At 44.2% G+C, this 143801-nt stretch overlaps 3 protein-coding genes across 3 annotated transcripts; 2 read left to right on the top strand and 1 right to left on the bottom strand.

Annotated features, from left to right (window-relative positions):
- The first annotated feature begins 23431 nt into the window (after positions 1 to 23431).
- On the top strand, positions 23432 to 32519 carry Kcnk18 (potassium two pore domain channel subfamily K member 18). Its single transcript, XM_090346877.1, has 3 exons — positions 23432 to 23654; positions 25999 to 26127; positions 31693 to 32519. The coding sequence occupies exons 1-3, from the start codon at positions 23432 to 23434 to the stop codon at positions 32517 to 32519; spliced, it is 1179 nt and encodes a 392-aa protein (XP_090203003.1).
- A 15938-nt stretch (positions 32520 to 48457) lies between these two features.
- Positions 48458 to 82266, top strand: Slc18a2 (solute carrier family 18 member A2). The gene is made up of 15 exons (XM_090345510.1): positions 48458 to 48578; positions 49867 to 50221; positions 57323 to 57381; positions 57552 to 57635; positions 57902 to 57994; positions 58715 to 58804; positions 58903 to 58946; positions 59015 to 59075; positions 60799 to 60894; positions 68466 to 68544; positions 68731 to 68782; positions 70198 to 70261; positions 71107 to 71226; positions 71364 to 71497; positions 80077 to 82266. The coding sequence occupies exons 1-15, from the start codon at positions 48458 to 48460 to the stop codon at positions 80179 to 80181; spliced, it is 1557 nt and encodes a 518-aa protein (XP_090201636.1). The 3' UTR covers positions 80182 to 82266.
- Positions 82267 to 85231: 2965 nt separating this feature from the next.
- Pdzd8 (PDZ domain containing 8) lies at positions 85232 to 141084 on the bottom strand. The gene is made up of 5 exons (XM_090345779.1): positions 140071 to 141084; positions 117050 to 117172; positions 109135 to 109237; positions 89326 to 89488; positions 85232 to 88049 (listed from the first exon to the last, which is right to left on the bottom strand). Exons 1-5 carry the CDS (start codon positions 140937 to 140939, stop codon positions 85849 to 85851), a joined length of 3459 nt encoding a protein of 1152 aa, XP_090201905.1. The 5' UTR covers positions 140940 to 141084; the 3' UTR covers positions 85232 to 85848.
- Positions 141085 to 143801: the final 2717 nt, after the last annotated feature.

The following is a 143801-nucleotide window of genomic DNA, read 5'->3' as shown; positions in this document are numbered from 1 at the left end:
CAGCCCAAGCAGGAAAAGTCCATGATACTTGTACCTCCAATTTACCACCAGAAAACTGGAAGTGGAGCTATGGCTCAAGTGGTAGAGCCTTCCTTATTCCTGAGTAAAAAGAGCTCAGGGACAGCTCTTGAACTGCTAAAACTGAGTAGACTGATTGTAAAAAAGGGGGAAATGATTTCCCATAGCAAATGCCCTAGAGGGCACCAGACTCAAGCAAACGGACACAAATGAGTAGGTAACTATTTGTATCTTCCTTCTCTTCCAGAAGTCCTGCTATCTTCCTTGAGTCTTGAACTTCCAAGGCCTTGTGATTGCTGGACCAGTACTCTGCCTTTTGAGCTGTACCCTCAGTTCTCCTCTCCCTTCCTCCCCGCCCCCCCAGAGACCCTTGCACTTTTGCCTAGGCCAGCCTTGGCCTTGGATCTTGATCTTTCTGTCTTTACCTCCTGAGGAGCCGGTCCCATTCTGCCCAGGCTTCTTCCATCTTTTGTGTGTGTGGCTGGTTTATCGTTGACAAAAACATCTCTACCTTGTCTTGTCCAATTATCTTCTTGAGTGCTATGCGGTGGGGTGGATGAGGTCAGAGTAGTCTGTGGGACCAGACCTACCATCTTTTTTTTTTTTTTGGTCAGTTGTGGGACTTGATCTCAAGGGCTAGGCACTGTCCCTGGGCTCTTTTGCTCAAGGCTAGCACTCTACTATTTTAAGCTATTCCAGTTTTCCAGTGGTTCATAGGAGATAAAAGGAGATAAGAGTCGTACAGACTTTTCTCCCCAGGCCGACTTTGGACTATGATCCTCAGTCTCAATCCTGAGGAGCTAGGATTACAGGAGTGAGCCACCAGTGTTGGGCATACCTCTCTCATCTTGATTCTACTGCCTCCATTACATTCATCACACCTTGCTTTCTATCACTATTTGCCCTCTCAGGCATATTTACCCCCGTGCTGGACCAGAAATTCTGAGGCAGGGATCATACCCTTGTTGGTAGAGCCAGGGGGTTGAGGCTCATAGACTAGGGCATTGTCCAAAAAAACCATGATGAAGTAAACACAGCCCACGTGCTAGGGAACAGCCAAGTGGAGAGTATGGAGAGTATGGGTCTCTACTGAATACAAGAGTAGCCATGAAAGAGAGTTACATGACTGAGTACAAAGTTGCTTTTACAAGGCAAACTCCTGATACCAAGAACATTTTCAAAGCCAGGTGCAGTGGCTCACGCCTGTAATCCTAGCTACTCAGGAGGCTGAGATCTGAGGAAAATGGTTCAGAGCCAGGCTGGGCTTTAAAGCCAGGGCGGGCTTTGAGACTCTTTTCTCCAATTAACCACTAGAAAATGGGAAGTGGGGCTGTGCCTTAGGGGTAGGGCCCTGAAAAGCTCAGGGACAGTGCCCAGGCAGAAGTTATCAACTTCACTTGTCAGCATCATGTTAGACTTATCTTCAGATAAGTCTGATGTCAGATGGGATCATGTCACAATTCAACCAATGTAATGGGTATAGGTCCCTGTAATAATTTAGCACTAGGAAATTTATGACTAGGGAAATTTCAGGAGAGGGGGTTAAAGACAGCTCAGTTGATTCCCACTCCCAACAATAGACTTAAGCCAGTATCCCAAATCATTATGTCTGGAAGGTCTCTGTGATTTGCAGAACATATCCACCCATGTGTAATCCAGACAGACTGGCTAAGTGAAGATGAGTTTCCTGAGATTTCAGAGTAGCATGGGTGGATGTCATCCACAGAGAGCATCTTCCACTGAGGACAGGAAGGGAAGATCTTCCATCGGGAGCTGTGTCCGTGGTACACAGAACTCATTGGTGGATCCCTAATAATGAATACTGAAAAAAGTCTTTACTTATCTCTGGATATTTAAGCAATAATATGTTGGTAATACTTTTACGCCTGCTATTCTTAAGAGTGCTTAATCACTTGCTTGGAGTCCCTGAGCACTAACCATGGTTGGGTCTCCAACCTATCCTGAGCTCTGAACTATTTCTCTGTTAGTCAAATAAGGATACATTTGACTCATAGCCCCCCCCCCTCAGCCCCTCCCATTTCTTACCTTCTCAGAGCTAAACCACTCTGCCTAAGACCTTGGTCTCCCAGCATGAGGCTCTATCCTCATGTACCTCTCAGGTAGCCAGTCTTGGACAATGACACTCTTATCCTATGCAGCTGTTACACGGGACCTCTCACGTTACTCATAGAGAAGCAAGACTAATAAAGTGATGACAACAACTGGAGCGAGGCTGACAATTAGGTGGCCTCAAGTTCAATGACTAAATTTCAGTGTCCTACTGACTCCTTAAGCTCTAAGACAAACAAGGCATCCAGTCCTTAGTATTGTGTTCAATTAGGGAACATTTTCCAGGACAAGTACTCAGGGCTGGTGCCCAGAGGAGCAGGAGATGATGATGAGAATATTCTAGTCTTGTGGAAGATCTCAAATTCAATATAATGGCTCTGAAGAGTAGCTGTTCATCAGTGTTTGCCATGAATGTCATAAAAAATTTTAACACGCCATAGCCTGTCATCTGTCTGTCTGTCTATCATCTATTTATTCTATCATCTATCTTGTCAATCTGTCTATCTCCCTCCCTCCCTCCCTCCCTCCCTCTCTTCCTCCTTCCCTAATTATCTTATAGGTCTAGAAAGAAACAGAAGGGAATCACCGTAGTCTAATATGAGACCCTGTGGTTTCCAGCCTTCTGGACTCTGAAACTCAAGCAGCATAATATTACAAACTCTTTTGGGGTTTGTTAACAGGAGCAAACACACCCCAATAAGACAATCATGAATAAATCTTAGCTGGCTTAAATTATAGAGCTCGTGCAGCTTGAGTAGATCCTCCTCTTCCCTTAGCTTCGGTGTGATTCTTCTTGATTGAGAATCAAGTTTCTGAGCTATTTCTCAGAGAAATGAAATTACAAAACACATGATAACAGATTTTTTAAAAAATGTTGTCGCTAGTATCCCTGCTGGAAATCAAGTGACTGGGTCAGAGACTCAGTCGGAAACTCTGCTTAAGCAGGAGCCAAACAAATCTCCCCTCGGCTGGGAGGCCAAACAGAGCATTGTTTTAGTTCGTGGGAGATAACGATGGCGGAATAGAACATTGTAGTAGGTAATGGTCTCCCGCTGGTAGGGAAAATCTGAGGGAAAAACAAACAAGGGGTTGAACTACTACTTCCTTTTTAAAGCAAAAACTGTTGATCCTGGAACCCAGGCCCTCCCTGCAGCTTCCATTCTGCTATAAAAGTTTCTGCTAGGGAGCTGCCTCACCGCAGGTGATCCTTAGCTGGGAGTGGGTACCGGGTGGGATTAAGTGAGCTACTAGCTCTACAGTTCCCTGCTTCCAAGTTTGTCTGGGGGAACCGTGTTCAACGTCCAGCCCCTAAACAAATGGAAACTCACAAACGCCCCTCACAGCACCCGGCTGCCTCATTCCTGGCTCGTCCCCAGCTCCTCCCCACCCAGTGCTTAGCCTCTGCCGTACCACCAACGTATTCAATGTATTTTCTATCCGTAAAGCTCTGCACTTATTTGAAGAACCAATTAAGGATGCCTGAAGCAGGAAACCAATAACCTATTTGAGTCAGAAAGTCATTCTTAACATAATCGAAAATGTACACACTACCTGATGTATGTCTCAGAATTTAAATCAGATCAAAAGGGAGAATTGATTTAGCATTTGAAATCCCAGAGAAACAACACATATCCTTTCATTTTTTAATATCAAAACTAAGTTTACAAAAAATTCAGCCAACAGAAGCTTTGTGGAACAACCCGTGTAAATGCCACACCATGGTCGGGAAATAGTCTGAACACAAGTATTCTTTCATCCCACCAACTTCCACTGTCTCTGGTAAGGACACAAACCATCCAGAAAGTTGAGGTTCAGTCTTTCCCATCAATGAAGCATTTTACAAGTTACTCATCTGTTGGGAAAAAATTGAATTTGGCTAAAACAAATGGGAACTGCCTTTCCTACCACAGCTCCACATTCTAAATATTCTATCTTTGGGGCTGACATGGGACTGGAAGTACTTATTTGTGCTTCTAGGGTTGCCTTCAAGTATTCTAACAAGAGATTTTAACATCAGCACTCTAAGTATTCTTCCAACTTTCCCATTTCCCCTCCTAAGATCAGGTTTCCTGAAAAAGCACATGAGGAAAGACAGCCATAGAACTAAGCATGTGATGTTAGGCACACAACTTTGGGATGATTTGTACATGTTTGACAGAATCTCCGGTAGAAAAGGACCCTGGCTTGAGTACTGGTTGGCGTTCACAGCACATTTTTTTATTTTAAGAATCTGGTACTTCTTTCTTTGAAAACAAACTGGGCAATAACAATATTTTTGCTTTTAACTACCTGTATATGATCCTCCCCCCAACATGCGTACACATCAATCTTTTTCTACTGATTAGGGAAATCCTGGTTTATTATGGCAGTTTGGGATCTGTGGTAGTCACAGATATAAATCCAGAAAATAAAGGGAGAGAATAATGGACAAAGAGATTCAGTAATACAGGGATCAAGTGAGAGCAAACAACAACATTTACTCAGGGACAGGGGGAAAAAATCTCTTTCATTTGAAAATCGAATGATAAAGAACATCAAGAATAAGAAGGTGGATTAAGAAACACTCTTTCAAGTTGTTGCTAAAATTAGAATTGTTGGGTAAACCCTCAGACTCAGAGAGCCAACCGTGGAAAGCAAGGACTGGCTGTGAGTAGCAAATGTGCACTTACACACACACACACACACACACACACACACACACACACACACACTTTGCACAATTCTGATTGCCCTGCATCCTCTTTCTCAGAACTAGGGTTTCCTGTAAAACCCAAGGTTATGGTTTTCAATTTTGTTTCAGCCTGCACGACTCTGGTCAGAAGATATTGCCTCTCTCTCACTGTCCCCATGTTTGCAGGGATCCCACTGCCCCAAATCCTGGCCAACTAGATAAGCACGGGGTGCCTGAAACTCTTCTCAACCCAGGGACGCTCAAAAAGCAGTGTTTCAGAAATGCAGAGTTTCTCTCCTGAAATGGTCTAAATTTACAAAGCAAATCTTGAATACCCATTTGGGAGAATCTGGCAGGAAAAATGGATGTTGGTGAAGGGTTAGATTCCAACATCACCTCCTCCTCTTTTTTACTCTATTTACTTTATTAAAAACTCATAGGTCTCTGAAGCATTATGTTTCATGTAAAATTTTCTCCAGGTAAAAAAGTTGTTGGCGGTCACTTTCAAGTTTGCAGAAAGTCTATCTGTTAAGGTTAGAAAGTGTACAACAGCAGAGGAAATAAAAAAGAAACAAAAAGAAAAGAAAGACATTGCAATCACTTGAATATACACTTTAAAGGCAATTTGTGATCACTGTCGTTATCCTCTGATGACTAAGGTTATAGCAAAACTTTCCAAGCTGAAACCCACAGTCTTGTGTTCAGGAAAAGTCCTTTCGACAATTTTGGAAAAGAAAATGACATGGAAGCAATTGTCAAGCCCCTTTCACCTGTGCAGTATTCTTTTTCTATGACTGCGTCCAATTACATAGCTAGGGTTACAGATTTTCACAAATAGTTTCATTTTTTGCTCGTGGCAGCGGCTGTAATTCCAGGCTGCTAGTTCACGCCGCTGAAAGCATGGGGGGGGGGGGTTACCTCTGCCCTCTCCTCATCCCAGAAAACATGGAGAAACTAGGTAAAGGGGGTGGGGGAGAAAAAAGAAAATAAAAAAAACTGGCCATTGTATTCAAAACACTGAAATTCAGCGGCGAGAACTGAGGTCGGTAATGGCTGGAGTGAGTCCGGGTGACTCCTCTTCCCTGGGGAGGGGGTCCCCCAGCCTCGCCTAGGTTCTGAGCGCCGGCTGTCTCCTGACTTAAAATTGGAGCGCTCCTTTTGGGGCGGTGGGCGACTCTGGGGTGGCCGATCCGCGCGCCGTGCGCCCGGGGAGTCCATGTGCCTTTTCTAGAAGCGGCGGGACGCGCACGGGGGCTTGAGTCGTGCTGACATCTGGGGGGTTGGGGGGGGCTGTCTTGGCGATGGACGTGGAGGGGGGCAGGTGACAGGGTCAGGAGGAAGGAGTTGTGGATGGAGGAGAAGGCTGGGGGAAGCCGAGGGTGGATGCGGGCTTGGGGAAGAACTGAGCCCGCAGGGAGAAGGGGAAAGGTAGGAGAGACCTGGCCGCGGGGCAGCTGGGGCCGCAGCCTGGGTGGGTTCCCCGGTGGGAAAATTAGGCCCGAGCCGCCTTTTCAGTGCCTCCCGTCCCGGGGCGCGGGGAGTGCGGGGTGGGTGCGGTTCCCTTCCTCTGCCCGCGGGCCCCGTGGCTGGGCGGGCGGCGCAGGCGGCGCGGGCGGCGCTGGCCCGGGCGGGCCCGGCGGGCGGGGACGCGGGTGCAGGGCAGGTTTGGCCTAGGGTGGGAGGTGGCGGAGCGAGTGACCTGCCTGTCCCCGTCCTTCCTCGGCGGGTCCCCCAAGTGTCCTGGGGGTCCAGGGCGCGGAGCTGCTGGCCTGCGCATCTCGATTCCTGCGCGCCTTCGGCGTCCCTTTGGCAACTGGGGTTCGGCCTATCCCGCCGCCCGGGCGTCTGGCTCAGCCTCCAACCTCCACAGAAGGGGCTGCATTTGAACCCATAGCGGCCGAGCCGGCATGGAGAAGTCCAGAAGCCGCCACCCACTCGGGGGACAGCCATCAAGTGACCGCTGTCCCCAGGGACATCTCAGGCCCCCCCCCCCAGTCCCTGTGCGCACGGCCTCCCCAGCACGGGAGGGGGGTGGGGACAGGCTGGGCGGTTAACTTCGCTCCTGGTAAAGTCCTCGCCGTCCCTTCCTTGGGGAGAAAGCGGCCACGCCCGCACCCACACACCACCGGTGGCGGGGAGTTCTTCCCGGGTGAGTTTCTGCTGCGTCCAAGAAACAGCGCAGCCCCAAAGGGAGCTCGCCCGGTGGTCGAGGCCTACACCCGGTGAGAACAGTAAGAAGCCCAGAGGGTCTACTTTGACCTGTGGCTTCTATTTTAAAGGATGAACAATTTTTTTCAGTGGCACGGAGCCGGGCGATGAGTGGTGGGTTTTCCCACCTCGGCCTCTACTTTGCCTCCATTCTCCTGGTTTCTTGAGCCACCGTTTCCCTAAGGTCCACACAACATATTTCCTTCTGTGAAACTCTCGCCTTCAAAGGGATGTTTTTATTCGGTTCTGTGGGCAAAACGGGCAGAGGCATCAGGCGGTGCCAGGGCCTTCCTGGGGGCGACATTTCCAACAAAAAGGCCGTCGATGCCGTGCCCACAAGCACATTGATTTTCATGTGTGCCTTCTCTCCGTGTTCACCTTCTCCTGAGATTTTGACAGTAATACTCGTAATGGTAACAACCCGGACTTCACACAGCTCTTGCAAAGTCATTTGTAAATCTTTCTGGAGGTGAGAAACACACGCGCGCGCGCACACACACACACACAAACACACACACACGCACACACACGGGAACTGTTTTATTTTTGTCAGCTTAGAAATGCCCAAGAATTTTTTTTTCTTTCTTTAAAACATGATCTATTTCCAGACCTGCTAATGTCTCCGCAGAAATCCTGTTTTATCAACCCACTAGTTGTGACAGGGTTCGGAAACCAGTTTAAACTGTTAATCGGCCACAGAAAGGGCCCCAGATTGACGCCTTTCACTTGCCAGTTGAAAAGCTATAAAAGCTGTACATTTGGGATGAAATTAAACAGCGACAAAATCATTACCTTGACTTCCACAATAAAGACAACCTTCCAGAGAGACTATTGATGGTTTCAAATTACAAAAAGGTGGTTTATAAGTTCTTCCTCTGGGCTCACAGAAGGCAATTTTAAAGTGTGAATTCTTCAGAGAACAAACAGCCACTAGCATTCACACGCGCTGCCCGGACAGGCAGCTGTCTACTGTATTTTATTTTATTATTTATTGCAAGGAGGAGGGAAAAAAAGAAATGCAAAATCCCAGCAAAAGGAATCTGAGTCCCAAGAGAATCAAATGTGGTTTCTCTGCTTCTTAAATTCCCTGGGCTCACCCCTGGCCCCTGAGACATGAGGGCTTGGTTTCTCCCCCAGGTCAGGACAGAGAGTAGAGGCCATAGCTCTTGGAGTGGGGAAGCCTAGAGACTGGGATAGAGTCCTGAGTGGAAGGTCACTCCCTCCCTGTCCAGCAGTTCTGGATGACCCCTGGTGATGAAGGGCATGTCTGTGCCTTCAATCTGGTCTTTCCCTAGAAAGAAACCCACCAGCCCTCAGTACATCCAGAAAGAGATGGAATGGAGGCAGCCCACTTCACGCACTTTTCTTCTGCTCTCCAAGGCTGTGTCTGCATTTTGCCCAACCCAGGTTGAAAACAGCCTTCAAATGCCATCCTTTATGTCACCCTACCCTTGTACCCACCGCCTGCAAATCCCAAGCAGGGGCACTCCTGCAGCCCCATGAACGCTTCTCTAGGGCCCAGTGAATGCTTGAAATCAAGCCAGTGGCAGCTGCCTTTTCTGAGCAAAACCAGCCAAGGACACTCACAGTGAGCACCACACTGGAGGGAGGGGCCGTGGCCGCTGGAGCACACGTGGTGGGTAGGAAGCTGTTGGGGTGGGTAGCCCCACTGGGAGCAACTCAGCTATGTCCTTGAGAGATGGAGAGGATCTGGTGACCCAGCTGCCCTGGGTGGCCTGCCCGAGCCTGGCCACATTCCCTGCGCAGCACTGCCCCCTGGTATCCAGTGCAGAAACTGCCCCCCGGTGGAGGCTGGTCTCCTTCCTGGGTGAAATGAAAACACCACCACCACCTCTGCTATTTCCTGGCCACACCAAGGCCTCCAGATGATGTTGGTGCCTGTACAAAATCTCCTTTCCTGATCTTCAAGCCTTCTCCTAAAAGAGAACTTGGGTTTTACTTCTGCCTGAGGTAGACTCTGCTGGTCTTGGCTGATGAGAGCAGCCTGGGGGGGGTGTGAGGGCTGCAGGCAGATCACAATCAGGGGGTGGGGGTGAGGGGGCTATGGTGGATGCTTGCACATAGGACTCATAGACATTGGCATGAGCGTTCTTTCATGAACAACAATTCTGAAGACCTCCTTCCTTGGCACTAGGGCTTTGCAAAGAAAGGAAATGAGCAGTTTCTCCTGCACCCTGGGTGGAAAAAGGAGGACGAGGACCCCTGATAACCCAGGACTGGCTTGGAGTCTGAGCCTCAGGGTCGGAGGGTAGATTCTGGAGTTCCTGTCCTAGCCATTCTAGCCACTGCCGCAGCCGCCTCCTCCTCCTCCTCCTCCTCCTCCTCCTCCTCCTCCTCCTCCTCCTCCTCCTCCTCCTCCTCCTCCTTCTCCTCCTCCTTCTCCTCCAGCCTCACGCTGGGTTCCTCGAGGTAGAGGCAGGAAGAGTTGCTTTATTATTCTTTTTAAAAATTGTCTTTAAACAAAAAGGTTTCAACCCAGTGAGTACGTTTATAATACATTTTGATCAATGCTCTCCATCTCCCCTAACCCCATTTAGCCTCTTAAGTTACTTGGTTCCATTGAATATAATAATGCCTGCATTTGCCCTCTCTTCCTCTCCATTTGTCTGTCTCTCCTCCACCTTGACCTCCCTTTACTCCTGACAACACAAGTCCTAGCTTCTTAGGATTCCTTACGTATACCGGAGGTTAGGGAATATGCTTATGTGGATATAGGCATATGACCTCTGTGTGTGAAAAAAATATCTGCTTCCTTTGTCGCTCTGAGCAGTCCTGGGGCAATGATGTCTGGACCTTAGGAGAGGCCTAGCCTTTCCCAACCCTGCTAGATGGATGGTCAGTTCCAGGATTAGGGGCTGGGTTGGGCTGAAGTACTCCAGAGGGGAGGGCTTCTGAGCCAGACTGGGTTCCAGCCAAGCATCTACCTGGTGAGCAATCCAGCTTGGATTATTTTTCCTCCACAGGTCTTGTCAGGATTCGTTGAGATCAAGTCCTGAGGGTCACCCTTCCTGGCTGCAGAAGGGTGGGAGGGAGCCGGAGCCACTGCACGGGAATTTCAGCCTGTGGGTGTCCCGTGAAGGGTGTTCAGTCTGAAGGTTGACTGCTGGTGGCCCACTGGCTCCTGGCTCCTGTCCTCAAGGGATCAGACTAACAGTGCCAGTGTGGATAGTGGCTTTGGACACTCACTGTGCCTGAGAAATGACTTGTGCTTGGGCTAGCACCTGGGCAGGACAGCCAGGAGAATGCCAGCAACCGCTGTGAGGGGTCTAACCTGCCTGTAGCTGGGGGAGCGGGGAGACCAGACTAGGGGATGATGTACTCAAAATCCCATTTCATGTCACAATGCCCAGGCAGAAGTAATGGTGGAAGGTTTTAACACGCATGTTTACCGTATATACGCAAGAAGTGGAGTGACTTACATCCCCAGATGGTACAGTCCACGCAGGAGCCGGGACGAGTACACGAGCGGGAAGCGCATGCTTTGCCCTGGGGTTTCCACGCTCTCTAAACGGGTTTGCTCTCCCCAGAGCAGGCGCCCGGGAGCCAGGTGCTCGCTTATTTCCACACCCTCTTGCTGACCCCCTGCAAGCATTTGGATCAGGGCGCCGTGGGAGCACACAGGGAGGGGCCCGCTCCTCTAAAGCCAGCGTTGGTTGCTCTCCACCCCCCCCCCCCACCCGAGTCTGGATTGGCAGCGAATTTAGTGGCCACCCACTGGGTGCCAGACCCGGCACCTAGCCTCTTCCCACTCATTAGTGCACAGTGCACTTAGTGCTAACCTGGATTCTCCCTTCTCCCACGGCCCAGCTAAGGGTCCGCCATTGCTGATCCGAGAAGCGATTGGCGGAGACCCCTCCAGGTCCAGCCCGCCACTTCCCGCACCCTGCACCCCTCGGTTTCCCCTGGCCAGCCGGGTCCGGCGCGGCGTGGGCTCGGCGCCCCCTGGCGACAGGACGCGGAAGCGCACGCCTCGCCTCTGCTCCGGGGTCCACCTGCAGCCCCCTCCCCCCCCCCCCCCCCCCCCCGCCTTGCCCAGCAGCAGCACCCTCAGCTCTCGCCCCAGGGACCAGCCTGGTCTCTAGAGGTCATCCGAAGGTGGCTCAGGGTTTTCCACGACCGGCCCAGCAGTCCTGACCGCCCAGATGGTCCCTGATAGCCATCCTCCAGTGAGCCCCCTCTCTGTTCTGTTAAGGGGTGCAACCCCACACCTGGCCGCTCAGAAACGAAGAAAAGGAAAACTGTCCCTTTCCCACTAATGCCCACCAAGTTAGAGGTGATGAGAGTCGAATGCATGTGGGTTTTTACAAAGAGAATGCCCTCAGCCCACACCACAACACACACCGCTGTGCCTCTATGCCCTTTATGCCTGTGTTTGATGAATTGGAACAATGCAGCTATTCTCCCACCATTTGTCGTCACACGTGTCCCCAGATGCCACCTGCCCAGTCTGGGTGAGAAGCAGCTCCCCCCAAAAACCTGTCTGGCAGTGGAGGTGGACAAGACATCAGAATCCAGGAAAAAGCCTCCCTGAAAACAAACCCACTCTGGAGCCAGAATACCAGCACTGCCCCAGCTGTGGGTCCTGAGTTCCAGCCACATGCACAGAGTGGGGCAGCTGTGGCCAGAGACCCTCCACCTCATTTCTTCTCCTCCACCCTCCTCCTCCTCCTCCTCCTCCTCCTCCTCTTCTTCCTCCTCCTCTCCTCTTCCTCCTCCTCCTCCTCCTCCTCCTCCTCCTCCTCCTCCTCCTCCTCTTCCTCCTCCTCCTCCAACTTCATCCACTTCTGCCTCCTTCCTTTTCCTCTTACTTTCTTTATTGTCTGTCATAGGCTCGAACTCATGACCTGGGTGCTGTCCTTGAGCTTTTTCTGCTCCAGGCTAGTGCTCTACCGCTTTGAGCCACAGCTCTAATTCTAATTTTCTAATGCTAGTGCAAATAGAGCAAATATAGTAAGAAATAATCTGTATGGAGTTTAGAAGAGACCAGACAACAGTTATTTCTCCTAAACCTGAAATTCAATAAGATCCTAACAAAAGTTGAACACTGAGTTTGAGTATAAAGTTTTATAAGTAGCTCAAGGAGACTGGTGCCTGGAAGATTATTACAAAGTCAGCTCTTCTCTCTTCCTTACATTGCCTTCCCTTCTCCTCTCCCGTCCTCTCTCTTTCCTTCCCCTCCTCCTCTCTTTCCTGGATCCTCCTTCTCTCTTTTCTCCTCCCTTCCTCTCTTTCCTTTTTCTTGCTTTTTCTTTCTTCTCTCTCTTCTTCCTCCCTTCCCTTTCTCCTTCCTTCCTTCCCTCCCTCCCTTCCTTCTTTCTTTCTTGTTGGGATCAAACCCTGGGCCTGCATGCTAAGCAGGTACTGTAGCACTGGGCTACAGGCCCAGTTCCCAGAAGGCTAGGATGCAAGGGATCCTTTCAAAGTGCAAGGGATGAGTTTTCAAATGAACTTTCAGGTGAGGGCGGAAGCTGCACACCAGCAGGCTGGATGCAGAAGAGGCTCTTAGTTAGGGCTCAGCTCTCTCCAAGGAGTCCCTCTCTCTCTCCATCCCTCCCTCCCTCTGAGATCTCATAGTCTTCCTGGCTTATCTCCACTCAGGACCAGCCTTTCTCACTTGTACACTGTACTCTGTGTGGGATGAGGCACAGGCCAGAGCTGCCTGCTGAATGAAAGCCTCCCATAGCCTTTGGCCCAGGCACTGCCCTTCGCATGGAGCACTTAGGCCCTTTCCCTAGCTTAACAAACTCCTTATACTCTTTCTGAGTGGGAAAGAGTTCTCTATTTTTAGGGGACCATGCATCTTCTCTTCACAGGACTTCCACTGTTACACCTGGGCGATACTCCACTTGTCTTTCTGCTGCTGTCAGCTGTTCTGGGGCAGAGATCACGGCTGTTTTCATAGCATTGCATCCTCAGCACTGACACAATGGATAATTGTTGAATTACTTTTTTTGGTAGGGGAAGGGGGAGATAGATTCAGTAACTAGCATAAACCTAACCCTAACCCTAATCGGGAGTCATAGTAGATAATCCACAAAGCATTATTTTTGGACTTTTTTTTGTCAGTCCTGGGGCTTAACTCAGGGCCTAAGCACTCTCCTTGGGCTTTCTCAAGGCTAGAACTCTACCACGTCAGGCACAGAACCACTGCTGGCTTTTTCTATGTATGTGGTACCAAGGAATTAAACATAGGCCTTTATGCATGCCTAGGCAAGCACTCTACCACTAGGCCAAACTCCTGGTCCTCTATTTTTTAAAAAAATGTTTATTGTATTGTAAAGGTGATGTACAGAGGAGTTACCGTTATAGAAATTAGGTAATGAGTCCATTTCCTGTCCAACATTGTACTACCTCTCTTGCTTTCCTCCCACTTTCCCTCTCTAAAGCATTGTTTTAATTTGTTGTATAGATTCACCTCCCAGTGTACTATCTGGCATGCTATTATAGAAGAGACAGAATAGAAAGGCTCAGAGATCAAGTTTGGATGCTTGAATCACACCATTTACAGAATAAAGTAAAAACCCAGGGAGAGCAAAGAGGAAAAGGAGAGTCCTTGAGATTGGCATGTTGCCATATAAATCTCTCCTTTCTACATGTTACCCTTCAGTTTTAATGACATGGTGACCAGGACCATAGCCAAGGACCAGCAAGGGGACCCATAGGCTGACAGTCTATTTTACTATTAGAAAGCCCTAGGGACACTCTCTCAGCAGCCCCAGGGGCTCATTCACTGAGGACTGGACAGCACAAGGCTCATCTATGCTTCTTGGGCTGGGGACCTTCAGGCCAACGTGGGCTTCCCCAAAGAGCAGTTGATGGAGGACTAACGGGGCTGCCCCTTGAGGTAGCCTGATTGGTCTTTTCTCTCTACTTGGGCATCACCCTCTGGCGTCTCCTATTGCATTTCTTCTTGCCTTCTTTTGCAGGCCACACAGGTGTCGGGGCTTCCTCCTTATCCCCAGGAGTTCTGCTTGTGTCTCACAAGCTACTTGTCTCTCACCCTCGCGTCTTGCCTTTCGTAATGTGACTGATGATTTCCAGAGTAGACATCACATACGTATTACACAACCTGCTTGCTAAATACCAGTGCTAGATGCAACATACTATCCCAGTGTAATTCTTCTACAGCTTACCATTTTGACAGACAAAGTCAAACAATCCCTCCTGTCCCACAAAATGACCCACTGGGATAGGAGCTGAGGAACCCAGGGGTACTTCTGTCCCCAGGCCTCTAAGCTGCAGTCAGGGGACCGTGCCCCAAGGGAGAAGGTGGACTTTGAGATGCCACCTGAAAGGAGCTGCTGAGTATTAGAGTTTCAGATATGCCTCACAAATAAACCCCAAGGTGCAAGTGGATTTTTTTTGCTCTATCTTGAGTTTTTTAGTCATATTTAGCCTATTTTCTATCTAACAGGTTAGTACTCTCCTCCTCCAAATGCACAAATGTTATGTTTTACACAACAATAGCAACGAAACACACCTATTGGCAAAAGACAGCCTCGGAACAGCATTTAGAAATGGTTCTAACAGGGACCAACAGCCTATAATTAGAATTTAACAATCCAAGAGAGGAGTAATATGCACCCCGCAGGACGGATTGGAGTCTTTTTCTTTAGTTTCCGCAGGTTTGGTGGGTAGATTGTGCCTCCCACAATAACCAACCCACCGAGGTAAACATGTCACAAACAAGAACAATGAGATCACCAATAATATAACACTAATACCATAAACAAAAGAAATGCCACCTCGGGCTCTGGTGGAATGAAAAACACAATGTGGACCAACTAACAGAGCTATTTAAAAAACAAATTACTCATGGCCAATCTTCACAGAGCTCCAAATGCAATTTTCTGGGAATCTTGGTACAAGCAGAAGTTTTCCGTGAAACATTCTTGTTTTTCTTCTTTTTTTTCTTTCTTTTTTTTTTTTTTTTGCTGGTTTGGAGGAGGCATGTGTGAAGCTTGGGGCAAAGAGGAAAAGGCAGACCACAGCTCCTCGGACCATCACAACTACCAAGACACGTATTTGCACCAGCTGCTCCTTATTTTCTCCCAGAAGGAAGCATTTCTCAGGTTATTCGAGATGGGGTGTCCACACACAGGCCCCACCAATAATATGGTCCTCAATGTCAGGCTCTTCCCCAATGCTTCTGGTACTGGATTTGGAGAGATGGTTTGGTCTACTCATCTTATTTTGTACCCGAAGAATGGCTCCAGACTATAAGACGCAAAGCCATCGATCAATGCCAGGTAAGCATGGCTTATCTTATCCAAACACACAATGAGACAGACTTGAGAAGGAGGCAAAGTGCTGGATACCTCCTGCAGGGCCTTGCATCATGCCCCACATCACAAATCAGCCTAGGTTCCCAAAGGATGAGTGCCCAGCAGCTACTCAGCTTCCCTTCTGTTCTTGACCAGAGATGGGGGCAAAAACAAGCCAGCCCTCTGGGAAAATGCCTTGGTAGCAGAAGGATTGGTATTTGTGGAGGCAAACACTTGACATGGGATCATATCTCTGAGGCAGCTCCAACTGGCTCAAGAGATTAATAAAAAATGGCTTCTGTGGGACTATAGAATGTTTTTAAGCATCATGCCAAGGTCAGAATCAAGATCTCTTTTTCTCTCAGGCTCCTCATGGTGACAAAATTGCTGCTACTCTTGGCTTACATCATCCTACTTTAAGTACTGAGAGTGACTGTCTCTAGAGAATTCCAGTAGGATTCTCAGTGTTTCTAACTGGACTATGTGCCTTTGCCCCAATCAACCATTGCGACTAAGGGAAAGTAACTGTCTGAATGGTCGCCCCTGTGCCAGCAGGGGTAAAATGTGGGTACCACTCGAGGAAGAGGATCCTTGCAGGAAAGACAGAGGTATCAGGACAAAGCAGACTGGATGCTGAGTGGCAAACACAAGGCTCTCTACCCACCCCAAGTGACCCAGGAAATCCCTGGGCACACCAGCCAGTGGCAGTGCCTTGTGACACAATCCTGGAATCCTGGAGGCATCTCTGAGATCCCCCAGGGTCCGGATGCTTGGTCAATGGCAGTGCCTCAGTGTTGCATGATCTCCATGGCTTTGGCTCATAAAGCTACTACTTTTGTCTTGGGACTATCATCCCTGTAGATTGCCACTACTTTGGTCTGGGGACTAGGAACTCTGTAGACTGACGCCACCCTCACCCCTCCAGCAGACTCTGGGAGACTGACAGGCCTCCACTTCCTCACTTGAGTGTTGGGGAATGACACAAGGGAAGTAAACTCCTCCTCCTCTTCTTCCTCCTCCTCTTCCTCCTCCTTCTCCACTTCCTTCTCTTCCTCCTCCTTCTCCACTTCCTCCTCTTCCTCCTTCTGCTCTTCCTCCTTCTCTTCCTCCTCCTCTTCCTCCTCTTCCTTCTTCTAAAACCAAAATACCTCAGAAGGACTAAGATGCTGGCCAGAGAAGCTGGAGACCATGGCCACAGGCCTTCCCATGACATCCTTGCTGGTGTGTGTGTGTGTGTGTGTGTGTGTGTGTGTGTGTGTGTGTGTGTGTTAGGGTGAACCACAGCGGAAGGGCTAAACAGAGCCTAGCAAGGTGCTATTTCAGGCTATTTCAGACAAGCAGGCCCAGTCTTCTATTCTGCCTACAAAGAACAAGACACACTTACTTATTGGCGCCATGAACCCAACATCCCACAGCGTATTGTCTAACCCCACCTGTCAGGAGCCATGCATGCAGCCAGCATGCAACAAGTCCCCCTGGGGCTTGTTGTCTGTCTGCAGTGCTCACCTGAAGGCCCCCGCCCCGGGACACCTGGCATGTGGGCTGGGATGACTGGAGTGTGACCTAGGGTGGTCCCTTCTACACCCCAGGGACATCTGTCCCCGGAAGCCTTTCTAGATGTCACTAGGAAAATCTGACATTACTGAGGTCCCTCTGACACACTCATTGTTTTGCAGTGCAGGGAGCCAGGGACCCTCACATCGGAGACAAGTAATCTCCCATGGAGCAAAGGCCCTGCATTGCTTTTCGCATGCTGGTCCCTAACTGGTTCATATGCATGAACATTATTCCTTACAGCATCTTGCCATGTGGATGAGTCTATCCCCGCTTAGAGCCAAGTGAACTCTTCAAGTTTGGAGTAGACAATAGCAATCTGTGCTGAACTCCCCAACCTGAAAGTTAGAGCCAATTCTAGTGGGTCAGGCCTTGAGTTCTGCATGAAAATCAAAGGCCAAAATGTTCAAGAAAGCACACACACACACACACACACACACACACACACACACACACACACACTCACAGCTGTTTCTAATAACATAAGAAAGACAATTCAGCTGGGTGCAGTGGCTCATGCCTGTAATCCTAGCTACGCAGGAGGCTGAGATCTAAGGATTGCAGTTCAAAGTCAGCTGAAGCACTAAAGTCCCTGAGACTCTTCAATTAACCTCCAGAAAACCAGAAGTGGCTCTGTGGCTCCAGGGGTAGGGCCATAGCCTTGAGCTGAACAGCTCAGGGACAGCACCCAGGCCCAGAGTACAAGCCCTATGACTGACAAAAAAGAAAAGGAAAGGAAAGAAAGACAACAACTCTTGCAGGGGAGAAATACTCCTGGCAATGGAGAAAATTACTGAGACAGCATTATATGACAGTATTCACGAAAACCTGGTGAAGTAAGTTATCCATGGCTCATGCCTATAGTGCAGCTACTCAGGAGGTGAGATTTGAGGATCATAGTTTAAAACCAGCCCAGGTGAGAAAGATTAAGACTCTTATCTTCAGTGAGCTACCCAGAAGCCTGGAAGTAGAGGTGTGACTCAAGTGGTAGAGTGCTAGCCTTGAGCAAAAATTAAAAGGCTCAGCGACATCATCTAGGCCCTGAGTTTAGGCCCCAGAATGAGCACAAACAAACAAACAAAAAGAAAACCTGGTGAAGTTCAGCTATCCTAACACAAGCATCAAAGACAGGGTATATGGCACAGCCTGTCTCCTCCCATGAGCCTCTCATGGCTTCCCTGGGCATAGATCTCCCCAGAGCAGTATCTCAGCACCAAACCTAGAGAGGGTCTGCAGTGAGCATGGGTACACAGAATCCAGCAGCTGGATGTAACTTTGCTCTGACTTCAAAGCCTGGACACCACAGCTTGTCCCACATCTTCATACAGCTTAGGGTAGAGGGAAGTAAGGATTGGGCTGGACTGTCCTTGATGTTGATAGCTGGGATGAACTTTGATTGGAAAGAGCAATTCCCAGGTCCCAGGACTATTTGTGTTGGAATCACTTGAGTCAGAAACTTCAAGTCTGATATGGGGGAAATTGAATGGGAAGAACAGCTGTTCTGCAATTCTGCTTATATGGCATCAAGCCACCCAATAATCTTCACAACGTTGGCATGATTTTAAACCACAGGACAGTTGAAACTCCTTGTCTGCTGGAGGCAGGGAGCGGCATCCTGTCTTCATCCCCACCATGAGGTCAGGAAAACAACCACAAGCTCTGTGTTTGGCGCGCCCTCTGGTGGCAGCCACAGAAATGATCCAGCGGTGGTTTTGTGAAGGCTTGCTTTCCCTGAGGCCTGTGGGAGAATCAGTAAGAGGGAAGAGAAGCACAGCTCTCCACTTTGCAAGGTGGCCTTCTGCTAAAACCGCAAAGACTTGTAATTCCCCTGGAATTAATGCATCATAGGGAGTGACTAGTTTGTGTGGATGAATCTGCTGTGCCTCTGGGGAACATCTGGTTTACCTTCCTAAAGTGGGCCCCAGTCTTAGATAATCCTTTTGCCATTTTCAGGATGCTCCTCCCTCCCTCCCTCCCTCCCTTCTTTCCTTTCTTCCTTCTAGCATGTGTCTGGAGCTCACTGAGCCCAGGGCTCATGAGGGCAATGCTCTGGGCTTCTCCAAGGCTGGTGCTGGGTGCTAGGCTGCATTAGTTGCTTTCCCTGCCCAGCATCACGACAGGTCCTGACATGCAGTGCCCTTGGGTCCCTGTCATAGCTCTGGTTGCCAGCTCTGATCTGGAGCTCCAGGATTAGAAAAGCTAATGCATTTGGTTTGAGAGTCAAGGGAGCCGGGGTGGGGGTTGAAGCAAGGGTGAGGCCAGGCAGGAAGGAGAGTCATAAGAATAATAGCCAGATGGGACACATGTCTGTTGAAGACAAGCTCAAGAGAGCAGGAGGCTGTCACACCAAGAACACCAGCTGTGCAAAAACTAGACCTTGGTTCCAGGCCCCACCCCCCTCATCTCGGGGTTCTGGCCTAGTCAACACACACACACACACACACACACACACACACACACACACACACACACACACACACAAATGATCTGGGGATATTTGCTACCACATTCAATCGTAGAGATCCAGGGTTTGCAATGCAAGGATTGCCTTACTAATTTACTCAAACAGGAGACATTGCCTGGACACTACTGCCCTCTTGTGGCAAGCAAGGGACTTGGGAATTCCCAGCTTGAGAGTTCCAGCTTCATAAACTGGATTTATCAAGGGATTTTGGATAATGTCATCTATGCCTATCTTGGAAGGCACACATGTTAATAACTAGATCAAATGACTGATCTGGTTGCCTCCTTCAACTCTGTAATAGAACCATCTCTAGAGAAGAAAGCATGGTCCATGATCTCACAATTCCGATCACCTCATTTATTCCTTAGATGTACCCTAAGTTTGGGGGCTTGCTACTTGTCTTTGCTTTACGAAGAGGAGTTCCAGTGGGCTCCGTGTGTGTGGGACCACCAGCTGTTTGAGAGGCTGTTTGCATGGGTGCATAGCACCATTGCATCTCATGGGCTAAGGCAGGTCACATGACCAAGCCCAGTTCTAAGGGAAGGGATAGTAGTACCCACAAAGTCACGTGGCAGAGGGTAACAAGGAGTATGGAACTGGGAACACCTGTCTTTCCCACCATCCCTACTCAGATTTAAGAGCTGCTCCTGTAAATGCTTAACTTACCCCCCCCTCACATTTACATTCAAAGACACTGGGGAACTTGCTGTACAAGTCTTTACATTGCATTTTCAGTTAGAGAACCCCCTGCCATGGTGCTGGCAGCCAGGCTTCTGGCTGGCAGGAAGTGCCAAAGGAAAAACCAGGTTTCCACGCAGTGGAAAACTCCAGGCTCCTTTAACCTGAGCCACAAGGACAGGGGAGCTGCACGTGGCATCAAGTATTCATTGCCAGGAACAGGGGCAGACATGGTCAGCACTGGGTAAATCCCTTGGCATGTGTGTCCCTCTGCTCACCTTGTGGCTGCTGCCCCTTCCTAATATGAAAGCATTACATAATCAGCTCACAGAGGAAGAAACGGAAGGTGTGCAGAGACTTCACGTGAGTCCATGGTTAATCTAAGTATACAGGTGTAATTAACTGGTATCCCAGCCTTTGGTGGGGGTTGGAGGGCGGGGCCTGTTTCAGGAGGTGACCTCTCTGGCATGATGATCTGGGAAGATAGTCCTTACTGACACTGGAGATATGGGAAAGTTATTTTACTCTAAAAAACATCCTGAACACTTTGAAAGCTTTCTTTTCTTTTTTTTTTCCAGAAGGCAAACATATTATTAAGGGAAACTAATATTTATAATCTACTTTTATTCCTGCATCCTCACTCATCTACTTTTTTCTTTGTTTTGCCAGTCCTGGGCCTGAGCACTTTCCTTGGGCTTTCTCAAGGCTAGAACTCTACCACTTGAGCCACAGCATCATTTCTGGCTTTTTCTATGTATATGCATGTGGTACTGAGGAATTGAACCTGGGTCTTCGTACATGCTAGGCAAGCACCCTACCACTGGGCCAAACTCCTGGCCCCCTCATTCACCTACTTTATAAATCTATCTGGTGCTCTCTGGCCTGGTCATTCTTGCTGTTTTGATCTCTACAGACTTTACACTCCCTCTCAGAAGAAGATCAAAGTGTGGCACAAGTGGTAGAGTGCTAGCCTTGATTAAAAAAAAAAACAAGCTCAGGAACAGTGTCTAGGCCTTGCATTCAAGCCGCAGGACTGAGAGAGAGAGGAGAGAGAGGAGAGACAGAGGAGAGAGAGGAGAGAGAGAGAGAGAGAGAGAGAGAGAGAGAGAGAGAGAGAGAGAGAGAGAGAGAGAGAGAGAGAGAGAGAGAGAGAGAGAAAGTTGGCCATCGAACTTGACTGCAACACAGCTTGACTTCAGGAATGATGCCATGTTAAATATAGGTGTATATTCCACTCCTTGTTATTTGTAAAAGAATGATTTGTGATTGAGTGGGGTAAGAGGCTGGTGGTGAGAGGGGAAGTGAACATGACGTGGGTGGCTCCCAGGTGACCCACTGGACAATTCCTGGTACTTCTTACCCTATGGTTACACCTTCATTGTGAGAGACAATTGAACAGGCCCATCTTTTGAGAGCTCTAAGTCCATGTTGAGTCATCTGCATTGCTTTGGGTCTGAGTTGAGGCTATGGCAGTGTTGGTCTTACAGCATGGCATGATTTACAGCATGGAAATGGGGGACAAGAGGGAGGGGGTAAGAGAGAAAGGAAGGAGGAGATAAAAGGATGGGAAGGAGAGGGAAGCAAGGGGGAAAGACAAAAAGAGAGTGAGAGAAGGAAGGGAGGAGTGAGGAAAGGAGAGAGAAAGTGAGGAAAAGTGGTGAAGGACAAGACCTTCAAAGGCATACAATCTGTGAACTTCTGTCTTCAATAGGCTCCACCTTCCACCTTCTCCCATCATGCTAGCAAGTGACAAATCTACTGAAGGATTCACGGATGAAGTTGGAGCTTCCTGATCCAATTACCTCAATAACTGGGTCTACCAGTTGGGGATCCAGCCTCTGGGGAGATTTTGTCCAAACCAGTTCTGAAAGGACACGGCCATCCAGGTCCAGATCCCAGGATGTGGATCCTCCATCAGGCAATCCAGAGGCAGATGGAGGCCAAAGGAGGGTTGGTCTCGGTTGTAGTCCTGAGACCAATGGCAGCGATGGAGTTGTGTTAGTTCTGCTGATCAGGGGTCAATGTAACTTTGGAATGACCATCTAGTGTGATTATTCTGAAATTTATTATTCCTCTGATGTGTTCCAAATGGCTGAATCATAGTACTAGTCAATGTGCAATGATTGTCCCAAGCTCACCCCTGGCGACACGTTGAACAACTAGACCGCCATCTTGCACCAAATGCTGTACACCATCTCCTTCCATTAGTTACTGAGCAATCCAGTCTCAGAGGCCAGTCTCAGTGTTTTCTCAGACAACTCGTGGTATCAGCCATGGCAGATTGGGAAGCATGTTGTGAGGGGGAATCAGGGCAAAAGCTATACTGGGGAGTAGAGTGTTACTCCAGAGAAAGGAAGCTGCAGGAAGCCATCTGAGAAAGAGAACCCAACTGCAGGGCAACCTCACAGGGTCCCTGCTGGCCCATCAGGGACTGTAGGCAAGACTGCAGCTTGGGAGCCATCCTGCATTGGGAGAAACAGGCAGACTTGTTCAGTTCACCAAGGACTGTCCTATTTAATTGCTGACTGAGAAAGGCTGGGAAGCTGAAATAGTGAAACAACAAGCCAGAGATGGTCGTAAGCTATGCTCTGCAAAGTCACTTCATCATTCATTCTTTCTCTTGTTCCTTTTCTTTTGTGATATTGGGGATCAACTCCATGACCTTGGTCAACACTAAGCGAGTTCTCTTCCATTTCCAGTCCCCAGAAAGCCTTTCTTGAAGAAGGATCCAAATGCAAGTACACCAGCCACTGGGGCACATTTTCCCCATGGCAGAGCAGAGCACATCTGGTCACATGCCCAGGTTTCAGGGCCCTCATTTGCATATAGTGAACTAACATCCAATGGGCTGGAGCAAGTCTGATGACCTGCCCAACACTAAAGGCCCAGGAAGGATGCTTTGGCCACCAGGAGGCCACAGCAGGGGCCGGTGTGCTATATGCTAATACAGAATGAGATCCATGCAGGACAAAGGCCCTTTGGGAGCCAGAGCTGTGACTGCACTGATTATTATGTGTGCCAGGAGACCAGGTATGTCGGAGCAAGGGGTCTAGCTAGAACAAAGGTGGGGGTGGGTCACAGAATGTCCTCAGGAAGATGGATAACCACTTGGCTAAATAAAAACAAAAATCAGACCTGGTACCCAGAAATCCAACACTGTACTTTTACAGATGGGAAATGCCAAACAATGCACAAAACGATAATCGTGTTTCCTTCCCAAAGCCCCTGCTGGCAGCTCCAAGGCTGGTCAGTGGAATCAATAGCAATTTGGGGCGCTAGTGGGGGCGCCGTCTGAGCAATTCCGATGAGTTGAACATGATGGGTTCCGGCTGCTTCCTAAGTCCTGGGGGAAGCTCATCCACCATCCACTTAGTGCTGGAGCCTGGCCATGCTCTGGCCACTCCCACCTTCGTTCTCAGGCTGGGCCTGCATGCTCCAGCCCCCTCCACAGCTCTTCCATCCAGCCCTAGACTCTCCAAGAGGATGGAGGCTGAGGGGCCGCCACAGGCCCAGAGGTGCTACCCCGAGGCCCTGGGGAAGCTCTTGCCTGGCCTCTGCTTTCTCTGTTGCCTGGTGACCTACACATTGGTGGGTGCTGCACTCTTCTCTGCCATCGAGGGCCGCCCGGTCTCAGCAGAGAAAGAGGACCCGAACTTGAAGAATTATCTGAGTGAGTTGTGCCGTCTTCTGCAGTGCAACCAGACAGGTAGGTGTCTCACCGGAGTGGAGGTGGGAGGCTGGCTCTTCCCATTCTTGGGAGACCTTAGGCAAGTGACTTCTCTCAGTTTTGTCCCCTGAGAAGTGGGGAGATTAGTGGCTGTTCAGAGGCAGCATGTCCCCAAGCAGGTGCTCTTAAAGAGCAGCTTCCTCTCCCGAGCCTCAAAGGCCCAGGCTGTCTAATCTGGAACGCTCTAGGGAGAGGGATTGCTAGATTTGAGGGGCTGGGTAAAGATGGGCGGCAGAGCTGCTCTTCAGAATGAAGCCAGCCTAACTGTAGATTTGTTTAGCAGGGATTCAAATTTGAGAAGCCACACTGAGTGGACTTGGCTCCTACCATGAGCTGGCAGCTTGGCCCCTCCTCTCCTGCATTCTCTTCTTGCTGTGAGGGGCTCTGGAGAGGGCTGGGAGGTGGACTGGCAATCGCACCAGTTGATCAGCCAGCTTGATGTGTGGTCCAGGGCAGCAGAGTTCTCACCAGGCATGCCCAGGGGAGGGGAGGGACATGCAAGCTCCTGACCAGCAAAAGCAGATAAGGGACCTGAGGCTTCTGGAAGGCAGAGGGTACTTTACTAAAATCCTGGGTGCTTCTCACTTGTTATCTAGTTGTTTGTTTCTTTGCTGTGTTCCCTGAAGGAAATTTGCAAAGATGGATTCAATAGATCAAGAGAAACCAAGAAAGAAGGGAGAAATAAAAGACAAAGGAAAATGAAGGCTTTAAATGGTGAAGAAGAGAGTGAGAGGAAGCATGGCCAGGCCTCAGACCCCAGCAAGACTGGGCCTTGCTGGCCAGGGGCTGTCTGGAGGCTGGTCCTAGGAGTAGAGACCCCTCTGCAGAGGGACCCATCTCTGTCATCTGACAGACACAGGCCTCCTCTGTGGGCCTTGGAGATGTCATGGCTGCTGCTCTAAGTCCCCAGAAATGCTAAGGTTTTCCAAACCAACTGTCAGGTTGCGCACAGATAGGTTCTTCTCCAGATCCCTCATGCAAGATCTCCAAGTCAAAGGTTTCCTGAATGTAGAGAGCAGGAGAAGCCAGAGATGATCCAACTCTCTTCATGGGGGCGCAGATTGGGGTTCCTGAAATAGGGGGCAAGGACTAGGAAAAAATAGAAGAGAGACAGACATACCGGGTCCGGGATGTCTGCAGCCCAAGTAAAGACTGCCTCGTTTTTTTCAACTCCAGCTCCTCCCTTCTTGAAACCAGGGAACTTCCAACTGTTACATTCATATGGTAAATCTCAGGTAATTTAAACAGAATAAGGCCATAAAACAATAGGACAATAAAGCCATGGTCTGATGCAAATCAAGGTACAATTTGATTCTACTCTAGCTTCCAACACATTCCCATTTTACGGATTAGGAAATTGAGGCAAGCTGGGTGCCAGTGGCTCACGCCTGTCATCCTAGCTACTCAGGAGGCTGAGATCTGAGGATCGCAGTTTGAAGCCAACTTGGACAGAAAAGTCCCCATGATTCTCCAATAAACTACTCAAAAAAAAAAAATCCAGAAGTGGTACTGTGGCTCAAGTGGTAGATCCGTAGCCTTGAGCACAAAGAAGCTCAGGAATGGTGCCCAGGACCAGAGTTCAAGTGTCAGGACTGGCAAAGAAAGAAAGAAAGAAAGAAAGAAAGAAAGAAAGAAAGAAAGAAAGAAAGAAAGAAAAGGAAATAAAAAAGAAAAGGAAAGAGAAGGGTAGTTGAGCCATGTGCCCACATTCACATACTAGAAAAATGGAATCAGTGATCCTAACCCAGGCATTTGACCCCAAAACCTCTTACTGCCACATTATACTGCCTTGCAAAGGGGGAAATTGAGGCACAGAAAGCAATCTCTTAGCCATGGCTCCAGGAAGTAGTCAGGGTCTGAGCTGAGCCTCGCCTGGGAGGTGGTGACTTCCCTGTGTGCCAGGTCTGGCTCTATCCTTCAACATACCAGTGTCTGGTGGGCAGAGTCCCAGATTCCACTGACTGCCCAGGCCAACAGAACCATCTGAGAACGTTTCTACAATCCTCTTGGCCTTGGAGCCCACAGCACAGTTTGCATTTCCTAAAAGCTTGTTTGTTTTCAGTTGTCCAGAATTCCAGGAAATGGAATGGAATATTTTAGTCCTCTTTGAAATGGGGAGATTTGGAAAGTTCTAGCAATCCCAGAGCTGAGCATAGGCGATCTGTTAAGTACAGAATTTGAGCCACAGAAGCATTTTAAAGGCCGGGCTGTGATGTGGATGGGGACCTTGGACCTTCCATGGCTGTTACCCCGGGGGTGACCTGTCCTCTTCACCTGCATGGCACTATGCCCTTGCCCCACTCTGGTCTCCCTCTCTCTCTAGTTGTGGAAGGCAAAACAAAGGAGCTGCAGGAATATCTTGGGAAAGTAAAACCAGAATGGCTGAGAGTCCCTCGTGACTGGTCCTTCCTGAGCGCGCTGTTTTTCTGCTGCACGGTGGTCAGTACTGTGGGTGAGTAGAAGGGTAGGGCGGGCCTGCCCGGTGGCATCCTCCAGCCGTGGGATCTCTCTGAAGGGCGGGGAATGCTGGGTGCTGTTGCCAGACCTCCAGGGTGCAGGTGGGCTCTATGCCAGCTTGGGATCTGGCACTGAGGAGGACTAGTCCTGAAACTGGGCAGAGGTCCCAGTCCCTTAGGGTGTGGACCAGACCTCAACCTTTCTTGTCCCCGCAGACTGAATGCTTGTGTGCAAAGCGTCCTGCCAGCAGTGCATGCCTGACCTGGCGCCCAGTAGGGTCCCTAACCACAGGCTTTCATGGCTGACCACAGGTGTGACCAGGACGTGATCGGGGGTTCCAAGAGCAGAGACAGGGACAATGACAGCCACCCCACAAAGGGACAGCCAAGCACTGAGATCATTTTTGGTTTTCTTTTTGGACTACACACGTGTCCTCTATGCATGGACCACGAGCTCTTGTGGCCAGGGCTAAGACAGGGGATAGGGAAAGGCCAGGAGTCCTATGAAGAAAAGCTCCGTCGCTGTGCCAACGTGCTTTCTATCTCTCATCTAATCTCCTCCGCACAATAGCCCCCTGAGTGGGGTGCTGTGACTGTCCCTTCCACAGGCAAGGGGTGCAGGCTTTGCCAGCAGGGTAGTCCAGGCTGGCATCAGCTGTAGACAACAGAGAAGCTGAAGACAGGGTTTCGTTTGCCACCCTCCCACCCCCTTTCAGGAAACGTAGGCCAAGCTAATGAAAGTTCTCCCCTTGGCCCTATGGCCCCTTGGGCTGGGTGCTCCACTCGATCTGAGCACTGCAGCCACTGAAGCTGTAGCCACAGAACAGCATCAGCACCATACATCTATTGCATCCTTGTCAGGCAGTGGGTAAGAATCGGTAGCCTCTAAATCACTGGGTAGGACATGAGGAATGCAGATTATTCTCAGGCCCCATCAGCCCTGGGGCCCAGGATTCAGATCTGTATGATTAGAATACCTGCTCATGCTGGAGGGGCATGCGCTCTGTCCACGAATCAGAATCACCTCCATATCTTTTTCAAGCCCTCTCCCCCTGCACCATGGCTTGATCCTGCCTCACACCAATCACATTGAAGTCTCTAGGGACCAAATCCAGGCGTCAGAATTTTTCAGGGCCCTCCAGGTGGTTTTAATGGGAGCTCAGGCTGCAAATCACCCGTCTAATGGAAATGCATTAGCTCCGTTTAAATCTTAAGCACGCAAAGCCACTACCCATTGCACAAGTCAATTAGGACAGTGTGTGCCCCAGTAATTACTGCCCTGTAATCAATTCAGCTTCCTCTGGAATGACTACAACTTCCTGTTCTGCTTCTCTGGGTCACCTGGTATGTACCTGGCTTTTATGCTAGTGAAGGGACACCTCACACCTAGTGTGAGGCTGGCCTGTGCTCAGCCTGTGCTCTGGCCAGATGTCCTGGTAGGGAGCAGAAAAGCAAGAATTTGGGCTCTTATCCATTCTGGGGCTGAGGGCATGAACTGATTGTATCAGAATACAGCAATGCATTAGAGGAAACCATATACTTTTCCATTCTGCATTTCAGCATTCAGTAATTGGGGTAGTTAAGATCTTCCCTTTGCAAGGGCTCTATGTTCCCTGAGACTTGCTTCCTCGCTTCCTGGGGATGCTTTCTGGAAGGTAGCATCTCTGCTCGGTTGTAAACACAGCTCATTCACAGGGAGTTACCAAATGGCTTTGTCTAGAACATTCCCAACTCATGTTTGCTAAAGAGAAGCTTGGGTCAGACATGCACGCTGCCAAAGCTGAGTGACTCTGGACAGCTTACTCAGCTTCTCTGTTCTTGTCCATCACATGCAGATAATAAGGTCAGAACTTGAGAGTTTTGACCCTAAAAGGCACTTTATGATTCTTACATTCTCTCTTCCACCGCCCCCCCCGAATCAAAATAAATCTAACCACAGGGGTGGGGTGAGGGAAACGAGGACCAAGACATAAGAAAGGGTATCAATGTTTGTGAAGTAATGCACCTTTTATCTGGTGAATATAATGTAACTGTTCTATTAATTACAATAAAAATATATGAAAAAATAAATCTAACCAGGTGGGGTATTGGTGGCTACTCAGGAGGCTGAGATTTGAGAATCTTTGTTCAAAGCCAAGCTTGGCAGGAAAGTCTGTGAGACTTATGTCCAATTACCCACCAAAAACATGGAAGTGGAGCTGTGGCTCAACTGGTAGAGTGCTAGCCTTGAACAGGGTTCAGGGACAGTGCACACGTCCTGAGTTCAAGCCCCAGGACTGGCAAAAAACAAAAACAAAAAAAACCTAAGTCTAACCAGAAGACTCAACCCTGAGACCAGAGTTACTGGTTATTCTTGGGGAGCCCCTCTTCCTAGGGATGTGTGAGAACTGGGGGACCACTGTCTGGAAATAAAGTGGCTCCCTCTTTATGGCTCATCTTGGTTGCTGACATCCATAAGGATGAGGGCCCTGGAGACCCATGCCTTACTCAGGCCTGGGCATCGTTGCTGACACCTGGGCTCTGAGATCCTCTCAGATCCCATACAGGTTTGAAGAGGACCTGGATCCAGGATCATCTTATCTCAGAGTCCCTCATAACACATGCAAAGACCCCTTCCCAAACCAGGTAGAAGCCATGGGTTCCTAAAATGAAGACTTGGGTGTAGCCCCTAGACTGGTCAAGGCCCTTCCTCCTTAGGGTCCTGCCCACCTGTTCCTCAGTGCACCTGCACATCAGCCATCTCTTGGTTCCTTCCACAGGAAAGCTGCATCACGCTCATAGCTCAGGCAGGCCAGGCCAGGGTGGATTTCTGCTCCCTTTACTGGCTGACATATGTACAGCTCATGCACTGCTCAGCATACAGACAGCGCTTTTTCAGGGTGTCCCCAGAGCCTTTGCACCTGCTGCTGCACCTGCCTAATTCTTGATTCCCCTCTCCATCTGTGTTTGAGCTACAAGGACATGTTTCTGAGCCTATATCCAGGATGGGCTGTCCTTTGTTCTAATGACACAGAGAACAGTCTGCTCCTAACCTTCCCACAAGGAATCTCCATTTGGGATGTCAAACCCACACATGTGGTTCTTCCATTCATATCTGTCCCTCACGGCACAACAGATTCTCAGTGAGGTTGGATCTCATATCTACCTGTCTCTCATGCGTGCAGTACCCACTCAATAAATGCTAACTAGCTAACCCTGTCACCAGGGAGTTGCCCCAGACAAAGCAGTGTGGGTGCTCTGACGTGGGGGCTTGGTGAGAGCATCTGAGGGCCACAGCTCCTCCCCCAGCTGACAAGAGTGACAAGCCCTTGCACACTCCTGCCAGGCGGAGTCTACAAGAGCATCAAGTCTGGAGGAGACCAGCACTCAGCCTGCTTGGGAATTGCCTTCAAATTAATTTACATAATTGGGATGATTTTTTATAGGAATCATTTTTTATGACATCAGCAATTAAACAGAGGCATTAAAACGCTGAGTCTTTTCCCTCTGTTGGTTGAAGCTCTGGGTGCCCGTGCTGGGTCACTCTCTTTCTGTACCTACCCTCTGCATCTGGGGCATGCAGAGGGCAGCGGCAGGAAGGGGCAGCCCCCAAGGAGTGCAGCCTCCAGGCAGTGCAGGGAGACCCTGGCATGCTCCTCCCTTTACTGGACAGTCCAGTTCTCACTCCCGGCAAGGCCCAGTCCTGATAAGAGGAGTTCACTGCAGTGGAACCATTGGCCTGAGCCTGGAGAGCGTGGGCGTGTCCTGGACCGAGCCATTTTATTATCTCGTGCCTCTGCTTCTCCCTCTGTACTCAGCCATGCTCAGGGACAAGGACAGAGCATCCATCCTTCACCACCTGCCTGTAGTCATGACGTAGGTATGTGAAAGCCCGGGAGTCAAGTAACAGACTACTAAATGGCACCACTGGGTCTTGAAGCAAGGCCGTCAGCTGGCTTTGTTGCCATTTATGGCCTAGCTGTCTGACCTGCCACAGTGGCTTTGAAGACAATTGTATACACACTGCTGCAATGGGACATGAATTCCTGGGCATGCCATTGGCATCTAATAACTGCCCATTGTTAACACAAACCAGCTGAGAGGGTCAACCATTTCAGCAAAGACAATTCCTTGGAAGTGGAGCTGTGGTTCAAGTGGTAGAGCACAAGCTTTGAGTGAATAAGCTACAGGAGAGCTCCCAGGTCCTGAGCTCAAGCCCCTGACACATGTGTGTACACACACACACCCCCCAGCACCTCTGAGAGGAAAGAGACGATGGTGAGTGGGTTCTTGCAAGGGAGTGGAGCCCTCCCTCACAGCAGGGTAAAAGGCAGTGACTTCACCCCCAGTTTGTACCCTGCTAAGGACGTTTCAAGTTAAATGTCTGGACGGGCATAGCTTCTGATCCTCTCTGCTCCTCTAGAAAGCCAGGCAAGTGGCAAGAGGCTTGAGATGAATATTTTTTTCATATATTTTTATTGTAATTAATAGAAGGGTTACATTATATTCACCAGATAGAAGGTGCATTACTTCTCATACATTGATACCCTTTCTCATGTCTTGGTCCCCATTTCCCTCACCCCCGACCCCGCCCCTCATCCTGTTTTCCCCCCTTCCCTATCCAATTTCAAATAACCAAATACAAATATATCCAATATATCAGATAACAAAGTGAGATACTGTAACAATATGAGATAACCAAGGGATGGCAAAAGAGATGAGAGATAACATAGTACATTAAGGACAACAATCACTCGTTATATGGCTTTTGTTTCTATATCCTAGAGGTCCTTTCATTTAGCGTCATACTATATGGCCTTATGTTTCTAGGTTTTGCTCTATTGCAAATCTCTTCTAGGAGAGCCCAAGGTTTCTACTGATTATGACAAATGAAGGAAACCATTGAGCCTATGTTCCTTTGAGTCTGGCTTACTGCATTTAGTATGATTTTTTTTCTAAGTCTTTCCATTTCCTTACAAATGGGTCGATGTCATTCTTTCTGACAGCAGCATAGAATTCCATTGAATATTTTTATTTTTTCATTCATTTATTCTTTGGCTGCACTATCCCTTAGCTTTATTTTTTTCCAGTTATGGGGCTTGAACTCAGGGTCAGGCACTGCCTTTAGGCTTTCTCAAGGGTAGAGCTCTACCACTTGAGCCACAACACCACTACTGGCTATTTCTGTGTATATGGCACTGAGGAATCAAACCCAGAGCTTCATGCATGCTAGGCAAGCACTCTGCCACTAGGCCATGCCCCCAGCCCCATCCCTTAGCTTTTTTTTTTTTTTTGCTATAGGCTGGCACTCTACCACTTGAGCCAGAGCTCCACTTCAGCCTCTTGCTGGTTAATTGGAGATAAGCATCTCATGGGACTTGGCTGCCCCACAGGCTTGGCTGCCCCACAGGCTTCTCAAATCTCAGCCTCCTGAGTAGCTTAGAACTACAGGTATAAGCCACTAACTAGTGCCTGGTAAGATTCACCTTTTAAGCTCAACTTGTGAAATGTCCTGTGAGGGACAGGCAGATCTCCTAGGGGATGGAGTGGGGGACAGACCACAAATCTTGGCTCTTTTTCAGGTTATGGCCAGATGTATCCCGTCACCAGGCTCGGCAGGCTCCTGTGCATTCTCTACGCGCTCTTTGGCATCCCTTTGATGTTTCTGGTCCTCGCAGACATAGGTGACATCCTGGCAACCGTCTTATCCAGGTCTTACAATCGATTCCGAGCGCTCCCTTTTTTGCCCTGGTCATCATCCTCTTCTTCCTCTGGGTGCTGCTCCTGGCTTCTCTGCAGGAAGAAGCCCGAGGCCAAGCCTGAGGATCCGGCTGGGCCTTCCATCCTGGTCATCCCTGACATCAGGGTAGAAGCCGAGGCGCTCCAGAGCCCCAAGCCTGGCAGATATCCTTTAGCTCCGAGCTGCAACCTGGAGCTGTTCGAGAGACTCGTTGCAGGAGAGCAATCAGACAAGTTGCAAGCACCCCTGCGGACGGTGGAGAGAAGCAGCTCGTGTCCGGAGCTGATGCTGGGGAAGCTGTCATGCTCCATCATCAGTAACCTGGACGAGGTGGGCCGGCAGGTGGAGAGGCTGGACATTCCCCTTCCTGTCATCACCCTCGTGGTCTTCGCCTACATTTCCTGTGCAGCTCTCATCATGCCCTTCTGGGAGACTGAGATGGGCTTCGAGGATGCCTTCTACTTCTGCTTTGTCACACTGACCACCATCGGCTTCGGTGACATCGTGGTCCACCCTCATCTCTTCCTCTTCCTCTCCATTTATATCATTATCGGGATGGAGATTCTGTTCATTGCTTTCAAGCTGATGCAGAACAGGCTCATTCACATCTACAAGACCCTCATGCTGTTCTGTGCACAAGGGAAGTTTTACCAGCTTATAAGAAAGTAAGGCTCCCTCATCGACTTAAGGCCAGCCTTGGAGAGTGTGGCTGCAGCCTATGGCACCGAAGCCGGTTGTCTGGCCTGGGAGACAAACCCTGCATGAAGATCAAGTTCAATCTCTAGGGCCTGCAGCCCTCTAATGAAGGCCCTTTTCCTAAGGGCAGAAGGAAAACCCATCACCTGGCTCTAAGTCCTCTTTATTTCCCTGTCTGCAGTTTGGGCTATTTTCTTGTGTTCCTGGGGCATTGAATCCAGGATTTGTGAATGCTAGGCAGACTACCACTGAGCTACTTTCTCTAGGCCCATTGACTGCAGTTTTTTTTTTTAAAGCACCACTTTAAACAGATGAATCCAAGAACGTTTTGATGTCACTGGTTACTTGTGACAAGAATTACCTTGTTTTGGGAGAACTGGCCTGAGCAACCTCTTTCTTTTTGAATGATTGTATGAATGCATGCAAGACTAGCTCTAGTCCAGCCATTAAGACCACTCAATGAATTGCCTCCCATGTTCCCAAGGGCCTAATAGGCCATAGTTCTTCCTGACGCTTTGATGGCACCGCTTGAGTGAGCTGGCTGGTGTCATCCATGGAAGGGTTGGCACTCACTGGGTGGCTACCCTGTTGAGCTGCTCCTGAGTGGGTTGCCATGTGTGGAAGGAATTGGTCACTACCCATAGGTCCTGGCATTTCAGCTGAGGGCTGCCTTTGGGCCCGTGTTAGGCCAGTCAGAAGTGTGAAGAAGCTACTTCTCTTTGGAACAACTTTCAATCAACCACTAATGGGGCTAATGGGGTCATCATTCAATCTACAGGCATGCTACTGGAAGGCATGCCTCTTTCATTATTTGGTTATCAGAAATTGTTCTTGTTCTTGGTTTTTGGACTACATCTGGTTTCTTTGACAGCATCGTACAAAGATCAACTAACTCCTACAATTAATAAACATTTGTCTCTGGATAAATGGTGGACATGCCATGGGGGACAGCAAGGTAGATTGGCAGGAGGTTTGAAAAGAAAGTATCTTATCTCTCAAGGCTTCGCTCTTTTATCTTAGGTCTCCTTCTCTTCCTCACCATGATGGATTCACCATCCCTTCAGCCCTTGAAGACCTACCTCAGGGGATGGAGTTCACACAGTATGAACAGCAACCTAGAACTGGCATGACGCATAGTGATGGGATTTAAGACAGTAGTCCCAGGTGCAGCGAGTTGTGTGGAATCACATTCTTCAAACCACAAAAGCCCTGAGCAGATGTGTAGCAAAGATCTTTCAACCCCCACACAGGAAGGGATGAGTTTGCTCAAGATGCATTGTACTCATAAACTGACCTGTTGAATTGAAACCCCTTTGTACAACTATCTAGTAATAATAAATAACAACAAGCACAAATCCAAATGCATTCAAGATGCCATGCAAGCAGGAGCACGAGATCTGGTCTCAAATCCCCAGACATGCATTGGTGCTGTTTCCCAGACTCAGAGCATCCAAAGATAAGTCAGGTGTATCCTCAGATATCTACAGTGACCTCATCACAGCAGGCATTGAGCTCTCAGCCACTCCACACTTCTCTTTGCTTATTTCATTTGCTGCTTCTACAGGTCTACAGAGCTCTCCAAGGATAATTTCCGGCTCAACCCCTATCTCGTGTCCCATATTGCTGTCATCTTAGACCAGCTATTTCTGGGTCCCTATGTAGGGATGTGAATTTGCTGTTCTCAGTTTTGGGGAGTACACTGGCACCTGGGAGCTTCAACACAAATCCCCCTACCCTCCCTCTTCATCTCTGAGCTGTGTGGCCATCCGTTTTTCATCTCTGTGATAAAAGGCCTAGGAAAAACAACTTCAGGGAGGAGAGTTTTATTGGCTCCTGGTTTCAGTCCATGGCCATTTGTTTTTGTGTTTCTAGTCTGGGAGGTGGTGGAACGTCATGGTGTGGTAGAACAGAGCTGCTCACTACACCCACCCACTCAGGGAGCTCAGAGACACACCCACTCAGGGAGTCTCCAATCTAGTTCTGCCTCTAAGAGCCCATTCATTCAGGACCAACTCATCAGCAAATCCACTCATTGATGAAAATAATGCCCTCACAATCGTCTTGCTTCTCAAGCATGTCTCCAGTTAGAACCTAGGTCACCAACAGTAGAGTGTTTGGAGAGGATGCTTCCTATCCAAAGCATTATAACACTTCATAGACTGGAGGGCTGACTCATCACCTATTGATTTCTCATAGTTGCAAAGGCAGGAAGAACAGAGAGACAGATGATGAGGATCAAGATGAGGCCTTCTTTGTGGTTGAGCACAAAGACTGTATTCTATTCCTCTTTTCATAGGGCAATCATTCCACCCTGAGTGCCCCGCCCCTGGAACCTCATCTAAAAAGGAATCAGTCCATAGAAGTCCCACCTCTCTTGGGTGGGGATGAACACAAATGAGCATACTATAGAATTCCACCCTTTCCCCCCTAAATTCAGACATCATTGGCCTGGGATGTTGCTTCGACATTGGTTCCAATGTGCAGCCAGAGTTGGGAGCTCTCGGTGGCACATTTGACTTCCTTTAAGAGTGTCCCCAGACTCCTGGACCTGGTGGCTCTTTTCTTCTCTATACTTCTACTGTTTCCTCTAAGACTATCATGACTCCCCTCTCTTGTCATGATGCAATTCTGAGCTGTCCAAATAAAACAATCATGTCTTTCTCCCTTTTAATCTTCCCACCTTCACCATGCAGAGTCTGTTACAAAGAGGAGCATTGAGGGCAAAGCATTTGGACAGAGAAGGGGAAACTGGAGGGGCCTGTTATCAGGAATTCCAGCAGATTTCCAGTTGGAGCCATCTCTGACCTTTTACAAACACAGCTCCTCCTGGTGATGGAAAGAAGCTCCCTGCCTGGTCTGGAATCCTTTCTCTCTTTTTGGTGGTAGTGGTGGTGGTGTGTGTGTGTGGATTTCCAGCAGCTAGTGGCTCTATGGGTGTGGCTAATGAGTCTCAAGCTTGACCACAGTCTACCTCTCAGATTTGGGAGCCTGAAAGTTTCTCCAGAAATTCCTGGAACTGGTTTGGAAGGGAAATTGTGGGTGTCATTTGCTGTGTCTCCCACCCATAAGTACGGAAAAATGTCCTGTCCCATCTAATTGCTCATCTGTGACCTTCCTGTACCTGCATCAGAATCTTGGGGCTCTGCATGCACTTCCCTCAGTGACCAACAGATGGCGTAGCCAGACCGCGTGGTCCCTGTGCTCAGGGACCAGCAGGTGGCATCAGTCTGGTATAGGACCAGCAGGTGACAGCTCAGCCACTGTCCTGCTCTGCTGAGATAAGGGCCTAAGAGGTCCCTAAGGGTTGTGGGGGACAGAGGGACATAAATGGGCATTCCATAGCATTCCCCACTAAATTCAGATATCAGTGGTCCCCCAAGCAAGCCTCAGTCTGAGGACAATTGCCCTCAGTCTCTTGTCCTTACCTCTGTTCCTGCCTGGGAAGAGGCATTTTCCATCACTGTCCTCTGCTCCTCCACCCATAAATCCTAACAGCTCATCTCTGGGTGTGACATGTCATCCATTTTGTCACCACAGCTTGTCAGAGGGTCCTGAAACTCCCTTCACGATTGGCTTCCTTTCCTCTGGCACTTTCACGGGGATGGGGGGCAGCTCACAGGAGATGCTCTGGAGCTGCAGGTTATGACCAGATCCTGGCCAGCTGGAAACTTTCAGCAGTTGAAGCCTTCAGTAGTGAGGTCTGCCAGGTCTGGGCTGTGGTTTTGCTTTTTGCTTCTCACACTGTTGAGTGGTTCTAGCCAGTGAGCTTTAGTATCACTGTGCTAGGGCAGATGCAGGACAGTCCTGGCTGTACTGGTAATGTGGCGCCAGCAGTGCCAACACACAGTAAGTCCTCAGCAAACATCTGTTGCTGGCACAAATTCCCACCACCCGTCTACCCTGATGGTCAGTGCTGGTTGGTGTTTATGTCAAAGACTGCCCCTAACAGCTTGTGCCAGACTCCTGGGATGGGCTTGCCAGTAGTGCTGGAGTCTTCCCTGCCTTCCCCAATTTTGGGAAGCCTGGCCAGCCTCTGGCAGGCAGAACCTGGGAGAAAGATTACGTTTCTCTTAGCTGTCACTTCCAGGGAAGCTCAGGATCTCTCACTTACTTGGGAATTCTGGGAGTTCCATTAGGCCACGGGAGCTCTACTGATGTGTTGGCATGCTGGCCTGGTTTTGTACTTATCAGCGTGGTGAAGTTTATACTTTGTAAAAATCATTCATTCTAAATAAATATTCATGCTCATAATTGTGAGTGGCTTGTCTTTTTTTTTAAAGAGACCTTCTCAAAGGCATATTTGTGAAAATGTCCTTTTCTCACTTTGGCCAAGACGCATTCACAGCGATGGGGAGGTTGGATATGCTGTCCCCAGGGACAGTCTCTTTCTCCAGATCCTGCTGGCTTTTCTGACGATGATCCAGACACCTGTCAGTCAGCTCTGGGCCCCTTCCTGCCTTAGCTACACACCTACTCTCAGAAAGATAACCGTGCAGGGGAGTTTCCAACTAGCAAGAACCAGACAGCAGGCTTGACAGGAACACCTCAAAGCCCAAACTACAAACTACATGCCATTTCCCAGAGATGTTCAGAGAGAAAGTGACAGCCCAGAACATTCCTCAGAGAAAAACTCGACACCGTGCTGACCAGGCAGTGAGGTGAGTCCTGGAGATTAAGGTCTTTCTAAGTAAAGACAAGCTCTCCCTCAGGTGCAAGTCTCAGTGATGTTTGTTTTTCTTCTTTTGTTTTTTTGATTTTTTGGTCTGAGACTGGGAACTTGAACTTAGAACCCGAACCTTTCCCTCGCTGACTGATGCTCTACTAACAGAGTCATGTCCCCGACACTCAGCAAGTTTCTTGACTTGTCAAATAGGCAGAGAAAGGGTGCTTACCTTGGTGCGGGTATGGTGGTGAACATCATTATCCCGGCTGCTCAGGAGGCAGAAGTAGGAAGGTCATGGTCTGAGATGAACCCAGGTAAAAGCCTGAGCGAGTAGCTAAAAAACAAACTCCAAAGCAAGTGACTGAGAGCCTGGCTCAAGTAGCAAAACACATGCCCCTGAATTCAACCCTCACCCCTCAATCCCCCCTCCATTCCCCCAGCCTGCCTTGAAGGATTGTTGTGAGGCTCAAAAGACAATGTCCAGAGAGCGCCGTGGCATTTTAATCAAATATGCAAAGGAAAAAACTCCATCTAGCTGTCCCTCTTGCTGCGTTTAGGAGGCCAGAGCTCAGCTCTCCCTGGCCCTGCCCCTCCACCATGTGGCTGGGGATAAAGGTAAAATGCAATCCTGGTGGATTTAGCAATGGTTTGCACCACACTCACAATGTGAGCCCACTGAGGCACGGGGTCTCCAGGCCCAGGTGGAAAGGGCAGCCCCTCCCCCGGTGGGTACTTTAGGATCAGCACACCTAGTGGAGGCCACCTTCCACAGCGTCCACTTGGTGTCCAAGGGGTCTGTGGGCACCACTGTCCTCCCAGCCTGTTCGTGTCATTTCTTTCTAAAATCTTTGGTGCAGGTTGGTACTGGGGCTTGAACTCGGGTCTTGGCTCTCCTGCTTGGCTTTTTCCTCTCAAGGCTGGTGTTCTATTCGTTGAACCACACCTCGGCTTCCAGCTGAGCCTCCTGAGTAGCTAGGATTACAGGTGTGAGCCACCGGCGCCTAGCTTCTTGTCACTTTCTTGTAGCCCTGAACCACCGAGGTGCTGGCACTCTTTTGTCTGTTTTGCTGGTCCCCCTCATGGTCCCAGGTACTCTGGGATTCATGCCCTTTGCTTCTTGTCTGTCGTTACTCTCTCCTCACCCTGCACCTAGCATGCTAGTGGATATAGATGGCATCTTCAGCCCTGACTTCCTCCCGCTCAGGGCTGCCCACCCACCTTGCTGCTCCCAGCCCAGTGCTCCTCTCACCTCTCCATCTTGATGAGGCAGCTCCAGCTTTCCAGGGGTTGATGCGGCCATCTGGAGGGGAACCTCCACTCTGCTCTTCTCTCTCCACTATCCGAGAGGCGCCTGCCTGCAAGCCTGGCAAGGAAGTGACCTGCCAGAAATCGCCAGCAGCTGCTTCCACGTGGAGCTGGGAAATTGCTAATTTCTGAAGCGTCCAGGTGACTCTGGTTACCTTTACTCACACAGGAGCCTGCGGTCAATACCAGGCCCTGGGTTAAGCTTTAGAGGAGGACCTGGCAGTGTGGCACACAGGGGCTGCTCATGCGTGTTTGTCAGACTTCTTGTCCCCTGGATTGAGGCTCTAGGACATGCGATGTGGGGGGACCCTGACTCCCTACCCAGTGCTCTTGAAGCCAGGTAGATGTTGTGGCTGGCTGCAAGGCTAGGTGGGGGAGTCAGGCGGGGTTGTTTCCATAGCAACAGATGTGCATCACCGTTGAGCAGAGAGCTTTGAAGTTGACTTGGATGCTGACAACAAAGAGTATCTCTGGCTTGGGTACAAATTGTGGCCCCTTTCATCCTCCTCAGACTCTTGGGACCCTGCTTTTATTCTTGCAATTTACATCAGAGAATGAACCTGTTTCAAGTGCTGTAAATTCAAACACAGGCCATTAAGGATCCTTCATGAGGTCCAAGCCCTCTCTAGTCTCTTTAAAAAGTAGCTGTGTTTGTAGAAAGCAGAGATAACAGTGTCTAGGCCAGAGCACGACCTACCTGTCTCTTGCCACATCAGCATTTATTGAACATCTATGCTCAATCACATTATGTCAGAACCAAACCAGGATTCAGTGTAGGATCAGACTGACCAGTCAGAAGTAGAGCCGTGGCTCAAGTGGTAGAACACCATCCTTAAGTGGGGGAAAAGACTCACCCTTCCTCTCATCTCACAGGGATTATAGTCAGAATCGACTCCGTGCCTCAGTTTCCCCAGTCTATACTGTTAAAATGGTCTAGGAGTTTCATTATGGGTTTTTTTTTTTTCCTGTAACCCAAATGAAGATCCTACTTTCCTATGCCTGTTTGGCCTGAGTAATTTTTGTTTACTGTGAGTTTTTGTTGTTTTGTCATTTGTTTTTGTTGATACTAGCTAATGCTGTCCACATGCTCTGGCTGTGGCTTCTCACCTCACACGGAGCTTCGGATGAGGCAGTGAGCTCTGTACACACCCAGAGCCGGGCGCCTCCCCTCCTAGCACCACCTTTTCCTTCCCAGCTGTGACTGATGATGCCTTGATGACAATGGCAGCCCCAAACCACAGACTGATTGCAGGGCTGGGAACTGACTTGGGTTGAGGCAGGGGTGGGGACTTGCCCCAAGGAGCTGCAAGAAACAGTACAATGGCAGTCAACCCCACATCTGGTCTATGCTGCCCAATCTGCCATGTTTGTCCCTTGTCTGGGTCTCCTATTTATTTCTTTGGGATTCATTTTCTGTCTCTTCCAGAGGCTCAAGGAATGCAAGGGGCAGAGATTCCAGTTTCAACTTGCATCCAACAATCCTGAACTTGGTGGTGTCACCCAAAGGTGAGCCTCATGACCAGGCCTGTCTGCAAGGCAGTTGGCACCCAGTCTTCTAGGCTGGTGGATGTGAGGGCCCCAGGTTACTCTGTCGGAGGACACCAGCTCCATTTCGCTTAGGGCCTCATCCCTTTCTATCTCTTGGCTCCATCTCACTCCTTTTTAAGCCTGAACCTTCATTCCCACATTCCCAAGTCCTTTAGGTCCTGGGAGACAAATGGACCCTTAGTTAGGCAGGTGCTCTAACACTTGAGTCCTACTCCTAGCTTTTTTGTTGTTTTCTGCTTTTGTTATTTTCCATGCTTTTGCCACAGTAGGCCTCAGATCGCGATCCTCCTATCTCTACTTCTGCAAGGATCGCAAGGATGCGCCACAGGGCCTACTTACTGCTTGAGAAGGGGCCTCGTGAACCCTTCACTCAGGCTGGCTTTGAAATCCCATCCTCTCATTGCCAGCCTCCCAAGTAGCTGGCATTAGAAGCCTGAGTCCCTGTGCCTTGCCTTTTTTTTTTTTGCAAGTGACAAATTAACTTTTATACCAAAGCAAAAGCACAAACAACTTTAAAAAAGAACAACAAAACAAAAACAAGTACTCATGTGGTTTGCCACAAAATGATGTTTACTAAAATCCATTTCCAAAGGCATTGACTGCCCAGTGTAGGATGGGCATTGTGCTTGGAAGGAGAGACTGGGGGCTTCTCATGTCTATTTTTCTTCCTTCCAGTTTTATACTGACCTGGGGTTTACTGAACAATTATTCTTAAATTATTTTGCATCCTTGTTGGTCTGTACAATCCACCTTCCAGAGAAAGTATGAGAAAAGTACAGCAGAAGCTTTAGGTAGAAAAAAATCTTAAACAAACAAACAAACAAAAAACATGGAAGGGCAGAAAATCTCCAGGGAGAAGTGATACCTTTACATACCCCCACTTGTACTCCCTAGAACAATCTGCCATCTGCACTGTGAGTAGGAAGGTGAGCGGGCACGGTGGGTAGGCGGGGTGTGGTGAGTGGGCACGGGGGACTACCCACCCAGGACTGGCTCCTCCTCTTCTGTGTGCTCTACCTTTGACTACTTTCCTCCAGCGGGCTGTTCCAGCTGTCTGGTGAGCTTGGGTTGCAGGGAGGAAGAATGTCTTCAATATGTTTCCACAATAAACCCTGCGCTACCTCACTGTCTTCAGCAGGCCCTGGCATCAACTGTGCAGGTGGCTGTCACTTAGTCACAAGGCTCCCAAGGGACTCCTGAAACAACTCTAGGGCCACAGTGATGACTTCACTTGAAACTTTCTGACAAACTTCCAGGGTTTTTCTCATCCGAAGGCAGAGGGATTGTAGGAGCCTTTGAGGGATCTCTCCTGCTCTGCTATCCTAACTGGGGTTAGAGTTGTGACATCCAAAACGTGGGCCACCTGTGTGTTTAGGAGAGCCAGAATGTTTCCCCAAAGTCTCCCAACAAGGAGAAAGGGGTGTGTGTGTGTATGTGTGTGTGTATGTGTGTACACATACATATCCCTGCAACACACAAACACTAGGGTGAAGGAGACCATATCTTCCACAGGACAACAGTCAATAGAAATGCAATTGGGCATAATGACTGGCTTTCTCTCCCCATCAGAGATGGTGACAGTGATTTCTCAGAGGCCTTTTAGTTACAGCAAGTTTCTAAACAACATAATTGGGTTTGGGTCTTTGCAGCCTGTCCTATTGGACCATCGATTATCCACTAATGTCTCCTGCCCGGCGGGTGTCTGGATGTGCAGTCAGCATAGCAAATGGGAGAAGACAGCTTGGAGAGGGGTACAGAGGCCTGCGTAGACCTGCGTCTCAAAGTCTAGAGTTGCTTTGAGTCCTCTGCTTGGTCCCCAGTCATCAGCGTTCCAAGTGCCAGACCTCAGCAGCTTCTAAGCCCCAAAGATCCAGGAAGCAGCTCCGGTTCTAGCTGCCCTGGCCTCACAACTGAGTGCCATGGGCAGAGGCCTGACCCTTTCTGAGCCACCAGTTTGTGTGTGTATCAACAATGCCAGCAGACTTCACAGCCCTGGAGGTCCCTGTTGGCATTGCTGTCCCATTCCAAGGTTGTCTAATGAACTGCATAGGTAATCTAGAAGTTTCTGGAGACTAGTGCAGGGCTGGTGGAGCTTGAGAGGTGACCAGACGACTGGGCTGGAGAAGAAAAAGGAAGCTGTTCAATGGAGTACTGGTTGAGATCTATGTGTGGGTCTGGCCAGGCTTCATCTGTGATAGTCAAATGGGGACTGGGGGACAACTTTGAGCATTTTGCCTCTGGCTGGGCTCCACTAGGTAGGCACAGGAGAATGTTCCAGAAAGATGACCAGTCAGGGCACAGACAAGGATCAGGAGGGACAGGAGAGCACATAGATGTGGGGACACTACAGGGAATGGATGGGAGACAGGAGTCCAGACCAGTCTACTGTGAGGGCTTTAGAAGCCGGAGACAGCATCCCTGTCTCATGCCAAATTGGGTGGGCTTTGGGGGATGGTAGAGGGATAGGATGTGAAAAAGTGTGGTCCAAGACAAACCAGGAGGGCTCAGGCAGGCAAGAGAAAGGAGGTGGAGCGAGTCCCTGGTGTATGGAGTGGGAGCTGGGCATGACATGGCACACTGGGTTTTAGAGGGCATAGTCAGTGAGGCCGGAGGACCTACAGCGGTGAGTGCCTGCCAATGGACCCCATGAGTCACCCTCAGATGGCAAGTTCCCTGCCTAACATGACTGGGAGCCTGAGTCAGTGGTGGCATTTAGAATTCTCACTTGATACACTAGCTTGGGGGCAGCCTGAGGCTCTGGGTCACAGCTGTGATCAGGACTCTGAGCAGATATTAATCCAACGGTCACATAAGGAGAAGTTCAATTGTAATGTGCAGTGGCAGGACTGAAGCGCTTGGGGACCTGCCCATATAGGGCAGCTGACCCTCAAGAGGTCAGGGAAGGCTTCCTTCCCCCAGGAGACATACTTTCCCATCCATTTCTTTTTCATCTACCTGTGTCTTGATCTAAGACTGAAAGGACACAGGAAATTAACTTAGGAAAGAGGAAGAGAGAAGGACACTGTGGACTGCAGGCAAGGCCAGAGCAAAGACTTGGAGTAGTAAGGAGAGCAGGGTGTATGAACAGTGAGACACAAATCGGGGGTGCAGTAAGCCCATGAAAGGAGAACCTCTTACCAGGCTGAGGGCAGCTGAGTCATAGGTAAGTCTGGAGATACTCAAAGCCAATGAAAGAACGGAGACAATCATAAGGAAATTTGATCACAAACCAGAGGACCACAGTGGCTGTGGCAAGGTAAGCTGGAGAGAGTGGTCATGGCTGGATGAGACATGTCCCGTTGGGCCCCACTGCTGACCTTTCAGGGGAGGTGGCTGGTGTGGTGTTGGGAGATCTGGTGGCCAGTGAGAAAGGTACATTGTGGGAAAGCTGGGTGGCTGTTAGGGCGGACACTCGAGCAGCTGAAGAGTCACATGAGAGTGGAGGATGAAGACCTAAGTAAATGGAGCCCTGCCAATCTCTCCGCACTTAGAACAAATGTCCTCAGACAGGACAGAGATGCTCTTAAGGTAGCCAACCCGGAGGGCTACATTTACAGATAATGCTGCATGAAGCTGGTTAATTCCATGATTGGATTATTAAGTCAGCACATCTACACTCTAATTTCATTGGCTGACAGCAAGGCATCTTCCAAGTAAGTTGACATTTGCTTTGCCATTCCCTCTGAATGGCAGTACAATTGATTGGGTTAATTTTTATACAGAAACCTTTGTTTTGCGGTGCACTTCCAAACAGACCTCAGAAAAGCAGGGAGATGAAAATCATTTTTTTAATGCCAGTTTCTTTATACGTATGTTAAACAATTATTAGATTTGGTGTCAAGGGAGGGGGGAAAATGTCCTCTAATGAAATGAGACAGATCCTAGTAGAGATCTTGGGGGTTTATGGGAAAGTATGTGAAGTCTGTTGTTGTTCAGGATGAATACACTTCCTCCAAGCCGAGATGGCCAGTGCCCAGTGTTTCCCTCTCCTCAGTGGTTGTTTGTTCTGGTGTTCTGCCAATTGCTGGGAAAGAACATGTAAGTCCCCCACTTTGTGAAACTTGTCCATTCTTCCCTCTACTTTTGTATCCTCTTTTTTCTTTTTCTTTTCTTTTTTTTTCTCCTAGTGCCAATACTAGATCTTGAACTCAGGGCCTGGGTGCTATCCCTGAGCTCTTTCTCTGAAGGCTGACATTACTACTTGAGCTACATTGTATTTCACTTCCAACTTTCAGCTGGTTAACTGGAGATGAGACTTTCATGGACTTTCCTGCCCAGGTTAACTTCAAACCTCAATCCTCATATCTCAGCTCCCTAAGTAACTAGGGTTACAAACATGAGCTACCTGCTAATCCTGCCTATTTTGTTTTTGCCAGTCCTGGGCTTTTAGCTCAGGGCCTCAGCACTGTCCTTGGGCTTTCTCAAGGCTAGAGCTCTACCACTTGAGCCACAGCATCACTTCTGGCTTTTCTATGTATGTAGTACCAAGGAATCAAACTCAGGTCTTCGTGTATGCTAGGCAAGCACTGTACCACTAGGCCAATCCTGCCCATTTTTGAGCACAATGATTGATTGGTACCTACACATCATGACTCTCTTGTCCCATCCAGAAACCTTTATACTAATTATGAAAACTCATTCTTTGTACCCCTGTTTAAAGTTCTGCTTTAAATTCTATCTTATATGAAATTAGTATAGCACTTTGGCCTTATTTTTTTTTTTTTACAGACCCTCTTTATATGATGATCTGACATAAGCAGCACTTAACAGTCTCTCGGACATATCTGGACTGCTGGCGTCACTGCCTTGTGCCTGGGGCTGTTATTAAGTAAAAATAAGGGTCACCTGGACACAAGCACTGTGCCACTGCCTCAGTCCTATGATGGCAAAGATGGCCATTAAGTGACTCACAGGCGGGGAAGAGGGGGAGGAGATGGGTTGGGGGAATTGTGGGGTTGAGGGTGGTGGTTCAGGTCCTAGGCTGGATGGAAGAATAGACCAACATTTCAGCAAGTTATGCAGAATACTGTGCCATTCTAGAATTTCCATTTAATGTTTTTGGACAGTAGCTGATTGCTGGTAACTGCAACCTGACAAAGAAAAATAAGAAAGGGGCAGGGAGCTACTGTACTTAACGCAGTGATGGACACAGAAACTGCCTAAGTGCCCCCTCTTCTCCCAAATAGAGTTGTATTAACCCCTTCTCCTCCTCTGAGGACCCAGGCAGGCCTGGTTTGGGACCCAGGTGGGAGAGAGCCAGTTTTGTTCTTGCTCTAGGTGCTTAGATCAGCCCTGCCCAAGCCTGAGAAGCCACTTAGCATGGAGCACCCACTGATGCCATCATTCATCTCTCATCTTCATACACCAGGAGGGTATGAGCAGACCCCTCAGCGGTCTTGGTTGAGGGACTCGTAGTCACTTATGATATCTGATATCTGTCAATCTAGAAGGCAACCTGGCTTTTCTCTCAGAATGTTTAGCCGTGGCAGACAGCCCTAGAGGACATTAGGACTCGAGGGCCAGGGAGCCATTCACAGATAGGAAAGGTCTCTCCGAGCAAGATGTACTCAGACCTGGGGGCGGGTGTAGTCCCCTCTGGTGGGTCCTGTGTTTATTCTGGGCTCTCCAGGAACTTCTGGGAGTGTGCAGCCCAGATCCTTGTCTTCAGGAGACCTCTGGGGACTCCTTCTTCCTCTTCTTCCTCCCAGGGTCTCACATAGCATAAGGTTCTACCACTGGGTGACACCCCAAGCCCCTGGGAACTATTTGAAGTAGCCTCCCAGGGTAAATAAAGACTCAGATAGATGAGCAAGTTGACTCCATGCAACCCTACTGATGGCTCTTCAGAAAGGCCACACCAGCCCGACTCCACTTGAGGAAAGTCTCCCCATCTCCTCACCCCTGGCCACCGAATGGCGTGAGCCTGCTTCCTGTTCCTGTCTGGCTAGGGGTGGGCCTTGGGTCTCTATTGCTTTTGCTGGCATTTCTGTGCATTTCCGTGTGTCTGAGCATCACTGAGCAAGCTGGGGAGTCCTGGGGCTCTGTTCCTGCTTCTGCCTTTTCTACCCTGGCCCCACTCCCTGCCATAGCCAGCCTGGGTACCACAGAAACACTCCACCTGCCTTTCCACATTTCTGTTCTCACCTTTTGTTTGATCTGGGGGAAGAGTTCATTTTCCGTGTTACCACGGTCTTTGGTGAGGGGAGACCTCGGTAGTACCAGCCCTTACTTTGCCAAAGACAGTAATGGAACCCCCCCCTCCCCCATCTTCCTGGTGTTCAATCCCTTCCAATCTTACAGTAGCAGAGAAAGGACAGAGTGGGAGCCGGGCCTGTGAGTCAGCCATTGTGTAAGGCTCATCTGATTGGTCTCCATAACACTCTGAGGGAGGGACTGTTATTTGGTTCAAGGAACAGAGGAAAACGTGAGCATGGAAAGGGAGCATCATGAAGTGGCAAGCCTATTGCTGGTAAAACTGACCCAGCATGGATGTTTAACTCAGACTACCGGATCTCTAATAATGTCTATTTCAAACAACTGCCCTATCCCAAGACTATCTACAATACTCAAATGTAAAGGGAAAAGCTAATCCTGATGCTAATGCTGTGCCCTCTCCACCCTGGATGTCTGGCAAAAGACAACATGCTGCAGGCTGGGAACAGGGTGGCTCAACTCTGGGTTCCCATCGAGAAGCAATGCATGTCAGCTGCCGAACCAGCTGTTCCAGGGGACAGGACCATGACCTTCTCCTTCCAGTAATGGGGGGCTCTCCCTGGTCCCCAGAGCTCAGCAGGAGCCCCTAACTGTCATGGCACATCCGTAGGGTAGAATGTTCCTGTCCAGAGCACACACTCTGGTGCCCTGTACAAATGCAGCCCCCTCTGCAGCAGCATTGTCTTCTGCTTCTTCTTCCTAAGTGGGTCTCCATTTTCCTCTCCTTCAATATTTAAGTTGCACACACCCTGGGACTTCTAAAGCCGCCTGTCACTGACCTACTTACCTCTCCAACCAGCTTTTCTCGCTGTGAAGGAAGGCAGCAGTGGGGAGCAAAAAGGGGGTCTCTGGAAGGAAGGAGAGGAGGGGCCAGTGGAGACTGTCACGCATCACACATCTGCTTCAAGTGGATACCTGCTGATCGCAGACCCGTGATTCTAAAGCAAGGTCAGAGTCTTCTGCCAGAAACAAGGACAGGACCACACAGATTTTAAGCGTATTTCCAAGAAAAGAGTCTTTTGGCCCCAGGGAAGGGCATGGAGAGCTCTGGTTGTAGTGTGTGTGTGCGCGCGCGTGCCTAGGTGTGCAAATGTGTGCCTACTTCTCCTATCTTTATAAAAGGACGTGGGAAGCATGGGCGACTAAGCCCTGGGGTGGTGAGGTACCGGTAGGGGCGAAGCCTTTTACCAAAACGCCAGTCACTCCACCACATAAACAGCCTGGTGGTCTGTCTGTCTGTCTGTCTGTCTGTCGTGTCCACCAGGGCTCCAAGCCCCTGGCTTCCACATTCCCAGACTCAAAGGCTCGGGTGCTGGCCTCCTCCACTGGCACTGGTTCCCCCTTTCCTGCGATCCCGTGTCACCACCCTGAGGGCATTCAGAACCCAGGACTCTGGCCCTGCAGCCCGCCTGGGTCTGAGGGACGGCGGGATGCGTGGATGCCCCGCGCCCAGGCTTCCAGCACTTTCTGCCTTCATGCCGTCCTTTGGGGTTATTCCAGGGACACTGGGGCTCACGCCCTGTCCAGCGCAGCTCAGGCCACTCCCGGGGGACCCCGGCCTCCTCACCTGTGGCCTTGACTCTTCCCCGGGACCTTGGACCTCTCACCCCGGGCTTCTGACTCCCTCCTCCGCACCCCGGCCGCTGCGCCGGCGATTGCGCGGGGTGGGCGGAGGTGGACGCCCCCCGCCCCCGCTCGGTGCGGGCCGTGACGTCAGAGGCGGACCCGGTAAACCCGGCAGCTGGCAGCGCCGGGGCGGAGACCGTGAGCCGGAGCAGCTGGGATCCAGGGACCGAGCCCACCGTGGCTCGGCGGAGAGGCGGACGCAAGGACTCGGGGAAGCAGCTGCGGGGAGCCCAGGTACGTCCAGCAGTCGCCGAGGGGAGGAAGAGCGGGGCGGGAGGGCGACAGGGGAGATCCCACACCCCAAGAGCCGTTTCCAGAGAAGCTGGGCGCGCTGCGGGGATCGGGACAGTGCCCCGGATCCCGGCCGGCGAGCACCGTCGGGGGCGCCGTTCCCGGGGCGCAGAGGCTCTGGTGGGGGTCCGCTCTCGGGGCGCGCGGCTTGGCTACCCACAGATGCGCCTGGCGCCGGCTGGGTGAAGCCTGCGCTCCGGGACGGGGCGCGTCCCTGGCGGGCGCAGCCCTAACCGCACGCTGCGCCCGCAGCCGAACCCCCGCCATGGCCCTGAGCGAGCTGGCGCTGCTCCGCTGGCTGCAGGAGAGCCGCCACTCGAGGAAGCTCATCCTGTTCATCGTGTTCCTCGCGCTGCTGCTGGACAACATGCTGCTCACCGTCGTGGGTACGTCCGGCCCGGCCCCCTCCCTGCCGTCCCCTCCCCGCGCCCCCCGCGCCCTGGCGGGGGGGAAAAGTTGGAGAACCCACACGCTTGGCAGAAGCACCCAGCCCTGCTAGACGGCCTGGGCTCCAGGGAAGCTGCCCTGTGGCTTCGCTTTCCTGGTGGCCAGGTCAAAAACTGACATGCGATAAGACCCACAACTTATGTTTCCTCCTGATAATGTCTGCTTCTCTTTGCCCACTTCTTACTGCAGTGAAAAAAAGATTTCTATGAAAGAGGAGCACTTCTCGAAGTTTAGAATAATGTCTGAAGGAAAACTAAAGGCAGGCGTCGCTATCCCTCCCTTAGAAAAGAAGGAGATGGCATTTAAATGCAGTCCATAGGTGGTAGACGTCCATGGCAACACATGAGGACCCAGGGCGCAAGTGATAGGAACCGGTGCAGGTTAGACTTTGCCCTCAAATGGAGTTTTGAAAGAAAAGAAATAATTGAAAACCAGCCCCGTTAACGAAATACATGTCACAAGCCCTTTCTTTAAAAAGGTACGATTTTCTAATGCATAGCACAAAATCATTTTTCTGTCAGTGTGAGCAGAGGCAGGTTGTGTCACAGCAGGCTCAGGAGTGGCTGGGCCGTCCAGACACCGACCAGCTCAGACACAAGGACCTGGGCTCCGCTTGGCCTTGAATTCACTCTCGCTTCTCATGTGCCTAAGCTTCTCTTCTAGTAAACAGTTTTCCTTTTCCTTTCATGGAAGCTTAAGGCATTCTTACATCTTACAAGTTGCATGGAACAGTGCAAATTCTCTTGTACATAATAGAGAGCTGAAAGTTAACTGGCTGCAGAACTTCCAGTCTATTACTGTCCTACACATGTCTTTTTTCCTCCCTCCTGAGGTGTGTATTAAAACCTAGCTTTCTGTTTCCTTCATCGAGAAGGCGCCAAGCCTTCCTAGGAAGCACTGATTGACTTCACATCTATTTTTGCACTTCTAATATGTTCCTAAGGACAAATGACCCAGTTCCCTGGGACCAATCACTGGAGTACAACAGCTTCTCTTTAAAATAGCGGAGACTCACAGAGGCCTTGCTGTTTCCCTTGGTTTACTAAGTGATGTGAAATCAGCCAATGTGCATGGTTGCTTCAGTGCAGGCGCCTGCCAGCTTCTGGGGGCACGCATGCCAGCTTTCTGAATCGCATTTGGCTTTTGATGCAGCCATAGTTTGGCTGGCTTTTGCTCTGAGCAAGGGTGGAGTGTGATTGTCAGTGTCTTGCTCTGCCCTTGTCCCAGTCCCCATCATTCCCAGTTACCTGTACAGCATTGAACATGAGCAAAATACCACCGAAATGCAGACTTCCAGGCCAGCGCTCCTTTCCTCCACCTCGGGAAGCTTCCAGAGTATCTTTTCCTACTATGACAACTCCACCATGGTTACTGGGAACAGTACTGGAGACCGGCATGGAGGGCAGCCACATAAAGCTGCCACCACCCAACACATGGTGACCAATGTGTCCACCACCCCTTCCGACTGTCCCAGTCAAGACAAAGACCTTCTGAATGAAAACGTGCAAGTTGGCCTGCTGTTCGCCTCCAAAGCCACCGTCCAGCTCCTCACCAACCCTTTCATAGGGCTGCTCACCAACAGGTAGGTCCAGTGACGAGAGCTGGGACAAATCTTGCTTTACCTATGATCCTTGTTATCTGCTTCTTCAGTGGAGAATCCAGGAAAATCCCCATCTCCCGACCCTTAGGTCTATGTCCATAGTAGCCAGGATTTAAATTTGTTCTGTCTTTCCAGCTTCCTCTCTCCTCTCCCTTGCTTGGGAAGTACTAAAATAGCAAAGAGGACTGAATCAACAGAACAAGGCTTCGATTCTGCCCAAATGCCACATTTAGCAAGCACGCTAATCACAGTGGCCCGTGAGTGGCCGGATCTGTGCGGCCATCGGGGCTGTCATCTGGTGTCTGTGTGCCACATGACTATGAACCTGGTGTCAAAAGCCAGGGTGGTTTCTTTTAGAGCCTGGCTGTGGTGACTGCCCACATGGGGGGCATGGGAAGGGATTGGTCATATTAGGGTATCGATGAAGCTCTTCACCATTCCAAGGTTCTGAGCCCTGTTCTCCTTTTTGTCCTCTACTGCCCTGTGTCCTTGTGAACAAAGGGAAGAGCAGTGGAGGTCACTGTGTGGGGACTCCACACTGCCCAACATAGCTTTGTAACCTGGGGGTTCTGCCTAGTTTTTGACCTGCAAGAGCCCTGTGGTTGGTGACCATCCAGCAAGGCTGTGTTGTGTTGTCCCTTCGCTTGTTCACACAAGGCTGGAATTCTACCACTTTATGCTGGTTAATTGGACATAAAAGTCTCATGGGCTTTTCTCCCCATGGTCCTTAGATTACAGCCTCCCGAGAAGCTAGGAATTCAGGCATGAGCCACCAATGCTTGGCCAAGTATGGGTTCTTCTACAGCTGAGATGATCCAGTTCTACCATGATTATAGAACTCAAAGCATAGGACCCTGTGCTGTGATCCATACCCTACACTGTCAGCAGTTAGGAGTGGGAACTGGTAGTAGGGGATGAACCAGGTCACTCCAGAGACAGAAAGGTAAAAATGGTAAAGAGAAGTGTGTAGGACCCTGCCGTCAAGAAGGCCCAGAGCTGCAGAGACCAAGACCAGAGAGATGGGTGAACGAACATGGCAGGGCAGGGTGAATTTAGGAAAAGCAGGGCTGAGAGGGCTTCTGTGGAGCAAGACTAGAAGGCTCCTAGCGTTCCTAGCGCTTAGCATCTAGGAATAAGATTTGAGGATCTGCGGGTTAAGGCTCAAAGCCATCCCAGGCATATCAATTAGAGACACTCTTCAATTAACAACAAAAGAAGGCCACAAGTGGGGGTCTGGCTCGGGTGGTAGGTAGAGCGTCAGCCTTGAGTGAAAAAGTCAAGCAAAAGCTTGAGGCCCTGAATTCAAGTCCAAGTACTGGCACAGAAAAACAAAAAGCAAACAGCAACAACAAACAAACAAACAAAAAAACATGGCCCCATATTCAGCTGTTATATCCAGCATTGATCAAGCACTGAGCCAGGCAGGAAAGGGCTGCTGTGAGAGTGGAGTCCTGTGCTTCAGTGAAGTTGGAGCTCTGTGAGTACTGACCAGCTTTCAGAGAGAGGGTGTGGCAGATCTCAACTTCCCTGATTTCTGGCCTTTTTTGACCAAATAGGGTTGCTGTAGATGTGCTGAGAGGTCAGGGCACATATTGCAGCTGTCGTTAGATGCTCTGGAAGGACTCCCACCATTGTATTAGTCATTGTAGACTGCAGCCAGCCCTCCTATCCTAGGTAGGGCTGTCTGCCGTATCAAACATACTAAGCAAATTAACCCAGAGACAGCTGATTGTGCACCCACAGAGAAGCATCATTACGGAGACGACATTCTGTGGCTTCTCTGTTCTCCAAGTCAAAATTAAACAAGATCTTGGGAGTTGCACGGTTGTTTTTCTTTTTCTTTCTTTCTCCCCAAACTAAGAGCACTTCTTAAAATGCATCTAGTATAATTACAGAACAACTGCTCAGGGTTTTGTACTCTGACAGAGCCAACAAGCTCGAATACTACATGGGAAAATTGAAGACATTATCGTAATAATGCCTTGCCAGTCACTGGTGTGGTACTGTGAAATACTTAGAAATTCCCTGAAATGATGTAACTGTTCCAGTCTTCCAAATGCAAATAGCAAAAGAACAGCTTGCTTAAACACCGCCATTCTTGGTTTGAATGCTTTTGTTACACTATGGGGAAGAACCAGCAAGGCCTTTCCCTTAGTAAATACCCCAATTCTTTGAAATTCCAACCACCCAAGGCTGATGTCTGGGCTTGCAAAAGATTATCTCCTGAGAGAATTTCCATTTTGCTTTGCGGCTTGTGATATGTAGTCTAATCTTTTAGTGGGTGATCCACTTTGGAAATTATCTAGGGTCAAATTTGAACATCTATCTGGTTTTCCTAGCTACTCAGCACATTCGAAGAAAAATAGAGCTGGAGTAGCCAACACTGTCGGGTAATAGGGAAATGCAAATCTTTTTTTCGGGTTGACAATAGGTGGTGACATTAATGGTGGTTTATAATTTTTCCTAATGTTTTCCGAGGCTAGTCCATAAGAATTTGGAGGCACCTAAAGATTGCTTTCCTTCTAGATTCAGAGGGAAATTAGCAGAGAAGGAGGATTTACCTTTCTACCATGTTTTTCTACAATGCTTTTGTCTTTTCTGTGAGCCATTGTAAATACCAAGGAGAGCTATGACTCACATACTCAGGGTTGGTCAACAATGATGTTTAATAAAAACAGGAGAGTTAAAACATCACCTATAAGTTGCATTTCTAGTGCTGTAAATAAGTGTGGGGAATAACATTTGGAAGTTGGCTCCCCTATTTCTGGTTAGAGAGCCTGGGAGCCTGTGTACACCTTACCAGATGCTTCTGGAATGATCCTAGAATTTTAGGGATGAAGGAGGAAAAGCATTTGTTTCTTGCTACAACTCAGGTCCAGGCTCTGCCCAAGGCTCTCTTCTTCCCCACCTGCTTATTGTTGCTGAGTTTTTTGCTTTTGGCTATTTACAATAAAAAATGAAGGTCAAGAATATTCTTGGATCTTTTTATCTCCTGCTTCATGCAAGCCAAACGGGTAAAAGCACAAACAAAATTTTAGCTAACAGAATCTGGAACTTTAGGGGAGGGCAAAATCAGGTTTCTTTCCATGTGGCCCTGACCCCAGGAGTACACAGTCTTTTCCCTGCTCTGATGAGAGTGAGTCTGGCCTGTCCATTCCCAGGAACACAAGGAGAAGCTTCTACAGTCAAGCCAGTTAGAGTTAATCCCCTGGAGACCTTCTGTGTGTGTGAGATGAGATACCCCACAGCACACAAGTATTTACCCTGTCTCCTGTATTCATGGTCTAGATAGTGACAGCTGAGTGGCTTCTGTCAGATGATTCAGGAAGGTAGGCCTCCTGTCTGTACACTGTTTTTTAAGTATTGAGATAAGATCATAAACCAAACCCAAGACACAAAATAACACCTTCAGGCTCCATGGGAGTGCTTGTTTAGCTAGGAAGCTGACATAAGTTATTCTTGTTTTATTTACTTTCCAGGTTCTGTATATTCACTGCAATTATGTTACCAGACAGGGAACAAAGGACCTTTGATTTTGAAATATGGAGTTGGCATAGATCCAATAAACCTCTAAGGGTGGCTTGGCCGATTCAATTTCCGTCTTTGGGGCTGGTATGACTTATTTTATAATTGTAGTTGAACCGTTCAACTAAGAACTATTTGATCTATTCAAAAGGAGCTAGTAGGTATGTCATCATGGTGGGCCAGTAGGTAAATTTTAGAAATATATGCACACAAAATGGTTATTTCAGACAGATAAACAATGTGAGAACATTACCTTTCTCTTTTCAGTCAGATAAAGAAGTAGCCCTCTTTTTCCTTCCCACCCTCCTACCCTTCCTCCCTCCCTCCCTCTGTTTTTTATTTCTTCCTTCTCCCCCTTTCTTCCCTCCCTCCTTCCCATTACCAACTTTCCCCCCTCCTTCTCTTCTACCTTCTTCCGTTCCTCCATTCCTCCTCTCCTCCTTCTCCCCCTTCCTCCTATACTAATGGTCGAACCCATTGCCACTCACATGTCAAGCAGCCCTCTACCTTTGAGCCACACTGGCTCAGCACTTAGCATCCTTGTCTTCATTTACTTAGAGTGAAGTTTAAACAGTAGTTCCAGCTCTAGAACCAAGAGATCCCTGGAGTCAGTCAGTCACAGCCATTGCCAAGGGCCTTCTCTCTTGGCTTCCTCCTTAGCTTGTCACTGTCTAGAGGGTCTGCTTTTTATCAAGCTAGCAGCAGCCATTGGCTTAATTTATTTCCATAGTTACCTCCCGCATTTGAAAGCAGTTGTTTCTTCACAAATCTTTGCTAACATCTGAATGACAAGGAGGAAGCCACAGGGCATGAGATCTCTATGAAATTTACTGGGGTTATTTATTTATTTCTTTCTCTAGCACCAGCTGGTTGGTCTGCAGTAGGCTTTGTAAGAATAAGCAGTGACCTTTTCAGCCTCTCTGTGGACAGGGAAACCAGCTGTTTGGGAAAGGGGTCTTCCATTCTGGACAATGACAGTGTCTTCACTTTGAAATCAGGAGAAACCAGCCATGGAATCAGAGTGACTCTCCTGGAATCCAAAGCTCTCTGGAGCTGTGCGTCCAGGACTAAGGCCAGTTCACACACAAATTCGGGGCCCATTTGGTTTCATTTACCAAATAGGCTGCCTGTTACTGTATTTCTGAATGAATTAAAAATATCCTTCATTTCCTGCTTTAGCTTTTAGGAAATAAGGGAAAGGAGACCATGACTCTTTCTAATCAAGGAATGGTTTGCATCTTGTAGGTTCCTTACTTTTGTCCTTTACTGAAATAAAGGAAAACTAAGGCAAGCCAAGATTTCAGTCTGTCAACCTCCTTGTTAGCTTTAGAGAAAAACACTGTTGCTTGCCAGAGGTCATGTAGGGACCTAAGGGCTTTCACCACCAATTAGGCACCTGCAATTAGCATAGTTTTTATTGTTTCTCATGTTTTTTATGTGTGATTTTTATTCTTAGTCAGATTGGATTAATTGCTCTCTGAGGCTTTATGGGAGGTGACCTTAGGCTGGGATGACTCAGTAGAGGACAGCGTGGGACATTTGGTTAAAGGTTTGCTGAATCAGTGCCTCCTCTGCTCGTAGTCCTTTAATTGAGATGGCATTGAATTGAGAGAAGGCCAATTCAGACATGTATGACTGATGTCTTTTGTCCCAACCATGGGGCAGACCTTGTGAAGAAAGAGAAAGACCTGTGGTGATGTGTGATCAATTACTCAGTGACCAAGGGGTCACTTGCCAGCCTTCCTGAAACAGGTGTACAGGGCTGCCTGGTTGACCTGTGGGTAGCCTAGCTATGGTTTCATCAGAGTTGGAGATGCCTGCCTGTGTATCTAGCAATGGGAGGGCAGCGACGAGAATCCAGGTGTACATGCAGCTGTGGTGAGATGCTTTATCTCACGGGGAGAGTATGGACTGGCACCAGAACATGCCTCTCCTTATACCTTTGCCATTCAGTCATTCCACACCTGCTTGGCTAAAATCCCAAAAGAATTCCCTTGTGTAGGCATACAGCCCCGTGGTTTCTAGTGGGACCCTGTGTCTTCCATTCCAGGCACCTTTGGGATCCTTCACATACATTTCAGATCCCTATCGTCATGTATGTCGGCACACATGGCCTGGCACACAGTAGGCACCCATGGTAAGGTTACCACATGACAGGGACAAATGCCCTCCCTGGTGCCCCTTGGGAGTGTGGAGAGGATCCCGAGCTGCCTGCAGACTAGTTTCAGGGCAGCTAGCCTGGTTTAGCAGAGCCCATCCAGCTCCACATGCTTGGCTTTCTATCTTCTTGAGTGCAGTTTGGTTGGTTGCTTCTTTCTTTCTTTCTTTCTTTTTTTCTTTCTTTCTTTCTTTCTTTCTGCCAGTCCTGGGCTTGAGCTCAGGGTCTGAGCACTGTCCTTGGGTTTTCTCCAGGCTAGAGCTCTACCACTTGAGCTACAGCACCATTTCTGGTTTTTTGCTATGTATGTGGTACTGAGGAATCGAACCCAGATCTTCATGCATGCTAGGCAAGCACTCTACCACTCAGCCAAACTCCTGGCCCCCTTTCTGGGTTCTTGGCATTTTGGGAGAGACGAAGCTGCCTGAGAAGCTCCAGGCTGTTCTGGGTTTGAGGAAACCTATCATAGGTCATAGCTCAGCCAGTGTGGGCCCCTCCTCCTCTCACAGAGTGCCCAGGGGTGCTGTCTGTTTCATGCAGGCAAATGCAGGGAAAAGAGGGAGGCTGAGGGGAATTTCCATAGTACTTTTGGACTCTGGGCTCCTCAAAGGCTCAGGGTTCCTTACCACTGGCCTGGTACCAGATCTCTGCTGGTTCCTGGGCTTGAACTCAGGATCTGGGCACTGTCCCTGAGCTTTTTCAGCTTGACGCTAGCACTTTACCATTTGAGCCATAGCTCGAGTTTCCATGTTGTGTGTGTCTGTGTGTGATTAATTGGAAATAAGAATTCCATAGACTTCTCTGCCTGGGCTTCCCCTCCCTAGCTTTGAACCATGACCTTCAGATCTCAGACTCCTGAGGAGCTAGGGCTGCAGGTGTGAGTCACTGGCACCCCGCAGATTTTTAACTTTTGCATGGAACACAAGGGCTTCTCTTTCTGGTCTGGCCTTCCTGGGGTCTTGAATCCTAAGAGCTCTTCCACATAGTGCTGTCATTTTTGCTGCCAGGTGAATTACTTTAATAGCCTTTTACCAGTCATTTGATTGCAGTGGCCCTTCGGGGAGATTCTAGCTAAGACTGTAATTAAAGGAATAATAACAAAAAATGGGCAGAAATCAGGGCTGTGTGGTTTGGATGTGCTCTGTGTTAACATTTATTCTAGAGAAATGTCTGCTCAGAGTGGCAGTTCATAAATGTATTCACGTTCCAAGACAGTCAAACACTAAAAGGTCACATAGGAAACACCAAGTATATGAATTTTTAGAAAAGTCGACCAAAAACTTATCCACCTGATCCCTGAGGGTAAATGGGGGGATGGGGGTGGGAATCAGTCCAAAGCCTTAAACAAAGCAAACCACAACCCTGGCAGTCACCAGATTTTCCTCATTTGTGTTTTACAGAATCGGCTATCCAATTCCCATGTTTGCGGGATTTTGCATCATGTTTGTCTCAACCATTAGTAAGTGCCTCCTGTTTATCTTGGATGGAGATGTGCCTCCTACCAGCTGGGAATCGGGCTACATTTGTGGGGTGGCTGTGGGGGTGGGGTGAGAAGAAGCAGCCAGGGCTTTGAGGATGTGGACTGCAGATCCACTTACCGGAGGATTTTGTTCTGGTCTGTTTTTGCAGTGTTTGCCTTCTCTAGCAGCTATGCCTTCCTGCTGATTGCCAGGGCACTGCAGGGCATTGGATCCTCCTGCTCCTCTGTGGCTGGTAGATGTGAAAACCCCCGTTTTCATGCAGGCTGTCCAGCACCAAAAGAAAGGCGGGCCCCTCAAACAGTTAGCTGGGCGAAAGCGGGCACTCAGGGTACTGGAGGGGAGGATTTTAGAAGGTGCTCCTCTTCCTTAGGGATTCAGCTGGCCCCACAAGTTCAGGGAGCTGCTGGTCTGGCCGGATGGTGGGGGCGGGGAACGTGATGAGGATGGAGTTGTTGGAGTTCCACAGAGCGTGGGTACTGACGTGCTTTTCCTATTCAGGGATGGGTATGCTTGCCAGTGTGTACACAGATGACGAAGAGAGGGGCAATGCGATGGGCATCGCCTTGGGAGGTCTGGCCATGGGCGTCTTAGGTAGGTACAGGCCACCATGCATGCAGGGACCTGTCTGGCAGTGAGTAGTGAGGGACCTGTTTACAGGGCCCTGGCTACTGTAGCGCTGTGTCTTCATTTGCACAGACAGGATCTCCAGCCCTCCCCTTTCTGTTTCCTTCATTGTGGATGCTTTGGAGAATGGCAGGAGATCCCACAGTCTCTGGGTCACGCCTCCCTGGGCCCAGATAGAAAACACAGGGCTGAGCATGGTGAACTGTAGGGCCTCCTCTCTCTCCCAGATTCTGAGTTTGAATCTGTGAGAACCTTTTTTTGCGTCTCCTCTCTGCCATCCCACCTGCCTGGCTGACAGCCCAGACGTAAATCCTTCACGGGGGTGGGTTCAAATCTCTTCCCACTCACACCCCTGCCGTCTTTGACATTCCTTCAGTGAAGCCTGCCCACCCGACTGCACGGGCAGAGCCCACCTGTCTCTCCTCTTCTACAGAAGCAACACAGCCCAGGGCCTGGCTCATGTCCTCTGACCTTTAGCCTGTGTACTCCACATTCCTCAGGGGAAAGCCCTCCAGGGGGGAGGCTGCAAGGCACCTTGATGCTAACGAAATGAAGTGGTGGGCATGCACTCCAGTCTGTTTCAGAACAAAGCAGAGAGAGAAACACAAAGAACAAATGGAGGGAGGTTCTCATGTGGGGAGGGACATGTGTCTACCAGGACTGGCTAGATTCCCTCTCTTCCTGCAGTGGGCCCCCCATTTGGGAGTGTGTTCTATGAGTTTGTGGGAAAGACGGCTCCGTTCCTGGTGCTGGCTTTCTTGGTGCTCTTGGATGGAGGTGAGTGATGCCCCAGTGGCACAGTGGCTGGGCTTGGGCATCAGTGTTGCCCATGCTTGATTCCTGTGTGCAAATGGATGCCTGTTTTTCCCTTGCAGCTGTTCAGCTGTTTGTGCTCCAGCCATCCCGGGCGCAGCCAGAGGTAAGAGCCGGGAATGAGGGCCTCGCTGTGCACCAGTGACTCCTCTAATCCCTGTTTTTGCTTGGCAGAGTCAGAAGGGGACACCTCTAACCACCCTGCTGAAGGACCCCTATATCCTCATTGCTGCAGGTGGGCTCCTGCTGGAGATGGGGTGCTGGGGGGAGGGGTTTCCAGCTCCTGAGCTGCTGGAAACATGGAGCCAAAGAAGAACATAAGATGCAGCAAGTTCTGTCCACCCAGGTCTGTCAGCTAAGGTTTCTTTTGCTTTTCCTTTGGGCAAATGAAAACTGTGCTCTGCAGAGCTGCTAGGCTCATGAGATGCCACGGGAGGCCCTGCCTCAGTCCCCCTTGCTCACTGACTGTGTCAAAGGTGATCCATGTTCGGCCTTGAACTTTCTAGAAGGATGTGGTAGCATCACTGAAGGAGTCTTGAGTGGCTATAGACTCCTATGGGAATGTATGAACAGAGGCGATTGCCTTCCCTACTCCAAAGCTGCCTTTGGGGATGGGTCAGACCTTTGGGCTCCAGATTGAGACAGGCTATTATCCATCCAGTGACTTTCATAAGACTGTCGTAGTGACCACTAGCCACTGCCCCGCCAGGCCTGTGGCTGTTTCTTTTCCCAGGTCCCAGCCTTTGTGGGAGCCTTTGAGCCTGAGTGTTGGGGATTTGGTGTGTGCTGCTTGCGGGCAGCCTTGCCCTATGGGCATCAGGCCTCTGAGGATAAAACTTGTCTAGGCTACGCTCCCCCACTCAAGGAGGGATACAGGTGCCTGAGAATCCTGGACTCTACCCTTCCTACTGAGGGTCCCTAAACTCAGCTTTTATCAAAGCTTCATTGTGGCTTTGTTTAAACTCTTCCGCTATGGATTTGATGAGGGCAGCACATAGTTAGACGTGTGAAAGAACTGATGCTGTCACCTCATCATGCCCTGGAGACTCAGGGATCACAGGACAGAACCTTGAGCATGTCTGCTCTGCTACCCCTGCCTTGGATGTTTAGAAACCTTACTCCTGTGAGGAAATTTCAGCATATAAAGAAATATCAGGATGTACCTAACACCAACTGGCAGTTAGCCACAGCTTTTGGTGTCTGTGAGTGGTGGGGGTAGAAGTGGGAACGCGCAAGGCGATGAGGTGAGAGCCCCATGATTCCTACATTCTGCCTTTAAATGTCACAGAGAATGAAAAATGTTGCTTCATTACATGTGCCCCTTCACGACTGGACAATATTCTTTGAATTTGTTCTAGCAAATGATAGGTTCCATAGAACACAACACAGGAAGTTCCCAGAATGATAGAGGATGGTTCTGTGTGTATTTTTCCAGGTGGCTCTATTTTTTTTTTTACAAAGGGTTTGTTTGACCGAGTGATAATGAATGTTTGCAAAGATATCCTATATGGGTAGATGTTTTTTTTTTTTTTTAAATCCCTCCATAGCGCATTTGTACCATATGTGGCATAACCCTTGGATTTTCTGGCATCTCAGGGCACCACTGCATGAGAAAACATAGGATCTTCAGTTGCCCCAGTAATGTGTGTGGTCTGAAAACTGCTCAGCTGCTAAGTACCTCAAGCAGCTTCCTCCATTCACAAACTGGAGCTCTTTTTATTCTAAGTTGGGTAGGTTAAACCAGACAATTGCTAAGGCGCCCCTGGGCTCCAAACTTTCTGATTCTGGGATGCTATTTGTTTAAAATGTGAGTAAACACCCATGGCTAGCCTCTGGGCTTACTGTTTATTGTCTTCTTAGGGAAGTAGAAGTTCTAGATATCTGAGCTCTGGGCACTCGGCCTATGACTGTGTCTGGAGACTGAAACAGAACACACTAACCTCAGACTTCCCTTAAAGGCTCCATCTGCTTTGCGAACATGGGGATCGCCATGTTGGAGCCTGCCCTGCCCATCTGGATGATGGAGACCATGTGTTCCCGCAAGTGGCAGCTGGGTAAGGACTGGAGCTCTCATTCTAGAGCCTTTGTTTCCAGGGCAGGTCCTGTCAGCCTAACCCCATTGAGCAGGGTGAAAAGCTATTGCTTTCACTGAACTCTAAATAGGCTCAGTGCCTAAAGCAGCTTAGGGTGTTCTTAGCGCCAGCTTTTATATCATTCCTGATGAATTTCATATAAGATGTGAAAGAACAAAAAGACAGAGAGAATGGAATGCTTGTTGATAGTTTATTAATATATATTATAAAATATAAATATATAGCATCTTATTAAAATATAAATATTGTATGAGTTATAAAGATAATGTTTCACTGTTAATTACTGTTGTTAATCTCGTACTATGCTTATTTTCTGTATTACATTTTATTTTATTTTATTTTATTTTATTTATTTATTTATTTATTTTTTTGCCAGTCCTGGGCTTGAGCTCAGGGTACTGTCCTTGGACTTTCTCAAGGCTAGAGCTCTACCACTTGAGCCTCAGCACCACTTCTGGCTTTTTTCTATGTATGTGGTACCGAGGAATCGAACCCAGGTCTTCATGCATGCTAGGCAAGCACTTTAACCACTAGGCCAAACTCCCGGCCCTGTATTACATTTTATTATAAGCATGCATGATGTGTAGGAAATGTGCAAAGTTGGTAATATCTGTAGTTTTCAGGCATGCGCTGGGGGTCTTGGACAGTGTTCCACACAGATGAGGGGGGGCTCCTGTAATTACATCAAGTGTTTTGGCTCCATTAACATTCATCATTGACTTGGTAAATATTGCTTTTAGCTGAACTAGAAGCTGTAATTAATTTCTTTTCTTTCTTTTTCTTTTCTTTTCTTTTCTTTTTCTTTTCTTTTCTGGTCACAGGGCTTGAACTCAGCCTGGGCACTGTTCCTGAGCTCTTCAGATCAAGGCTAGCACCCTACCCCTGGGCCTGGGGATTGTTCCTGAGCTCTTCAGCTCAAGGCTACTGTTCTACCCTTAAGTCAAGCCCCACTTCCCGATTTCTAGAGGTTAATTGGAGATAAGAGTCTCAGGTCCTTTTGTGCCCAGGCTGGCATTGAACCTTAATCCTCAGATCTCAGCCTCCTGAGTAGCTAGGATTACAGGCGTGAGTCATTTACCCTGCTAATTTCTTTTCATTTTTGACTAATTTTTTGTTTTCTTGTTCCTGGAGTTAGTCATGCCCTTGTTTTTTGTTTGTTTGCTTTGCTTTTTGTTTTCTGCTTTTGTTTTTTATGTTCTTTCCATTCATGATCCTATCTTCCAGAATCTCTGGTAAAATAAAAGTTCTGTAAGTTCAGTGAGGTACATTAGCCAACTAGACCTTTCTGTGGTTTTGCTCATTTGTGGACATCCGACCTAGATCTCCATTCCAGATATAGTGCTCTCTAGATCAAGTTGAGAGTTTCCTCTCCATCATCTGGACATCTTCTTTGCCTCTCTTGCTTCTGGTGTACTTTCATATCTTCTCTCTTGTTTATTGCCCCTTGCTGCAGCTTTGGTAATGAAGGTACCTGTCTGACAAATTCCCTGAGATCCTGTATATCTGCAGCTATCTTCATCCTTACCTTGTACTTGGTTGGCTTAGCTTGTGTGATTTCTAGTTGGAAATCATTTTTCCTTGGATTTGTTTTTGTTGGTCATGGGGCTTGAACTCTGGGCCTGGGCACTGTCCCTGAGCTCTTCAGCTCAAGGCTACCGCCCTACCCCTGGAATCACTGCCACAATTGTTCCCATAGCAGGTTCTCTATTCAGTGGTGACTGACTCATAGTGGGGTCTTGTGGGCCCATGATGGGTCAGCCCATTCACTTGGGGAGAGACCCCCTCTTTCAATTCTGGGGAACCTTTTCTATTTTTTTTTAAATTTAACTTTCCCTTCTAGCTTCTTCTTTTGCCTCACTTAGTTGAACGTTAGAACGGTTTCATTCTTTCCATTTGTTTGATCTTTCCTTTTACTTACGTTTTAGATTATTTTTGGAGGGGGCGATCATAGAGCTTGAACTCAGGGCCTAGGTAGTGTCCCTGAGCTCTTTGCTCAAGGCTAGTGCTCTCCTACTTTGAGCCATAGCTACACTTCCAGTTTCCTGGTGATTAATTGGAGATAAGAATCTCACAGACTTTCCTACCCATGCTGGCTTTGAACCATGATCCTCAGATCTCATCATCAGATCTTAGGATTACAGGCATGAGCTATTAGCCCCTCCCCTTTTTTTAAACTAACATTTTAAATGAATTTTGGGTATGACTAGAATAAAACCTATAAACTCAATCTGTTTTGTTTAGTGCATATACAGCCTATAACTCATTCTAATGCCTGCATATTATTGTATTTTAAAGTCATACCATACATTTTCAATCAGTCCTTACTCTTTCATCGCTGGTTTAGTTCCTGTTTTTGTTTTAGGTTTTTAGTTGTAGTAGTGGGGTTTGATCTCAGGGTTTATACTTCCATTTCATTTCAATCCATTCATGAGCCTTTTCTATTCATGGCAGGTCCTCTATCACAAGCCGCACCTCTTCTCCTAGCTTTTTGGTAGTAAACAGGAAACAAGATGTTCTTTTACTGAGCAGTTCTTTAAAGGCGTAAAGGGCCTGGAGTCCAGGACAGAGCAGAGATGGGTACCATGGTTGTTTCGGGGGTGATGACGATTTTCGAGTTCCGGTCGTGGAAGCGATTGTACAATCTTGTGACTATAAGAAAAACCACCAAACTGTACCTTGTAAAGCATGGTTTTCATAAGATGTGAGTTATAGTGAAAAGCAAAACCAAAAATAAGCCCCAAATGGCAAGTTAATTTATTCAGGGGAGGAGAAAGGATTCTTTAGCAGAAAATGCGGTTCTCATCTTCCTGGAGGCCAGGGATGGAGGAGGAAGCCCTGAACCTCAGTGTCTTCTAAAGAAAGCATGGGGCTTGGTGTGTGTGTGGCGGGGGGGGGAAGGGGGGATGCTTGCTTCTGACAGTCTGTAGGAGCACCTTCCCAGAAGATGGGCCACAGTCCTGCTGCTGTCCTTCCTAGGTCCTTTCCCAACTTCTCTTTCTCTCTGGTCCTGGGCGCCCTGGGTCTCCGGTGTTTTCACAGACACCATCTGCACGAGTGTGGCATGTAGAGCACAGCCCAGCTTCTTGCATTTGCTTTGTGTCCACTCACAACTGCAGAATTGCTCTGATGTCTTCATTTAACTGAGTTAGGAACATAATTGAATGTGTCTTGGCTGTGTGTGGAGCATTAAGCTGCTCTGATCTCCCCCTGCCCCTGTCTTCTCTAGACAGAGCCCAGGGCTTTCTCTATTAGGTCAACCAGGCTGCAAGGCTGAGATAGCAGAGACTGGATGTCAGTGGAGATCATCTTATAGGCTGCAGGCTTGCCAGCATTCCTCTGAGCTGCGTGCACCTGTGCAGGCTCCATCAATGCATTCATTGCCTTAGAAACAGGCTTGTCATTCTTCAAGAGAGTCACCTTCCTTACCTCCATAAAAGGGGCTTCTTCATCTTGGGCCAACTGATTCTATAGGTCCCTAAGCCTGGGGTTGCCTGAAGTTTTACAGAGCAGTGTGGAGGACCCTGTGGCAGAGCCAGGAGTTCTGGCTGTTTGGGAGTCTCAGGAGTCGTTCTGCCTCTGGGCCTCCCTATCTTCTCTGGGGAAAGGTCAGAGATCAGAGCCCAGTAGTCCAGTTAGCTGTGTCTGATGCATATCACACGTAACTCACTTGCTGTGGCTGCACTGCAGTTTCTAAGGGAGGAAGAGATGACAGCCTGTCCCCATCTTAAAAGGGGCTCCCTTGTGAGTGTGGCTCCAAATTCCTCCTCTGCCACCTGGTGGGGGGAGGGAGAGGAGGGTTATGAATCAGGAGAGAATCAGTTCTTTTTTCCCCAAGTTCTAGATCAAATAACATCTCTTGGACAACCCTGATGCTTAGGGGAGGAGTTCAGGATGAAGCCCAAAGGGAACCGTAGGTCTTGGGGGACAGGCTGCAGAGAAGAATGGAGCCAGACTTCCTTCTGGCCCATTTGTCTTAAATGCAGGGTGGTGAGATGAATGGAATGAAGGGAAGACACTCGCAGTGGGGAGTGGGGGCTTTCTGTTCCTAGCCAGCTGTAATTTCATGAACTTTTCTGCGCTAGCGCAGAAGGGTACCAGAAGACAAATATACTGCTATCCTTAGGCCAGACCAACCTAAGGCAGTGGTGTTTCCTTTTTCCTCCTCCTCCTCCTCCTCCTCCTCCTCCTCCTCCTCCTCCTCCTCCTCCTCCTCCTCCTCCTCCTTCCTCTTCTTCTCATTTTCTCACTTAAGACAAGTGAACCAAAAGAACCAGAAGAAGGTCTATTCCCCAGAGCTAATTCAGTGAGAAGAGATTTGGCTAGAGTTGAGTACACAAATCCTAGAATGAATTCGTGTTGCTTTTGCAATTGACAGAAATTTGGGAGGGATAAAGCTAGCTACTGGGTTACAGACTCAAAGGTGTCCAAGGGGGCAGAGAAGATGGTCTGAAAGTGGAGTCCTCAGAGGGGACACACAGAGTGAACCTAAGAAGGCAAGGTAGGGAGCTAGAGCAAGAGTGCCCCTGCATCCTGCCAGCTCCTGGTGGGCCTTTCATTGCAAGGGACTCCAGAGAGGCCCGGACAGGAGGAGTGCTGGAATGAAGAACTGGGTGGCTGAGGACACATGGTGGAGCCAGTCTTGAAGGATGCATTTAGTCCTTCCTTTTCTCAGATGCTTATTGGCCAGCTGCTAATGCTGAAGGGAGGTGGGGCTGGGTCAGCTCTGGGCATCCTATTTGGATGGTGAAAAACAAGTTGAACTCGATGGGAGCCACCACTGGGGAGCAATGCAAAGCCCTGGCAGGCCAGCCTGGGTGTGGGGTGGAGTCTTGTGCTGGTCTCACCCATGGCTCTGGATGCAAACTTAGGACCATGGGTGGAAGTGACAGGGGAGAGCTGAAGGTTTGATGCCAAGTAGCTGGCCCCATAGTTAGAGCTGTGCAGAAAGAGAGCCAGCCCTGGGACTCAGAGCAAAAGCAAGGTGCCTGCCTCTTGGGAGTGCAGGCCTAGGTAAGGGCTCTCAGTTTCAGATGGGAAGAACAAGAGGTGAGTTTCGCATGGAATGACTGACATGGGGCTGGAAGAGCTGTTCACTCAGGGCCTATGGTACACTTTGACCCTGTGATCCTGTAAGGGATGTGGGATGAGCGTGTGAATTCTTGCAGGGCATTTGGAGGTCGAAGGGAGCCCCTCAGGCCCCAGTGAGCAAGTTCAAGTTGAACACATTATTTCACGCCACCCAATCCAGTGCGTTTTCATTTGAGAACCCAGGGATGGGCTTTGCCACCATGGACCCCTTGCTGTTCCTGGAAAGCACAGTCACTCTGCTCCTGGGACTCACTTGTGAGCTCGGTGCTCCATTCACAGGCTGGGCTCCTTGGTGGCGCCTGCTAGAGAGCTTGTCTTGTCCTTTGGCTTCCCAACCGCATCTCAGGCTTTGCCCTTGGAGTCACAACTGAGTAGGAGGCCAGAGAGACCTGGGGAGGCTCCTCTGGGAGCCACATCCTTTGATGAGAGCTGAGGAGGGGCTGTCTGTGTGTCATGTTCAGACTTTTAGTCTGTTATAGTGTTGGCCTGCACAGCATTTGTGGTTTCTAACAAATGAATTATCAACATTTAAAATCAGATTTCATACAAAAATCCAGAGTTCCCGCTTATCTAGAAAACCCCGACCTTCAAATACTGGAAGCTCCATTCTGCAGGGTTTATGCCCCAGTGATGGGCTAGAGGAGTGGGAGCTGCTTTCTTAAATTGGGGTCACCCCTCTGCACCCATTTTCACTTCATTTCTCTGACCCTGAGGCTTGAGGTCAGTAGGCTCTTTAGCGTGGTACCTGGTATTGCTTTCCAGTTTGCTTGCTCATTATTTACATCTCCCACCCCCCCCTTTCCTGGTCCCTGGAATCACTGATCCTGAGACACAGGATAGAACACAGTCTGCAGTTTGTGTGTTGACAGCACACCTCTGGGCGTCAGATTTAAATACCACTTACCAGCTCTCAGGATCCTGGGCAGCTCAGGTTCAAGATTTCCCCGCAGTCCCTGTGCACAGCACAGAGCAAACACCATCTGATTCTTGCCTTCCCAGATTTTCCATGATAATCAGAAAGCCATGTTGTCCGTGGCTGACCTTGGGTTGGGCATAGGCTGGCCATAATTGTTTGCTAAATGAGATCACACTGAACATTTATGTGACTACTGCATGTTGCTAAGTGTAATGAGAACGAGTCCTTGGCACATGAGGTGAGGCCAAGCCTTCCCTGCATTTGATGGCTTATTCTCAGGGGGACATTGTCATTTTTTTGTCCATTTGTGTGTTGCTCAGCTGCCTGAACAGGAAAGGCCCCAGGCCCTCTGCAGTTTGATCTATGTAGTAGACACTTTGGGAACATCTGCTATGCAGGTCTAGGGTACACTGCAGACCATGCAGCTTTGACAGCTTATGGGCAAGGATTAGAATCAAAACTGATATCCGATAGTCATTACCTTCTTCATGGATTATTATGTGCCCATGGTCACCCAGGTCTGCTAATGTGGATAGTCTCATTATTGTCAGTAATTTAAACTCTGTATCTTGAGTACATGTGGTTTTATCTCAGTGGTGATCTACTCGGAACTGTGTATCTGCAGACAAGCGTCTTATCTGATTTCAGGAAAGAGTCAAATCATTAGAAGGCTGTAAAGTAGCCTCTTATAAAGAAACTGTCCTGTTGTCCTGATAATAGACACAAGAGCTGAGGGGGAGAGATCCTCGCAACCATGCAAGGCTCAACTGGTGACTCAGTGGGTCTTCCTGTTCTGTGTGGGACCATATTTAAGGCAACCTCTGACACTACCAGGCTGAAATTGCTCTTGGTTCATCAGAACTCAGGGGCTTCTTCTCCTGGAAAAGCATTCATTGAAACCTTGCATGTGAAATCTCCACACATAGGACTTTATTGCAAAAAAAAAAATTACCAAATAGGCTTCTATTTTGCTACAGAAAGATGTTTATAAAGCTAACTTGTGAAGCACAGGATGCAGAGTAGTTGATATGGTATAATACAAATTCCTCCCCCCCACATATGCACACTAAACTTACAAGAGAAGTAACTGTGAGAGCTGTCTGAGTTCTGAGGTTTGGATAATTTTGACTGTTTTCCTTTTGCTTATCTCAGTTTCCTGTAATTCTCTCAATGGCTGAGTCTGACTTGGTGTCACACAGAACTGCAAAGAGGTTGGAGACACACGTAGATGCCAGGCCATCCCCATTGTCCACATGTAAAGCTGCCTCCAGCCAGAGATGGAGACAAGATGCAGCCGCTGATAGAGAAATGGTTTTCATTTCAAGAGTGGCTCAGCAGCCTTACAGGATGGATAAGCTGTGTGGCGTCCAGACTCGAGGTGGCAGCCACCGGATATTAGCTGTGTGGGTGTAGGCCCAGGACTTCATTTCATCTGCTGGAGTCAAGTCTGCAGTGTCTGTGATTATTAGTTTTTCTGATGTGTGACTGCTATCAGAACTGATAAGGTGTCCTTTTCATAAATTCACAGGCGTGGCTTTTTTGCCAGCGAGTATCTCTTATCTCATTGGAACCAATATTTTTGGGATACTGGCCCACAAAATGGGAAGGTAAGACGAGATGAAAACCACGTTCATTCTGTTATTTCAATAATGATGTGATTCTCTGAAGAAATCCAAAATCTTTCTGCCTTAGTGGTTACAGGTCCTTGTCTTGATGTCCATTGAAAATTGGGATTGGGAAAAAAAAACCCATCCAGAGTGTATATTTATTGATGCGTGTTTTTCTTTGGACAGGTGGCTTTGTGCATTGCTGGGAATGGTCATTGTTGGAGTTAGCATTTTATGTGTGAGTAAAGATGGCATTTGACAAGCGGGGACAATCTGGTATAGGCCAGATTTTGTTTTGGTTGAAGTTTACTAAGCAATATTTTATACCAGGTTGAATTTGTGGACGTTCAGGTTTTATTATGTCTTTCATTTTATTCTAAATTTTTTTCCAGTCCTGGAGCTTGAATTCAGGGCCGGAGCACTGTCCTTTGGCCTGCTCAAGGCTAGAGCTCTGCCACTTGAGCCACATCATCACCTCTGGCTTTTTTCTATGTATGTGGTACCGAGGAATTGAATCTGGGTCTTCATGCATGCTAGGCAAGCACTCTACCTCTAGGCCAAACTCTCAGACCCTGTAAACAATTTTGATTAATATTCTCCAATGGATACATTTTTATTTTATGTCAGATGTTATTTAAGATGTTTTGTCATATAATTTTTTTTTGGCACTGAGGTTTGAACTCACAACTTTGTACTTGTCAGACAGGTACTCTACTGCTTAAGTCGTTCCTTCAGCCCTTTGTGCTATGGTTATTTTTCAGCAGTGTCTCATTCTTTGCCTTAGATTGCCTAGACTATCTTCCTATTTACAGCTCCTGTTGTAGCTGAGATGACAGGCGTATGGTACTGAGCCACTTTTCTGTTGTGATGGAGTCTCATAAACTTTTTTTGGGGGGGGCTGGGGGGGCGGCTGGGTTGGCTTAGAACTGCAATCCTTTTGATCTTAGTCTCCTCAGGATTACAGGTACGATCCATTGCTTGTAGCTAGGATGTTTTATGCTATACTTTAACTTTTCTCTAAGTTTAGACCTTTAAGTTTTCTCTCCTTATTATGTTAAACATTACAGTATGTTTTATTACATAATTAAATCTTATGGGTTTTTTTTTTTGTTTGTTGTTGTTGTTATTTTGTTTTCTGTGTGACAGTACTGGGGTTTGAAATCAAGGCCTTTCCTTTCTTTAGCAGATGCTGGCTCATCTGAGCCATATCGTTTCTTTCTCTTTCTTTCTTTCTTTCTTTCTTTCTTTCTTTCTTTCTTTCTCTCGTTATTTTTTTTTGGAAAAGGTCTTAAGTTTTTGCCGAATGGCCTTGAATCATAATCCTCCTATTGATGCCTGTCCTGTAGCTAGGATTACAGCTGTGAATCACCATTCGAGGCTTGTGTCTTGAGATGGGTTCTCACTATTTTTTGCCTGTGCTGGCCTGCAGCATGATCCTCCCAACGTGCGTAGCTGGGATTACAGGCATGAAGTGCACCACGCCTTTATCTTCTAAGGAAAAGAATGGCAAAACCCATCCTTCCCCACTCCTGTTTTTCTCAGAAGGGAACAAGCATGCTAAGGCCCCAGCACAAATAGCCCTTAAGACTCTTTCAAGGTGATTTAGTATCGGATATCTTGTTATTTTACTGTGGCATTGCTTTCCTCTTACAGATTCCTTTTGCAAAAAACATCTATGGCCTCATCGCTCCCAACTTTGGAGTTGGTTTTGCCATTGGTAAGTCACATGAGCCTGTGCTTTCATCTGAAACTTTTTTCCTTTATTCGAGTGCGGGAACGGTAGTTGTCTGAAGCTTGTGCTTCGTGGCGTAGCTCATGACAGCCTACGCACTGCACACACAAAGATCCTCGCTTCTCCACACTCACCAATCGTTCTCTGAAGTCCAGTGCTTTTAAAAGACCACATCTTCTTCCTTGGAACTTCTGTTGTCTGAGAGTGAGGCCTGTGTGGGGTGTGGGTGGGGGAAGCCGGGAGGCTTGCCGGTGGCCCTGTTGCTGAGAAAATGGTGAGTCAGGCACAACCAGAGGCAGGCCAGGGCACCACGCAGCCTGCGGCCTGTATCTGGGATGGATCTGGAGAATGGCAAGGTGTGACAACCAAGACTGGGCGTCCTCACCTAAACCGCAGTGGGGACTGGATGAGGCAAGGCGGAGAACAGGGGAACAATTGCCTAGCAGGACTGTATTCCCAGAACCCCAGCCTACCTCAGTGGACCAGTTTTTGTCAGGAGACTCCCACAAGATTTGCAGAGGCAGAGGGGAGTCAGCAGAGCAGCTGACCCTGGCATTCAAATCGTGTTGTTTGTTTTAGCTAGTACTGGAGCTTACACGCAGGGCCTTGCAGTCTTGCTTAGCTTTCTCCTCTCAGGGCTGCCACTTTCCCACCCACACCTCCACTTCCAGTTTTTCTGCTGGTTCTTTGGTGAGAAGAGTGTGGTAGTTTTGTTTACCTGGCTGCCACTACTCTGATCTTGGGATCTCAGCTTCCTCAGTGACTAAGATTCCAGGTGTGAACCACCAGCACGGGGCCATGTTTGTGTTCTCTTCCCCGACTGTCCGCAGGCATGGTGGACTCCTCTATGATGCCCATTATGGGCTATCTGGTAGACCTGCGGCACGTGTCCGTCTATGGGAGTGTGTACGCCATCGCAGATGTGGCCTTCTGTATGGGCTACGCCATCGGTAAGAACAGGAGCTTCCAAATGACCGGTCCCCTCAAGGCTGGGTAGATGATAAGTTCTGAAAAGATCAAACCTTCCATCTTTTTGGTCAAGACGATACTTGGAGAGAGTTTGGTCTAATTCTCTGTTTCCTGGAAGGTCCTTCTGCTGGTGGTGCTATTGCGAAGGTCATCGGATTTCCGTGGCTCATGACAATCATTGGGTTAATCGATATTGCTTTTGCTCCTCTCTGCATTTTTCTTCGAAGTCCACCTGCCAAAGAAGAAAAAATGGTAAGAAAATCTTATTATGTGATGAAGCGTTCTCCCATCATTTTAATATGGTTGTCTCAGTTAATTCCACATGTCTCAGCTCTACAAAATATATTTCTGCTCCTTTGGGGCAAAGCCTCCAAATGTAAATGGTGAACGTTCCTGCTTGGATTGAACCACACATGGAAGTTACTTGTTGATACTACTTTTATGGTGCTTTTGTGTGGTTTTGTTTTGTTTTTGTTTTGCCAGTCCTGGGGCTTGAACTCAGAACCTGGGTACTGTCTTTGAGCTTCTTCTACCATTTGAACCACAGGGTCACTTCTGGCTTTTTTTGTATATGTGGAACTAAGGAATCGAATCTGGGGTTTCATGCATTCTAGGCAGGCACTCTATCACTAAGCCACACTCCCAGGCCTTACTGTTCATTTTTTTTAACCTGTATTAAAGGTTTGAACTCAGGACCTTGTACTTGCTAGATAGATGCTTTACCACTTGAACCATACCCCCCAACACTTTTTTTGGTAGTCCTGGGCTTAAGCTCAGGGCCTGAGCACTCTCTTTGGGCTTTCTCAAGGCTAGAGCTCTACCACTTGAGCCTCAGTACCACTTCTGGCTTTTTTCTATGCATGTGGTACTGAGGAATGGAACCTTGGTCGTCGTGCATGCTAGGCAAACACTCTACCTCTAGGCCAAACTCCCACCCCCCGACCCTCCCAACACTTTTTGCTTCATTGTTCAAATAGAGTCTTGCTTTGTGACTGGCCATCCTTACACTGTGTTCCTCCTATTTTATACTTCCCGGGTTGCAGAGATGACAGGTACACACAGATCTGTTATTTTTCTGTTGAGATGGAGGTCTCACAAGCTTTTTCCTTGGGTTGACAATCACCCTGGTCTCAGACTCCTGAGAAGCAAGGATTATATGTGTGATCCACCACACTCATCTTAAAGAGACTCTCCCCCAGCATTAAATAAAAATATACATTTTAATACAATTTGTTTTGTACATAGATTAAGGATCACATTGTATAGCTGCATCTAAAAAAAGTAGTTCAGTTTGATTTTTCTCTGGTTTTGGCTAATATTGAACATAATTCTTCTGCCTCCCCAGAGAAACCATTGTGGCACTGTTTGCTTTTCTCCTCCCCTCACAGCGTTCAGCAATAGCTGATATCTTGTCCTTGCCGCATGCTGTATTCTGTGATGGTCTTAGTGGAGAATCACCGCATGCATGTGTATGTGTGTTCATGACCGCATATGAACACATAAATGAGCCATATACCTGAGCATAGAGACCTATTACATAACTTCATGACCAGAATCATAGCCAGATGTAAAATGCAGATGATAATGGCTTCCTCTTTTGAACAAGTTCAAAGAGTGAACATGGCGGTGAATGCTACTTTACCCTTTCTCTGCTGTTTACCTTACTGAACCCAAAGCTAAGCAAGAGTGCAAGGCCCTGAATGTAAGCCCAGTACTGGCAAAAACAAACAGCATTCGAACCTGGGAGAGATGCCATTGGCTTTTAAGAACCTGTGCTGAGAGCTCATCTGCTGTAAGTAGAATGCTGTGGAAAGGATGAAGGGATGCTCAGGGAGATGGTACCTGAGCCTCCTCTGTGAGATTCTCTTGGAAGTATATCAGAGGTCCTTTCTGATTCATGAACAGAGTGAGTTTTCATGAGTTGGCATCTTCCTGAATTACTCTGGTTTTCCCCAAAAGTGAATTTAAAGGTACAACCTTGGCCAGGAGTGTGGCCTAGTGATAGAGTGCTTGCCTAGCATGCATGAAGCCCTGGGTTCGATTCCTTGGTACCGCATACACAGAAAAAGCCAGAAGTGGTGCTGTGACTCAAGTGGTAGAGAGCTAGCCTTGAGAAAACCCCAGGAGAATGCCTAGACCCTGATATAAGCCCCAGGATGGAAAAAAAGGAAGGAGGAAGGCAGGCAGGCAGAACCTCAAGTTAGCTTATGTGTAGCCTATATTTGGGAGCCTTTTTCCAGTGTACATAATTCACATATTATATCTTAAAAAATGCACCAGGTTCTGAGTCTTGGCTTTGTGCCTTGAGTTAGAGATTTAACGAGCAAACCTGGAGCTTCTCACAGTGTGTACGACCCTTAGGAAAGGGGGCAGGTGCTGTGGAGGTCCTGGGGTGGCAATGTCCCCTTTTTCTTTCTTTTCTCTTGCTGCATCTCCAGCTCCCTTTCCTCAGGGACTAGCCACTCTCTATACATTCCCACTCCACGGTAGCCTCCACTGTAGCCTCACTGTATTGGATTCCCACAGCCACTTTCTGTGGCTGGAGGAGCAGTGGACCCTGGCCAATGGGGCCAGAACACTATCAGCATAGCACTGGGGAGCTGACTCGTGGGCCACCCTATCCACGTAACCAAGGTTGAATGAAGGTTACCTCCAACCCTTTTTGTCCAAAGAAACAGAAGCATCTGCAAATGCTTCTGTCATGAGTCTATTCAGACTCCTGAGGGTGGAGCAGGGCTGGGCTGGGCCTGGAGCAGCTGCACTGTATAGCTCTTAGTCTCTTCATCTGTTGCCTGGCTTAATGGCAACACTGACCTCAGAGGAGCACAACGAGGATCCACACGATAGACTCCATCAGGTGCTCTGGCCTCGATCAAGTTCAGTAAACACGTTACCGTCCCAGTATTTCCCACTTGTCCTGCCTGGTGTATCCAGTGCTTAGTCGTATCCCGTTCATTCAGTAGAATCCCAGGGTCCTGCCTGACTTCCCCTTGCAATGTCAAAGTTTCCTGTGTCTTCCCTGGGTCCTCCTCCTCCCACCCAGGCCCCAGAACTGCTGGATGGGAGTCCTTGGTTAAGACAGCAGAAGTAGTAGGGTTGTGTTAGCTGCTTGTGGGTGACGGCCTGACAGCCTGTCTGAGCTGATGGAGGAAAGAAATGGGGTGGGAAGACAGATGGGCAGGCGTATGCCTCCCCATCCAGTCACTACAGTTTTCTGCAAAATGGCAGAAGGCAGGCCGCTGTATTCCTCCTCTTTCTTCATTCGAACCAGTGTTTCAGTTCATTAACAAACCTGTTGAAGGAATTGGAGGAGACAATTCTGAAAGGCAAAGCAATAAGAATTGCAGGGCAACAGAAAGCCACTTTCCCTGTTAAATGTCGCAATCTTTAATAAGGGTCTAGCAAGATAAATCAGTAACATTGTGAGATGTGTGTCTCCCTACCCATAATTGATGCCCATAATGGAAGATGCCATTTGAGTGGCATAATAGTAACATTGGAGGGCGGTGGCCAGCAGCTGCTGCCTGCTCATTGTGCAAGCAGAGCAGGAAGAAAGCGGGTGGAAGCCGATAGCACCTAATGATAAGGCGGCATGCAGCAGGACAGCTGTGCCATGGGGAAGAAAGGATTCATTACCACTCACTTGAGAAAACCCAGCACAGACAAGGGTTGGTGTCCGGAATTAGCAGCTCTCAAGTGCAGGGGACATTTGAGCCAGAAGAAGGCATCTATCCTGAGCAAAGAATTCTTTCATTAAGCAGCATCCTGGTAAAAGGAGTTGATGCTTAAGCTGTTCTATATTGCGAGAATTAATGGTGTTTTCACAGATCACATGCTACAGAATCATGAATTAGTTTGTGAACACTTGGGTTTTTCCTTTCATTTTGTGTACTGGATTTCTGTTCTTTGTAATCAGTGTTATCAACCAAGGCAGGATGGGGGTGGAGAGGGGGAGATGACACAAATCCTTATTACTCAAGTCCCTCTACAAGTGTAAGAAATATCAACACTGAAAAATGTCAACAGGAAAACTGATCAGAGATAAGACAACTGCACAGGCAGGCATTAACTCTCAAAATCCAATTGAAAATAGTTGCATTTTCCTTTGCAGGTTGAAGAATTACTTTTAAAATTATTTTTTGAGAGAGAGAGAGAGACAGAGAGAGAGAGAGAGGTGGGGGGAGAACATGCACTCATGTGCACTAGTTTTGGGGCTTGAACTAAGGGCTTGGGTGCTTTTCTTTAGTTTTTATTTTCTTCCCTCAAAGCTAGTGGTATTCTACCATTTGAGTCATAGATCTACTTCCAGCTTTTTGTTAATTAACTGGAGATAAGCGTCTCAGGGACTTTCCTGCCCATGCTGGCTTTGAACTGCTTTGGCCTCAGCCTGCTGATTGCAGCCGTAAGCTGTCAGTGCCCACATAGTCTTACTCTTGGTTTTTAATTGTTGCCAGGGCAGGAAAGGAGGCGATTTGGGGATTGCAGGTTCTTTCTACCAGATGGTTCTATGAGATCGGTTTAGCCACAGCCCTAGTTTCTGGAAACCATGACTGGACAGCCAGAAACTGGTGAGACCAGATATGCCCTGAATGTTAACATTTACTGAGTGACATTTGTCCCCTTGCAAGGGCATTTCTAGAGTGGATACAAAGCCATCAGTTTTTTCTAGTTATAGTAAAGAAAATAGAACTTTTTGTTTAGGCTAATACCTTTCAATGTCCCCTAAACTAGAGCACCCACTGATGTGTTTAGTCTTCCACGTAGTACTTCAGTGCTTCATGTGGGGTGATATGTCTTCACCACCTTGCATGTTCCAGCTCTGCTCCATGTCTGACACGAGCATGGAATTGTGCTTGGGGCTTTGCTCAACTCAGGTTCCAGGCCCTCCCTTTTCCTCTTCAGCTACAAGTTGCACTGCCCCTCTCCATACCGCTGTGCATGGAGGGCAGATTTACATTCCCTGCATACTCTGTGGGCTATTGGCACTTGTCTCCCCCGGTGCACTTGGCTTATCTGCTTGACATTGTTCATGCCTCTTCTGAAAAATTACATGTATTTAGTTTAATTTAGCATGTATAACTTCTTGGAAAAAAAAGTAAAATTATTGCCTAGTTAATTTTGGACAGGTTCTGAAGCCACTAAACTAGGTTTTTGTTTGATGGGGTGTGTGTGTGTGTGTGTGTGTGTGTGTGTGTGTGTGTGTGTTGGTCTTTTTTGGTTGTGGGGCTTAAACTCTGGGCCTGGGTGCTAGCTATCCCTGAGCTCTTCAGCTCAAAGCTAGTGCTCTACTTTGAGCCACAATGCCATTTCTGGTTTTGTGGTAGTTCATTGGAAGAGTCTCATGCACTTTAGTGCCCTGGCTGGCTTGAACCGTGATCCTCAGATCTCAGCCTCCCGAATAGCTAGGATTACAGGCATGAGCCACTAGCATCCAGCATGGAAATTAGGTTTTAAAACCTTAAAATTTCATTTACCTAAAACAGATAGGCTGTTGACAGATACAGTGTGGCCATTTTGGCAATTCTGATCATTTGTGCCTGTGTGATGGCAATTCATCAGACTATCTGTACAGTTTTTGTGGAGTTCAGAGTCCAGGTCCAGGCTGAGGATCAAGGGTATGAAGATTGCATACAAAGGTGTAATGGCTGATGAGTGAAAAGGTGGAAGGTAACTGTAAATAAGGCATCAATTGCCATTCTTTTCAATGATCTTGCTGCCTGTAAGCCAAGTAAGGAACAAAGCCCACAGCTGGCCTGTGGCCTCACAGTATGGTTCTGGGGGACTTTCCCAGCTGATGCTTTACGTTGCTTAGTAATCAGATCACTGGTGATCTGGCTTGGTGTCCCTGTTTCACTTAAGTGTCCTGGTTGATAAATCATCCATGCTTTGTTCATCTGACACCAGCCTTGCTGTCCAAATCCTTTCATCTTTCAAGCCTCCGCCCCCACCTCCTCTGTGTAACTAGCTGGCACGCAATCCTCAGGAGCAATCCAGTGGTGAGCTTGGTGGACTGCTTCTCAGCTGGACACTCAGTTGGTGATGTAAGATATCAAGGAAGTGACAGACAGTGCCCAGTCGGTGCCTTGGCTCTTGTTAGCTGAAGGACTGCTCACAGTCTGTCTTGTAACTGGGACAGTGTTTCTTGAAGTTTCCCGCAGAGGAACCTAGAATTTCATTTTAACCAGATCCACTCCTCCTTCACAGTATTCTTTGGGTACAGTTTCTTTGTGAGACCCCAATCTGGGGAGACCATGTTTAGTTAGTAGATTATTTCTCTTTGCCAGCAGTCCTGAGGCTGAATTCAGAGCCTAAGTGTTGTCCTTGGGCTTTCTCAAGGCAAGAACTCTACTACTTGAGCCACAGCACCATGTCTGGCTTTTTTCTATGTATATGGTACTGAGGAATCGAACCTGGGTCTTGGTGCATGCTCGGCATGCACTCCACCACTAGGCCAAACTCCCGGCCCCTAGGAAATGGTTTTTTGGGGTTTTTTTGTTTTTTGTTTTTTTGCCAGTCCTGGGCTTAAGCTAGGGCCTGAGCACTGTCCTTGGACTTTCTCAAGGCTAGAGCTCTACCACTTGAGCCTCAGCACCACTTCTGGCTTTTTTTCTATGTATATGGTACTGAGGAATTGAACCTAGGTCTTCGTGCATGCTAGGTAAGCACTCTACCAATAAGCTAAACTCCCGGCCACCCTAGGAGATGTTTTTAACCTTATTGTAATATAGGAAATAGTTCAGGTATACATTATGTTGCCTCAATTATGAGTTTTAGAAAGTGGATTCTATTAAATACAGGAATCAATTTACGCAGCAAGCAGCATAATCAGACAGTTAAGTTGGTTGCTGTCAATCTGACTCAGAGGTCTCAGAAGTCCTGTTCTTTATCTACCACTCTGCCAGAACATTTGAGAATTTCTTGGAAAATTAAATAAAGGTTAGGTAGTACGTGCAGTTGTGTATCCCTTCTGCGGGACAAGATCTGGGAGAAGACTAGCTAACAGATAGCAAGGTAGACCAATTTCAGGAACATCAAAATCCCTTTAGATTTGCCCATGATGCCAACAAGACTTGTTCTTGTGCAGGAGAAATGGTGTGAGCCATACCATTGAAGTTGCACATACCTTCTATTTCTCTCTCTCTGCACTCTTGTAGCTGCCATCCAGGATTGGCAGGGTGGACTTTGTCCTGAGACCGACTCTGCCCCCTCTGCCCCTTTCTTGTTGGCAGTCAACACTCTGTACCCATAGGTCCTGCATCTGTAAACTCAGCTCATCGCGGATACAAATTATTCAGAAACAGAAATGTGTACCAGTAGGCACTTTGTTCATTGTTTGCGACATAACTATTTACATAGCATGTTTGCACTGTATTGGATACTATTAGTAATCTAGTGATAAAATATAGAAAAGGCTGGGGGCTGGGGGCTCCCACTGTAATCCTAGCTACTCAGGAGGCTGAGAATATGAGGATCAGGGTTTGATGCTAACATGGGCCATTAGCTCCATGAGATTTAAAAAACATCTCCACTTAGGCACCAAAAAGCCAGAAGCAGAGCTGTGTCTCAAGTAGTAGCGTGCTGGCTTTGAGCAGAAAAGGTTAGGGACAGAACCAGGCTCTGAGTTCAAGCCCCAGTACTTGTGCACATACAAAAAATAAAATATAGAGGATATGTATAGGTCACATGTGAATCCACTGCTTTAAGCATCCACACATGTTGATGAAGAGTGTATCTTGGAGCCGGTATCCGGGGACACTGAGGAAGATGGAGGCATGTCCCGTGGTCAAGGTCTTGAACTCCTCTGTTTTACTCTACTCAACAGGGCAGCTGTGAAGCTGAAGCACTGTATCTAAAGTACGTGCCATGATAAATGGCAGCTGTATTATCAGATTGCACGCCTGGTTCTGGCCACTTGAAAGAAGGAAGAGTGACTGTAAATGCTTGAAAAAAATATTGCAGTCACACTATTTTTTTTTATTGTTGCTGTTGTTAATGTTCAGGTCAACAAAAGCAGTCAGGGAGCTGTTGTTAGAAGGTAACCATCCACTTGAACTAGAGGACAGCTAGGTTCTGGAGAGGATCTAGATCATACAATTACAGAAAAATATATTCTGGGATGTTTGAACAGGAAGTGACAGACGAGGGCACAGTGACATGATCTTACATTGTAAGAACAGTCTGTGTTGATACTTGCTGCTGGTGGTGGTGGTGGTGGCGGCAGTGGAGGTGGTGGCAGCGGCAGCAGCAGCAAAAGATCCAGGGTTACAGACAGACTGGATTTTATTTTATTTGGCCAGTCCTGGGCTTGAACTCAGGGCTTGACCACTGTCCTTGGGCTTTCTCAAGGCTAGAGCTCTACCACTTGAGCCTCAGCCTCTATGTATGTGGTACCAAGGAATCAAACCCGGGTCTTCATGCATGCTAGGCAAGCACTCTACCACTAGGCCAAACTCCCAGCCCATAGACTGGATTTTAGTCCAGGCTGCTGCACGTTTGCACCGAGTTGTGCTGTTACAATGAGGTGTATGAGCTGCCATAGGCCTGCTACCCCACTTCCAATATTCTGAATCTTCTCAAAGCTAACTCACCTAACTTGGCTCCAGAGATTCCAGGTATAATGAAAATACTGAGATGACTTCTGCCATTCTCTGTTGCCTGGAATTTTCACTTAGTATGAGATCACCAGGACTTGGATCGTGCTAAGTGACCGGATGATAACAATAGCAGATTATGGCAGAGCTTTTAAACTAGGAATACTTACACACAGTGGGTTAAAATAGTTGTCACTACCAAACAAGTAGTTAACATTCTTGCACCCTGCTCTCTTCCAGGCTATCCTCATGGATCACAACTGCCCTGTTAAAACAAAAATGTACACTCAGAATAATCTCCAGTCCTACCCATTAGGTGACGATGAGGAATCTGAAAGTGACTGAGACTTAAGTCATCAGAGTGTTTCACCGTATTAGAAGTGTTACCAGTGAAATGACTCATGCTTAGTCACATACTATCCATCTCTGGCAAAGAGTAAAACAACCAAAGGTGATTCTTCCTTTTCATGGTTATGAACGACTGCCAACAGCCTTATGAAGAAAAAGCGGCTTTTCTAGTGGTTTGTATAAAGTGGTGAAAACTTTATTTTATGTATTTGATTTTATTAAATATTATACAATATATTTTGAAGAAATAGGTATACTGTAAATCTATAAATATTTGAATCCAAATCAAATATAATTTTTTTAACTTACATTCACAAACACTTGGACAAAAAAATCTATTTTTTCTGAATATTGGTAATGGGTGTTTAAACCACACATTATCTGAGACTCTTCCAACAATAAGAAACTAAAAGTCTGAAAAACAACCATGTGAAGACAGCATGTTATGGATCAACACTGAATGAGTGTTATTTAACTTGCAATTAGTATTGACAGATTTCTGAGTCAAAACTGAGTTATCTCAAGTACAGGACAAGAAACCAAGTTAGTCGTCCTTTGAAGTTAAAAATCTTCACTGGTATTTGTTTTCTATAATCACTCACCTGGAAAGGAATGATGGTAAATTATGTTTATGTCATATGGTTGGAAAGGAACAGAAATCCAGAGAAAAACAATGCTCTAAATGCAGAGAAAAGCTCCCTAATATAGTTTTGAACTTTAAGTTTTCAAGATGCATGCTTATCTTATTGAATGAAAATGTAGGACCATGTATACTTTAAAGGTTGTTAGTGTGGTTAGGCTTATCAACATTGTTCCAGAAAAGGGAATCTACAAGACTAGTAGCTGGTATATCTTGAAAAATAAAACTTTTATTTATGACCTCTCTGCAGGCAATCCAAATGTTTTTCTAGAGATCTATTACTTTTGAGTTGTTTGCAGCCATCATTTTCTACATTCTTGGAAGTTACATCAGTGTGTGAAGGCTAGTTTCAAACAGATCAATGAACTTGTCTTTAATGGTGTTAGGAAAATAGACAAAGGACAACTGGAAGGCCAGGATGTTTCTTGCCTTTTCCAGAGAGGAAAATCCAAACATCTCAAAATGTGTGTTTGCCTTATCTGTGTGCAAGGTAGTGTCATTTTTCTAAGCATGGCAACACTTGATGTCTTTTCAGTGTACCAGCAAATACTCTTTGAGTATTGCCAATCTATGTCACTTTGTTTGAGACCTGATTGGAATGTGGTGATTGTGTGGACTATTTATTTCAAATGCTTGTTGATTCTGCAGTTGTGTAAACAAAAATTCCCTAATGTCAGTTTTGCCAAGCTGAAATTGTGTTTGTGTTACCTTGGACATCGAGAAGCACAGAACTTTAGCATACTCTTCAACCTAATTAACTATGACATGCGCACTAGGAAAGCAGCTACCACTTCTTTGGTTTTATGAAACTTTTGTGTCGGTCATAGTTGCCCTACAGTCTGGTTCACAGTGCAGCATGTTTGAGGGTAACAGGCTTTGTATTCAGTAATACTGGACAGTTCTACAAGTCTTCAACTTTGGAAGGTGGCTATGGAAGAGCTCCTATATGGATAAAATTTAAAAAAATAGTACTGTTCTAATTCACAAGAAAGTCTTAAAAAACAAGTGCTATAAACTGGTTCAGAGTTTATGGTTCTTCTATTTTTGCCTTTGAGGCTTCAGCTTCTCTTAAGAGTGACTGGCAAAGATTCTTTGGGGAAAGATGCATCTTTGTTCCCCTAGAACTGTTTGGGAAGCAAAATACATGTTGTATCTGAGCAAAACCAAAACACCCTTATAGTTAAGGTCTTTTATATGATTAATGTCTGGGTAAAACTCTGAAAATAAGAGTTGTTTTAAAAAATTGTGTATGTATCAGGACAAAGAATACACAGTGCTCTGATTTTTTTTTTAAACAGAGGTGGCTTTAATGCTTGTACCTGATAGATAACAGACACAAACACCATGAGGTAGCAACGACCGGCCAACTTCCTTTCGACTGCTGATTGTATCTGTCCTATTCATGTTTAAGCTATTTACTTAATAAATCTCTGACCACTGTACTGTCTGCCTGTATTTCTTCATAAATGTTTTTTTCATAAATACTCTTGTTGGAATAAATTCTGTAAGGTATTGACTGTGGATTAAACTATTTTGCTTGCAGGCATTATTTGGGCAAGAGGTACCGCACGTTAGTGTGAATCATACCCTTTGTCTTCCCATACTTAGTTTAAAATGAAATATGCAACTAGTCACATTGTGCCCATGTGGAAAGAACAGTTTTCCTTGTATGTTCTAATTTCTATTACTGTTACTACTGTACATTCATGTCTGATAAAAATACTAACACCTAGCCATCTGACAGATGCTGAGACAGGAGCCTTCCATTATGGGCATTCTGGAATGGGGTACGCATGTACAACTTCCAGGACTGAGGGTCTACTTTTAATCTATTCTTATAGGGCATCCAGCGCTAAAAAGATGAGGGAAATCTCCACTTTCTTTTGTAAGGAAAACTATTATCTCAGTTTAGAAAATAAGGTAATACATTCTAAAATTAATGTCATGTTAAATGTACTCACTTCTAGGGAACTTAAAATTCATTTTTTACTATTAGTAAGGATGAAATGTTTTCAAACTGCCTTTAAGAAAGAAAAGACATACTTAAATTTAGAACCTGACAGTACTGACAAAATATTCAGGTAGCATTTCCTTCTCTCAGAATCAAAAAATAGCTACATAATATTTCAGATGGTTGTGATATTGAATGAGGCTAGTATTAAAAGATGTAGTATGTAAGGATCATAATGTAATGCTTGGTACTGCTCATTTTGTTGTACTTATTCATCTAAATATTAATGAAGAAAATACATTTTAAATAGAGCTTTTTTTTGAGCTGGGGTCCTAGTTTATACAGTCCATAACTATACAGCTGAAGCAAATCTATATATTTCACAAGGTAATAACGTAACAACTAAATTTTTTTTTTAAATGCCTATGCAGTTTTCTTTAGCAAAAGTTGACTATTCTCTTGGCTGCAAGGCCAAATTATCCCAGGCAGGGTTATTATAGAGATGCAGCAATCACCTTGATTTTAGAGGTCATCAAATGACGATATTCTTGTTTCCTGTGGTAGACTTTATTATTATTAAGCTATTAATAACATAGCATGGCAGCAAGATTACATCGGTAATGTAATAAATACAATACAACTTTTTAGCATGAAGCTTTATACCTTACTATACTCTAGGCTATTTGGAGTGTTCCCCTCTTGCACTAAAGTACAACTGTGATGCCTGCTACTGCCCCCCCCAGTAGATAGAAAAATATCATACTACACTAGCGGTATATTTTACAAATGTCATTAGCAGCATTACTGAGCTTTCCATGGTGGTGGTTCTGCAGAGATAAATACATCAGAACAGTAGTAGATTCGTAGGAAACCAAAGTTTTGCATTATTTCTACTGCTTTCAAACGCATCAGTTTCAGAAGCATGCTTAGGTATCACTCAGACTTTTGTGGTTTAATCAATAAACAACAACTTACCAACACTCATCTTCCAAGTTATCAATGGCAAGTTATCTTTTTACAAGATGATACATGGATATATGTTGGGTAGATAGTTTCAAGCATGTGCTATGGGAAGAAATATTTTAGTTTTCGGTGAGTTTGGTGTGAAGTCTTCTGAAGGGTGTTCTTTTTAAGGCAAACATGCTTAAATAAACAATGAAAAAGAGCTTACTTTGATATACTATTGTTACAAACCTGGCTAAGAAAGGTATTTAGTGCCCTAAGGTTTCACTTAGTAAAATAATACGAATGAGAGTTGGTTAGAGTTTAAAAATGGAATAACTTTTCTACCCTCAAACATGTTTTTCTAATAGAAACGATGGCTTTGATTTGTGGAGCTTGCTACTGAGTGCTTTTGCAGTTACGTTTTTCCTCACAACAACCCTGTGAGGTAGTTCAGAGGACGTAAGGATGATTCTTTTCCCTTAAGAGACGGGTAAACAGCCACAGGGAGCCCCCTCTGGAGGCCTGCCGCCAGCCACACAGCTCATTAGTGGAAGGGCTTGATGTGTCCTCTTCATGATACGCTCGACAGCCTTCCTATTACAGTACTCGTTTTCCTGCCTGCTGTGAGAGCTAGTCCACGTTTTCTAAATTCAAGTTGGTTTATATATAATTTATCATAGTAGTTATCAGCAAAGGGGACACTATTACATACTTACCTATTTTATAGGTATGTAACAAGCTTTTAAGGTACACCAAGAGAGGTCAAGTGCTCACATTTTCCCTCATAATCGTGTATTACTGGGACTCTATTCCCACATATACTGTCTATTTCTTTCTTTTTTTTAAATTAATTAAGATAGTCTGAATTACCAAAGTATTCAGAATGATCATCATTCCTTTAGGCCTGTTAAGACACCAGATGAAGCAATAAATAGAATATGAAGCAAAGGCTTCATATTCCTACATGAATATAAAAAAAATAAATCCAGTTATCAGTAGTCATTTTTTTTTTTTTTGCCAGTTCTGGGGCTTGAACTCAGGGCCTGGGCACTGTCCTTGGCCTCTTGCAAGGCAGGCACTTTACCACTTGAGCCACAGCACCACTTCTGGCTTTTTCTATATATGTGGTACTGAGGAACTGAACCCAGGGCTTCTTGTATATTAGGCAAGCATTCTACCACTAGGTCACACTCCTGGCCTCTTAACATAGTCACTTTAAGCACAGTCTTCTAAGATTTAAAAATCTTACACATGCTTTTTTTCCTACGGGAAACCTGCAGATGAAAAAACCACCCTAAATGCTTGGGAAAGCACTGATGTTTTGAAAGATATTTCAAAATCCCACTGGTTACTGTTTTTCAGTTATCGTTTGCAGAATTCTTCACTAATTCTCTATTACAGTAACTCCCTAGTACATCTTGCTTTTCACTGTGCCATTTTACTTTTACTATATTTCACCTGTACAACAGCTTTAGAAAAAACTTTCACAGCATAGAAAGCAAGCAATATGTAAAAAAAATTTTTTTACTAAATCAGCATAACATATTAATAAAGCTGCAGCATCTGCTTTCGTGTTACATTTGGCAAAAACAAAAAAGTAACCCCTAAATCTCAAACAACAAGAATCTCAAGTAAGTGGAGCCGACAAACTTTGTAACACAAAATGAAGATTAAAACCTGTTCCCTCAGTGATTGTTGTTGTCAACCTGGGCATGCAGCAAATTTGTTAAAACCGTGATGCAAATCAAAGTATTTCAAGGATCTGGACAGTATCTATTTAACATGAATTCGGAAACTAGGAAGGAAAATAACAGTGAGATATCACACATACATAGACATGAAGTTGAACTTACATAATTACATAATTAGAAAAAGTTAAAAATAAATTAGTAAAAACCAATTCCCAGTATAAACCCAAAAAAGCACAGCTATAAATGCAACCCAAAACAATTTAGTGAGCTGTCACATTTGTGCTGGAAAGCAACCTTTCACACCCTTGTCCTTAAAGGAGCAAATAACTGAGAAAGCAAGCCAAAGAGCACTGTGAGAAGATCGAAACGTGGTTGCATTCATGGTACTTTAGATGTACCTTGTCCCCAACCATTTGAAAGTTTAAGTAGCCCATCTGTTACACAGACTCAGATGGGCCAAATAAGTCATCTGAGATGTTGCTGAATGGCTGAGAGTCCACCAGTTGGCTTATTTCACTATCAAGATCTTCTTCTGTATCGTCTGTGTACTTGCTTATTTTTCTGGAGTGTTGGTCTAAAGACAGACTTTCTAAGGTTTCAATATCTTCAATGCCTGCTCTGTAGTGGATCATCAGAAGTGTTAGAGCTTGGAGTCTTTCACCTGATTTAGCCAAAGCAGCAGAAAGAAGTGATTTTTTCCTGCTATCACTTGTCTCTTTTTCTTCTCGAACAAGGGAATTGTTGTGTTCCAACTCCTGATCAATTTCATTCTGCAGCTTATCCAACATGAACTCTAGCTTCTGGATCCTCTCCTCCGTGGGCAAGCCTCTGTACAGATCACGGCCAATTTCTTTAACTGCAATGAAAACACTGTCGTCCAGCCCACCTTCCTTTCGCACCAACTTTATTCCGGCACTGTTTGCCCGTTTGGAAGGGCTGTTAGGGCCACAGACTTCTGTGTCACTACCTTCATTGTCCGATGTGTTAGGTGTGTGTTTTGGTGAAGGTTCTACGAGATCAGTTCCTGGTTCTGCCAAGCGTGTTTTAGAGACTTGACGCAAATTTAGCAAACGAGAGCTAGTATTGATAATGTGCCTAGTCAAACCTGTTGTTTTATTAACGGACTTGCTGGGTTCTGTTTCAGCACGAGGCGGCAGGCCCAGGACAGGCTCCTGTCCTTCCAGTCTAAGGTTTTTCAGGGCCCGGTCCATTCTCCTCTCGGTTGCTCCACACAGAGGGGTCTCAGCTAGACACTTTTCTTGACATTTTTTATGACAAACGTAAGCACAGAACATACACTGGGAAGCAGCTTTTGTCCACACTTTCTTCTTACAGTAGTCACACCAAGTTGGGTTTTGGAACTGAGTATCCTGGAAACTGTGTTTATTTTCTGGTGAGCCTGTCTGCCCAACAAAGTGCTCCTCTTTAGGCAGGGCAGAAGCTTCTTCGACCACGTGGAATTCTTTCTCCTTCTCTACATTAGTAACTACATGGTGGTCTGGATCTCCTTCCTTCAAATATTTGAAGTGAACAGTAATGTCACCAAAGCAAAATTTATCATTGAAGCCCTTTTGCATACTCAGATTACGGAGTGCAGTTCTTGTGACCATGGCCTTGGGTGCAGGGGCTTCCAGTCTGAATTTTGAAAGGTATTCCATGTTTGATGTAGCTAGGCACCCCAAAGCTATCTCTTCAAGTTTTAAACTAATGTGGCCCAAACAGATGAGACCCCCCAACTTGAAAGGATCTCGGCACCACAGTGCGATGTTTAGGTATCGGTGGCAGGCTTCTATGTTAAACAAACAGGATGCTCTGCTTCTTGTCCATTTTCCTACCTTGTTACGATAGAGAATTTCTGATGACTCCCATGTCTGGCGGTCATCTGAACTATCTTTAGTAGGGCAGGAACTTTCTGAAGTAAAGTCTTTTGTCACTTCTTGCTTGGCTGGAAATGGCTTAGATGGAGGTGCATCTTCTACATGATCCATGCTCTTTGCTTGCTTTTCAGCAGATTTATCTGCAGGAGGAGGTGGCAGCACCTTTTCTGGCTTTTCAGTAACATCTGGTTCTGGTGGAGTGGGCGTGTCTGCAGAAGGCAAAGGAACTTTCACTTGTGGTCGTGGTGGCACAGGAGGTTTGAAAGTGGGTCCTTGGATAGGTTTTGACACTTGTGCTGAGTCTGTTGCCTCAGAAGGTTTTAGGGCTGATGGTTTACTTCCTTCTTTGGATGGAAGTTTTGGGGGTGGCGGATAGCTTCCTGCAACTAATTTACGGTTTAAAACTGGTGATATAGCGCCAAGTGGTTTAATAGAAAGTGTTGTAGGAATGCGTTTGGGACTGTGACTTAGTGACTGTGCCTCATCCTTGAATTCATTTTGCACTCGAACGTCACTGGCCAAGTCTTCAAATTCAGAATCCAAGTCTCTGTTTTCAGCGTCAGCTGTCAACCCAGCAGCTTCCTCTTCATAGCCTGGTTGGCAAGCGCCTGACAAATAGCTTTCTTCCAACTGGCCAAAATTCTCCTGCAGCACTGCACCTTGATTACTCTGGCCAACAGGCCTTTCATAGTACACCAGGACTCGGTCACCAGCCTGCTTGATAAGCTTCAACACTTGCAGTGTTGATGTAATTTTCACACCTGATTTAGGATTTAAAAAGAAAAACGTAAGCTACTGCAATAAAAACTGACTCGTATCTCAACCGTCATCAGTTTTGTTGCTAAATATTTTTAAAATAAGTTGTATATCTATATAAATGAATCAATTAATTACAGCTATATTTTGAAAGTATCCATTGCCTGATGCAGTTTACCACATATTAAAATAGACTTTAACTTTAAACAATGAATGTGTATTATACCTGTTTCCTATCTCAATAATTTAAATAATGTTAACGCATCTTAAACAAATGTGAGATGTAAATAGGCATTTACTACTTACATTAAAAAGAAGCTATACAGGTAAAACCTAACAGGTAACTGCTCTCTCTGATTTGGGAACTGCTCTACCTTATTTATTGTCTAAGCTGTGGAGGAACACACTGCATTGCCTTTAAAAGGTCAGCTGTAACTAATCATGTGTTCATGAAATCTCCCGACTAGCCTAGTCCAATGGTGGGGGGGGGGGGTCAGGTCTTCAAGGTCTACAGAGGCCTATACTGTTCTCACTGCCGTGCACAGTTCAGTCCTACTGCTTAGGCATACAAATTCAGGCATATAATCTGCCTATCTTGTCTGAAATAATATGGGTAGAAGTGTTAATATTGCTGATTTTAGGCTCATAATAGAGATAGAGGTTGTGGTATAGAAAGGTGATAGTTTTCACAATCAACAAAAAAATAAACAGAGGAGGTGGGAAGGGAAGGAAAATTAGGTAAATTACATATAGTGGCACCAAAGTATAACAAGACTAAAGTGACAAATCTGAGTATTTTTTAAGGAATCCTTTGGATTTTTGCTTAGTGTTTTTTGTTTTGTGTACTGGAGCTTCAACTCAGGGCTTCATGGTTGCTAGGCAGTGCTTTATGTAAGACCTATTTTCTACTGCTTTTTTTTTTTGCAAGGCAGGGAATCACTGTATGCCCAGGCCAGCCTGAAATGTAATCCTCTTACTTGTGCTTCCCTGTGTCTCTGGGGATGACAGAAGCAAGCCACTCAGCACAGCAACTAGTTGAGATGGAGTCAAACCCTTTTTCCTAACCTGGCCTCAAAATTCAACTCCTGTTTCCTAGCTAGAATTACACGTTTGAAGCACCAGGATTATTACTTTCTTTTCTTATGTAAGTAACAGCAACAAAAATTAACAGAATTAACAGAACTAACAGATGTTACAGAGATAAGGAAGAAGGAAGAGAGGACAAATGCCACATTTAGTTTCTCTGTATATGTAAGGTATAGTGCATACTGGCATAATTACCTCCAATAGCAATGAGTCGATCTCCACGCTGAAGATCTGCAATTGCAGCAGGTGAGTTTGGGGCCACAGTTTCAATGATGACATGTCCACCATACCCGTCAGTTGACTGAACAAGACGAAGAGTAAGTCCAACACTTTGTAAATTCCCTTTTATCAACTCAACCTTTGATAAAGAGAAAAATATAAAAACAGATCCAATGAATTTGTGGTAGTGGAGTAAAGTAACAGCACATACTGGGAACAGCACAGCTGACTGGGACTTTTGTACCATTATGACGATAGTTACAGACAAAAGACAAAATCACTGCAACAATATAAACTGACAAACTATTAGGCTAGACATTTAAGCCATCAAAAAGTGCAACAGTCTTCAAAGTGACTTATTAAAGATTCATGCTCTCTGTAGAAAATTTGGAAATAAAAAGGTGAAATGAAAAGAAAACCACTTGTAAACCTGCTCTTTAAAACTAATATTTTTTATTTTCTCATATATATAAAACACAAAATTGAGTTGTCTCAAAGTTGGCACATTATGAATATAATCATATATTTTGAATATAAATCTGTTTCTTACTTTCTTCATATAGAATGAAAATAATTTACATCATTGGATGTGCTTTGGAAATCACTTTTCTTTCTTAATACCATCAACTCAGGGCCTGAGTGCTGTCCCTGAGCCATTTTTGCACTTGATCACTTGAGCTATAGCTTCACTTCTGGCTTTTTGGTCTCACAGACTTCCTGTCTGGACTGGCTTTGAACTGCAATCCTCAGATCTCAGCCTCCTGAGCAGCTAGGATTACAGGTGTAAGCCACTTGTACACAGCTTTTAATAGCATGCATCTGGTCTTCTGAATCTACATATTCCACCAGCAGTGTATCAAAAATGTTCCAGAAAATGTGTTTGTACCAAATTATGTACAGACTTTTGTCATTAAACAACACAGTATGAAAATTGTATTGTATTTACATTTATTTATGCTAAGTACTCTAGAGACCATTTAAAGTATTTAGGAGGATATGTATAGGTTATGTGTAAGTACTATGCTATTTTATATTAAGGAACTTAAGCACCTACTGTCTGATAGAGTAGACAGGAACTAATTCCCTGAAGAGTCAAAGGTGTGACTGTACTTTTTAACTTTACTGTTTGAAGAGAGGCAAGGGAAAAGTTTGCTTACATTTTCTAAAAATTAGCAATTAATATGATGCCCTGTTCAAAGTTACTCAGATATTTTGTTTTCTAAATAAATGTGACCTATCACCCAATAACTAGGAATATATATCCCCAGATTAACATCTTCTGTCATTAAAAAAGATCATGCTATTTGTTCTTATTCAAATCACTGATTCAAAAAAATACCAGGCCTTCAGTATTTTTTCCATGTCCGTGACTTCTCACTGGGAAGTATGAAGGTTGTTGGAAATGCAGGTTAGATTTCTTATTTTATCATCCATCTCCTTTAGAAATTAGGATCGATGCCCTCCCTAACTCTACACTAGATTAAACCAGTCACAAGGGAAGCGTATGTTCTTACTTATCTTATTCCCTACTTCCCTCCCAACATACTATATAAGGAGTAAAATCAAACCTCTGAAAGACTAATACAAGAAACATCTGGCCTAATGAGAATTGTTAGGTCCTAATTTCTGTTTAAAATGTTACTTTGATAAAATTCCACCCCTCCCCCCAAAATCATGCAGTTTTGGCCAGGAGTTTGGCCTAGCGGTAGAGTGCTTGCCCAGCATACACGAAGACCGGGGTTTGATTCCTTGGTACCACATACATAGAAAAAAGCTGGAAGTGGTGCTGTGTCTCAAGTGGTAGAGCTCTAGCCTTGAGGAAAATCCAGTGTGCAGGCCCTGAGCTCGAGCCCAGAACTGGCAAACAAAACAAAAACAAAACAAAACAAAAACAACAAAAAAACCTCACAGTTTCAAGAATGAAAATACAAATATATAGAGAAATGAAATAAGGAGTCTCTGAAGGATCATTCTGATATCAATGCATTGCTAAGCACTGGCTGTTCTAACAGCATAAAAATGAAACAAATACTTCACAGAACCCTCAACTGCTTACAAACTATGCTTGCTTCCAACGGACATGGCTCTTGATCATCTCCCCTCAGTTCTATTGTTCTTACAGAATAAAGATTATTTACTAAATGCCTTCTTTGAAATTCTCTAAGCAGCTATGAAGGGTCATATAAACACACATGTGATTAAACCATCCTTTCCACAGAAAGTACAATTGTATTGAAGTCATGGTTCAAGTGGTAGAGAATCAGCTATAAGAAAGAACCACTCTAAACTACACGAGAGACATCTTTTATTTCTCAGAATAAAACATTTCTAGAAACTCCCATAGAACTTCTCAAAGACCTTCCATTAAAGTTTAATTCATAAAAGTATAAACTGTAAGTTCTTAAACTTGCAAGCTAGGTCACAAAAACAATCTGCTAACTAATAAGAAATAAGACAGGAGGCCTTGAGTTCAAACTTCAGTACTGTCCCCTCCCCCCAAAGGGGTTTAATTAGTTCACTTTGGGACGTTTAAAGGTATGGACCAACATCTGGACACTGGCATCTCAGCCTCTGGTGAGGACCTCAGTTTAGACATTCCTTACAGTGGGAGCCATGTATAGTCAACAGGAAGCCAGAGTAGGATTCAGGGGGCTGGGTTCCTCCTTGAAATTTGCTCTTGCGTCCCCTGAGAGATACCTTAATTCCTTCTGAAGGCAGCTGTATGATCTAAGGACTTTTCCCTAGGATCCAGGTCTTAAAAAGTTCATCATCTTCAACTTGCCAAAATGGGGACCCAAGTTTACAACAGCATGAAGTTTATCCTATTTACCACACTGAGTTTTTGTCACAATTAAATGAAACTGGGAACAGATGTGTAGCACAATATAGGCACTTATATAATGTTCCTCTCAGAAAAGAATACCAGTCCAATCAAAACAAAGTGCCAGCTTGGCAACCAGATCCCAATGGCTCATACTTGCAATTCTAGTTACTTCGGGGGCTGAGATCAGCAGGATCATAGTTCAAGGCTGGCCTGGGCAGAAAAATTTATGGGACAACCCCCTGCCCTCTCCTGAATCAATAGCTGGGCATGGTGGCACATGCCTGTTATCTTAATTATGCTGCAGGCTGAGGTCAGGAAGAGAAAGGCTCCAGACCAGCCTGGGCAGAAAAGTCCACCAAGCTCTATTTTAACAGAAGGTGGATATGGTGGCACACACTTGTTATCTCAACAACAGCAGGAACTGAAAAATAGAAGGAGAACTCCTGGAGCCAGAAGCAAAATCCTATCCCCCCCAAAAAAAGTAAGGTCAAAAAATAAAGCAATAAATAAAAAAGGCTAGAGGTGAGATTCAGTTATAGAATGCCTACCTAGGAAGTGCAAGGTCTGGAGTTCAAACCCCAGCATTGCCCCCCATAATCTCCAAAAAGATACTAGCTTGGCCATTAAATAAGTATCTAAAGGAACAGATAAATTGGGACTGCATTCTTTGGTCACAAAGACAACAAGGTCTAGAAATACACTGACAAAGTAAACTCCATTATGCAACCACAATAAATACAGACATCTAAGGAATTATAATGATCCTCTGAGGAAGTTCAAAAGATTGATAGGAATCTGATTAACATTTGAATGATTGCCTTACAAAAAAAACTCAGGTTTCTTCATTTTTTTCTCTTTTTAGATCTGATTGAAGTCTCAATGTTTTGAGTTGAAACAAATTTAAATTTGTTGAAACAAAAGGTTAAGGAAGCAAAAGCTGAGGTTATGGGAAAAATAAGAGTAGCACACTTTTGCTCTTTTTCATCCCTTTGTCAAACAGAAATAACCCTATTCTGAATCACCAAGCAGCCTTTACCTCACACAGTATTCCTATACTTCTGCAGGATGATATATCTTACTTAGGAAGTAGAAGAGTCTGAAGAGCTTGAACTCAGAGCCTGCATGTTGTCTCTGAGCTTTTTTGCGCATGGCTCTCTCCCACTTGAGTCACAGCTCCACTCCAGCTTTTTTGGTAGTTAACTGGAGATAAGAGTCTCATAGACTTGTCTAGCTGGATTCCAGCCAAATCTTCAGGTATCAGCTTCTTGAGTAGCTAGCATTACAGATGTGAGCCACTGGCACTAGCCCAAAGACACATTTAAACATTTTTTAAGTAGTGTGTGTATGTATGTGTGTATGTGTGAAAGAGAAACAGAGACAATGAGCGACAGAGAGAGAGTGAGGGGGGGAGGATACGTGGGGCTTGAACTCAGGCCATGGGCACTCTTTCTGAGCTCTTTCATTCAAGGCTAGTGCTCTACCACTCAGAGCCACAGCTCACTTGTGGTTTTCTGGTTTATTGGAGATAAGAGTCTGATGGGCCTTCCTGCCTGGGCTGGCTTTGATCCTCAGAACTCAGACTCCTGTATAGCTCACTTTACAGGTGTGAGCCACCAGTGCCTGCTTAAGTAATTTTTTGGGCGACACTGATTGGAATATATTTGTAGATGGAAGGACATGTCACAATGAGTTCTCTGTCCCCTTGTATAACTAAGGTATGCTAATAAAAAAATCAAGATTAATAAAGCAACTTTTTGGGCCACGAGTGTGCATGAAGCCCTGGTTCGATTCCCCAGAACCACATACACAGAAAAAGCTGGAAGTGGTGTTGTGGCTCAAGTGGCAAAGTGCTAGCCTTGAGCCAAAAGTGTGCAAGGACAGTGCCCAGGCCCCATGATCGGCAAAACAAAAACAAAAATAAAAGCAAAAACAAACCAAAACAAACCTTTTTTATCTGAAATAATTTTAAGCTAGCAGCAAGTTGTAAAAACCTAACAAAGATTTCTACTTTATCCCTCAATTCTTAGTTTCTGACTTTAATATTCTATATTAGTGTTCTCTTCCATTTTTTCCTGGAATCATATAAAAATATTTTGCAGACATGACGCTCCTTTTGATATTTGAGTATATCTGACCAAAAATATTCTCTTAATATAATCCATGTTAGAAAATTAACCCTGGCATAATACTATTATCTCATCCTATTGGGAATGAAGTTCGAAAGAGTCAGTAGCCTGTTATTTTTGCATATAAAGTAACTACACATGTTCTCTTGTCAATATATTGTCCACAGCACATCAGAACTAAAACTGCAAAATTAAGTAGTTGTGCCAGCACCTGTTATGAAGTATTTGAATATTTTTTTTTCCTTTTGCCAGTCTTGGAGCTTGAGTTCAGGGCCTGGACACTGTCCTTGGGCGTTCTCAAGGCTAGCATTCTATCACTTGAGCCACAGCACCACTTTTGGCTTTTTCTGTGTATGTGGTACTGAGGAATTGAACCCGGGTCTTTGTGCATGCTATGCAAGCACTCTACCACTAGGCCAAACTCCCAGCCCCAGCCAAAACATTTTTTAAAAAACATTGGTTCTTAACCCAGATGCCTCTCAGTAGATGATTGGATCAAGAAGATGTGGTATTTATACACAATGGAATTCTATGCTGCCATCAGAAAGAACGACATCACATCATTTATAAAGAGATGGAAAGACATGGAAAAAAATCATATTAAAGTAAGCCAGACTCAAAGGAACATAGGCTCAATGGTTTCCCTCATTTATAATAATTAGTACAAACCTTGGACTTTCCTAGCAGAGGATTACAATAGCTCAAAACCCAGATACATAAGGCCATTCAGGATGAGGCTAAATGAAAGGACCTCCAGGATATGGAAACAGGAGCCAAATAATGAATGAATATTGTTCTTAATGTACTATGTTATTTCTCATTTCTTTTTGTTGTCCCTTGTTTATTCTCATAGTTATAGTATCTTATCTTGGAATTTGGTATATTGTATATATGTCTATTTGTTTATTCAAAATAGGACAGGGGAGGAGGGAAAACAAGATGAGGGGAGGGGAGAGGGGTGGGAAAATAGGGACAAAAACATGAGAAAGGGTATCAGAGTGTGTGAAGTAATGCTCATTCTATCTAGGGAATATAACTGTAACCCCTCTATTAATTACAATAAAAAAAAAAAAACATTGGTAAGGGGCCGGGAGTTTGGCGTAGTAGTAGAGTGCTTGCCTAGCATGCACGAAGACCTGGGTTCGATTCCTTGGTATCCCACATACATAGCAAAAAGCCGGAAGTGGTGCTGAGGCTCAAGTGGTAGAGTGCTAGCCTTGAGAAAGTCCAAGGACAGTGTTCAAGCCCTGAGCCCAAGCCCAGGACTGGCAAAAAAAAAAGGTTCTTACTATTATATTGTGAAGCTACACTGTTTTTTTTTATTGTAATTAGTAAAAGGGTTACATGATATTTGCCAGATAGAAGGTACATTAATTCACATACATTGATACCCTTTCACATGTCTTGGTACCCATTTCCCTCCCCCCCCCCACACCCCCCACCCTTTTGGTTTTCCCCCTTTCTCTATCAAATTTCAAATAATCAAATACAAATAAATTCAATATATCAGATAACAAAGTGAGATACTATAACAATATGAGATAACCAAGGGACAGCAAAGGAGATGAGAGACAACATAGTACATTAAGGACAACAATCATTCGTTATATGGCTTTTGTTTCAATATCCTGGAGGTCCTTTCAATTAGCTTCATACTATATGGCCTTATGTATCAAGATTTTGCTCTATTGCAGATCTCTGCTAGTAGAGCCCAAGGTTTCTACTGATTATGACGAATGAGGGAAACCATTGAGCCTAAGTTCCTTTGAGTCTGGCTTACTTCACTTAATATGATTTTTCCTAAGTCTTTCAATTTCCTAACAAATGGGGCGATGTCATTCTTTCTGACAGCAGCATAGAATTCCATTGTGTACAAATACCACATCTTGTTGATCCACTCATCAACTGAGGGACATCTAGGTTGGTTCCATATCTTTACTATGGTGAATAGTGCTGCAATGAACATTGTTGTGCTAGTGGATGTAGTATGCCCTTGTTTCTGGATGGTTGGGTAAATGCCAAGTAGTGGAATTGCTGGGTCATAGGGGAATTCTATGTTTAGCCTTTTGAGGCACTGCCACACTGCTTTCCATAGTGGTTGGACGAGTTTGCACTCCCACCAACAGTGTAGTAGTGATCCCTCCTGGCCACATCCCCTCCAGCATCTGTTATTATTCGTTTTCCTGATCCTGGCCATTCTAACTGGAGTGAGGTGGAATCCTAGAGTTGTTTTGATTTGCATTTCTTTTATGACCAGAGATGTTGAGCATTTCTTCATGTGTCTATAGGCCATTTTTGTTTCTTCTTCAGAGAAGACTCTTTAAGTCTTTGGCCCATCTTTTAATGGGATGGTTGTTACTTTGGAGATTAGTTTTGGAGTGATTCAATTTTTTGAGTTGTTGATATATTTTAGATACTAGGCCTTTGTCTGTTGTTTGGTTGGTGAAGATCTTCTCCCACTCTGTAGGCTTCCTAATTAATTTACTAGCTATGTCCTTTGCCATACAAAAGCTCCGCAGTTTAATGCAGTCCCACTTATCCAGCCTTTCTCTGATTTGTTGTGATTCTTGGTCCTTATTAAGAAAGTCTTGACCTGTGCCAAGGAGGCCTAGTGTATCTCCTATTCCTTCCTGTAAAGTTTTCAGTGTGTCAGCTTTTACCTCCAGGTCTTTGATCCATTTGGAGTTAATTCTAGTGCAGGGTGAAAAAGAAGGATCCAACTTTAGTTTTCTGCAGGTGCTTAACCAGTTCTGCCAGCACAACTTGTTGAAGAGGCTGTCTTTCTTCCATTCTATTTTTTTGGCTCCCTTGTCAAAGATTAGGTGGCCATAGGTCTGTGGTTTAGCATCTGGGTCCTCAGTTCTATTTCATTGGTCTTCAGGCCTGTTCTTGTGCCAGTACCAAGCTGTTTTGAGAATTATAGCTCTGTAATAAGAGTCTAAAGTTTGGAATTGAAATTCCTCCAGCGCTGTTCTTTCTGCTAAGAAGTGTTTTTGCTATACGGGGTCTTTTATTATTCCATATGAAATTTTGAATTGCCTCTTCTATTTCTTTAAAGAATGCCATTGGGATATTGATGAGTATTGCGTTGAATTTGTAGATAGCCCTTGGCAAGATTGTCATTTTCACAATGTTGATTCTTCCAATCCAGGAGCATGGGAGGTTTTTCCATTTCCTTAGTTCTGCTTTAATTTTCTTTGTTAGGGTTTTAAAGTTTTCATCAAAAAGGTCCTTTACATTCTTAGTTAAGCTAATTCCTAGGTACTTTATTTTCTTTGAGGCTATAGTGAAAGGAGTTTCTTTCCTGATTATTGCCTCATTCCTCTCACTGTTGGCGTAAAGGAAGGCAGTTGATTTTTGAGGGTTGATTTTATAGCCTGCTACTCTTCCAAAGTTTTGAATCAGCTCAAGGAGCTTGGGAGTAGAGTCTATAGGATTCTTTAAATACAGAATCATGTCATCTGCAAAGAGGGATAGTTTTATTTCCTCTTTCCCTACTTGGATCCCCTTTATGCTTGCTTCTTGCCTTATTGCACTGGCTAGGAATTCTAGTACTATGTTAAAGAGGAGTGGAGAGAGTGGGCATCCTTGTCTCGTTCCTGATTTTAGAGGGAATGGCTCTAGATTTTCACCATTAAGTGTAATACTAGCAGTGGGTTTCTCATACACAGCCTTTATTACATTGAGGAATGTTCCATGGATTCCTAGTTTCTCCAGAGCTTTTAACATAAAGGGGTGTTGGATCTTGTCAAATGCCTTTTCCGCGTCTATTGAGACAATCATGTGATTTTTGTCCTTGCTCCTGTTGATGTGTTGAATTATATTAATTGATTTGCATATGTTGAACCAGCTTTGCCTCCTTGTGATGAATCCTGTTTGATCAGTGTATAATTGTTTTGATGAGTTGTTGTAGACGGTTGGCCAGTATGTTGTTGAGAAGTTTTGCATCGATGTTCATCAAAGAAATAGGTCTATAGTTCTCTTTCTTTGATGAATCTCTGTCTGGTTTGGGGATGAGGGTTATACTGGCTTCATAGAATGAGTTTGGTAAAGAACCTTCATTTTCAATTTCGTTGAAGAGCTTGAGGAGTATTGGTGTGAGCTCTGCTTTGAAGACCTTATAGAATTCAGCTGTGAATCCATCTGGCCCTGGGCTTTTCTTAGGTGGAAGTTCTCTAATTGCCATTTCTATTTCAGAGCTTGAAATAGGCCTGTTGAGTTGGCTTAGTTCTTCTTGGTTCAGTGTGGGTATGTTAATATTGGCTAGGAATTCATCCATTTCATCTAGATTCTCAAATTTGTTGGTGTAAAGGTTTGAGAAGTATTCCCTCATGATATTCTGGATCTTGGTAGTTTCTGTTGTGATATTACCATTTTCATCTGCGATTTTGTTTATTTCGATATGCTCTCTTCTTTTTTTGGTAAGATTTGCTAAGGGCTTGTCAATTTTGTTAATTCTTTCAAAGAACCAACTCATTTTGTTGATTCTTTCTATAGTTTTTTTGGATTCCAAATCATTTAATTCTGCTTTGATTTTAATAATTTGCTTTCTTCTACTGGGATTAGGGTTGGTTTGTTGCTCTTTTTCCAGGAGCTTAAGGTGAGACATTAACTTGTTGGTTTGCAATTTTTCCAACTTGTTGTTGTAGGCACTCAGCGCTATAAATTTTCCTCTGAGTACTGCCTTTGCTGTGTCCCAAAGGAGTTGGTATTTTGTGTGCTCCTTACTGTTAAATTTCATAAACTGTTGGATTTCTGTTCTGATCTCTTCGATGACCCATTGGAGATTCAACAATGTGTTGTTCAGTCTCCATGAGTTACAGGGTTTTCGTTGGTGGAGATGTGTGTTCAGTTCCAATTTGATGCCTTTGTGGTCTGAGAGTGTGCATGGAATAATTGCAGTGTTTCTGAATCTGTCCAGGTTTGTTTTATGGCCTAAGATGTGATCTATTTTGGAAAATGTTCCATGTGCTGCTGAGAAAAACGTATATTGTGTTGTTGCTGGGTGGAATATTCTGCAGATGTCTGTTAGATCTAGTTGGTCTATATAGTTGTTCAGTTCTGAGGTTTCTCTGTTGAGTTTTTGCCTTGTTGATCTGTCCATAGGTGAGAGTGGTGTGTTAAAGTCACCGACAATCATTGTATTTCGATCTATGTATGGTTTCAGTGTAAGTAAAGTTTGCTTGATGACGTTCGGAGCTCCGGGATTGGGTGTGTAAATATTTAGGATCGTTATGTTTTCCTGGAGGAAAGATCCCTTTAGTAGTATGTAGTAACCTTCTTTGTCTTTTCTTACTAATTTTAGTTTGAAGTCTATTTTATCTGATACGAGGATGGCAACTCCAGCCTGTTTATGGGGGCCGTTAGCTTGATAGAGTTTATTCCAACCTCTCACTTTCAAAAGATGATTGTTTTTTTGGGGGTAAGATGTGTCTCTTGAAGACAGCAGAACGATGGCTCTTGCTTTTTGATCCAACTAGACAGCCTATGCCGTTTAATTGGAGTTAAGTCCATTGATATTGAGAGTTAGGATTGAGAGATATTTATTAGTTCCTACCATTTTTAAAAGCTTTCATTAGGGCCTGTGTCTTGACAGTTCTTGTGGTCCTTAGATGGTATGCTGTTTAGGTGCCATTTCTTTCCCTATATTGCATTTATTTTGGTTTTCTATGTATAGAACATCTTTGAGAATTCTCTGTAGTGTTGGTTTTGTTGCGACATATTGTTGCAGCTTTTCCCTGGAATGGAATGTTTTTATTGTTCCCTCAGTTATGAATGAGAGCTTAGCTGGGTACAGTATTCTTGGTTGGTAGTTATTTGATTTAAGGGCATGACATATATGCTTCCAGTCACTTCTTGCTTGCATGGTCTCTGCTGAGAAATCTGGGATTATTCTGAGTGGTTTTCCTTTATAGGTTACTGATCCCTTTTCCCTGGCTGCCTTTAGGATCCTTTTTTTGGTTTCTATTGATCCAGTTCGGATTACGATGTGGCAGTGGGATGTTCTTTTCTGGTCAGGTCTGTTTGGGGTTCTAAAAGCTTCTTGTATCTGGATGGGCCTGCCCTTCTGGATATTTGGGAAGTTCTCTGAGATGATTCCCTGAAGTATATTTCCAATACCATTGACCTCTTTCTCCACGCCCTCCTCAATACCAATTAGCCTTAAATTAGGCTTCCTAATTGTATCTTGGACCTCCTGAAGCGCTCTCTCATTTTTCCTAGATTTGGATTGACTCATTTTCTGTTCTTTCTCTATAATAACTAAATTATCTTCAGCCCCGGAGATTCTCTCCTCTGCATTGTCTAACCTGCTGTCAAAGCTATCTACTTTATTTTTCATCTCCCTTGCTTCTAATTGCTCATTTTTGATGACTTGCATCTCTTCTTTTAGATCAAGTATGGATTTCTTTAGCTCCTTGATTTCCATTTGAGTGGTTAGCTCAGTAGCTTTATTTTCTTTGAACATTTGGTGGCGTTCTGTCACCTTTTTATTTGTGGATTCTATGAATTCATCCATCTTTCTTTGAAAAACCTTTATTATGGCCTCCTTTATGGGTTCTTTTTCACTTATCACCTTGTTTATGGTTTCCTCATGTTCAGCTATGGCTTCCTCCCTTATCTCTTTCTTTATATTTTCACATTTTTCATTAATGATGTTTATCAATTGCATTTGTATAGCACTTGGAAGACTCTCCTCTAGGTTTACCACTGTCTGTTTACATTGGGTGGGGGATGTTGTTTCTTGATTTGACATTTTTCTTGAATTTCTTGTTCTGCCCATTTGAAAATGGGAGCAAGATTAATACTAAACACGATTATAGTTTTTCAGATATAACCAACCTAGACCTCTGTAGCTGGCAGACACTAGATGTTCACAAGTTTTGATTGGTGTTATCACTCTTTCTTTTTGTGCAGTTACAGACCAGTCTAATACATCCACTGATAAGTGATTTATACCCCCCAAAATAAGCCTCTCAATCCAATCTCTATTGTCTTTAAGTCCCTCTGAGCCTAGAGAATAATTAAACACCTAGATATACACTATTGCTCAACAGCCATCAAGTGTAGATCCATGCAGTATAAGGGTTGAAAGACGAACAGAGGTCCAGAGATAGAAAAATAGAATGAGAGAGTTCAGTCAGGGGAGGTACAAGAGGATTAATGTAGGAGTGTAAGAATATTGTAGTAATGAAGAAAAGGTATAGCCTAAGGATAACTGACCTAAGTTGGTAAGTAGGTAGCGTATTTGAGTACAAAGTTTGGAAAGTATTAGAATAAAACTTTTTTTTTTTTAACCACTATACTGTGAAACTATATTGTGTTTTTAAGCTATTTGAAAAAAATAAAAAACAAAAAACAAAAACAAGTTATCCAAAGCCATGACAGTTCTGTTCTCCAATTCCATTGTCCCTATTTGGTTTAAACTTTCATTGCCATTCACCTCCACTACTTCAGCTCTTTCCCACGCCAAATCATCCTTGACTTAAGCCAGTATTCAGTGAACATCACTAACTACCAACTATGTGGCAGGTATTGTATAGAAGAATTAGATGGGTTTAGGGACTTTGACTAAGGTCATGTTGCCAACCAGTAACCTAGCAAGTACTCAGATCCAGCTCCAAGTCACCTAAAGCATTCTGATGAGATCAATGATCATTCTAAAAGCCTCCAAAGCTGCTACTGTCTTTGGGAGTCACTTGGTTGTCTAGTATTTGAAGAGCTTCATGTTTTATGTAACCTTCTTATGATACCATATTTCTAAATTAACTTGGGTAACTTAATATGTTCAAATCTTCTCTTTATAAGGGTGTCCTATATCTTCATCTTGAAACATTCCTCTCTATCTCAAAATCCCACACATACACTTAGGTTTGATTCAAGTGATATGTTCCCAAAACAATATATTACTTTCTCTTCACTGGAAGCTCATACTACTGCATCCTTATGTTAATAACAGTATTTGATGCACACAGGAATGGCAAGCTTATTTTCCTTGAAATGAAGGGTCTAAAATGATTTGTGCTTCATATTTAGTTTCTCTTTTTTCTCATACTTAAACTGCCTTACACTGATTTGATTTGGAGAGCTTATGCTTCTGTATTTTAATATTATGTTCCTACTCTTTCCACAGACTTCATAATCATCCTAAAAGTAAGGAATGCTGCAACAGAAAGAAAACCAATATTGCCTTGTTTTTAACTAACATGAACTTTAAAAGTGGAAGTTACATAGGATTTACTATTAAAGCTCAAAAGCATTTAGTCTATCTAAGCCAAATCATAAAACATTATATGCATGGTTACAATTTCAGAGTCCCTACTGTATTCACAAATACTATCAAACTGAACTAAACCAGATTTTTCATAAAAACTGACATTTTCAAAAAAAAGCTTTATTTGCTTAAATCTTTCTCTTCCTTTTGGTAAGATTAAAACTGTAAATGGCAAATGGCTAAATAGGCATACCAAAATGCTACCTGAAAGGCATCTGGCCTTAAGTAAGCATATCCAAAAGCCACTCTGAGGTGTCCAGGCCTTATACATTTATTTATAAGTTTGTCCATCCCAGATGTTCTTACTTGAAATCAGAATTCTTTAGGGATTTCTTTTAAATTATTTCTGTGAACAGTCAACACTATGTGGACAGATGTGGAAATTGTTGGACTCGGTAAGATCTGAGGATCACGATTCAAAGCCAGCTCAGGCATGAAAGTCCATGAGAACTCTAATCTCCAATTAACCACCACACAATCAGAAGTGGCACCGTGGCTCAAAGTAGTAGAGCTCTAGTCTTGAGCTGAAGAGCTCAAGGACAGTGCCAAGACCCAGAGTTCAAGCCCCACCGATCAAAAAAAAAAAAATCCTTTTGATGCATTTAACAATGCTAGAAATAATTGTATCATTAGTACTAAATATGGAAACTAAAATTCTCAGTTTAAAAAAACAGTTTCTGACAGGTGTCAGTGGCTCAAACCTGTAGTCCTGGCTACTCAGGAAGCCAAGATCCAGAGGATGGCAGCTTGAACAGAAAAGTCTGTAAATTTTATCTCCAACTAACAAGCAAAAAGCCAGGTAGAGATGTGACTCAATCTTAGTGCTGCCAACTGAGCAAACAAGCTAATCAATTGAGACACCCAAAGTTTAAATCCCAGAACCACCAAAAATTAAAAACATCTTCCAAGTTTTTCTCAAAGCCAATATTAAACAATACATCTCTTTTGGTGGACACCTTCTTTACCCTATGATTTTTATTCGGTTAAAATGGGTTAGACAGAGCTTTAAAGGGAGAAAGGAGACAAAAGTCTGACTGAAAAGTTATGCAAAACTCTGGGGCCAGTAGTGTGGCCTAGTGTTAGAGTGCTTGTTTAGTATGCATAAAGCCCTGGGTTCAATTCCTTGGTACTGCATACACAGAAAATGCTGGAAATGGTGCTGTGGCTCAAGCGGTAGAGTGCTAACCTTGAGAGAACTCAAGGACAGTGCCCAGGCCTCGAGTTCAAGCCCCAGGACTGGCAAAAACAAAAACAAAAACAAAACCAACTCTGAAGGTCTGAAAAAGGCTGTCTTCCTAAAAACATTTATTGAATATGAAGAGCAAAGACAAGCACAGTAACTACTAAAATGGAAGATAATATTGGAGAAAACACTGGTCAAATTATCATGAAAATTTTGATAAATGTGACAAGTATTTATCAGGGAGATATTCTACTTAAGAACAAATTTCCCAGAGGAAATGAGGAGTGGTATTATCTGTCACTGATATGGAAAGGAAAAATGATTAAGTATTTGAACATTCAGGACTCTAAAATGGAAAAGTCTATTTGGTGACAGAAGAACTAAGTATGGAATAGCAGACAGGGAAGAAGCTCAGACATTTTAGCAAGAATAAGAAGTTACTACCAACCTGGACTAGAATGACAGGGAGTGGGTAAGTGGATGGTTTTAGTAAAGGTCAAGGGCTAGAGTATCAAGAAACTAGAAGTTTGGTGAAAGCTCTTACATTCTAATCCAATCTCCCTGTAATTTTGAGTCTTCCTCTATCTCAATTCCAAAATAACTCCCTTCCTCTTCTCTTCCTTTCATGTGCCAGTACTGAGGCTTGAACTCAGGGTCTTTCATTCTTACTTAATTGTTTTTACTCAAGGCTGGCCCTCTATCTCATAAACCACACCGTCTCTTCCAGTTTTTTGTTGATTAGGGATAAGAACCCATAACCAGAGTTATCTCTGGTACCATATTGAGATACATTAGACATGAACTACTTCTTTGTTTTATACTGAACAGCTGACTGTTCTAATCTATTCTATAGAAGAGACTCAGAAGCTTACTCTACAATTTCTCCTCCATTTCAAAATAGAAATTAATATTCATCTTCACTGTTGAGAGTGACATCTTTATACCAATGTTGGTTGGATTTTTTTTTTTCAGTTCTTAGCTTTGAACTTCAGGCTTTTTAACCTTCTATCTCTAACTGTAGAAAGCATCTTGGTCTTTACAAATGGTAGCTGCTATCAAGTGTCTGAATTCTGAGTGTGATAGCTAGAAGGAAAGGGAGTATTGTGGGACTGGCGCTGAGCTCGGTTACAGAGTGCATGTTTAACATGCAGGGAGCCTTGTGTCTGATCACCAGCTCTATAAAAAGAAACCACATAAAGGGTAGTTTTTTGTTTTTAAATCAAAACTCCTTATACCTCTTTGCTGTTCAGAACAAAAAAACATCTGCATGCTTGTTACACTGGCCCCCAAATCTTTTCCTCTACCACACAACCCCCAGATTCAGAGGTTCCATACCCCATTTTCTTCATGCCTTCTTTTCTTCCCAAATGGCGTCAAACATTCTAAGACAGACAAAGATTAGAAAAATCAGTTTGAAAAATCAAGTGCCCTGGTGGATAAATGGTAGAAGACAGGCACAGACAGAATATTCAAAAAGCGACAGGGTTGAGGGGCAAAGAGAATGATGCAATATTGCACTTATAACAAGCCTATTTTAGTTTGGATGCAATAAAGCCAGCTGCTAACTGATGGCGAGAAAAACTCAGAAACATGAAAGGTCAAGGATAGGCCTCTTTGAAAGAATGTGTGCTAATGTGACATTTATGTAGTCTGTCCGCTTTACTTTACATACAGTAACAACTAAAGTAATCTCTTCTTATCTGTAGGGGACACAGTTCATGATCTCTAGTTAATCCCAACTACAGATTTATAGTATTATATTTTCTCTACACATATCCATTAGTGATAACATCTAATTTATCAATTAGGTACAATAAGAGATAAACAATAAAATAGAACGATATGCTGTAATAAAAATTAGGTGAATATGGTCTCTTCCCCATCCTCCTGCTCTCAAAATATGTTACCATAATTTGTTCACCATTTTTTTTTAGGGGAGGGGTCAATCACGGGGCTTTAATTCTGGGCCTTGGCACTGTCCCTGAGCTCTTCAGCTCAAGGCTAGTGCACTACCACTTGAGCCACAGCACCACTTCCAGTTTTCTGGTGGTTAATTGGAGATAAGAGTCTCAGGGACTTTCATGCCTGAGCTGGCTTTGAATCATGATCCTCAGATTTCAGCCTCCTGAGTAGCTAGGATTACAGGCACGAGCCACTGGCAACTGGCTAGTTCACCATTTTTGTTGGCTATGAATAACTGAAAACTGTATGTAGAAAAGGAAATCTCAGATAAGGAAGAAGGGCTATTATGTGTTAATATATGTCAGATTAATTTATTTGATAAGCACTAAAATTATATACGTAATTGTTTTCGTAACAGCTTATTAACAAAACATTCTGGCCTGAAACATAAAAGAGTGAAAAGATAGTAAACTGTCATCACTAAAATGAATATTTCAGGGGACTTAACTCACAAAATAAATTCTCTTTTTAGTACAGTAAACATTTTAGGCATTAGCTAAATCATCTCTTGCAAAATGATGCTCTATTTTTTGTTAAAGCCTAATATCTCTCTTATTTATAACTTAACTATCACATTTTATGGAATTTTGATGAGGAATCTTTCCTTATTGTTAAAAACAAACAAGTACCTAATTTATCCTATGAACTCATAATTTTACAAATGAGCTAAGTGGGCACTGACATGAATGTATGAGTTTCCTCCAATTTTTTTTTCTTTTTGTTTTTAGTAACGTATTTTTAAAGTAGGAATTATGCAGGCCATCTGGTAAATTATTTTTTTACTGGGTGGCAGTGGTTCATGCCTGTAATAATAGCTATTCATGAGGATGGGTTTGGAGATGGCAGTTTAAAATCAGTCTGTGTATGAAAGTCTGTGAGACTTCAAAATAACCTATCTCCAAAAATAACCAGCAGAGTCAGGCTGGAGGCATGGAAAAAATGTGCCAGCTGAGCGAACAAGACAGATAAGTACATATGTCACAGTTTTCATTATTTAAACCCCTATATTGCAATTATGACAAAATGTCCTTGAAAATAAAAAGTCATTAAAAATATTCTGTTTTCCAATTACAATAAAAAATATTCTGTTTTCCTGTGGCCTGGCCACTCAAAAGCCATTCTCAACTCCATTCTTCTCTTTTGCTTTCTACTTTTAGAAAAAAAAATGGCCTTTCATACTTCATTCTATTGTATGACCCAGGTCTGGCCAATGAGATGTTAGGTGAAAATTCCTGAGAGGAACTTCCAGAAAAGCATGTAAGATTAAAACTTGGCTTTTGGACTGCCGTATACCTTATCTTTTTTCTTGAAAGATGGATACTTAGAGGTGCATTAGACATCATGCAACCATCAGGACAAAACCCTGTGCTAGAAATGATGGAGGAGGAAACCAAACTCTTCAGTTGTAGCAACAGAATGATTTTAAAACTCAAAGGAACATTAGACTATGGAAGAAATTAGTTTTTTCCACTTTTCACCTTCATTGCAATTAGTGGCTAATTCACTGAACAAATTTCACCATTTAAAAAAACAGATCTAGAGCTGGGAGTATGGCCTTGCAGTAGAGTCCTTGCCTAGCAAGCAAGAAGACCCAGGTTCAATTTCTTGGTACCATGTACGTAGAAAAAAGCCAGAAGTGGTGCTGTGGCTCAAGTGGTAGAGCTCTAGCCTAAGGACAGTGCTCAGCCCGAGCTCAAGCCCAGGACTGGCAAAATCAATCAATCAATCAATCTAATATGAAGGTCTATATACAAAGATACCTTCCAAACTCAAATGAAAATCCTATTACCCAATGTTTTATATTGTCTTAAAAAATAGTAATTCTCTTTCCTAGAGTTATTAAATTCAGACATTTGCATTATGTCAGTAAAGACTCAACAGTTGACATTTTTAACACCATATTAGTTAGTAACCCTGAATGCATTCCTGAAACCTACCTGTGAGATGCTAAGATCTAAGATAATGATTCAAGATTTTAATCTTACTAACTTTTGCTGTAAAGTGTTAAAGTGGTCTAATCTCATATCTTTGCAGTAAAATAAAGGAAGCTGAAAGTTCTAACAGCAATGGCAACTTATGACCAATTCAAATTTAAGTTAAAAATTTATCCAAAAAAAACATTAATGCTTTTTTAAAATGTAGTTATATATTTTAGCACATACATTCAAACTGATTCTTTATTTCTCTTTATTTAAGAAATCTTCCTTATACCTCTGTGTGTTTAGGGAGAAGGAATGGGCACCAGAGCTTGAACTCAGGGCCTGGGCACTGTCCATTAGCTATTTCACTCAAAGCTAGCATACCCATGAAGGCACAGGTCCCCACTTTCAGTTTTTTGGTAGTTCACTAGAGATAATAATCTCTGAGTCTGCTCTGACAAGGCTGCTCTAGAATTGCAATCTTCAGTGCTCAGCCTCCTGGGTGGCTACAATTAGAGGTATGAGCCACCAGCATCCGATTATACTTCTATTTTGACCAAATCACCACTACATATTCAAAATCTTTAACAGCACTGACTATTGTGAGAGAGAACTCTAAACCTTGTGAGTGAGCCCATTCTCCCTTGCCAGCTTAATTTCATTTCTACTGATTTCTTGATTTCTAAAGAGAATTTCGTGCCCCCCCCAACTTTTATGTCTAGACGCTCAGTTACAATATCAAGAAATTAGAAACAGTTCAAAAGTCAAAAGACTACTTACAAAACACACCATAGTTGCTCATTAAAGATTTAGCAGCATTTTGTATTACCCTGAAATTCAAATTTCACTGGGTGTCCTGTTAGTTTCTTTGACAAGCCTGAACCAGTGATGTCTCTCTAAAAGAGCTCTCGTTTTCTCAAATCTAAAAAGCATCATTTCTTATGACTTCCAACTCCTTTGTCATAGCCCTGTTTTCTTGGTAATATGTGTTTATCCCTGGGAAATAACTACTCACTTTTTTTGGTTTACTCATTTTATTATATAACGTATAATTCACCACCCCCAAATCTTCTACCCTATGCCTCACTTCACAACCCCACCAGTGCCACAGGAATATTTCTTCTTGTCTCAACTTGTGTACTCAGCTTATGAAATAGTACCTAGCACTAAGTACTCAAAAAATACTGCTGAATTTTGAGTGATGAAAATGAGTTTGAATGAATGTGCATTCACATGACTTCTAAGGTGTCTAGTAAAAATATTTTTCTAATCCCTTATCTAAATCAAAATTTAAGTTCTAAACAGAAAACTTCATTTCTTATGCAGGCCAAATATTAACTAGCTTTATGTGATTTATTTTATTACTAATGTACTGTTAACAAGACATAACTATTCATAACTGCTTAAGACCAACAATAACTCTAGGAATACAGAAATACTTATAAAGCATGCCTGTGTAGTAAAACTATATACCAATAAACGCAAAACTATGCAAATACCGTCTTAATAGAACTCCTTTGCTTTTCTTCCCAGACACTACTGCTCAGCTCAAGGGTACAATGAATGTTTGCTTCCCTGTCATAGGATCCAAAAATGAGTAACCTGAAATACAAAAACCAAACAAGAAGACTATTAGGCCAGTTCTACTCAGAAAAAAAATTCTTCATCATTGTAATAAGATTATGGTATTCTATTACTATCGCAGTTTGAGAAACTGAAAATATGAAATCATACATTTGTTACACCCTCTAGTGGAAAAGTGAAGCATAACTAAAAGTATATGTGATTACAGAATATTCTGCTTTTCAGTAAAGTCAAACCAATAGGAACATTAGTTTGAATAGCGGGATGTTATCTGTTCATGAGTAAAGAAATTGGTTACATTTCTCTATGTAGTAAACAAGACCTAAGATTTGCAAAACAGGCTGTAAAATTGAGTGATGCATACAAGATAGCAACTGTAAAAATTAAATGTATAAAAAAAGTCCAAATTCTTGTGAATGAAAACAAACACATACACATGCACACACCTCATTCCCTAACGTGATTCTAGGCACTTAAGTTCACTAAACCCATTTCCTGTTCTGGAAAACTGGGGCAAAACAGCCCTTACCTGAGAAGTATTTTGAGAACAAAAGAAGGCAATAAACACAAGGCAGTATATGGGCTCAAAAAGTTCATTATTTCCATTATTATCTTGAAAACAACTGTCAAGGAAGAATGGTATTACCCAATTGTATTATTAAATTGAGGTTTAAAAGGATATAGCAGGCCCAATTTTGAGGTGAAGTTGAATTTTGAAGTTCTTATTACTGAAGAATAAGCAATGTTACCCATGTGTCCCACTTATATACTATCTATGCTCAGAATTAAGACTGCAATCTGCCATACTGTTTCAGGAATAAGCTTGAGTTAGCATTCATCTACATTTTGACTTTTACTCCCCTAATTTATCTCTACAAGGGGACTGTGGGTAAGAGATAATGAAAAAACGCAGACCTAGCCTCCCTAGTGCCAATTAATATACTCCTTCTAAGAACCCAGGTCCTTGCAGGAGCCACCAGGCCTCCAGCCTCTTACTCAAGATGAATGATAAACCAGACATGTCCAGAGTCTGACAGATCAAAACTGTAGGAACTCCATACTGAGAAAAAAATCAAAACACTCTTCCCTCAAATCAAATTATCCAAAGGAGGAGTATATCCAAACATCCTAAAATGGGGATCTCCCTTCAAGGACCAGGGTCAACCACCTGGAGGCTTGTTTTTGAACCTATGTGTAGCAATGTGAGGCACCTGAAGATGACTTCCCCATGCTGTTTCCTAAGAGGTCAGCAGTAGCCAGGTTCCCTTAAATATTTGTGTTTAAACCAAAATTCCACACAGCAGTTGCACATCAGAGTAATCTTACCCTTGATGACCGCTGTGTATAACAGAGCAAGCCAGTTGTAACTTAGTAGGTGTTTTCATTGCTTCATAAATAAAAAGTAGAATGCTTTTGCAAACAAAACAAAACAAACAAACAAAACGATAAAATACATTAGAGAGCCAGGCGTGGTGGCTCATGGTATAATCCTAGCTACTCAGGAGGCTGAGATCTGAGTATCAAGGTTCAAAGCCAGCCAGGCACAAAAGGACGTGAGACTCTTATCTTCAATTAACCTCTAGAAAATGGGAAATGGGGATTGGCTCAAGAGTAGGGCGATAGCCTTGAGCTGAAGAGCTCAGGGACCCCAGGCCAAGTTCAAGCCTCATAACCCCCGCCCCCCCAACAAAAAAAAAATACATTAGAGAAACTTGAGAAAACTGGGTCCTAAGTTTGCCCCTGTCCTAACTGGACTTGGAAACTAAGAAGTCTGGAAATATAAACAGAAAAAAAATCCCTAAAATTTTAAAAGCAAACTTAAAGGGCTCTAATAGCCATATTACCCAAAAGAAGGAGAATTAAGGAGATTCATAATTTTACAGTATTAAGTTTAGAATAACTAGAATTTGTATTCACTAAAGCTCTGCTGCCACCATCTGTTCAACAAGTAAACTACCTCAGTGCCTTCTTGTACAACAAAGCAGCAAACTCCTCACTAAATAAATGCTCAGTTAGAAATGTGAAAGTAGAATTCTCCTTGAAACCTTAAGTTCTTCCATATTTTTCAGTGTTTTAAAAACGTATCTTAAATCAGGAATGCAGAGTATAACAAAATAACAAAGACTAACTAAAAATGACTATAGACATAATGCAAGCATTAAAACTTCAAGAGCTTCAAAAAATATCTTTTGGCCAAAGTGCCTGTGGCTCACATTTGTAATTCTAGCAGTTCATGGGGCCTGGAGCTGAAGGATCATGCTTAAAGATCAGCCAGGGCAAAAATAGGGCTGAGGATGTGGCTCAAGTGGCAGGGTGTAAATCAAGCAAGCCATGAATCCAAGGCCCAGGCTCTTTTTCCCTCTCTTTCCCTTTTCGTCCTGCCCCTCACCCCCGTCACACACACACTTTCTGACCTAGGTCTAGGCAATGGCTTATTAGATATGACACAAAATGTGTAACTACTATTAACATATAGTATGTTAGAGACAAAATGGACTTCAACGTATTTTAATTTTTCTTTTTTTTTAATGAAACCAGCATTTGAGTTTAAAGCTTTCATAGCAAAATATATATCTTAAATAATATTCCAGATATTCTGCAGAACCCAGAAAATTCTTAAGAACACAGTAGCTTAATACATCTGCTTAAATCTTGTTTATAGATAACAACCTTTCTCTTAATTAGTCCACTAGGAATGAAACTTAGAACTTTGAGAGCAACTAATATTTTGCCTTCAGGAAAGTCAATCTGACAATCAGGATTCATGCATGAATGTGACTGATACACATTTTCTTTTTAACAACAGGCTGGCAAATGTTTTACTTTGTAATATTATAGTGAGGATGCAGAAATGTTTTTATTCGCCTTATATACATTTGGATTAAAAAGTTTGTTCCATACTTGAGGAGGGATTTGGACATGGTTTAGTTATTGTTGAGCTCATGTGCTGTCACATATCTTCTTAATACTTTCCCTTCAAACTGTTGAAGAATATTTTGTCCTCCAAATGTTAAATTTTTCTTTTTTGTACTCCAAAGGGCACCATCATGAGAACGGGAGAAAGTATTTGCAAACCATGTATTTGGATAAGGGCCCAGTTCCCAGAATGAATTAACTTTTCAACTCAACAGGGAAAGTAATAAAATTCCCAACAAATTAACAAACAAAAGATGAGCTTATGTCATTAAAAACACAGAAGCCAATTTGAGGGGTGGCCAAATCTGAGGAAATCTAGGCATTAGGGACAGTAAAAGACTGTAACTATTGAGAAAAACTGGAATCCACGAGTCCACAATGATAACAGAGAACTAAGGGATAGGAAAGGATTCCTGAAAACAGAATGTCAATGACCGTTTTTTTTCTTTTAACATAAAAAAATGTTTAAGTGATTCTTTTGGAACTATTAAAATGAAGTAACACTGTGGAAGTTGCTGAGAATATACAAGTTTTAGGGTGGCATAAGTGTGACTCAATGAAGAAATGACCTTAATTAGTATCTTCTACCTAGAGTCAGTAAGACCACCTTAAATATGTTGCTCTAGAGTTTCACACACAGCAAAACTTTACACACACCCTTTCACTACTAATAATCTCAATCAGTTTTAAAAGTGTAATTTGTTGACAAAACCAGCTCCCCAAATGTATTCATTACAACATTCAAGGACTGCCTAAACAGGGCACGGTGGCTCACGTCTGTAATCCTAGCTACTCAGGAGGCTGAGATCCGAGGATCACAGTTCAAACTCAGCCCAGGTGCCTAAACAAGAGACTCTTTCTCCAATTAATTACTAGAAAGCAGGAAGTGGGGCTGTGGCTCAGGAGTAGGGCGGAAGCCTTGAGCTCTAGAGCTCAGCCCAGAGTTCAAGCCTTAAAAAAAAAAAAAAAAGACTACTTAAAAAAATCCTTAGAATAGGCAGATTTTTTTTTTTCCCTTTAAGAACATATACAGGCCTTTTTGGCCATTGCTGAAACTGGAGTGGCCAAAATGATGCTCAATCCTTTTGTCAATTCTAACCAAAGCAAGAACTGGAAAAGGCATTTCAATGTACCTTTCCACATTTGCAGGAAGATTATGTCTTCCCTCTTTCCAAAGAGCTGAGACAGAAGTATAACCATTCGAAAGATGATGAGGGCACTATAAAGGTCAGCAGATTGGAATAGTGGTCCAGGTTTACAGGAAGAAGTTATGTCATCTACACTGAATGGGTACAGCAGGGAAAGGCCAATGGCAACACTGTCCACGTGGGCATCACCCCAGCAAGGTGGTTCTTACCAAGCTGAAATTGGACAAAGACCACACAAAGATCCTGGAACAGAAAGCCAATTCCTGCCAAGTAGGAAAGGAAAAGGGCAAATATAAGGGAGAAACAATTGAGAAGATGCAGGAATGAAGTAATCTTATATACAACTTTCATTTAAAAAAAGGGGGGGGGGTTGCACTCTGGGCCTGGGCGCTGTTCCTGAACTCTTCAGCTCAAGGCTACTGCCCTACCCCTTGAGCCACAGCAGCACTTCCCACTTCCGGCTTTCTAATGGTTCCAGAGAAGAGTCTCTGGAACTTCTGTGCCAATGTGTGGGCTGGCTCTGAACTATCATCCTCAGATCTCAGCCTCCTGAACAGCTAGGATTACAGGCATGAGCCACCTGAGCCCAGGAAAACAAATAAAAAACCCTTTATAAAGAAAAAAACCACACACACAATTATCAGAAAGTATGTGAGATTCTGTGTGTGCTAGTTTGACTTAGTCAAATCACAATGTATATACAAACCTTAAAACATATTGTACAAAATAAACATCATTTTGTATATTAAAACAAGTTAATTTTAAAATAAAAAATAATTTACTTAAAAATGATAATAGGAACTAAATAATCTAACCAAGTTTCTTTTGCTGTCATGGCTGGAAGAAAATTAATCTCATCTATGCAGTTGTTTCTGATGTAAGTTATCTCAATTCAACATGACATAAATAATGTCTGGCTTCAATTTCTTCAAGGTAATACCAGTTAGTGCTCTAATGGCCATAAGCTAACAACTATTAACTCTACCAGCAACAGAGGCAAAAGAACTTCTCTTTTCTTTAGCAAAATTAGGCTTTTTTTTTTTTTTTTTTGCAGGGAAGCAGTACTGGAGTTTGAACTAAGAGCCTCCTACTTGCCAGACAGGTGCTCTTCACTGAGCCTTGCCTATGTCAATTTAGTCTTTGTTTCAATAAAAGAATTTCTGTCAGGCAGGCAGTGGTGTCTTATGCCTGTAATCCTAGCTAATCAGGAGACCTGAGGATCAAGGTTCAAAGCTAGCAGGGGCACAAAAGGACTCTTATCTCCAATTAACCTCTAGAAAATGGGAAGTGGGGCTTGGCTCAAGGGTAGGTTGGCAGCCTTGAGCTGAAGAGCTCAGGGACAATACCCAGCCCCAGGGGTAGGGCAATAGCCTTGAGCTACAGAGCTCAAGGACAGTGACCCATGACCTAGTTCAAGTCCTATGACCCACCAAAAGAAAAAAAAGAAAAAAGAATTTCTTGTCAATTAAACTTTATAATTTTTTTTGTTGCTGTTGTTGGTCATGGGGCTTGAACGCTAGGGGCTTGGGAGCTGCCTCTGAGCTCTTCAGCTCAAGGCTAGCACTCTACCACTTGAATCACAGTGCCACTTTTGGTTTTCTGGTAGTTATTTGGAGACAAGAGTCAAGGACTTTCATGCCCAGACTGGTTTTGGCCTCCTGAGTAGCTAGGATTACAGGCATGAGTCACCAACGCCTAGCTCGATAATACTTTATAGTATAATGGTGCATAGTCAGTGATTCAGGACTTTAAGGTTACTCAAATGTATCCTAAGGCAACATCCTTTTACTTGCAGTGATCCACAGACATCAAGCCTTTGAGCTCTACTAGGAAAAGTTGGTTTCAAGGAATATACCAGGAAAATAGCAGTCAACATAAGGAGCTTGGTACTTTCGAAGTATCTAAGCAGGGAGCCAGGAACTACAACCTATTATCCAAATTCAGTCCATGCCTGTTTTGTACACCCAGCTAATGGTTTTTACATTTCTATATAGTTGAAAGATAGTCAAATTATCATTTCATAACACTGTGAAATTCCCTGAGTCATAAAGTTCTACTAGCACATAGCAATATTGCCTATGATTGCTTTTATACTACACAGCACAGTTGGGGTACACAGCAAGTGAATTACAAAGCCTACAATGTTTAAAAACCTGGTTATTTAAAGAAAGTTTTGTCATTTCCCTCCCTTAGGAAGGCCTACTACATAGCTGTAGCAGTATGAGGGGCTAGGCAAAGGACAGTGAGAAAAAATTTGGAGCAGAGATTTGGAGGCTGAGAGAATTTAGATCTGACCTTAAGAGTGTGCTTTTGCCTTCACTGCCACTCACTTTGGTGCCCATTTGTCTGCCAGCTCTGTCCCAACATTCCTACAGACATGTCCAAGGCAAGAACAGTATATTCCATGTATTTTTTAACATCATGGGCACTTTGTGCACCATGATCTTCAGTACCCTGGGTAGTCTCTATGGCACAGCAAGAGTGGCAATGGCATCCTACCACCATGTTTGTTACGAGCTGAGCCCACCAGCCTTGAATATGACATAAAGACCACCCCCTCATTCTAGAACAGACACACACAAACAGACACAGACACACATACATATATGCAGAGGCTCCTTCACAGTCTTGTAAATAGGCAGTATCCTAGTACCCATCATTTTTTAATTTTAATTTTTTATTGTAATATATAGAAAGGTTAGTTATATTCTCCAGATAGAAGGTGCACTACTTCTCACACATTGATACCCCTTCTCATGTTTTTGTCCCCATTTCCTTCCCCCTACCCCTCCCAATCATCTTGTTTTCCTCCCTTCCCTTTTTTATTTCAAATAAACAAACATGTATCTAGTACCCATTCATTTGTGGACAAACATCTAGGCCTATTCATCATCTATCTAGGTCTCTGACCAGTAAAGGTGCTGACCTCTGGCTACTCTGCCAATTGCCCTGGAGTGCTGCGTATAACACTGAATTACAACTGTCATCTTTCTCTTCACTGGATGTTTATTTATAAAAAATTTTACCTGTTCATGCATTTATGGAATTTCTCTATCTCCAAACTATATAGTAACCTTTAGAAGAGTGAGGCCTTGGAAATTCCTATAAGACTACTTATATGAAGCCCTCTCCTCCACAGAAGGTGGGCTGCCAGGCCTTGGAAGAGAGCTGTGTACAACAAAGTTCTCAGATGTAAGAAGAAAAGGAGGTGGGGGGACAACTATTAAGAATTTTAAGTAGGAGAGTGGCAATTAGCTTTGCATTCTAAAGGTCATTCTGGTTGTTATATTGGGAATCTACATGTTAAAGAATAAAGAAAGAAAGCTAATGTAACAAGTAGTCCAGGAAAGATATGAACACACCTTGGACTTTGGTGGTAAAATAATGAGATTAGGCAGAATTATTTCCAAATATACAGGTTTCAAAGCCTGGTTTTTCCACTTTCCTGGGCATTACTAATTATCATAATTTTCTAATTATCATACTATGAATATATCTCCAGTTGGCAAAGTAAGTTAAAAATATACCAACAGGGAATTATACATCCATAAAAAGTGTTTCCAGAATGCCCCTCATTAAAGTACTTTATAAAATATGGTTTATATTTTTGTTAGCTGGAAAGGACTTTTATGCCATTTACATCTGAAGAATATATCATTAAATAATACAACACAGATTAACAGTAGGTAGTATAATCACAAATATTATTTAACCATATTACTGATGTATGTTTTCCCCCTTGGTATAGTAAAACAAAAGAACATACCTGCTACATTCTAACAATGTAACTTTAAGACGGCCTTCTGTTAGTGCCCATTGTTGTATATGGATATGCTCTTCATCTTCTTCAAATCCTTGCAAGGTTTGGTATGGAAAAAATGGCTTAAACCTGATAAAAAGCAAAGAGAAGTCTAAGCAGTGGAATAACGGATACTGCAACTGAAAACATTTTTATTACAAAAATACAATCTCGGCTGGGAGTTTGGCTTGGTGGTAGAGTGCTTGCTTAGCATGTATGAAGATCTGGGTTCAATTCCTCAGTACCACATACATAGAAAAAAGCCAGAAATGGCGCTGAGGCTTGAGTGGTAGAGCTCTAGTCTTAAGAACCCAAGGACAGTGCTCAGGCCCGGAGTCCAAGCCCAGGACTGGTAAACAAACAAACAAACAACCTCAAAGCATTTACTATTGCTTGTGCTCTACAAAGGCAAAGCCTACCATTCTTCCACATAATTGGCAGCAAATGTTCTTTTATGATTTTTCTAGTAAAATGAATTAAAGGAAAACACTTTTTAAGGGAACATAAGTAGATATACAGATGATGCTTGGTGCTTTGTCCTTTTCTAAACTTCTGTTTCTCTACTACACTATTTTATAATCATTTGATTCAGAGAGGAGGGAAAACATTGGAACTGAATTTATAATATGAATTCAATGCCACAGATGAATGTTTTCAACAGAACAAAGCTTACCACTCCTGAGGAACATACAAAAATCTGTCACTCTAGGTGGGAGGTGGTGTAGCACACCTAAAATCTCAGCTGCTTGAGAGGAATAGGTAGGAGGATTACAGACCAAGTGACCTTAAGCAAAAAATATGAGATCTGACATGAAAAATAATTAAAGCAAAAAAGGGCTGAGGATATGGCTCAAAGTGGTAGAGTATCTAGCAAGCACAAGGCTATGAATTTAAAGTCCAATAGCAGCAGAATAATAACAATAAATTCAAAATTTATTGCTCTAAAGATTTACAAATATCATCTGGATGCCAGTATCTTACACCTATAATTCTAATTATTCAAGAGGCTGAGATCTAAAGAACTGCAGTTCAAAGCCAGCTTAGTTAGAAAAGTCTGTGAGACACCATCTTCAAAAAGACATTCTGGATGCATGGACCATGTGGTAGAAGACAATCTAAGCAACTTCCAGGGCCTACTCTTTTTTGTTGGTTTGTTTTTGCTTTTTGCAGGGATAGAGGATCAAACCCAAGACATTATGCATGGTAGGCAAGCTACATTCCCCAATGTCTGGATTTTTGAGGCAAGGTCTTAAAGTGTGCCTCTCTGACTGTGTGTGTTTATATACAATGGAGTTTAAACACAGAGTCCTGAGATTGCCAGGCTATCACTTCAACCATATGTCAGGGGGAAACAAACAAAAAAGGCCTATCTCAAATACAGTCACAGAGGATTTAAGGCTTCAAACACATGAATTTGCAGAGAATAAAAGGAGACAACTGTTAAGAGGTGCCCAAAGAAAACTCCCACGCAGTTCAACAGAAGAGGTTTATTGAGAGAGGGAAAAATCAAACCTAGAGTGGCATAAGATGGAGCATTTATGGTGGGAGGAGAAAGATTATATAGGAGGAGGAGGTGTGGCCACAGTGGACGCGGAGGTGACCTCAGAGGTGACCTCAGAGGAGGGAGAATACTTTAATCTAGGGGACTTCCCGCTACCCCAAGCATACCAGGTGCCTGGGTTATGGGTGCTGGTCAGGGACATCTAGGGTGCATGGGGAGAGTCAGGGGAAGGGGCTATTTCCCCCATAGATGGACCTAACAACAACTGCAACAATAAAAGAACTTAAAGTTCCAGAGGTTATTTTTTTTTTTCCAGTCCTGGGCCTGAACACAGGGCTCTTTCCTTGGACACCTCAAGGCTAGTGCTCGACCACTTGAACCACAGCCCCACTTCCAGCATTTTCTGTTTTTGTGGTACTGAGGAAACAGATCCAGACCTTCACGCATGTTAGGTGAGCACACAACCATTAGGCTATGTTCCTGCTCCTCCTCACCCCCCAGCTGTTTTTAGTAGCTTACTGGAGATAAGTCTCAAGGACTTTGCTGTCTGGATTGGCTTTGAACGACGATTTTCAGGTCTCCACTTCCTGAGTAGCTAAGATTAAGGGTGAGAACCACTGGCGCCTGGCTGAGGTTGATTTTTTTTTTAACCCATTTCTGCTTCTAAATCTGGAGTAAAGGTACCTGACAAGGAAACTTGTGGTTCCTCATACATTTCTGTATTTGGTTCTCACAATAGCAAGGGCGGTAAGGGCTACAAATCTTTTTTTTCTACCACATAGATAGGGAAACAGATCCAGGGAGAAGATAGAACAAGAAAAATATGTGCCCACAAAGGAGAGCTTAAACCAAGAATGCAAGAAATGACCCTGGTAAAATTCAAGACTCCATCTAAAAACAACAAAATAGCAAAATAGGGTGGTGATTCACAAGGGAATTCAAAGCCCAATACTATAACCGATGGATAGATTAGTGTAACTATAGGACACGACTTAGCAACACAGCTGCAATACCATAATTACTTGTATAGCTAACATTTATTGGATACTTAATCATATAAAACCCATGGTATAAATCAATGCCCACAATAGTGTTGTGAGATTGCACTTGTAATTAGCAGATGAGTAAACAGAAGTTAGATAACTTATTCAAGGACACACAGCTAGTACTAATAGAGCTAAGAATCTAAGGAACTGTGCTTCAGAATTTGTCCTCATAACCAATGCCTCTTAATAGTTGTTAGAAAAATAATTAGAAACAGTTGCTTAAGAGTATAACTTAGGACAGGAAAGTAGAGGGTATAGAGGTAACTGACAAGTTTTATTATAAATCTTCTGCTCTACTTGACTTTGAAATTTTATGCAAAAGCCAGATGCTTCAGAACCAGGCCAGGCAGGAAAGTCATGAACCTCTTACTTCCAATTAACCATTAGAAAATCAAAGTGGCACAGTGGCTAAGAGTGGTAGAGTGCCACCCTTGAGCAAAAAAGAGCTCAGGGATAGTGCCTAGGCCCCAAGTTCAAGCCCTACAACCAGCCAAAAAAATTATATGCAATAGCTAAAATAAACACAGATGATATAAAATGTTGGGAAGGAGGTGAAACTTTTAGAGTAGATCATCATAAATACTTTGAAACTCTGTCAGTTCCTACTGCACACAAAGATACAGTCTATGTATGTTTGTGCAATACTGCTCTGTATCCATCCAATAGAAGTGTGCACAAATGCCATCAAAAGACACATGTGTGAATGTTCCTACCCTACTGCCTATCATTAGAAAAATGGTGAGCCTGAGTCATATTCTCACAGCAAATCCAAACGAATTATTCCCAACCACATGAGCTAATCTCACATTGCTGAGATTAGTTCGTCAATTCAAAGGAAACAGGCAAAAAAGAAAAAAAAAGAAAAAGAGAAAGAAAGAAGGTACACAGTATGGTTTGACAGTTCAAAACAGGAAAAAAAATCTCCATGATCTGAAAGGTCAGGGCAGGTTTTAGGCAGAGCAGGGAGGATAGTGAAATTTTTACATTTCTAGAAGCCAAATCCTCTTTTTATATGTGAATCTGAGAAAATCTTTCGCAACATCTAAAGTATGTTTTTGCTCAAATGTCCTTTCAAGATTGTTCTATAAAACACCCTGACTACCAGCTGGTGACATCTCCATTACATGGCAGAAGTAAAACTGTTTATAAACACAGGCATCTTTACAGAAAAAAAGGTTACTGCAAACACAATATAAAAAATATGTTGAAGTCCAGAGCTTCTTGAGTTCAGTCATCCTTCTGTATCTCTGCCCAAGTGATAAATCAGATGGTTTCCAACAGAATTTAAGGAAAATGCTGTAACAATAAGAGCTAATAAAAAAAAAAAGACTCGGCCTATTCAATGGAGAATAAATCTGTTCTGTTCAGCAAGGGTCAGATGAGGGTTTGAGGATTTGTCAAGAAAGGTTTTATGAAAAATATAAAACTAAGAATACAAATATAGATTATAGTATCACTTTACAAATCATGTAACTTCTAGGTTTTTCATCTCCTTCTACATAGTTCAAAAGATGAGGAATTCTTTTTGCTACTGATAAAGTAAGATGAATTCATATTTTAATCTGCAAGGTAATACCTTGCAGATAACCTGCTAAGAACAAAAAAAATTAAGTTTCTATGTCATTTTTTTGGGGGGGGGGTCATGTGTGGGGTTTACACTCTGGGTCTGGGTGCTGTCCCTGAGATCTTCAGCTCCTAGCTCTTGAGCCACAGCGCCACTTTGGTTTTCTAGTGGTTAACTGGAGAGAAGAATCTCATGGTCTTTAGTGCCCCGGCTGGCTTTGAACTGCAATGTTCAGATCTCAGCCTTCTGAGTAGCTAGGATTACAGGCGTGAGCCACCACACCCAGCTTCTATGTCACTTTTAAGGCACCTGTCAATATATCCTAAAACGTCTATCCCCATTTATAAAGGAACACATGCTCTTTCACTCACCACAAACACACAAACACACACACACACACACACACACACACACGCGTGCAAAGAAACCTCACAGCGTATTTAAAAACTTGGGCTATATTTAAGAAAAATATTTTTAAAGTAGCATTTTTTACAGGCTGTTCAAGGATAAAATCAAGCATATCAAGGAATAAAAGAGATGAGTAAATGTCTCCTAAATCTTAAGACATTATCTAGGTCAACCCTCTCATTTTCTACAGGGAAGCACAGACCTTGCAAAGTGAAGTTATATAATTAGCAGTCATATTATCTCTGTGACCAAGCCTGACTCCTATTTCCTTGTATGTCTACAGTAACACCTGGCATTTATGTTCCAGGGACTGTTCTGAGTTTGATCTATAACATTAACTCACTGAATTCTTCTGACACGCATGTGACAAGTATTTACTTTCTTTTTTAAATTAACCAAAAATAACTGCACATATTACTGTATGCAACAGGTTTTGCACAATGGCTAAATTCATTATTAACACACATTATTTCACATATTTTGTATTGTTTTTGGCCAGTCCTGGGGCCTGAGCACTGTTCTTGGGCTTTCTCAGGACTAGAACTCTACCAGTAGAGCCACAGCATCACTTCTGGCTTTTTCTATTTACATGGTACCAAGGAATCGAAAATGGGTCTTTGTGCATGCTAGGCAAGCACTCTACCACTAGGTCAAACTCCCAGTTCTACTTTTTACACTGAGAACACTTACAATCTATGTTCTTAGCAATTTTCAAGAGTACAATCACTGTTAAAACACAGTCACCATGTTGTAAAATACATTTCTTGAATGGATCCTTAACTGATATTTTGTTTGTAGTACTGGGATTTGAATGAAGGGCTTCTACTTGCTAGGCAAACATTCTACTACTTGAGCCATCCCCCTAGTCCTATTGAAATTTTATATCCTTTGACCAGTATCTCCCAAGTCACCACAATCCCTGGTAACATCCATTCTCCTCTTCTATGATTTAAACTTCAGATTCCACATAAATTCAGTTCAACAAGGTGGTATTTCTCTTACTGTACATACTAGCTTATTTCATTTAAGGTAATATCCTCCAGATTCATCTATATTGTCCCAAAAGTCTTCCTTCTTTAAAGACTGAATAGTAGCATTCACTTGTGTATGTGCCACACATTTTCCTTCTATTCTATTGATGAACATATTTTGGCTACAGCGAATAATGATGCTAAGTACATGAGTGGTCACTTGGACATTTGACTTTATTATACAGTTACACATTTTTATTGGACTAGTCTAATTACTATAAAGTTGGAATTCATCATACTTAGAAGGCTATAATTTCTAATATGTTTCTTTTTCTTTAAAAGAGAAGCTTTTAGAAACCAAAGCCCCCTTTTTTTTGTTCTAGTCCTGGAGTTTGAACTTAAGGTTTGGGTGCTATCCTTGAGTTTCTTTTGCTCAAGGTTAAGTAACACTCTACTACTTTAAGCCATAGCTCCACTTCTGGCTTTTTTGGTAGCTTACTGGAGATTGGAATCTCATGAACTTTCCTGCCCAGGCTATCTTCAAACTGATCTTCAGATCTGAGCCTCCTGAGTAGCCATGACTACAAGCATAGGCCACTAGAGCCCACCTTTTATCTATCTATCTATCTATCTATCTATCTATCTATCTATCTATCTATCTATCTATCTATTTTTGTGGGTTATGAGGCTTGAACTAGGCCTAGGCGTTGTCCTGGAGCTCTTCAGTTCGAGGCTACGACCCTACCCTTGAGCCAAGCCCCACTTCCCCTTTTCTAGAGGTTAATTGGAGATGAAGCCAGCTGGGGTTGGCTTGGAACCTTGATCCTCAGATCACAGCCTTGTGAGTAGCTAGGATTACAGGCATGAGCCACCACACTGCTCGATTCCTTTTTTAGTTTTTAATGAAAAGTTATTTTACAGAACTAGTACAAAGGTTTGGATTTGTGAGTGTACAGAACATAAAAGTTACTGGAATGTTACAGCACTGAAGGCCAGCTCATCCTTCCCTCATGTTTATCAAGCTGGTTTCCTCACAGAATTCCTAAAGATAGTCCACGAAGTCTAGATTCTACTCCTTTGTGACTTTTTTCTAACCAGCAATGCATTTCCATCCCTTCTTCCTAGGTCTAAAGCTAAACTAGGAACAGTTAGCTCAGATGTCAGCTCTCTGACAAAGATTACTTGAGAAACTACAACCTTTCCTGGGCTTTAGTAAAGAATGAACACAGTACCACATCCTGCCTAATGAAGAATGAATGAGTAAAGTAGAAACAAAAGAGAAACAGGAAACTTTAAACTTTACAACTTGAGAGGGGGGAGAGGGAAGAGAGGAAAATGGGAGAAAAACATGGGAGGGGGTAACAATGTTCAACTAGAAATGTACTCACTACCTTAAGTATGTAACTGTAACAAAATAAAATTAAAACAATTTTTTAAACGTGAGAAATAACTAAATAGGGCTGGAATATAGCTTACTGGCAAAGTGCTTGACTAGCAAGTGTAATGTCCTGGGTTTGATCCCCAGTACAAGAAAGATGGACGGACGGACGGACGGAAGGAAGGAAGGAAGGAAGGAAGGAAGGAAGGAAGGAAGGGAGGAAGGGAGGGCAGGAAAGGAGGGACAGGATGAACCAAATAGTTTTCACAGGGTTACAGATTACTTGAATATCTGAATGATAAATAATTTGTGTGTCATTTGAGACTTTTAGAGTATTTTCTGACCACCTCTCTCTCTACAATTCAAAGGTATTTAAAGCTTTAAAAAATATTTTAAGGGGCTGGGCGTTTGGCCTAGTGATAGAGTGCTTGTCTCGCATGCACAAAGACCTGGGTTTAATTCTTCAGTACCACATACATAGAAAAAGCTGGAAATGGTGCTGTGCCCCAAGTGGTAGATCGCTCTAGCCATGAGAAAGCCCAAGGACAGCACAAAGGCCCTGAGTTCAAATCCCAGACTGGCAAAAATTTTTTAAAAATATGGTATTATTATTTAAGCTTTACAGTTCTCATAGACAAACTTCCTTAATAAAAGCAAATAAAGCAATAAAATGTTACATGGTAGGTACATGAGGGTTTATGTTATTATTCTTTGAACCTCTGAACTATATTTGAAATTCTTTATAAGAAAAAGTTCAAAGAAAAAAAAGTTCTTTGCTCCTTAAACTGTATAATGGATATAAAAGCATCTGAGTATCATAGTTCAAAGCCAGCCCAGGCACTAAAGAATGTGAAACTCTTATTTTCAATTAACCACTAGAAAATGGGAGTGGGGCTGTGGCCCAAGGGGTAGGGCTAGGCGGTAGCTTTGAGCTGAAGAGATCAGGGACAACACCCAGGCCTAGGAGTAGGGCGGTAAGCCGTAAGCTGAAGAGTTCATGGACAGTGCCCAGGGCCAGAGTTCAAGCCCCATGACCCACCAACCCCCCCAAAAAAAAATCCAAAAAAAGCCCTGAGTTCTTTAATCTTGCAGACCTAGTTTTCAAATTATGTAACTCATCTAACCTTCTGAAATTTGAACTTATTCATGTTTAGTAAATGAAATACCGCTACCATGGCTGAAGTTTATGTGTAAATAGGTTTTTGGCTTTCCCTTCTTCTCCTTTCCCCCTTTTTATGGACTGTAGAATTGCTGGCCATTATGCTCTTCCCTTTCTGTTTAATTCTACTTTTCTTCCTTGGCAATACCTAGGTCTCAAATCAGGCCTTATTCTTCTATCAGCTTGAATCATGTTTCCAGGATGCACAAGGCCCTTTTAACATCCACCACCTCTGATCTGTGTCTCCCTGTGATATTTTTTTCTTGGACTTGGTATGATTTCTACCTTTTCTTTCCCCTTCTTTCTGGTAAGGCAGTTTAAAGTACTGGCGTTTACTTGGTCTTGAATTTAAGCTCAAATACTAGTAATGAGAATGTAGGCAAGTGACTATGGCTTTAAGAGACCCAGTTTCTTTACTTTAAAAGTACAATATAGCAATAACCCCTACCTTATACAGGTGCTATAAGGACAAAGCATTCATCACAGTGAGGTGCTCTAGATGTAATTCCTATTTTACTTCCTATTTATCTATGGTTTCCTACAGATCTGTCAAAAAGCAAACTTGTTCCCTCCACAAGGAATGATTACAGGACGAGGCATTTACAATTAACGAGTCTCAAGTCCATACACAGCTCTACCTTCCTGAGACTTCAGATTTAACAATGGCCATGACTGCAGTTTTCGTGCCAGCTTTAAAAACAAAACAAAACAACAACATAACCAAGTGTGTCTTTTATGATAGTACCAACTTGCTTATAGAGCAAGAGAACAAAGTAAGAGTATGCTATTTTTCTATTTCTGTGTCACTAATAACTTTTATAACCAATTTTATCTTAAAATGAACATATTAAAAAACTGATTTAAGGAAACCCACAGAGAACTGTTTTATTTATGGATTAGTGTGTACAACTGATGAGAAAGTCTACCCTTGGTGAAATGACTTTGATTCTGTATTTTTATGAAGAAATAAATTCTACAGCCCATAAAAAGGGGGGGGAAGGAGAAGAAGGAAAAGCCAAAAACACATATAGACTTGCGTCAAGACGTATGTATATATTTTCTCTGTGTGTGTGCGCACATGTGTGCATGTGCACGCGTCTCTGTGTGCGTATACGTGCGTGTGCACTATCCTAAATAGTCATAAAACTAAGAATAAGAATAAATACTGTTACAGGGGCTGGGAGTTTGGCCTAGTAGTAGAGTGCTTGCCTAGCATGCACGAAGACTGGGGTTCAATTCCTTGGTATCACATACACAGAAAAAGCCAGATATGGTGCTGTGGTTCAAGTGGTACAGCTCTAGCCTTGAGAAAGCCCAAGGTCAGTGCTCAGATCCTGAGCTCAAGCCTGGGACAGACAAAAAGAAAGAAGAAAGGAAGGAAGGAAGGAAGGAAGGAAGGAAGGAAGGAAGGAAGGAAGGAAGGAAAGGTAGGTTGTTACAAACAACTCTCTATCTTATTTATTTCCTTAATAGTTCTCATTTCTAATCTCCTAATTTTGCATAAGAGTAATAAAGAACTTATAAAGGGAATAAAACTCAGTAGTAGAGCATTTGTCTTAACATTATACAATGACTTTGGGTTCCATCCCTAACATCACAAAACAAAAAGTCCCACCAAGAGCTAAAATACTTCATAGTGTTCTTCAGTGGTTTTATGTAGGTGTTGAACACAAGTGGTAATGCAGGCTTCATCCCATATAAAAGAACTCAAACAGCTGGAGACTCAAAGGTAAGGCAATATTAACTGATACCCCATGCACCAGAGATAAGGTATCAAATGAGATGATGAGATGTGTTGCCAAGGAAACCAAAGTAATTCTCTGATATGTCTGATGATAAAATATGCTTGTATGTTTATCAGTACAAAAAGTGAATGACTCTTACCGTAGCCTATTAGCTTTCACAAAGCTAAAAAATGCACAAACTCAAGTTCTATCTATTATACCACATACCTTTGAACTGAGAACAGAAAAAAAGACCAATTTATCCATTTCTAACATTTCTATAATTACACGATATTTGTGTATACATCCTCTTTTGATATATAACAATGCACAGCATCATAAGGCTTATTTTCCACAGAGGAAATTAAGCATGAAGAAGTTCAAGTGTCATGCTTGTGATTACACAGTAAATTGCAAAGGCAAAACTGCAGAGGTCCATTAAACCCTGAGTGCCTTACAAAAATCAACAAGCAATACTAGACAGCAACAAAAAGCAATGTCTATAGCTAATATTTGCCAAAAGTGACTGAGAAAACAAAGACAACTGAGGTAGCTCTGTTACACGTAATGAAAATTTTAGATCAGAGTAGTTCTCAAACATGGTTCTTAGAGTTCCTATATACTTTTTAAAATTGAAGACCTCAAAGAGCTGTTGCTTATATGGATTATATCTATTAGTATTTCCTATGAGAAATTAAAAATTATACAATTTATAAATATAAGAACATACAAGCTTACATCTCATTTGCTGTCAGTGTCATGATTTTATCACATAAGCTGACTTTTAGAAAACTCCACCATTTACTTTGAAAAGAATGATAATGAGGCAGGTAACATTTTTATATTGCTATGAAAATTGTTTTGATTGGATAGAACCTAGGTAAATGCCTAGGATACCCAGAGGAATGCACTAACTACACTTTGAAAACCAATGAGTTAAAATTGGAACAATTCTTAATTATGGCAATTCTTTATAAATTATAAGTTATAATCTATTTTTTTAAGCTCACTGTTTTTCATTAATAGATTTAAACTTTATCTTGAAAGGACTAGTTTGACTTATTGATTCTAAAAAAATCAGTGAAGAAAAGGGAAAAGGAAGGGAAGGAGGAAGGGAAAAGAAGAGGAAGGGGAGGGGAGAGAAAAAAGAAAAAAGAAAGAGGAAATGGGGGAGAGAAGTTAATTCTAGGCATGAAGTCAGGATTAGAAATACGTAGGGAAGGGGGAGAGAAAATATTTTAAGGTTGCAACTGTCCAGTTTTTTCCTAACTTTTCTCTATCCAAGTGAATGCAAAACATCTTATATGTACAAAGAATTTTAATGCTACCTACATATTTATAACTCACTGTATAATTATCTCACTGAAATTGAAAACACTTTTAAGATAAGCTAATTTGCATCTGCCTATCTATGCACAATCTCTACATTAGACCTGCTAGGAAAAAATTCAGCCTGCAGAAATTATAGGGAAGTGACTACTAAATAGTGTATTTCATAACTCTTTTATGAACTTTAAAAACTATTATTTTATTTCAAAAGTAGTAAGTTACATGACTTGTCCAAGATATGCTATAAACAAATAAATAATATTAAGAAATAGAACAGAAATCTTCTGCACTGGCTTCAGAGGGAGAGGCTGAAGGAGAGTTCCAACAATTACCATAACACAATCCGATTCAATAAATTCTCATTCACTGACATGCTTCTCTGAATTACTGAGCCCAAATCCTAACTGTAATACTAAAAAGTTCAGAGTTTTTGAGTAATTTACTAAGATATTTTAAGTAATTTATTCAGTAATTTTATGTAAATAATTTGCTAAATATATTCTATACTTTAGAATAATTCTATAATTCTATAATATGGGATTTAATTACAAATTAAGAACTTTCTTTTAATTGTTTACTGATTTCAAAATAACTGAATTCTGACTTGTAATACCTACCACACTAGCATTTGTTTTACTACATATGTTTCAATGGTTCCTGTGTCAGTGTTGCCAGTGTTTCGGATTAAAATCTGAAGAATGATAATCTACCCAAATATTGAAATATATATGTGTTATAAATTTTACAGATAATACATCATATTTAATGATGAAAACAAAATTTCCATTGTGTTATATAATCATACAAATGAAATCAACTATATTAAAATGGCTTACTTCAGCTATAGCAAGTTGCAGAGAGCTAAAAAGCTTTGAATTATTTACTGTGTGACCAAATGACTAGTTAGCAAGACTGTATGGTCAGCAACCACAGTCATCAATCACGCAATCCAGCAGACGGCAAAAATACCAGCTGCACTATTTAGTGGATAGTGATGTCTTAATGAAACCACTCTCTAAGGATAACACAGGGTAATTTCAAAATATAGATCCTCAATTTCTAGTAGTGCTAATATGTACTCATACATATATAGTCCAGTTATTAAGTAGAAATTATCATTGTTCATTACTGCTATGTAAGCTCATATGGCAAAATACTTACATAACTGCAGGTTATTCAGGTAGAATATAGAGTTGATCCTAGGAGAAACATTGCTTCTAAACAGAGTCAGGTCATAGACGCCTATTTGATTGGTACATACGTTACAAATAATCTAAGTAAATATAAATATATAATAAATAAATATAAATACAAAAAGAACTGATTCTTACTACACTAATCACAACATTTTTAATTGCAAGCAACAAGAATTACAATGAGGAATAGGAAGTTTTCTTGCTCTTTCATCAGTTGGGCAAATAAGAATCCAGATATTTTTAATACCCCATTTTCTATATCATTAACTGCATTCTTCCTACAATACATGAAGAATTCATGGGCATAAATACCCACAGTCTGATTAGAGAATATAAGAAATGTCTTCTAAAGCATTCTGCTGATTTCACAAACTAGAAATTATGCACTAGTCTAATAAAGCAAGTTTTGTTATATCAATCAGTCCAGAGACAGTATAATGGCTTACCAATATTAACATTTAATACCAAATATTTCAGGGCATTGGTGGCTCATATCTGTAATCCTAGAAACTCAGGAGACACCAAGATCTGAGGATCATGGTTTGAAAACAGCTTAGTCAGGAAAGTCTGTGAGATTCAGCTCCAGCTAAGCACCAAGAACCCAGTATTAGAGCACTAGCCTAGGCCTCGAGTTTAAGCCCCAGGACAGACAGATAAACATACAAAAGAATATGTGAAATGTTTAAAATCAAGGTTCCTAGAATTTCAGAAAGCCATATGGCTTTTTGTTTGTGCATATGAATTATGGGTCAATTGCCATATGGTGACAATACAGACCAGCTCTGTAACGAAAACAGAAACAACTTAGTACTGACAAAAGAACATGCCTGAAGACCAGTGAAACAGACTGGTCCAGAAATAAACCTATTACTTATAGCCATTTGGTATTTGATAAGGAAGCCAAACATACATCTTGGAGAAAATTCAGCCTCTTCAATGAATGGTCTTGGGAAAACTGGACATCCATATGTAGCTGGGCCCCTACCTGTCCCCTTGAATTAATATCAACTCAAAATGAATCAAAGACTTCAATGCCAGAACTGAAAGGTTGAAAGTACTATAGGAAGGAGTAAAAGAAACATCAGAACACGTAAGCATGAGCTTTCAGAGTATCATTCCAGGGCACAAAAAATTGGAGAAAGAATCAAATGAAATTTCATCAAACTAAAAAGTTTCTGCATAACTAAGGAGATGGTTACTAAGCTGAAAAGGTATCCTACAAAAGATCCTCACCAGTTATATATCCAACAAGGGCCTAATATTCAGAATACAGAACGGGCTCAAGAAACTAATTCCCTCCATCCCAAATCAATAAATCAGCTAGTAAATAGGCACTAGTAAAAAGGAGCTAAACAGAGATTACTCAGAAGCAAGAATGAACAATAAATACAATAATCCTAGCTATAAAGGAAATGCAAATCAAAACTACATTGAGATTGCATCTCTCCACAGTAAAATTAGCTATCATCAAGTATAAAAGGAACCCTCTCACACCTGTAATCCTAGCTACTCAGGAGGCTGAGATTTGAGGATCACGGCTCAAAGCCAGACTGGGCACAAAAGTCTGTGAGACTATTATCTCTCAACCGCCAGAAAACTGGAAGTAGCACTGTGGCTAAAAGTAGTAGACCATTAGCCTTGAAGAGCTCAAAGACAGGGCCAACATACAGATTTCAAGCCCCACAACCAACAATAACAAAAAAATAGGGCCAAGAGTTTGGCCTAGTGGTACAGTGCCTGCCTAGCATGCACGAAGACCAGGGTTTGTTTCCTCAGTACCACATACATAGTAAAAAGCCGGTGTCGTGGCTAAAGTGGTAGAGCTCTAGCCTTGAGAAAACCCAAGGACAGTGCTCAGGCCCTGAGCCTAAACCTAGGACTGGAAAAAAAAAAAAACCACCAAGAATATAAGGAACCCTATTACACTGTTGGTGGGAATGTACAAGTATTCTGGAAGGCAGTTTGAAAATTCCTCAACAAAATGAAACAAAACTACCTTATGATCCAGCAATAACATTCCTGGGTATTTACCCAGAACATTACAAGTCTATACAGTAAAGACACTTGCTGTATTATTTACAAAAGCCAAGATATGGAGACAGCCCAAATTCTCTACAAAAGATGAATGGATCAAGAAATTATGGTGCCAGCGGTGGCTCACGCCTGCAATCCTAGCTACTCAGGAGGCTGAGATCTGAGGATCAGGGTGAAAGCCAGCCCAGGCACATAAGGACCTCAGACTCTTATCTCCAATTAACCTCTAGAAAACAGGAAGTGGGGCTTGGCTCAAGTGTAGGGTGGTAGCCTTGAGCTGAAGAGCTCAGGGACAGCGCCCAGGCCTAGTTCAAGCCCCATAACCTACCAAAAAAAAAAAAAAAAAGAAAGAAAGAAAAGAAAATGTGGTACATATACACAGTGGAATTTTACTCATCTATTAAATAGAAAGAACAATATTATGCTAAGAAAAAATTATGCCAAGTGAAGTCATGCTCAGAGACAAACGGCATGTTTTGCATACACACATGAACAAACTGACTGACGGACAGTACACTTAGAAGATGAGTTCACTAGAGTAACTCTTTTGAACAACTAATGAACCTGTTGCCTCAAGGGCAACAATAGAATACATGAATGGAGGGAGGAAGGGTAAGTAAATGTAGTTATATCCAGTGTACACTATGTAAAAATTGAATTACATACCGAGGGTAGAGATGGGATGGGAAAAGATGAGGAAGAATGATAGAGGGGGTGACACTGACCAGATATATTGTAGTCATATTTCTGGAACTGAAACTCTCTATACAACTAGGTAATAGAAATAAGTATTTTTTTTTAAGTTCAAGGAAAAAAAATAGCATGTGAACTGCTAGAGATTTCAGCAGCATAGAACGTGTGTGAGTATTATTTTACAATAATACTGTATTACTTATATGTTCAATGATACGGGCTGAAAACAAAACAACAAACCACAAACCACTGTGCATGGATGTGCACATCTACTTGAGCAGTGTAGGGAGGAAGAACAACGTTTGAGGATAAGCTGACGAGATCCTACCTCAGAAACAACAATGCAAGCTAAAGAGTTTAGGGCATGGCTCAATGGCTCCAACAAGTGGTAAAATTCTAGGTTCAATCTTCAGTACTGAAAAAAAAAAAAGTTAAAATATGCTCCTCACATTCTGTTTAAGAAATCCAAAATTGCAGCTGTTTTTTTAGAGGCCAAGTTCATTTCAGAATCACATAATTTCATTTACATGCCTCAGTATTTTGTTAAAACTCATCACTGTACCTGTATGGGCAATTTCTGCACAAAGACATCAGTTACACATTCATATACTTCATACAATTTGAATGGAAAAATCTTAAGATTTTAATAATATAAGATGTTGAAAGATGGCATTAAAAAGGAGCCAGATGTGTGATACACAGTGAACGAACCTTCCTTTGGGAGTAGGGGAGGGACTTCAGAGAAATGAAGGGGAAAGACAGACCCCTGTGGTGAAAGCATGCTGGGGTAGAAAACAAAAGGTGTGAATTAACTGAGAGGATATAAGATGAAAGGGAGCCCAGAGCCAGACAGAATGGCCAAGACTGAAGTAAAGGTAAATGGAATGCAGTGAAGAGTGCATGGGTGGAGCCCACACATACTATTTGGAAGGATATCACGCTGCACTTACAAATCAACTTGCGAGGTTGCAACAGCATATTTCATTTTATTATTCAGAATTCTGGAATGGAAAGAGAGGGACAAGAAAAGAGAAAACATACCTAGGAGGCTTGCAAACACATATGTGTGATCAGTTAGGAGTACTCCTCAAGTGTAATACTAAGTATGGCAGAAGGGTATAAAAATACTAAGTATTTTGACTAGTCGATGCTATTTGAATATCTTCAAAACACTAGCAAACTTAAAAAAAAAACCAGGAGTATCTACTCAGAGAGACAAATAATAGAATATTTGTGCTAATGAGTAAACTGAAAACAAAAAGTGGTTAACTTGTAGTACTGAACAATGCAACTCATGTACCTATTAAAATGATGAGATATATTTAGAAAATCCAAGACAGCAATCAAGTGCTAATACTGGAATATTGAGTATGTTCCTGTTTTTGAAAATTCATGAATATTGCAGTACATTTTTAAAAATGTAACAGCAATTTCCTCTAAAGAACTATATCACAGGTATGTAAGTATTTCACTTTGAAGACTTAGAAAAAAATCATATTAAGTGAAGTAAGCCAGACTCAAAGGAACATAGGCTCAATGGTTTCCCTCATTTGTCATAATCAGTAGAAACCTTGGGCTCTACTAGCAGAGATTTACAATAGAACAAAACCTAGATACTTAAGGCCATACAGAATGAAGCTAAATGAAAGGACCTCCAGGATATAGAAACAAAAGCCATATAATGAGTGATTATTGCCCTTAATGTACTATGTTATCTCATCTCTTTTGCTGTCCCTTGGCTATCTCATATTGTTACAGTATTTCACCTTGTTATCTGATATATTGTATATTTGTGTATTTGGTTATTTGAAATAGGACAGGGAAGAGGGAAAAACAAGATGAGGGGCAGGGATGGGGGGAGGGAAATGGGACATGAGAAAGGGTATCAATGTATGTGAAGTAATGCACCTTCTATCTGGTGAATATAATGTAACCCTTCTATTAATTACAATAAAAGATATATGAAAAATAAAAATAAAAAATAAATATATAAAGAAGTTACTGCCATTCTCCTGACATGGGAATTGAGGAATTATGTTCTGTTAAATCAGAAGCCTGTCTTTTTGTAGATGGTGATGTCTTACCTTGGACCATGAATTATTTAAGCAACTTACAGGTACAACTTACCTGTGTTAGCTGACCTTGTACAGATATAGAAATTGAAAACTAGGCAAAACTAGTTGAGAAATTCACATTTAATAAACTTTGTCTAAGCTATATCTTTAAAAAAACAACAAAAGTATTTCACTTTGATGTTACATATTTTCTAACAACTTAAGTTTTTAAAATGAGTATCACTCACGTAAAGGGAGTAAATGTATGTTTTGTGTAGAAAACATCTGATGTATCTCTAGTAGTCTTCTCTTACCTACAGTCATTCACTTTAAGACTCAGTGGCTGTCTGAATCTATAGTCACTACTAAGACCTGCAAACATGCTTCCCTTATACATACTATATGTAACAACAAAGTAATCAGTTTTGTTGTTGTTGTTTTTTTTTTTTGGTGGGTCATGGGGCTTGATCTCGGCCTGGGCACTGTGTCCCTGAGCTCTTCAGCTCAAGGCTACTACCCTACTTCCTGTTTTCTAGAGGTTAACTGGAGACAAGAGTCTCAGGTCCTTTTGTGCCTGGGCTGGCTTTGAATCTTGATCCTCAGATCTCAGCCTCCTGAGTAGCTAGGATTATAGAAGTAAGTCACCGCACCAGATATGACCTAACTTCTAATCATTTCTCTCATCCATAAAATGCTACAAACACTTGGTATGGTAGTCTGCAGTGACCACTTACTGAAAATAGTTGTTTTAAATGACCTTATAGCTCCTCTCTATAAAAATCATCTTGCAATTCCATTTACAAAGAGATATAAACAGTACAAGAAAAAGCACAAGAGATTAAAAATTAGTTACTATATTACATCACTATTCCAACAGTAAACTAGTAGAACACTAATGTCATTGTTTCTACTATTTCAAAGTATCAACGTTAGTCACATTCTCTACAAATATAAGTAGAACTATGGGATGGGGCCATAATCACTAAGGGAATTTAGTAGTTTTTGTTTAATCATTTTTTCCCCTCAAGGTTAGCACTTCACCACCTGAATCATAATTCCAATACCAGTTTGTTTGGTTTTTTTTTTTTTTTTGTGATTAATTGGAAGTAAGAGAGAGTCTCATCAACTTTCCTGTCTGGGTAGGCTTTAAACAGTGATTCTCAGGGCTGGAGATGTAGCCTGGTGATAGAGTGCTCACTTTGCACGCACAAAACCCTGGGGGGTTCGATTCTTCGGTACCATATACATAGAAAAAGTTGGAAGTGGTGGCTTAAGTGGCAGAGTGCTAGCTAGCCTTGAGCAAAAAGTGTCCAAGGACAGTGCCCAGGCCCTGAGTTCAATCTCCACAACTGGCAAAAAACGAGAGAGAGAGAGAGAGAGAGAGAGAGAGAGAGAGAGAGAGAGAGAGAGAGAGTGTGACTCTCAGACCTCAGCCTCCTAAGTGGCTAAGGTTATAGGTATAAGCCATCAGTGTGCAACATTAGTAGCTTTTAAGTATTTTCTAACCTAAAGAAAAATACCTTTGAAAAGTTCTTTACTTATAGTTTTTAAGAAAAAGAATGAGTCGATGAATAAATAAATGAAACTTTAAAACTTCACAAATGGTTTTATCAGGTTTCAGTGAATTTAGTTTGCAAGTTTTTGAGAGGATATAGTATTTGGAGCTAGAGATGTACCGCAATGGTAATAATGTTTGCTTAGCTTACACAAAGCCTTGGGTCCAATCCCTGAACTGAAAAAAATAATTTGTAAACAAGATAAAAAGAGACCAAGAACTATTATCACTCAAGTTATCACATCAAAGACAGAGTCTCCATGTATAAAGAACATGAATAGTAATCTTTCCTGCAGGTAAATTTAAGTTAATGTTTTAAAAAAATATTACTAGTTTAATACACTAAAGAATATTTTTGGGGGGGGGCGGGTTGTACTAGGCCTGGGCGCTGTTCCTGAGCTCTTCAGCTCAAGGCTACCACTCTACCCTTGGGCCTGGGCACTGTCCCTGAGCTCTTCAGCTCAAGGTTACTGCCCTACCATTGAGCCAAGCCCCACTTCCCGTTTTCTAGAGGTTAATTGGAGATGAAGCCAGCTGGGGACGGCTAGGAACCTTGATCCTCAGATCTCAGCCTCCAGAGTAGCTAGGATTACAGGCGTAAGCCACCTCGCCCTGCTCAAGAATATATTTTTTTAGAAAAACTCAAAACAATCAACACTGACAACTCAAAATTTCAAGAAATCAACTCAAAACTGATTCCAAGAAATCAGAAACATTTTCTGCATACTGCAATTCAGTTTGTAAAAATCCATATTTTCTATAGTAAATGTGTTAGTTATGTAAAATGAAGTGTCTATCAACTAGGTCCTTCCAATGCTATCTTTGGGCATCTCTAGGTGAAACACTGGGGATTCCTGCCAGGCCATTTTAGCAAAATGGAAAAGGGAAAAAAAGTGACAACAGTGCTAAGTGGTAAGACGTTTCTGTACATAACAATTAAAAGTCCCTAAAAGCTCTAAGACTCAAAATTATTTTACTTCCTTAGCTCTACTAAGAAGATTAGATGGCTAAAGTGGATAAACTTGCAAGACCTTCTATTTGGAAACACAATCTGCTAGATTAAAAAGAATGCTATGCAGAACAGGACCCAAAGACTTAGCCTTATAATATGAATTTTAGGAAATCCTCTCAAAATTTATAATTTAAGAAACAAAAGCTTTATAGTCACACTCAAAGCTCTAGATTAATCTGGAAAGACACTCAAAATATACTATTTTGGTGGCATACTTCAAAACAAAGGTCCCATAACAACAACATAGCATAGTTTTTTTTTTTGTTGTTTTGTTTTGTTTTGTTTTTTGCCAGTTCTGGGCTTGGGCTCAGGGCCTGAGCACTGTCCTTGGATTTTCTCAAGGTTAGAGCTCTACCACTTGAGCCTCAGCACCACTTCCGGCTTTTTTCTATGTATGTGGTACCGAGGAATCGAACCCAGGTCTTCATGCATGCTAGGCAAGCACTTTAACCACTAGGCCAAACTCCCTACCCAAGCATAGTTTTTTTTTTTTTTAAGGCAGTTGGGTTTCACCATCTGTGACTGAAGCTATGTGATTGTACTAAGCTCCATTTCTTCATCTATATCAACACTAGCTATTTTAATTTTCATTCTGAGACTGCTGACACATCTCAGATGTATTGAAATTCATTTTCTCACCTGCAACTTGGATCAGCTCAACATTACCAGCAGTTCTAAAACACTTGGGACAGAGTGGACACTTCCTGAGGCAGTCTTCTTCATCTTCATACTTCTGTTTTTCCTTTACTAAGCTAAACTCAGCTTCCTAGTTACTTCAACCCATTACTCTCAGTCTACAGTTTGAATCTTAAGTATAGGTAAGACATCTGTTTGTTACTAGACTCTAAACTCCATGTGGATGTCAGCTCTGAAGTCCCAGAACCTGTAACAGTAACGAGCACAGAGCCGAGTGCCCCCAATCTACTGATGAAAATGACCTCTAATATAGCACAGATTAATAATTTTTGGAGATGATCATTTAATGCTAAAGATTTAGAAGCTAAAATACCATAATTAAACTCATGTTGTGCTTTTAAAAAACCTCTTCAGATACAGTAAATGAAAAGCAAATTTAGTACACAGCGAGGACTCTCCTAGCAGAGAATTACAATAGCTCAAAACCTAGGTACATAAGATCATACAGGATGAGACTAAATGAAAGGATGGAAACAAGAGCTTTATCTTGTGTGACTGTTACCTGGTATATTGTATATATGTTTATTTATTTGAAATAGGAAAGGGAAGGGGATGATTGGGAGGGGGTGGGAGGAGGGAAATAGGGACAAAAACCATGAGAACAGGTATCAATGTGTGAGAAGTAATGCACCTACTACTTGGTGAATGTAACTAACCCCTCTACATTACCCTGACAATAAAAAAATAAAAAGAACTATGGGCCTCAACTACAAACAACAACAACAACAACCGAAAAGCAAAGCAAATTGACCATACTTACTAGTGTTCAATGATACACATCATAAAGTTTCTGCAAAGCAACAGATTTCTTTGGAAGTGGCTCATGTAGTACAGTGCCAGCCTTGAGTAAAAAGGACAAGCTAGAGTTCGAGGCCCAGGAATTTCACACACACGGGCGCTTGTGCGTGAACTCTGTGAGCCCTCAGCTAAATAAAGTCTGGCATGGTGTCACATACATGTAGTCCCAACTACAGCAAAAGCGCATGTTATAATATTGTAGTCTGAGGCTCACTTAGGCAAAAAAGTAAGATCCTATTCAAAAACAACTAAAGCACTATCTAGCAAATGGAACTGTAAGCTCTATACATTACCTTCATAATAAGAAATAAAATTTAAAAAACAAAGCAAAAAAGTCTAAGATATAGCTCAAGAGATAAGGCTCAAGAGGAACCCCTAATTTAAACTCCAGTACTGCCCCCTAAGTAAATAACTTAGTCAAAGTTACCTAGAAAACATCAGCAGTGACACAGATGATCACAATGTCACAACTTAGTGACTTAGTTTCATTACTATAAGTAAACATCTCACAGCTTAAACACTAGAACTCATTTATAATTTAGTCACTTATATTCCAGAGCAAAAAAAAAGGTAGGTTTCAAAGTATGTTCTACTTCCCAGAACCAGAAACCAAACACAAATAGTAGTTCATTACCCTTTTGCAAATCTGTAGGAATGTTTCCATTACAACATAAAGTTTTCCAGACACTCAAATCTTAAAACTGTTGCTTTGTGCTATTAACCTAAACAAAACACAATTAGTAGGGTATATTTGCCCCATGCTACAGTCAAATCCATTTTAAATCCATAGCATTTCTAGAAATATGGATTGAACCTGTGTTAGAACAAGAGTGCTTCCAGGGCTTTTCAACTTTTACTAAAGGGAATTAAGGTAGGTTAATACAGGATTGTTAGGATGAGAGGCAAAATCCAAAAGGCTCAAACATTTTCATGAATACAAAATGGATGGAAGTCAGAAAGAACTGAAGAAGAAGAAAAAAAATCGGTTGGTTTAAAAGAAACTGTCATGTTTGAGCGACAACATCCCAACAAGCCTTCCCAGACCAAAGTAGATGAAGGCTCTAACCCTATAAAACTTCCCTTTCCCATTCCAGTTCTACCATAGTACCTACAAATCAGAACCGTATGTTACATAAAATTAAGCCATCGGATGGAGGAGAGCTTTTGTAGCACTCAAGACCACTACCTATGGCTACCACACGGAGACCTTGCAGCACCGATGACACACGTGAGGAGGGGCAGTCTGGATCTGTTACAAATCCTACCCCTAAGGGGCAGTGACAGAAACGGAGGTCGCGCGGCCTCCACCCGCACTTCCCTGCGGGCAGCAGTCCTTGGCAATGCGGCTGCCTGTGGAGCGGCGAGCCAAAACGGCCGCAGTGGCAGGGCCGTACCCACGCCCTTCACCGCCTGTTCGGTGCCCAGGAAGGATTTCTCAACTGGGGTCCCACGCTGCTGCTGCTGCTGCTGCTGCTGCTGCAAGGCCATCGCTCTGGGGAACTTTCTCCACAATCCCAGGGGCGACTCTCAGGCTGGCGGGAGTCACCCATCACCCCCCACCCCCGGCGGCGGCATCTAAGGAGATGGAGCTGCCTAGGTACCAGCCCCGAGTGCCCCCACAGCCCGGGTAAAATAACGCGGAGAGGCCTCCAGCGCCGACAAACTATGCTGCGGCTGGGAAGGAGAAGAAAGCATGGGCTCTGGCAGGCAGGAGCGCTCTGCGGGGAGCAGGAGCGGGGCACACGAGGGGTCCTTCGCCCTTCCCTCTCCCCAGGAGGCCTAGCTTCCCTTCCCACTCCATCCCCGCCGCCTCCCCGGGGTCCACCCTCCACCACTGCCCAGCCCCCCCTCCCCCCCGCCATCCCCGCACCGGATCTTGTAGCTGGGTAAGGTATGCTTGCGCTTGATGATCTTCTTGAGCTGGTTGACGATGATGGAGGTGAGCTGGGGCATGGGGCGCCCTTCGAACTGAGAGCGCACCTCGAAGTCGATCAGCGGGTCCTCGACGAAGGAGAAGAACCAGTGGGTGAAGGGCACGCGGGTGAAGACGAAACGCAGCCGCCCCACCACTCGGGACAGCTTGACGAACAGGTAAGCCGACTTTCCGAAGACCAGGTCCACGTCGATGGCCAGGTGGAAGCCCCCGCTGTACTCCACCTCCGCCTCGAAGGCCAGCTCCTCCGGGCAGGCGGCGGGCAGCGCCTCCCCCTCGGGGCCGTCGGGGTCTCCGGCGGCGGAGGCCGCGACGGGCCGCACGAGCCGGATGGTCTTGATGAAGGGCACCGCTTCGCCCAGGAACACGTCCCGCAGGCTCAGCCCCTCCAGCAGGCGCCCCGCCGTCTTGGTCTGCAGCAGCTCCTCGAACTCCACCTTGATCTTCTTGGTGACCCAGCGGCGGGCCAGCGCCGTGTCCCGCAACTCCCGGAACAAGAACAGGATGGTGGCGTTGAGGAAGTAGCAGGTCTCCCGCGTCGGCGGGGCTGGGGTGTCGGGGGCCGGGGTGGCGCTCCCCTCCGGGGACCCTGCGGAGGGCTCCTCGGTCCCCCCGCCGCCGCCATAGAGGTACTCCCTCAGGGACAGGCCCGGCACCGGCTTGATGTAGCGGAAGCCGTCGTCCGCACGGGCCGCCTCGTCCGCCGGCGGCTCCGGCTGCCTGCGGTACAACAGCAGAAACTGGGCGAGCAGCGTGAGGAAGGAGCCCAGCACCGCCGACGCCAGGATCATGAGCAGCAGCCCCATCCCGCTGCCGCCGCCGCCGCCACCGCCACCCGGGCCCCCGCTTCCGCAGCCCCGCTCTCTTCACGCCACCGGCCCCGCTGCCTCCATCTTGAGGACATCAGGCATCGGGGTCGGGACCAGCGGCCTGTCGGAGGGACTCCGGCCGGTGCAGCGGCCCAAACCTCTTCAGATGCTCCCGGGGGCGGCTGGTGGCGGCGGTGGCGGCGGCGGCGGGGGCGGGAGGAAGCGGACTCGGCGCCGCCCCGAGGCCCCCCGTGATTGGGCGAGCGGCGCGTGACGTAAGGACGTGCTCGTTCCCGGCAGCGTCGCCGGGCAGTCGGCGTCCGGGCGCACGGCGCCGCGGGTCCCTTCCCCGGCAGTCTGGCGCGCTTCCCGCCCCGCCCCCCCGCCCCCACGCCCGCATTCCATTCGCGGGCGCGCGCGCCGCGGGCCCACGTGGCTGTCACTTGTGGAGGCGAGGCCGGCAGCGGGGAGGCCACGGGAGGGCCCCGCGGTTGGAGGCTGGGAGTGCTGACTGGGACGGCCGGACTCTGTCCTCCCGTTATCTCGTGCGGCGCTCCTTCCCCCACCTGCGCTGGCCGCCGTCCCAGCCGGCTACCTCCGCAGAGGCGGCGTTCTCCTGCCGGGCGGCTCCTTCCACCGCCTTCTCGGGAGCCGGGCTGGCGGTGGCCACGCAGGGCCGGGGCCCCGAGCCAGCACGCGGGTGGGAGGGGCGGCTCACCTCCCCCCGCCCCCGACCCGTCCGACCAGCACAGCGGGGACGGAGGGGACCGGACGGAAGACGTAAGCGGAGAGAAGTTTGCAGGAGACAGCTTGGAGAAGAGTGGGGTGAGTGAATGCAGCGACTTTGCCAGGTTTAAAGACGAATCGGGGACTTCATCAAGCCTCCCCGCCACCCTGTAGGTGGGTGCAGCCCGCTTTGACTAACCCGAGGCCCACCACCCCGAGCCGCAGCTCCAGGATTGCCCAGGAGGGCTCCTCGGTCCCCGGCGCTGCTCCGCTCCGGACGCGGGAGGAGGGTTCAGGGAGGGCTGAAGAGCAGTTGCACCTTTGCCCCCAAAGTCATAAAGCAAATGGATCCCGGCTGCCTAGCAACAGGATTGTGCCTGTGTTCTCTGACTACTTAGTTGTTGGAGCATAAACGCTTTTGTCCCTCTAACCATACTGACACTACAAAACTAGGGTTTTACAACGTTCCTTAACTTAAAACTCAGGCAGTTTCTAGGTGGCCCTAAAGCATCAGGGTAGGGCTCTTGTCTAGTCCTTAAAGATCGGCAAGCCAGGGATTCTCTTGACGCTGGTGATTCTAGAACAACATCGAAAGTTCTGATCCAGCTGGGGTGGATTCACAACTTTGTAACCTGGTCTGGTCTCACCTTCCTTATTGGCTTCCCCAGCCGGAGACAAGGATGGCTCTTTTACTAAGAAGATATAATACTGGGGAGCCACTCGGTTCAAAACCTGGCTGAGATTTCTGTAAACTGCCGGCAACCTTCTGTTCATCCTCTGTTTTTTGTTTTTGTTTTGTTTTAGTTTTTCTCCCGATTCGACAGTGTAACAACTCAAATTGGAACTGTGCACCTTTCCTCAAAATTGGTAGAGGGGCTCCCTCATATTAATGAGATATGATGACCTCAAATTGTGGATGGGAGCTGTGTCTCAGCTGGTAGAGCACCATCCAACCAGTGAGCCAAAGGAACACAAGGTTCTGGATTGTAACTCCGTACTACAAGGGGAAAAAATGGTGAGTGGACTCAATTTGTATCTTAAAATACACACACCTTGCTCCCCCCACAGGAAAGTTAGAGGGCTTTGTGCTGGTAAGTACTCAGTCTTACACCCCCATCTCCCACCTCTGCCTTACTTCTCACAATACCTCTGGGGATGCTAAATTTTCTGTCTTTTATTTTCCAGGAAATCTTGATCCAGAGGGTCACACTCCAGAGTCTTGAAGGAACTCAGGAAGCCCTATGAAAAGATAAAGATGTATTAAAGGCGATTTAACATTTATTGAACACCAAAAATAATACAAAAGATTATCATATGCCAGGCATGGAGTTAAACATCATTTAACATATTGAAATATTTTCAAAAATATTTGAAAATCAAAATTCCATGGCTTTTTATAAAATCAAAGGTGTTTTGTACTTAGATTGGGTAGTAATCCAATAATTTTGGCATTAATGTGCCCTTAATTTTAGGAAATAATGCTGTGTTAATAGAAGCTTTGTGTCCTTAATGGTTCTTGGGAGAATATAAATTTAGCAAGCCCTTTTTGTTTTTGAATGTTACTGCTGGTTCATAGGAACTTAGAAGTCTGAGAATTCTGGCTTTGATGCTGAAAACATGATTCAGAGTAGGTGTTTGAAGGAAGGAGTTGAAATGCTGATTCATTAACATGGGTTTTTTCCCCCCGTTGTTGTTTTTTGTGTTGTTTTATGCTAGTACTAGGGCTTGAATTCTCTGAAGGCACGAGTTCTGCACTAGCTCAATCTCAAATTCTGGAAAAGAATCCCCAACTGGCCACAGTAATCCAGTTATTAATGCCATCAGCTCATTGCTCTTGGGTGAGGCAGTTTCTCTGAGGAGGGGCATTGAGAAAACATGACTGGCAATTCCAGCTTGATAGGGGGCAAGATGGGAGGCTTCCTGGGACAAATGGAATTTGCTTTGATTAGACAAGTGTTCTAGACAGAAGGATGCAAAAGCTTACAAGCTGAAAGTCCTGCAGAATTTAAGGAAATTGAAGCAGTATGGTTGGTTGGTGATATCAATAGAACTGGTATGAATAGAAGAAAAAAAGATGGAGGTAAGATAGCCAAGTGATGACAACTGAATTACAGAGGAGCTAATTGCTAGGGA

This window comes from Megascapheus bottae, chromosome 15 (assembly GCF_031878675.1).
Source record: "Megascapheus bottae isolate mThoBot1 chromosome 15, mThoBot2.hap1, whole genome shotgun sequence".
Lineage (NCBI taxonomy): Eukaryota > Metazoa > Chordata > Mammalia > Rodentia > Geomyidae > Megascapheus > Megascapheus bottae.
The sequence above is the reverse complement of the archived record's forward strand: the minus strand, read 5'-3'. Positions and strand labels throughout refer to the sequence as shown.

What these genes read in the sequence shown, in the direction of transcription:
- Kcnk18 (XM_090346877.1), top strand. Translation starts at nt 23,432, where the DNA reads ATGGAGGCTGAGGGGCCGCCACAGGCCCAGAGGTGCTACCCCGAGGCC. An exon ending in TCTGCAGTGCAACCAGACAG is followed by an intron (nt 23,655 to 25,998) that starts GTAGGTGTCTCA and finishes CTCTCTCTCTAG; the next exon opens with TTGTGGAAGGCAAAACAAAG. An exon ending in CACGGTGGTCAGTACTGTGG is followed by an intron (nt 26,128 to 31,692) that starts GTGAGTAGAAGG and finishes GCTCTTTTTCAG; the next exon opens with GTTATGGCCAGATGTATCCC.
- Slc18a2 (XM_090345510.1), top strand. Translation starts at nt 48,458, where the DNA reads ATGGCCCTGAGCGAGCTGGCGCTGCTCCGCTGGCTGCAGGAGAGCCGC. An exon ending in ATAGGGCTGCTCACCAACAG is followed by an intron (nt 50,222 to 57,322) that starts GTAGGTCCAGTG and finishes TGTGTTTTACAG; the next exon opens with AATCGGCTATCCAATTCCCA. An exon ending in TCTGGCCATGGGCGTCTTAG is followed by an intron (nt 57,995 to 58,714) that starts GTAGGTACAGGC and finishes CTCTTCCTGCAG; the next exon opens with TGGGCCCCCCATTTGGGAGT.
- Pdzd8 (XM_090345779.1), bottom strand. Translation starts at nt 140,939, where the DNA reads ATGGGGCTGCTGCTCATGATCCTGGCGTCGGCGGTGCTGGGCTCCTTC. An exon ending in TTACCCAGCTACAAGATCCG is followed by an intron (nt 117,173 to 140,070) that starts GTGCGGGGATGG and finishes GCTTTTTATCAG; the next exon opens with GTTTAAGCCATTTTTTCCAT. An exon ending in TCGACTCATTGCTATTGGAG is followed by an intron (nt 88,050 to 89,325) that starts GTAATTATGCCA and finishes ATCCTAAATCAG; the next exon opens with GTGTGAAAATTACATCAACA.